General features: G+C 35.6%; 1 pseudogene; it reads left to right on the forward strand.

Annotated features, from left to right (window-relative positions):
• Positions 1-18464: 18464 nt before the first annotated feature.
• On the forward strand, positions 18465-99539 carry LOC128204721 (uncharacterized; annotated as a pseudogene).
• Positions 99540-144179: the final 44640 nt, after the last annotated feature.

Below are 144179 nucleotides of genomic sequence, written 5' to 3' on the forward strand. Positions count from 1 at the left end.
AGATCATATGGCTTTCATTACTCCACTGTTATATTGCTGTTATTCATAGACCATATGGCTTTCAGAACACCATTGTTATATTGCTGTTATTCATAGATCATATGGCTTTCATTACTCCACTGTTATATTGCTGTTATTCATAGACCATATGGCTTTCAGAACACCATTGTAAAATTGCTGTTATTCATAGATCATATGGCTTTCATTACTCTACTGTTATATTGCTGTTATTCATAGACCATATGGCTGTCATAACACCATTGTAAAATTGCTGTTATTCATAGATCATATGGCTTTCATTACTCCACTGCTATATTGCTGTTATTCATAGACCAAATGGCTTTCAGAACACCATTGTAAAATTGCTGTTATTCATAGATCATATGACTTTCATTACTCCACTGTTATATTGCTGTTATTCATAGACCATATGGCTTCCATTACACCATTGTTATATTGCTGTTATTCATAGATAATATGGCTTCCATTACACCATTGTTATATTGCTGTTATTCATAGATCATATGGCTTCCATTACTCCACTGTTATATTGCTGTTATTCATAGACCATATGGCTTTCATTACTCCATTGTTATATTGCTGTTATTCATAGATCATATGGCTTCCATTACACCATTGTTATATTGCTGTTATTCATAGATCATATGGCTTCCATTACACCATTGTTATATTGCTGTTATTCATAGATCATATGGCTTCCATTACACCATTGTTATATTGCTGTTATTCATACATCATATGGCTTCCATTACACCATTGTTATATTGCTGTTATTCATAGACCATATGGCTTCCATTACACCATTGTTATATTGCTGTTATTCATAGATCATATGGCTTTCATTACACCGTTGTTATATTGCTGTTATTCATAGACCATATGGCTTTCATTACTCCATTGTTATATTGCTGTTATTCATAGATCATATAGCTTCCATTACTCCATTGTTATATTGCTGTTATTCATAGATCATATGGCTTCCATTACTCCATTGTTATATTGCTGTTATTCATAGATCATATGGCTTCCATTACTCCATTGTTATATTGCTGTTATTCATAGATCATATGGCTTTCATTACTCCACTGTTATATTGCTGTTATTCATAGATCATATGGCTTTCATTACTCCATTGTTATATTGCTGTTATTCATAGATCATATGGCTTCCATTACACCATTGTTATATTGCTGTTATTCATAGATCATATGGCTTTCATTACTCCATTGTTATATTGCTGTTATTCATAGACCATATGGCTTTCATTACACCATTGTTATATTGCTGTTATTCATAGACCATATGGCTTCCATTACACCATTGTTATATTGCTGTTATTCATAGACCATATGGCTTTCAGAACACCATTGTTATATTGCTGTTATTCATAGACCATATGGCTTCCATTACTCCACTGTTATATTGCTGTTATTCATAAATCATATGGCTTTCATTACACCATTGTTATATTGCTGTTATTCATAGACCATATGGCTTCCATTACTCCACTGTTATATTGCTGTTATTCATAGATCATATGGCTTCCATTACTCCACTGTTATATTGCTGTTATTCATAGACCATATGGCTTTCATTACACCATTGTTATATTGCTGTTATTCATAGACCATATGGCTTCCATTACTCCACTGTTATATTGCTGTTATTCATAGATCATATGGCTTTCATTACACCATTGTTATATTGCTGTTATTCATAGACCATATGCCTTCCATTACTCCACTGTTATATTGCTGTTATTCATAGATCATATGGCTTCCATTACTCCACTGTTATATTGCTGTTATTCATAGACCATATGGCTTTCAGAACACCATTGTTATATTGCTGTTATTCATAGACCATATGGCTTTCATTACTCCACTGTTATATTGCTGTTATTCATTGACCATATGGCTTTCAGAACACCATTGTTATATTGCTGTTATTCATAGACCATATGGCTTCCATAACACCATTGTTATATTGCTGTTATTCATAGATCATATGGCTTTCATTACTCCACTGTTATATTGCTGTTATTCATTGACTATATGGCTTTCAGAACACCATTGTTATATTGCTGTTATTCATAGATCATATGGCTTCCATTACACCATTGTTATATTGCTGTTATTCATAGATCATATGGCTTCCATTACACCATTGTTATATTGCTGTTATTCATTGACCATATGGCTTTCAGAACACCATTGTTATATTGCTGTTATTCATAGATCATATGGCTTCCATTACACCATTGTTATATTGCTGTTATTCATTGACCATATGGCTTTCAGAACACCATTGTTATATTGCTGTTATTCATAGATCATATGGCTTCCATTACACCATTGTTATATTGCTGTTATTCATAGATCATATGGCTTTCATTACACCATTGTTATATTGCTGTTATTCATAGATCATATGGCTTCCATTACACCATTGTTATATTGCTGTTATTCATAGATCATATGGCTTCCATTACACCATTGTTATATTGCTGTTATTCATAGATCATATGGCTTTCATTACTCCATTGTTATATTGCTGTTATTCATTGACCATATGGCTTTCATTACTCTACTGTTATATTGCTGTTATTTATAGATCATATGGCTTTCAGAACACCATTGTTATATTGCTGTTATTCATAGATCATATGGCTTTCATTACTCCACTGTTATATTGCTGTTATTCATAGATCATATGGCTTTCAGAACACCATTGTTATATTGCTGTTATTCATAGATCATATGGCTTCCATTACTCCACTGTTATATTGCTGTTATTCATAGATCATATGGCTTCCATTACACCATTGTAAAATTGCTGTTATTCATAGATCATATGGCTTTCATTACTCCATTGTAAAATTGCTGTTATTCATAGATCATATGGCTTCCATTACACCATTGTAAAATTGCTGTTATTCATAGACCATATGGCTTTCATTACTCCATTGTAAAATTGCTGTTATTCATAGATCATATGGCTTTCATTACTCTACTGTTATATTGCTGTTATTCATAGATCATATGGCTTTCGTTACTCCACTGTTATATTGCTGTTATTCATAGATCATATGGCTTTCGTTACTCTACTGTTATATTGCTGTTATTCATAGACCATATGGCTTTCATTACTCCATTGTAAAATTGCTGTTATTCATAGATCATATGGCTTCCATTACACCATTGTTATATTGCTGTTATTCATAGACCATATGGCTTTCATTACTCTACTGTTATATTGCTGTTATTCATAGATCATATGGCTTTCGTTACTCCACTGTTATATTGCTGTTATTCATAGACCATATGGCTTTCATTACTCCATTGTAAAATTGCTGTTATTCATAGATCATATGGCTTCCATTACACCATTGTTATATTGCTGTTATTCATAGATCATATGGCTTTCATTACTCTACTGTTATATTGCTGTTATTCATTGACCATATGGCTTTCATTACACCATTGTTATATTGCTGTTATTCATTGACCATATGGCTTCCATTACTCCACTGTTATATTGCTGTTATTCATAGATCATATGGCTTTCGTTACTCCACTGTTATATTGCTGTTATTCATAGACCATATGGCTTTCATTACTCCATTGTAAAATTGCTGTTATTCATAGATCATATGGCTTCCATTACACCATTGTTATATTGCTGTTATTTATAGATCATATGGCTTTCATTACTCCACTGTTATATTGCTGTTATTCATAGACCATATGGCTTTCAGAACACCATTGTTATATTGCTGTTATTCATAGATCATATGGCTTTCATTACTCCACTGTTATATTGCTGTTATTCATAGACCATATGGCTTTCAGAACACCATTGTAAAATTGCTGTTATTCATAGATCATATGGCTTTCATTACTCTACTGTTATATTGCTGTTATTCATAGACCATATGGCTGTCATAACACCATTGTAAAATTGCTGTTATTCATAGATCATATGGCTTTCATTACTCCACTGCTATATTGCTGTTATTCATAGACCAAATGGCTTTCAGAACACCATTGTAAAATTGCTGTTATTCATAGATCATATGACTTTCATTACTCCACTGTTATATTGCTGTTATTCATAGACCATATGGCTTCCATTACACCATTGTTATATTGCTGTTATTCATAGATAATATGGCTTCCATTACACCATTGTTATATTGCTGTTATTCATAGATCATATGGCTTCCATTACTCCACTGTTATATTGCTGTTATTCATAGACCATATGGCTTTCATTACACCATTGTTATATTGCTGTTATTCATAGATCATATGGCTTCCATTACACCATTGTTATATTGCTGTTATTCATAGATCATATGGCTTCCATTACACCATTGTTATATTGCTGTTATTCATAGATCATATGGCTTCCATTACACCATTGTTATATTGCTGTTATTCATACATCATATGGCTTCCATTACACCATTGTTATATTGCTGTTATTCATAGATCATATGGCTTCCATTACACCATTGTTATATTGCTGTTATTCATAGATCATATGGCTTTCATTACACCATTGTTATATTGCTGTTATTCATAGACCATATGGCTTTCATTACTCCATTGTTATATTGCTGTTATTCATAGATCATATAGCTTCCATTACTCCATTGTTATATTGCTGTTATTCATAGATCATATGGCTTCCATTACTCCATTGTTATATTGCTGTTATTCATAGATCATATGGCTTCCATTACACCATTGTTATATTGCTGTTATTCATAGATCATATGGCTTTCATTACTCCACTGTTATATTGCTGTTATTCATAGATCATATGGCTTTCATTACTCCATTGTTATATTGCTGTTATTCATAGATCATATGGCTTCCATTACACCATTGTTATATTGCTGTTATTCATAGATCATATGGCTTTCATTACACCATTGTTATATTGCTGTTATTCATAGACCATATGGCTTTCATTACACCATTGTTATATTGCTGTTATTCATAGACCATATGGCTTCCATTACACCATTGTTATATTGCTGTTATTCATAGACCATATGGCTTTCAGAACACCATTGTTATATTGCTGTTATTCATAGACCATATGGCTTCCATTACTCCACTGTTATATTGCTGTTATTCATAAATCATATGGCTTTCATTACACCATTGTTATATTGCTGTTATTCATAGACCATATGGCTTCCATTACTCCACTGTTATATTGCTGTTATTCATAGATCATATGGCTTCCATTACTCCACTGTTATATTGCTGTTATTCATAGACCATATGGCTTTCATTACACCATTGTTATATTGCTGTTATTCATAGACCATATGGCTTCCATTACACCATTGTTATATTGCTGTTATTCATAAATCATATGGCTTTCATTACACCATTGTTATATTGCTGTTATTCATAGACCATATGGCTTCCATTACTCCACTGTTATATTGCTGTTATTCATAGATCATATGGCTTCCATTACTCCACTGTTATATTGCTGTTATTCATAGACCATATGGCTTTCAGAACACCATTGTTATATTGCTGTTATTCATAGACCATATGGCTTTCATTACTCCACTGTTATATTGCTGTTATTCATTGACCATATGGCTTTCAGAACACCATTGTTATATTGCTGTTATTCATAGACCATATGGCTTCCATAACACCATTGTTATATTGCTGTTATTCATAGATCATATGGCTTTCATTACTCCACTGTTATATTGCTGTTATTCATTGACTATATGGCTTTCAGAACACCATTGTTATATTGCTGTTATTCATAGATCATATGGCTTCCATTACACCATTGTTATATTGCTGTTATTCATAGATCATATGGCTTCCATTACACCATTGTTATATTGCTGTTATTCATTGACCATATGGCTTTCAGAACACCATTGTTATATTGCTGTTATTCATAGATCATATGGCTTCCATTACACCATTGTTATATTGCTGTTATTCATTGACCATATGGCTTTCAGAACACCATTGTTATATTGCTGTTATTCATAGATCATATGGCTTCCATTACACCATTGTTATATTGCTGTTATTCATTGACCATATGGCTTCCATTACACCATTGTTATATTGCTGTTATTCATAGACCATATGGCTTCCATTACACCATTGTTATATTGCTGTTATTCATAGATCATATGGCTTCCATTACACCATTGTTATATTGCTGTTATTCATAGACCATATGGCTTTCATTACTCCACTGTTATATTGCTGTTATTCATAGACCATATGGCTTTCATTACACCATTGTTATATTGCTGTTATTCATAGATCATATGGCTTTCAGAACACCATTGTAAAATTGCTGTTATTCATAGATCATATGGCTTTCATTACTCCACTGTTATATTGCTGTTATTCATAGACCATATGGCTGTCATAACACCATTGTTATATTGCTGTTATTCATAGATCATATGGCTTCCATTACACCATTGTTATATTGCTGTTATTCATAGACCATATGGCTTTCAGAACACCATTGTTATATTGCTGTTATTCATAGATCATATGGCTTCCATTACACCATTGTTATATTGCTGTTATTCATTGACCATATGGCTTCCATTACACCATTGTTATATTGCTGTTATTCATAGACCATATGGCTTCCATTACACCATTGTTATATTGCTGTTATTCATAGATCATATGGCTTCCATTACACCATTGTTATATTGCTGTTATTCATAGATCATATGGCTTTCATTACACCATTGTTATATTGCTGTTATTCATAGACCATATGGCTTTCATTACTCCACTGTTATATTGCTGTTATTCATAGATCATATGGCTTCCATTACACCATTGTAAAATTGCTGTTATTCATAGACCATATGGCTTCCATTACACCATTGTTATATTGCTGTTATTCATAGACCATATGGCTTTCAGAACACCATTGTTATATTGCTGTTATTCATAGATCATATGGCTTCCATTACTCCACTGTTATATTGCTGTTATTCATAGACCATATGGCTTTCATTACACCATTGTAAAATTGCTGTTATTCATAGACCATATGGCTTTCATTACTCCACTGTTATATTGCTGTTATTCATAGACCATATGGCTTTCATTACACCATTGTAAAATTGCTGTTATTCATAGACCATATGGCTTCCATTACACCATTGTTATATTGCTGTTATTCATAGACCATATGGCTTCCATTACACCATTGTTATATTGCTGTTATTCATAGATCATATGGCTTTCATTACACCATTGTTATATTGCTGTTATTCATAGATCATATGGCTTCCATTACTCCACTGTTATATTGCTGTTATTCATAGACCATATGGCTTTCATTACACCATTGTAAAATTGCTGTTATTCATAGATCATATGGCTTTCATTACTCCATTGTTATATTGCTGTTATTCATAGATCATATGGCTTTCATTACACCATTGTAAAATTGCTGTTATTCATAGATCATATGGCTTTCATTACACCATTGTAAAATTGCTGTTATTCATAGATCATATGGCTTTCATTACTCCATTGTTATATTGCTGTTATTCATAGATCATATGGCTTCCATTACACCATTGTTATATTGCTGTTATTCATAGATCATATGGCTTCCATTACTCCATTGTTATATTGCTGTTATTCATAGATCATATGGCTTCCATTACACCATTGTTATATTGCTGTTATTCATAGATCATATGGCTTCCATTACACCATTGTTATATTGCTGTTATTCATAGACCATATGGCTTTCATTACACCATTGTTATATTGCTGTTATTCATAGACCATATGGCTTTCATTACACCATTGTTATATTGCTGTTATTCATAGATCATATGGCTTCCATTACACCATTGTTATATTGCTGTTATTCATAGATCATATGGCTTCCATTACTCCACTGTTATATTGCTGTTATTCATAGACCATATGGCTTCCATTACTCCACTGTTATATTGCTGTTATTCATAGATCATATGGCTTCCATTACACCACTGTTATATTGCTGTTATTCATAGATCATATGGCTTCCATTACACCATTGTTATATTGCTGTTATTCATAGATCATATGGCTTCCATTACTCCACTGTTATATTGCTGTTATTCATAGATCATATGGCTTCCATTACACCACTATTATATTGCTGTTATTCATAGATCATATGGCTTTCCTTACTCCACTGTTATATTGCTGTTATTCATAGACCATATGGCTTCCATTACACCATTGTTATATTGCTGTTATTCATAGATCATATGGCTTTCAGAACACCATTGTTATATTGCTGTTATTCATAGACCATATGGCTTTCCTTACTCCACTGTTATATTGCTGTTATTCATAGATCATATGGCTTTCAGAACACCATTGTTATATTGCTGTTATTCATAGATCATATGGCTTCCATTACTCCACTGTTATATTGCTGTTATTCATAGATCATATGGCTTTCAGAACACCATTGTTATATTGCTGTTATTCATAGATCATATGGCTTTCAGAACACCATTGTTATATTGCTGTTATTCATTGACCATATGGCTTCCATTACTCCACTGTTATATTGCTGTTATTCATAGATCATATGGCTTTCATTACTCCACTGTTATATTGCTGTTATTCATAGACCATATGGCTTTCAGAACACCATTGTTATATTGCTGTTATTCATTGACCATATGGCTTCCATTACACCATTGTTATATTGCTGTTATTCATAGATCATATGGCTTTCAGAACACCATTGTTATATTGCTGTTATTCATAGATCATATGGCTTCCATTACACCATTGTTATATTGCTGTTATTCATTGACCATATGGCTTCCATTACACCATTGTTATATTGCTGTTATTCATAGACCATATGGCTTTCATTACTCCACTGTTATATTGCTGTTATTCATAGATCATATGGCTTTCAGAACACCATTGTTATATTGCTGTTATTCATTGACCATATGGCTTCCATTACACCATTGTTATATTGCTGTTATTCATAGATCATATGGCTTTCATTACTCCACTGTTATATTGCTGTTATTCATAGACCATATGGCTTTCATTACTCCACTGTTATATTGCTGTTATTCATTGACCATATGGCTTTCATTTTATCATGAGTATGTTGCTGTGAACCAATGCTAAAAATAAATTTTGATAAAAATGATTTCGTTATAAAACTGATTATGAGTTCCATTCTGTAAGGATTCATCGGCTTAAATGATGAAGAGTTTGAAAAAATAAGAAGACAAATAAAAGAAGGCACTAGACTGGAGGTGTGTATTATGTGAAGATTGTGAACTAAAATTTAAAGAAGCATAGTGGAAAATCTCCTTGGCGTGTTTATATTTGTTAGGTTCCCAGTTATCAAACTATTTGATATAAATAAATGATTGTAAATGTTTCCACTGATAATGATAGGAAAAACCCACCAGTGGCTAAATTTGGGTAGTACTATTTACAGGGAGCGTACAGTAAGAGCATCATGGGATTCCATATAGACCACGAGACATATAAATGTGAAGGTCTTAAAGTGACCCGCTCATATTTTTGGACCAAAAATAAGTTTTCTCGGTAATGCATATGAAAACACTTACTTTATCATTATTTTACTCTATGATATCGAAATTGCTCTCTTGTTTGTATCTCTGTTACTCCTATTTTCTCATCTGCGTATTTCTCCTATTAGTATCATTAACGTGACACTCTTGCTCCTTTTTCTTAATTACGGAATTGTCTTAAAACTCTTTATTCTCATCTACAGAATCCTGTTTCATCTGCACTAAAATCTAAATCTAAAACTAAATTTAAATCATCGAAATGTTTACTATCATGACTATGCTGCACGTATCTATAGATAAAACTTATAACCAAAGATGTCAAATGAAAGTAAAATCAAAACCTCGCTGTCGTATACAGGTAAAGAGTTATTTGCTCGTGGGCTTTTCCAGTATACTGAAATATTTATCAACAATTACAATTGGTAAACTAATCGTATTTGAATGCAACACAGTTGGCATTTCCTTTAATACTGATTAGCACTAACACAACTACCTGCTTCCAAAATTTGAATATTTTTAGTGTCAAAATAGTCAGTACGACCCAATCAACAATGTCTTGGGTCTTTTTGGTGATTGCAGATATTTCAAGAAAGTTATTTGCATTTCAGCAACCAGGAAATGAATTAAATCCACTTTTATTCATTATTTCATTATTATTTTTATCACTTGAAAATATATCATTAAGAGCTCTCAAGACATTGTTCATTAGGTTGTCTCAGGCATTTTGACACAACCACATAGTTATATTAGTAATGCACCAGTCAATTGTAACTACGCCCCTCCCCCCAGGTCCGGGGAATAGCGGGGACTCTGACTTTTAGTCCAGCCAACCTGGGTAAATTCCCCGCCCTGCGGGGACGAACAGATGGTAAAATCTCCGCCCAATGCCCCCGCACCCAAGGGACCTTAGGTTAGCCCCATTCCCCGCTATATTTTTGCGAACGCAAAACCACCGCATTCACCCGGCACTGCGGGGCCACCTGGAAGGTAAAAACACGGCCCATTTTCCCGTCTATCCCCGGTATACCCCCGGACCTGGGGGGGGGGGGGGTGGTGGCATGGTTACAATTGACTGGTGCATAACTGACTTTCCCGAAAACAAATGCAAATTCTTTTTGGTCTTCTTCTTCTTTTTCTTTCGTCTTACGTAGATTTTGAGCATCTCCTTATTACCCCGAAACATCTCACAACTAGTTTTTGTATTACTCCCTAAAAAGATTGTTCTTCAAAACTAAATAAAACATGAAATTTTGAAACGTTTTAATTTGTGGCCTTCCCCACTCATTTTTGCCCTTAAAGCAACCAAACCAACATAATCCATTGTTAAAGCATTTCCCGAAACTATATGCCCTCAAAATATTAAGCACCACACAATACTTGCTATAAAATTTTGAAAATAAGACAACATCCCAAAACTACCGGCTCTCAAAATGGACGAGCACTATTTATACTTCTGGCTTCTCATAATTGGTAAGCACACTTACCGGCTAAAAGAACCGGTAAGCACTGTGAAACTACTTGCTCTTAGAATTGGTTAAACACAACACCTAGAATGACATAATCTAAATATAAGTTCGCACTACAACAACAATCTGCTTTGGTAGGCCCTATCAAAACTACCGGCTCTCAAAATTGGTTAGCTGTTCCCAAAACTACTTGCTCGAATAATTGATAGTACTTTCAAACACTACCGACTGTCATAATTTGTAAAGACTAACACCTCTAACGGCTCTCAAAATTGGTAAGCATTACCAACACCGTCGGCTCTCAAAATTGGTCAAGACTTACAACTTCGCAAGCTCTCAAAATTGGTAATCACTTCTAATACTGTCGGCTCTCAATATTTGTAAGCAAACAAAAAAATACGGCTCTCATAATTGGTAATCACTTCTAATACTGTCGGCTCTCAGTATTTGTAAGCAAACAAAAAAATACGGCTCTCATAATTGGTAATCACTTCTAATACTGTCGGCTCTCAAAATTGGTAAGCACAACTAACACTGCCGCCTCTCAAAATTTTTAAGCACTTCCAATACTGTCGGCTCTAAATATTTGTAAGCAAACCTAACAATACCGGTTCTCATAATTTGTAAGCACTTCCAATACGGTCGGCTCTCAAAATTGGTCAGCACTTCCAACAAGGCCGGCTCTCAAAATTGGTCAGCACTTCCAACACGGCCGGCTCTCATAATTGGTCAGCACTTCCAACACTGTCGGCTCTCAAAATTGGTCAGCACTTCCAACACGGCCGGCTCTCATAATTGGTCAGCACTTCCAACACTGTCGGCTCTCAAAATTGGTCAGCACTTCCAACACGGCCGGCTCTCAAAATTGGTAAGCACAACTAACACTGTCGGCTCTCAAAAGCAAACCTAACAATCCCGGCTCTCATAATTGGTAAGCACTACAAAAACTACCGGCTCTGAAAATTAGAAAGCATTTCAAATCTACCGACTCTCAAAATTGGTGAGCACTTCAAATCTAACGACTGTCAAAATTGGTGAGCACTATCAACACTGTCATCTCTTCTAACTGGTTAGCACTCTAAATCTATCGGCTCTCAAAATTGGTAAGCACTCCAAATCTATCGGCTCTCAAAATTGGTAAGCACTTCCAACACTGTCATCTCTTCTAACTGGTTAGCACTCTAAATCTATCGGCTCTCAAAATTGGTAAGCACTCCAAATCTACCGGCTCTTAAAATTGATAAGCACTCCAAATCTACCGGCTCTCATAATTGGTACGCAGTACCAACACTGTCAGCTCTCATAATTGGTAAGCACTACCAAAGCTATTGGCCTTCAAAACTGGTCAACACTACCAGCACTATCGGATTCCAAATTAGTAAAGCACTAACGAAACTACCGACTTTAAAAACTCGTCTGCAATACCAATACTACCTTTTCTCATAATTGGTAAGCACTAACCAAAATTTCTTGCTTTCGTTATCGATAAGCATTACCATCACTATCCCCTTCCAAATTTGGTAAGCACTTCCCTAACTAACTGCTCTCAAAATTGGTAAGCACTACCCATACTAACTTCTCTCGAAATTGGTTAGCACTACCCAAACTTACTGCTCTCAAAATTGGTTGGCATTGCCTAGAATTACTTGTAAGTCTGTGTTCTATTCAAAGGCCCTTTCAAAACAAGTTGCCCTGTAGTGAGTTCTACAATTTTTCTCCATTATTTAATCAGTATTTATAAAATAAATGTACTATGGAAAGCGCCCGAAAGCATGATGTTTTAATTTATATTTGTATTTTGACTACTTCCGTGTATTGCAATAAAATACGTTATAATACAGCGAAAACTAAACTGAAAAGGGACGCATGATTTTCTAAAACATTGTGAAGGATTTGACATGGAGACAACGAGGCTATTAGTGATGGTAAGAATAAGAAAATGCATGCTTTAATTGTTAGACAACAAAAGCTCACTCATTCGTAGGAGCCGTTATTAAACTATAAAATATGCTTTTTTTACAAATTTCACAATTGTAAAAATTTGCAATATTTTCGAAAAAGATATGGAGACATGTGTAATCATATTTTTCAAAGTACATAGTACCACGAACTATACTAAAACTGCTGCTACTGTTATCATTGTTGTTGCTGCTGCTGTTGGTAGACTTACTGCTAATGATATTTTACTGCTTCTGATGCTGCTGCTACTATTCTTAAACTACTCAATCATCCGAAATGATCTTAATGAGTAAATGGTCTGCATGATAGGTACTTGATTGGCATTTAGGAATAAAGTACATGTACTATTAGTATTTACTTGTTTGGCACTGACCATATTAAATTGTGTATTTATGTTGGCCATGGAATTGTATGGCTATCTGAATTCATTGGACGCTTGTTGAACACGAGAAGAGCGCAGCCGGTCATTGTTTTTCATTGAAAGAGCACAAGGTAAGGGCATAAGGTAAGGGCATAAGGTAAGGGCATAAGGTAAGGGCATAAGGTAAGGGCATAAGGTAAGGGCATAAGGTAAGGGCATAAGGTAAGGGCATAAGGTAAGGGCATAAGGTAAGGGCATAAGGTAAGGGCATAAGGTAAGGGCATAAGGTAAGGGCATAAGTCAGGGCATAAGGTAAGGGCATAAGGTAAGAGCATAAGGTAAGGGCATAAGGTAAGGGCATAAGGTAAGGGCATAAGGTAAGGGCATAAGGTAAGGGCATAAGGTAAGGGCATAAGGTAAGGGCATAAATTTGACATTTGACCCGTTTAATATGTACTTAAAAATCTGGTGATTATTTGCCAATTTTATTACAGCAAGTACAAGTACTGGATGGTATGGCTAGAGTCTTACTCCGGTTTATATGTACTGTATAGGCATAGTGGCAGCCATGATTTGATAAACGGTACTCTGGACAGGGCGGATTGACGTTAGACTAAAGGGCGCGTTACTTGTGGCAGTAAGCTTTTGACTTGCGCATCTCCCCCGATATTAATTCGTTTATTAAGTGTTGGCAGGGGGTGCCTAGGGGCACTAGGACGGCTTGGGTAGAGCCCAAACAGTGTTGAAAGTGCGTTGAATCGGCTAACATGTAGTCACAATATGCTTTGCTAAGTACATGGCAGGTTTGGGTACAGTTATTCTAGGGTAAGTGCTTGGAAGGCGTAAGCCGACTCGGCAAGCTGCTTGAACATGTTTATGAGCTTTCATTTTTGTTGGGGACTTGATGTAAAAAAATAAAACGATTTTGCTGAAAAATATTATAGCTCCATATAGTATATGTATATGCGTCCAATCTGTACTGTGACTAGTATGGCTCTTATAAACATAACACCTCTCGAATCATAAAAGAGAACAGGGACAGGAAGACGGGGCTTATCATGCATTCCTCTTCAACTCGCTACCCATTGTTATACCGTATGCATGTGTTTTGTTGTAAAAAACAACAACAAACGTTTGGTATGAGACATATCGTTCATAATTGATGCGCTTACAAAAGGTTGCTAATTCAAAAAAGAGCGATATAATAAGTTATTATGTACTAGTTAGATGATATGAAGATACATGTAATTCTTAATGATTAAGAATGGGCGGAGTGAGCGTAGCGAACGAGATGGCAGTAGGCGGATCTTTAAACATGCGCGGAAGTTGAAATTCTTAATGAGTAAGTCTACTACTTAATGGGTGCCTGTCTGCAATCTCGACGTAAAATCTGACGCAGGGAATGTGTATCGGATGATTGGCAGTAGGCGGACATTTTAACCACGCACGAACGTTGAAATTCTTAATGATTAAGTCTACTACTTTATGGTTGCCTATCTGCAATACCATTGGCTGGAAATATAGGTTGTATTCTAAACCAATGTAACATATGAACGTCCGAACGGTATTCAATCGACATTATGTTTAATGTTTAGTATTTAGTAAATAATGCGTGATATGGAGAAAATATTTTTCGTGTTTATTATTTGTATTGATCGTTATTTTGAACAAAGCAGTTGCAATGTTTTCCATATAATTTAGTTTTATTATTTAGTTAAGAATTCGGAGCATACAAAAAATGAAGACTCATGATTTTGATTGGTTGGTCAGGCACTAACTAGATTAAACGACTCAATCTTGGACCACTTGCTTATTCCTGGTTTTGAACGTTTCAGATTTTACATAATTATGTTTAATTTGTTAAAGTTCGTGAACAACAATGTTAGTCTATTAATGTGCTCATTAAAGCTCATTAAAGTAAACAGATTATTTGAGGTCAAATATAGGTAGAAACGATCATTTGGCTATACAATATGAAACCTTATTTACCCATTCTTACAGAATTCATTTCTTTGTAGATGAATTTAGAACTCGGTGGAATTATTCTGCCAGTTCTTTATACAGTTTGTATCAAACAATGGCGGCAGCGCTGGAATAGAAGTGACATTCTAAATTTATAATAGATGGCGCGTTTTGAGTTCTCTTGAATATCTACAAATTGAAATAAAGTCCGATTATGGAAACTTGTATTCTTATCGTTAATGCATTAGCGGATTCGTCCAAGTTTACTGTTTATTTCAATATAGGAGGAGAAAAGTAATAAAATACGCCCAAATTGCGCCATTTCGGACTAGAAATTGTTAAAATTTTCCTGGGGGAGGACCCCCAAACCCCATGCCAACATTTTAAACCAAATAAATTTCATTTCTGAGGGAGGTGCGCAAGTCAAAAGGGTACGCCCTTAAGTAAAGCCCCCTCTAACGTCGAATCCTGGATCCGCCCCTGTAATGTTATATACGCTTTAGATGTATGAAATTTAACCTGTATTCATATCGATAATGTTGTGTACGCTTTGGCTGGGGGAAACTGTTGGTAATACTATATCACTTTATTGACATGTTTCGAGGAAAGATCACATAAACTTAATTAAGGTATACATATATGTTTAGACGTTTAAGTTAGAGTAAAACTGAACTTTTATAGTGAAATAAAACACGTTTCTTACATAAGAGTCATATGTGTTAACATACGTTAACGTGTTTTATTTCACTTATTAAAAGAAGGAACCTGAACGTACCTGCAGCTTTTAAAACAGTTACAGCTGTCTTTGTTTTTATATTGTACGAACAACAACACAAATAACTGTCATATCCTTTCGAACCTAGGCCGTATGAAATGAACGTTTGTTGTTTTATATCATATATAAACTTTTTATGCAATCTGGTGTTTTAAATTATTTGAAGATTTATTAAAACCTCAAGAAAGTTGGCTAGCCTTTCTTTGAAGCAGATTTTTTAAAAGCGTATATACAGGTGTCTTTGTTTCAGTCTAAATATGAAAGGCATTACAGGTTACATGTGTTTACAGGTTATATGTTTTACGGTTTTCATGTATTTACAGGTCACACGTTTTTTCAGGTCACACGTTTTTACAGGCCACACCTGTTTACAGAAAATGTCACACGTGTTTACAGGTCACACGTGTTTACAGGTACCATGTGTACATGTGTTAACAGGTTCCATGCGTACATGTACTTACAGTCACATGGCTTAGAGGTACCATGCGTTCTTCACTTGTATTAACTGGTCGAATGTATCTTCAGGTACCATGCGTTCATGCATTTACAGTCATATGTGTTTACATGTCAGATATTTTTACAGGGAACATATGATTACAGGTCACATACGTTAACAGACACATACATTTACAGGTCACATGTGTTTACAGGTACCATGCGTACATGCGTTTACAGTCACGGGTTTTTACAGGGCATACATTTTTACAGATAACATATGATAACAGGTCAGATGCGCTAACAGACACATTCGTTTACAGTCACATGCATTAATTACAGGTCACATGTGTTTCGGCCTTCCTGGCCCCAATATCACGAAAATACTCAAGTCAAATCTCAAACTCAGTCTCAACACATTTTATCACATAGCAATACAATTTATTAAAAATCATATATGTTTTTTTACAGTTTTTTTATTCGCATTCTATCATAGAATATTCTGATAAAAGCCTTTGGTTGAATTCCAAGGTAAATATATTCTACAGCCAAAAATGTATTTGAGTACAATTCAGTATTCTTTATAAAATACTCAAGTATATTTTTAGCTCTAGAATTAGTTTTCTTTGAAATATTAACAAAATATTTTATCAACACATTCTATCAGAAAATACGTTTTTAAAAAGAATAAAACCAAGCAAAAGTTTGATGAATATTATGCTTTTATATTGTGAAATGAGTTGAGACTGAGTTTGAGATTTGACTTAAGTATTTTCGTGATATTGGGGCCTGGTCCTCAGAGTGAACACATTTCCCAGCCAGAAGTACATGCGGATACCATACGGACATTTGCAACAATTACATTGTAAGTAGTATTCTTAATATACTTGCTCTTCATTACTTCAACATGTTTATGAATGTAGACAAGTTAATCGCTGCAAATATAAGGCCACCCCCTATAATCCACTTTTACCTTTTAAAATGACACTGGTAATAACTGGATTTAGTGTATGCGATGTTAAGGTCAGTTGGTCGGCTTTCATACTTATCATATAAAGTGTCCGATAGTAAACCATAATTGTTGGAATGTCAAGGACAATGTGGATACCATGCATTACCGTATATATCCATTATAATACCCATAAGGATGTCACATTTACTGCAATGTCAATGTCAGGGTGTTCTGTTTTCACCCTACAAATCCCTTATAGTTCTTTGAGGAAGCCATAATTGTTGCAATGTAAAGGTGAGGTCATGCTGTTTTCACCATACACATTCCTTCGAGTTCCTCGAGTAAGCCATATTTGATGGAAGTTAAAGGCAGTACGTCCTGTTTACATCGTACGCATCCCTTATAGTTCCCACGAGGTAGCAATATAGTTACTGCAAGGTCAGGATGACCTGAATTCAACATAAAAATCCCTTATAGTTCCCACGAGGTAGCAATATAGTTACTGCAAGGTCAGGATGACCTGAATTCAACATAAAAATCCCTTATAGTTCCCACGAGGAAGCAGTATCTTCTGAAAGGTCAGGATGTCCTGTTTTCAACATACAAAAAATCCCTTATGTTCACGGGGGAAGCCTTATCTACTTCAATATCACGAACAGGGTGTCCCGTTTTCACAACAGAAGTCACTTGTAGTTTCTCGAGGAAACCCTATTTGCTGTAATGTCAATGTGAGTTTGGTCACCGTGATTTCACCATACAAATTTCTTACAATTCCCTAAGCCATATATACTGCAATGTCAAGGTGACTTTTTGCACTATACCAATCACTAATAGTTGCCGCGCGGAAGACATATATTATGTTCTGTGCATATCAGGATGTACTGTTTTTACTATTCAAATTCTACCTTGTTCTTGTGACGATGCCTTTTTTCGCTGCAATATCAAGGACAGGTATCCTGTTTTCATCATACACATTCCTTAAAGTTCCCGAGGTGAAGCCATATTTGCTGGAATGTCAAGGCCAGAGCGGACACCGTGTGTATGTTTCTACTGATCAAGTCTGTGACGGGCAGACGGACTGTGCTGATGGCTCGGATGAAACAGACTGTCCAGGTATGTTTTAACTTCTTTCTCAGATCCGCAATAACCGTTAAGCTATGAGTATGTCGTTTATGGAAATGTATAGTTAGGGTTTAATGCACTTTAAAACAAACGGGAACGGATTTGGTCATTGATACCTAAAACCAATAGTATATATTTTAATGTTGGTGCATGCCAGATAGTTAAAACATGTTTTAGAAAACGGTACACATTTTTTGTTGTTGTAACAATATCAATCTCGTCAGTATGGAATACAATACAATTAAGCGCTATACAATTACTAAATTAAATTGTATCAAACGATGCGAATATTTAAGAAACAAAAGCGAGTTTGCGATGCTCCTAACATGATAACATAATGACTGCTAGTATAGACTATGTTGATGTTTTACAGCGTGTCGGACGAGAGAAGTGACATGTACTGACGGACGGACGTGTGCGGATGTATGTAACAAGATTCATGAGTGTTCGGGGGGCGAGGATGAAAACAACTGAGGTATGACAGACATATCCATTCACATTCATTGTATATTATATATATAAGCGTTGAACATATATAAAAGTTTGTACGTTTGAATGTCAAGCGGAACGTTGTTAAACAAAATTGTAATTTGTTTACGCATATAAATATAACTAAATAAAAATATTGTTACCAAGGAATTCGACTTTTTGAATGTTGGTCAATTCATCTAGTCTTAAATATCTGTATATATATGAGTTCAACTGGGTACAAATATATAGTTTGCACATATCATAAACATAACTTTACTACAACCTTTAGAAGCGCCTGAGCCCTGTGTGGGATACAAGTGCAGCGATGGGCAGTGTCTGAAAGCTCGTGCCATCTGTAACGGCCACGAGGACTGTCAAGACGGAAGCGATGAAAGAACCTGTAGTATGTGCATCTATCATAAGTCTGCCGTATGGCCCTCTAGCTTTCGTCGCTTTACCACCGCATGCCTTAAAATATGTTGTCCCAAATATTCCTCAAATATGTGCATATGTCGCAATGATACAAGTGAGAGACAACAACCCCAGTAGCCAAACAATCATAAGAGCCTGTTTAATGGCATACGACTAAAGCCTTTCATATAATACACGAGTTAGAAACAACGTAAAAACCACATATGCATAAATGTTCGGTCTAATCTGCCATATATGTATGTATCCTTTTGTCCCGAAATTTGGGTACGTGCTTAGATGTCTCGAAACTACCGTTAATGTCTCTTTATTTGTCCCACAACTGTCGTACGTCCCTTTATATTTGTCTCACAACTGTGGAATGTCCCTCTATATTTGTCTCACAACTGTTGTTTTTCCCTCTATATTTGTCTCACACACAACTGTCGTACGTCCCTCTATATTTGTCTCACAACTGTCGTACGTCCCTCTATATTTGTCTCACAACTGTCGTATGTCCCTCTATATTTGTCTCACAACTGTTGTATGTCCCTCTATATTTGTCTCACAACTGTCGTATATCCCTCTATATTTGTCTCACAACTGTCGTATATCCCTCTATATTTGTCTCACAACTGTTGTTTGTCCCTCTATATTTGTCTCACACACAACTGTCGTACGTCCCTCTATATTTGTCTCACAACTGTCGTATGTCCCTCTATATTTGTCTCACACACAACTGTCGTACGTCCCTCTATATTTGTCTCACAACTGTTGTATGTCCCTCTATATTTGTCTCACAACTGTCGTATATCCCTCTATCTTTGTCTCACAACTGTCGTATATCCCTCTATATTTGTCTCACAACTGTTGTTTGTCCCTCTATATTTGTCTCACACACAACTGTCGTACGTCCCTCTATATTTGTCTCACAACTGTGGAATGTCCCTCTATATTTGTCTCACAACTGTTGTTTTTCCCTCTATATTTGTCTCACACACAACTGTCGTACGTCCCTCTATATTTGTCTCACAACTGTCGTACGTCCCTCTATATTTGTCTCACAACTGTTGTATGTCCCTCTATATTTGTCTCACAACTGTCGTATATCCCTCTATATTTGTCTCACAACTGTCGTATGTCCCTCTATATTTGTCTCACAACTGTTGTTTGCCCCTCTATATTTGTCTCACACACAACTGTCGTACGTCCCTCTATATTTGTCTCACAACTGTCGTATGTCCCTCTATATTTGTCTCACAACTGTTGTATGTCCCTCTATATTTGTCTCACACACAACTGTCGTATGTCCCTCTATATTTGTCTCACACACAACTGTCGTACGTCCCTCTATATTTGTCTCACACACAACTGTCGTACGTCCCTCTATATTTGTCTCACAACTGTTGTATGTCCCTCTATATTTGTCTCACACACAACTGTCGTATGTCCCTCTATATTTGTCTCACACACAACTGTCGTACGTCCCTCTATATTTGTCTCACAACTGTTGTATGTCCCTCTATATTTGTCTCACACACAACTGTCGTATGTCCCTCTATATTTGTCTCACACACAACTGTCGTACGTCCCTCTATATTTGTCTCACAACTGTCGTATATCCCTCTATATTTGTCTCACAACTGTTGTATGTCCCTCTATATTTGTCTCACAACTGTTGTATGTCCCTCTATATTTGTCTCACACACAACTCTCGTACGTCACTCTATATTTGTCTCACAACTGTCGTATTTCCCTCTATATTTGTCTCACAACTGTCGTATGTTCCTCTTTATTTGTCTCCCAACTGTTGTATGTCCCTCTATATTTGTCTCATAACTGTCGTATATCCCTCTATCTTTGTCTCACAACTGTCGTATATCCCTCTATATTTGTCTCACAACTGTTGTTTGTCCCTCTATATTTGTCCCACACACAACTGTCGTACGTCCCTCTATATTTGTCTCACAACTGTCGTATGTCCCTCTATATTTGTCTCACAACTGTTGTATGTCCCTCTATATTTGTCTCACAACTGTCGTATGTCCCTCTATATTTGTCTCACAACTGTCGTATGTCCCTCTATATTTGTCTCACAACTGTTGTTTGCCCCTCTATATTTGTCTCACACACAACTGTCGTACGTCCCTCTATATTTGTCTCACAACTGTCGTATGTCCCTCTATATTTGTCTCACAACTGTTGTATGTCCCTCTATATTTGTCTCACACACAACTGTCGTATGTCCCTCTATATTTGTCTCACACACAACTGTCGTACGTCCCTCTATATTTGTCTCACACACAACTGTCGTACGTCCCTCTATATTTGTCTCACAACTGTTGTATGTCCCTCTATATTTGTCTCACACACAACTATCGTATGTCCCTCTATGTTTGTCTCACACACAACTGTCGTACGTCCCTCTATATTTGTCTCACAACTGTTGTATGTCCCTCTATATTTGTCTCACAACTGTTGTATGTCCCTCTATATTTGTCTCACAACTGTTGTTTGTCCCTCTATATTTGTCTCACACACAACTGTCGTACGTCCCTCTATATTTGTCTCACACACAACTGTCGTACGTCCCTCTATATTTGTCTCACAACTGTCGTTTGTCCCTCTATATTTGTCTCACAGCTGTGGTATGTCCCTCTAAATTTGTATTACAACTGTCGTACGTCCCTCTATATTTGTCTCACAACTGTTGTATGTCCCTCTATATTTGTCTCACACACAACTGTCGTATGTCCCTCTATATTTGTCTCACACACAACTGTCGTACGTCCCTCTATATTTGTCTCACACACAACTGTCGTACGTCCCTCTATATTTGTCTCACAACTGTTGTATGTCCCTCTATATTTGTCTCACACACAACTGTCGTATGTCCCTCTATGTTTGTCTCACACACAACTGTCGTACGTCCCTCTATATTTGTCTCACAACTGTTGTATGTCCCTCTATATTTGTCTCACAACTGTTGTATGTCCCTCTATATTTGTCTCACAACTGTTGTATGTCCCTCTATATTTGTCTCACACACAACTGTCGTACGTCCCTCTATATTTGTCTCACAACTGTCGTATTTCCCTCTATATTTGTCTCACAACTGTCGTATGTTCCTCTATATTTGTCTCACAACTGTCGCATGTCCCTCTATATTTGTCTCACAACTGTCGTATGTTCCTCTATATTTGTCTCACAACTGTCGTATGTCCCTCTATATTTGTCTCACAACTGTCGTATGTCCCTCTATCTTTGTCTCACAACTGTCGTATATCCCTCTATATTTGTCTCACAACTGTTGTTTGTCCCTCTATATTTGTCTCACACACAACTGTCGTACGTCCCTCTATATTTGTCTCACAACTGTCGTATGTCCCTCTATGTTTGTCTCACACACAACTGTCGTACGTCCCTCTATATTTGTCTCACAACTGTTGTACGTCCCTCTATATTTGTCTCACAACTGTCGTATATCCCTCTATCTTTGTCTCACAACTGTCGTATATCCCTCTATATTTGTCTCACAACTGTTGTTTGTCCCTCTATATTTGTCCCACACACAACTGTCGTATATCCCTCTATATTTGTCTCACAACTGTTGTTTGTCCCTCTATATTTGTCCCACACACAACTGTCGTATGTCCCTCTATATTTGTCTCACAACTGTCGTATGTCCCTCTATATTTGTCTCACAACTGTCGTATGTCCCTCTATATTTGTCTCACAACTGTCGTATGTCCCTCTATATTTGTCTCACAACTGTCGTTTGTCCCTCTATATTTGTCTCACACACAACTGTCGTACGTCCCTCTATATTTGTCTCACAACTGTCGTATGTCCCTCTATATTTGTCTCACAACTGTTGTATGTCCCTCTATATTTGTCTCACACACAACTGTCGTATGTCCCTCTATATTTGTCTCACACACAACTGTCGTACGTCCCTCTATATTTGTCTCACACACAACTGTCGTACGTCCCTCTATATTTGTCTCACAACTGTTGTATGTCCCTCTATATTTGTCTCAGACACAACTATCGTATGTCCCTCTATATTTGTCTCACAACTCTCGTATGTCCCTCTATATTTGTCTCACAACTGTTGTATGTCCCTCTATATTTGTCTCACACACAACTATCGTACGTCCCTCTATATTTGTCTCACAACTCTCGTATGTCCCTCTATATTTGTCTCACAACTGTTGTATGTCCCTCTATATTTGTCTCACAACTGTCGTATGTCCCTCTATGTTTGTCTCACACACAACTGTTGTATGTCCCTCTATATTTGTCTCACAACTGTTGTATGTCCCTCTATATTTGTCTCACACACAACTATCGTATGTCCCTCTATATTTGTCTCACAACTCTCGTATGTCCCTCTATATTTGTCTCACAACTGTCGTATGTCCCTCTATATTTGTCTCACACACAACTGTCGTATGTCCCTCTATATTTGTCTCACAACTGTTGTATGTCCCTCTATATTTGTCTCACAACTGTCGTATGTCCCTCTATATTTGTCTCACACACAACTGTCGTACGTCCCTCTATATTTGTCTCACAACTGTCGTATGTCCCTCTATATTTGTCTCACAACTGTTGTATGTCCCTCTATATTTGTCTCACAACTGTCGTATGTCCCTCTATGTTTGTCTCACACACAACTGTTGTATGTCCCTCTATATTTGTCTCACAACTGTTGTATGTCCCTCTATATTTGTCTCACAACTGTTGTATGTCCCTCTATATTTGTCTCACAACTGTTGTATGTCCCTCTATATTTGTCTCACACACAACTCTCGTACGTCCCTCTATATTTGCCTCACACACAACTGTCGTACGTCCCTCTATATTTGTCTCACAACTGTCGTTTGTCCCTCTATATTTGTCTCACAACTGTCGTATGTCCCTCTATATTTGTCTCACAACTGTCGTATGTCCCTCTATATTTGTCTCACAACTGTTGTATGTCCCTCTATATTTGTCTGACAACTGTCGTATGTCCCTCTATATTTGTCTCACAACTGTCGTATGTCCCTCTATATTTGTCTCACAACTGTCGTATGTCCCTCTATATTTGTCTGACAACTGTCGTATGTCCCTCTATATTTGTCTCACAACTGTCGTTTGTCCCTCTATATTTGTCTCACAGCTGTGGTATGTCCCTCTAAATTTGTCTCACAACTGTCGTATGTCCCTCTATATTTGTCTCACAACTGTTGTATGTCCCTCTATATTTGTCTCACAACTGTTGTATGTCCCTCTATATTTGTCTCACACACAACTCTCGTACGTCCCTCTATATTTGTCTCACAACTGTTGTATGTCCCTCTATATTTGTCTCACAACTGTCGTTTGTCCCTCTATATTTGTCTCACAACTGTCGTATGTCCCTCTATATTTGTCTCACAACTGTCGTATGTCCCTCTATATTTGTCTCACAACTGTTGTATGTCCCTTTATATTTGTCTCACAACTGTTGTATGTCCCTTTATATTTGTCTCACAACTGTCGTATGTCCCTCTATCTTTGTCTCACAACTGTTGTATGTCCCTCTAGCTTTGTCTCAAAACTGTTGTAAGTCCCTTTATATTTGTCTCACAACTCTGGTATGTCCCTCTATATTTGTCTCAAAACTGTTGTAAGTCCCTCTATATTTGTCTCACAACTGTTGTTAGTCCCTCTATATTTGTCTCACAACTGTTGTATGTCCCTCTATCTTTGTCTCACAACTGTTGTATGTCCCTCTATCTTTGTCTCACAACTGTTGTATGTCCCTCTATATTTGTCTCACAACTGTTGTATGTCCCTCTATATTTGTCTCACAACTGTTGTATGTCCCTCTATATTTGTCTCACAACTGTTGTATGTCCCTCTATATTTGTCTCACACACAACTGTCGTACGTCCCTCTATATTTGTCTCACAACTGTTGTATGTCCCTCTATCTTTGTCTCACAACTGTTGTATGTCCCTCTATCTTTGTCTCAAAACTGTTGTATGTCCCTTTATATTTGTCTCACAACTCTTGTTTGTCCCTCTTTATTTGTCTCACACACAACTCTCGTATGTCCCTCTATATTTGTCTCACAACTGTCGTATGTCCCTCTATATTTGTCTCACAACTGTTGTATGTCCCTCTATATTTGTCTCACAACTGTTGTATGTCCCTCTATCTTTGTCTCACAACTGTTGTATGTCCCTCTATCTTTGTCTCAAAACTGTTGTATGTCCCTCGATAGTTCAAATGTCATATTGCATTTTATATATGTCTCTAAACTGTCTTATGCCCCTCTTTATTTGTCTTACGACTGTTATATTTACATCTACATTTTGTCATAACATTGTTAAAACAAACAGTTTTACGTACTTCTATGATTTGTTTTGAAACTGACGTATGCACCAAAATGTTATTTTTTGTGAAATACATGAAGACATTCGGCCATCTATAAATCAATTGTAGTAAGATAATTGTGCTTTTATCACGCTTTCATAACAGTTCAGTTTGAAACATTGATTACTTGTTTATGATGTACTTTATGATGCACTTTGAAAATGAGTCACTATCGAACCAGACTCAAACTTAGTTACATAATGACTAAATACTACTTCTCAATTTCCCTACAACCTAATCTTCTTTCATAAAAGCTGTCAAACTATGTACCATACATGTAGAGTTCGAGTGTGCGAGTGGCGAGTTCCAGTGCCAGTCTGAGAAGCGGTGTATTCCAAGGAGAGCCCTGTGTGACGGCAAGAACAATTGTATAGGCAAAGAGGACGAGACCATGTGTAAGTATACATTGTATGGGCAAAGAGGACGAGACCATGTGTAAGTATACATTGTATAGGCAAAGAGGAGGAGACCATGTGTAAGTATACATTGTATAGGCAAAGAGGACGAGACCATGTGTAAGTATACATTGTATAGGCAAAGAGGACGAGACCATGTGTAAGTATACATTGTATAGGCAAAGAGGACGAGACCATGTGTAAGTATACATTGTATAGGCAAAGAGGAGGAGACCATGTGTAAGTATACATTGTATAGGCAAAGAGGACGAGACCATGTGTATGTATACATTGTATAGGCAAAGAGGAGGAGACCATGTGTATGTATACATTGTATAGGCAAAGAGGACGAGACCATGTGTAAGTATACATTGTATAGGCAAAGAGGACGAGACCATGTGTAAGTATACATTGTATAGGCAAAGAGGAGGAGACCATGTGTAAGTATACATTGTATAGGCAAAGAGGAGGAGACCATGTGTAAGTATACATTGTATAGGCAAAGAGGAGGAGACCATGTGTATGTATACATTGTATAGGCAAAGAGGACGAGACCATGTGTAAGTATACATTGTATAGGCAAAGAGGACGAGACCATGTGTAAGTATACATTGTATAGGCAAAGAGGACGAGACCATGTGTAAGTATACATTGTATAGGCAAAGAGGACGAGTATATTGAATGGGCAAGAAAAAAATGAGATAATGTGTTAAAAGTGTGTATTATATGGGAAGGACATAAAAGGTAATGTATATGTGTGTCATGTATCGGCAAGGAGGAACGAGATCATCTATACTTATGCAATGTATGGGCAAAACAACTTGCAAATTATGTAAATGTTAATTGAATGGGCAAGAAAAACGAGATAAAATGTGCGTGTAAGAGTGCACTGTATAGGCAAGAAGGACGACACCATGTGTAAGTGTGCACTGTATAGGCAACATGGACGATGCCATGTGAAAGAGTGTACTGTATAGGCAACAGGGACGATGCTATGTGTAAGAGTGTACTGTATAGGCAAGAAGGACGATACCATGTGTAAGTGAGTACTGTATAGGCAAGAAGGACGATACCATGTGTAAGAGTGCACTGTATAGTCAAGAAGGACGATGCCATATGTAAGAGTTCAATGTATATGCATGAAGGACGATACTATGTGTTAGAGTGCACTGTATAGGCAAGAAGGACGATACCATGTGTAAGAGTGCACTGTATAGTCAAGAAGGACGATGCCATGTGTAAGAGTGCACTGTATAGGCAAGAAGGACGATACCATGTGTAAGAGTGCACTGTATAGGCAACATGGATGACACCATGTGTAAGAGTGCACTGTATAGGCAACATGGACGACACCATGTGTAAGAGTGCACTGTATAGGCAAGAAGGACGATGCCATGTGTAAGAGTGCACTGTATAGGCAACATGGACGACACCAAGTGTAAGAGTGCACTGTATAGGCAACATGGACGACACCATGTGTAAGAGTGCACTGTATAGGCAACATGGACGACACCATGTGTAAGAGTGCACTATATAGGCAAGAAGGACGATACCATGTGTAAGGGTGTACTGTATAGGCAAGAAGGACGATACCATGTTCAAGAGTGCACTGTACAGGCAACATGGACGATACCATGTGTAAGAGTGCACTGTATATGCAACATGGACGATACCATGTGTAAGAGTGCACTGTATAGGCAAGAAGGACGACACCATGGGTAAGTGTGCACTGTATAGGCAACATGGACGATGCCATGTGTAAGTGTGCACTGTATAGGCAACATGGACGATGCCATGTGTAAGAGTGTACTGTATAGGCAAGAAGGACGACACCATGTGTAAGTGTGCACTGTATAGGCAACATGGACGATGCCATGTGTAAGAGTGCACTGTATAGGCAAGAAGGACGATACCATGTGTAAGTGTGTACTGTATAGGCAAGAAGGACGATACCATGTGTAAGTGTGTACTGTATAGGCAAGAAGGACGATACCATGTGTAAGAGTGTACTGTATAGGCAAGAAGGACGATACCATGTGTAAGAGTGCACTGTATATGCAACATGGACGATGCCATGTGTAAGGGTGTACTGTATAGGCAAGAAGGACGATTATGTGTAAGAGTGCACTGTATATGCAACATGGACGATGCCATGTGTAAGAGTGCACTGTATAGGCAAGAAGGACGATACCATGTGTAAGTGTGCACTGTATAGGCAAGAAGGACGATACCATGTGTAAGAGTGTACTGTATAGGCAAGAAGGACGACACCATGTGTAAGTGTGTACTGTATAGGCAAGAAGGACGATACCATGTGTAAGTGTGTACTGTATAGGCAACAAGGACGACACCATGTGCAAGAGTTCAATGTATATGCATGAAGGACGATACAATGTGTTAGAGTGCACTGTATAGGCAAGAAGGACGATACCATGTGTAAGTGTGTACTGTATAGGCAAGAAGGACGATACCATGTGCAAGAGTGCACTGTATAGGCAAGAAGGACGATACCATGTTCAAGAGTGCACTGTATAGGCAAGAAGGACGATACCATGTTCAAGAGTGCAATGTATAGGCAAGAAGGACGATACCATGTATAAGTGTGTACTGTATAGGCAACAGGGACGATACGATGTGTTAGAGTGCACTATATAGGCAAGAAGGACGATACCATGTGTAAGAGTGCACTGTATAGGCAATAAGGACGATACCATGTGTAAGAGTGCACTGTATAGGCAAGAAGGACGATACCATGTTCAAGAGTGCATTGTATAGGCAAGAAGGACAATACCATGTGTAAGCGTGTACTTTATAGGCAAAAAGGACGATACCTTGTGTAAGTGTGTACTGTATAGGCAACAAGACGATGGCATGTGTAAGTGTGTACTGTATAGGCAACAAGACGATACCATGTACAAGAGTGCATTGTATAGGCAACAAGGACGATGCCATGTGATTGAGTGTACTGTATAGGCGAGAAGGACGATACCATGTGTAAGAGTGCACTGTATAGGCAAGAAGGACGATACCATGTGTAAGAGTGCACTGTATAGGCAAGAAGGACGATACCATGTTCAAGAGTGCATTGTATAGGCAAGAAGGACAATACCATGTGTAAGCGTGTACTATATAGGCAAGAAGGACGATACCTTGTGTAAGTGTGTACTGTATAGGCAACAAGACGATGGCATGTGTAAGTGTGTACTATATAGGCAAGAAGGACGATACCTTGTGTAAGTGTGTACTGTATAGGCAACAAGACGATGGCATGTGTAAGCGTGTACTATATAGGCAAGAAGGACGATACCTTGTGTAAGTGTGTACTGTATAGGCAACAAGATGATGGCATGTGTAAGTGTGTACTGTATAGGCAAGAAGGACGATACCATGTGTAAGAGTGCATTGTATAGGCAACAAGGATGATGCCATGTGAATGAGTGTACTGTATAGGCAAGAAGGACGATACCATGTGTAAGAGTGCACTGTATAGGCAAGAAGGACGATACCATGTGTAAGAGTGCACTGTATAGGCAAGAAGGACGATACCATGTGTAAGAGTGTACTGTATAGGCAACATGGACGACACCAAGTGTAAGAGTGCACTGTATAGGCAACATGGACGACACCATGTGTAAGAGTGCACTGCATAGGCAACATGGACGACACCATGTGTAAGAGTGCACTATATAGGCAAGAAGTACGATACCATGTGTAAGGGTGTACTGTATAGGCAAGAAGGACGATACCATGTTCAAGAGTGCACTGTATAGGCAACATGGACGATACCATGTGTAAGAGTGCACTGTATATGCAACATGGACGATAGCATGTGTAAGAGTGCACTGTATAGGCAAGAAGGACGACACCATGTGTAAGTGTGCACTGTATAGGCAAGAAGGACGACACCATGTGTAAGTGTGCACTGTATAGGCAAGAAGGACGATACCATGTGTAAGTGTGTACTGTATAGGCAACAAGGACGACACCATGTGTAAGAGTTCACTGTATATGCATGAAGGACGATACTATGTGCTAGAGTGCACTGTATAGGCAAGAAGGACGATTCCATGTGTAAGTGTGTACTGTATAGGCAAGAAGGACGATACCATGTGCAAGGGTGTACTGTATAGGCAAGAAGGACGATACCATGTTCAAGAGTGCACTGTATAGGCAACATGGACGATGCCATGTGTAAGAGTGCACTGTATATGCAACATGGACGATAGCGTGTGTAAGAGTACACTGTATAGGCAAGAAGGACGACACCATGGGTAAGTGTGCACTGTATAGGCAACATGGACGATGCCATGTGTAAGTGTGCACTGTATAGGCAACATGGACGATACCATGTGTAAGAGTGCACTGTATAGGCAAGAAGGACGACACCATGTGTAAGTGTGCACTGTATAGGCAACATGGACGATGCCATGTGTAAGAGTGCACTGTATAGGCAAGAAGGACGATACCATGTGTAAGAGTGCACTGTATAGGCAAGAAGGACGATACCATGTGTAAGAGTGTACTGTATAGGCAAGAAGGACGATACCATGTGTAAGTGTGTACTGTATAGGCAAGAAGGACGATACCATGTGTAAGAGTGTACTGTATAGGCAAGAAGGACGATACCATGTGTAAGTGTGTACTGTATAGGCAAGAAGGACGATACCATGTGCAAGGGTGTACTGTATAGGCAAGAAGGACGATACCATGTTCAAGAATGCACTGTATAGGCAAGAAGGACGATACCATGTTCAAGAGTGCAAAGTATAGGCAAGAAGGACGATACCATGTATAAGTGTGTACTGTATAGGCAAGATGGACGATACGATGTGTTAGAGTGCACTATATAGGCAAGAAGGACGATACCATGTGTAAGAGTGCAATGTATAAGCTATAAGGACGATACCATGTGTAAGAGTGCACTGTATAGGTAAGAAGGACGATGCCAGGTGTAAGAGTGCACTGTATAGGCAACATGGACGACACCAAGTGTAAGAGTGCACTGTATAGGCAACATGGACGACACCATGTGTAAGAGTGCACTGCATAGGCAACATGGACAGCACCATGTGTAAGAGTGCACTATATAGGCAAGAAGGACGATACCATGTGTAAGGGTGTACTGTATAGGCAAGAAGGACGATACCATGTTCAAGAGTGCACTGTATAGGCAACATGGATGATACCATGTGTAAGAGTGCACTGTATATGCAACATGGACGATACCATGTGTAAGAGTGCACTGTATAGGCAAGAAGGACGACACCATGGGTAAGTGTGCACTGTATAGGCAACATGGACGATGCCATGTGTAAGTGTGCACTGTATAGGCAACATGGACGATGCCATTTGTAAGAGTGTACTGTATAGGCAAGAAGGACGACACCATGTGTAAGTGTGCACTGTATAGACAACATGGACGATGCCATGTGTAAGAGTGCACTGTATAGGCAAGAAGGACGATACCATGTGTAAGTGTGTACTGTGTTGGCAAGAAGGACGATACCATGTGTAAGAATGTACTGTATAGGCAAGAAGGACGATACCATGTGTAAGTGTGTACTGTATAGGCAAGAAGGACGATACCATGTGTAAGTGTGTACTGTATAGGCAAGAAGGACGATACCATGTGTAAGAGTGCACTGTATATGCAACATGGACGATGCCATGTGTAAGGGTGTACTGTATAGGCAACATGGACGACACCATGTGTAAAAGTGCACTGTATAGGCAACATGGACGACACCATGTGTAAGAGTGCACTATATAGGCAAGAAGGACGATTATGTGTAAGAGTGCACTGTATAGGCAACATGGACGATACCATGTGTAAGAGTGTACTGTATAGGCAAGAAGGACGATACCATGTGTAAGTGTGTACTGTATAGGCAAGAAGGACGATACCATGTGTAAGAGTGTACTGTATAGGCAAGAAGGACGACACCATGTGTAAGTGTGTACTGTATAGGCAAGAAGGACGATACCATGTGTAAGTGTGTACTGTATAGGCAACAAGGACGACACCATGTGCATGAGTTCACTGTATAGGCAAAAAGGACGATACTATGTGCTAGAGTTCACTGTATAGGCAAGAAGGACGATTCCATGTGAATGAGTGCACTGTATAGGCAAGAAGAACAATACCATGTGTAAGCGTGTACTATATAGGCAAGAAGGACGATACCATGTGTAAGTGTGTACTATATAGGCAAGAATGACGATACCATGTGAAAGAGTGCACTGTATATGCAACATGGACGATACCATGTGTATGAGTGCACTGTATAGGCAAGAAGGACTATACCATGTGAAAGAGTGCACTGTATATGCAACATGGACGATACCATGTGTATGAGTGCGCTGTATAGGCAAGAAGGACAATATTCTGACTACATATTGTATCTTTGTTTCTGAAGTATTACGAGTAAACTCCAGTTCTGGCAGTATTGTTATCCCTCAGCATTTTCAGCAAGAATAACTGTAATATCTGCATACAAATAGCAAAATTTACTTTTAAAGTATGGGAGCATTATCGTCACTAAGGTTTCTGCCAAGATCATCACCAGCTGTCTGTAAACCGATATACCGAGTTGCCATACACCCATTTAAATTATTCACAAATAATTAGAACATGTTAACAAAAGATTATTTTTCACCTTGACGGACACCGGACTGACTAGCAAATAATTCTGGCATTTTGTTAATTGCGTTGACACGAGACTTAGTTTTATCATACATATTGTTAATAACTTTCAAGCTTTTGCCATTAACATTATAAATCAACGACTTTTAATCATCATAAATGGATGACTTTATTTTAGCTCTTGAGTGTCCGGACCTATGTTTCGGGAAGGCCCGCTGCCCCAACAGCCAGTGTTTGACTATGGCAGAACTCTGCGCGGGCCACCCATCCAATGTGCCGGGGTGCACTAGTCTCATGATACAACTGCTCGACGACGATTGTGCGCTACTTCCACCTATCTAAATGATCTGGACCCGTTTTCATAAAACAACTTAATGGAAAACTTGTACAACAAAAATATGAAAAAAACAACAACAAGGAAATGGGCCAAATAACAAATGCATATGAAGAAAAAAATATGAAAAGATAAGGGCATTATAAATAGCCGTTGTCAAATAAAAGGAAATATTCACTAAGTTGAAAATGTTCACTACAATGTTTTATGAATACGGCTCCTGATCTGGAAAATGTAAACTCCAGTCGCCTCAAATATAAAAGTATTGACACCTTTCAATAAACGATAATTGGCGAGTACTTTTGTTATTTTTTTACATGATTGGATCCCTGTGCAGAAATGATATTATTTGCATTACTGAAAGAACTTATGGTAACTGTGGTTGCGATAGCTATTTACCTCTTATACATGAATATAGCAAATTATTCAAGAAGAACATTGGAACTTTGTTTATAACTTATCCTGAGCCAGCCCTCGTTCATTAAAAAATCTCTACTTAGACGTCATGGGTCCAGACTTTAAGTATTGTTTGTTTCAACTCCCTCGACCCAGGTAGTTTAACTGTCGGTCGAAAAATCGTTTTGATTAATTAAAATTTGAAACCACACCGACTTTGAGTTGAATTGGATAAGAGGACACTAAAGTACTAATCATCGAATGCTATTACTTTAAATTAAAATATTCTTTCTTGATAAAAAAGACCATGTCTTGCTGCAAAATAGCTGAAAATGGGTGTGGAGATATCATATTTTTTACACGCGTTTTATGAATTTCCTGAAATGTTGAGGAAACTTTAGGAGGGTCGTATTTCGACTGTTTTACACATCGATATCTGTACTTTGACCGGGTAACACCAGCCAGTTTGCCTGCGCATGGCTACAATCATTTTATTTTCATATTCTAGGGAGCAGGCTTTTAGATGAAATTTTCTTTAACATCACATTTATTTTACCAGATACCGTTTTTGGAAGTATAACAGTCTAGATTTAAGACTATGTAAGGTGATGATGGTCAATTACAGATGTATCAGCTAGCCTATAGCTTGTCGAAATTCTATTTTTGACATTTGAGGCTTTGAACAGATTAGTAGTCTAATCTAAGACGCAGTAGGGACAAATTCTTTAAATGACTTTAGTTGTAATAATAGACATAACATTGAAAGAAAGACTTAGTAGCGCATAGATTATAGACGTATTTGACAGATCTGACTACATTATACATTATCACACCATTTTCCTACATTATCACACCATTTCCCTACATTATCACACCACTTTCCTATATAATTACAACACTTTCGTAGATTATTCTACCAGGTTCCAACATTATCCCACCACGTTTCTACAATATTTCACACCATTTTGCCTACCTTATACTACCATGTTTCTACATTACTCCACCACGTTTCTACACTATTCCACATCATTTACCATTTTCCTACATTATTCCATACCACTTCCCTACCTTATCCCACCACGTTTCTACAATAATCCACACCGTTTTCCAACAATATTCTACCACGTTTCTACATTATTCCACCACGCCTCTACATTATTCCACACCATTTTTCTACCTTATCCCAACACGTTAAATTATTTCACAACGCTCTTTCATTATTCCAAACCACTTTCTACCTTATCCCACCACGTTCCTACATTATTCCACCACGTTCAAACATTATTCCACACCACTTTCCTACATTATCCCAACAAGTTCCTAAATTATCCCACCACGTTCCTACATTATTCCACCCCGCTCCTACATTATTCCACATCAATTTCCTACATTATCCCACCACGTTCCTACATTATTCCACCACGTTCCTACATTATTCCACCCCGCTCCTACATTATTCCACATCAATTTCCTACATTATCCCACCACGTTCCTAAATTATCCCACCACGTTCCTACATTATTCCACCCCGCTCCTACATTATTCCACATCAATTTCCTACATTATCACACCACGTTCCTACATTATCACACCACGTTTCTTAATTATTCCACACCACTTTACTACATTTTCCCACGACGTTTCTACATTATTCCGCACCATTTCCCAACATTATCACACCACGTAACATTATTCCACAGCGCTCCTACATTATTCTACACCATTGTCCTTCTTAATCCCACCACGGTTCATTATTCCATACCATTTTCCTACATTATTCCACACAATTTTTCAACATTTTTACACCACGTTACATTTTTTCACGGGCTCCTACATTATTCCACACCATTTTCCTACATTATCCCACCACGTTCCTACATTATTCCACCACGTTCATACATTATTCCACACCATTTCCCAACATTATCCCATCACTTTATATTATTCCACACCACTTTCTTATATTATCCCACCACGTTTCTAAATTATTCCACACCATTTTCCTACCTTATCACACCACGTAACATTATTTCACACTATTTTTCAACATTTTTCCTCCACGTTTCTACATTATTTATCCACGTTCCTACATTATTCCACACCATTTCCTTACATTATTCCACACCACCTTCCTACTTAAATCCACCACGTTTCTACATTATTCCAAACCATTTTCCTACATTATTCCACCACGTTCCTACATTATTCCACAACATTTCCCTACATTATTCCACACCACCTTCCTACCTAAACCCACCACGATCATACATTATTATACACCATTTTCCTACATTATTCCACACCGCATTCCCACCTAAACCCACCTACATTAACCCACCACGTTCCTACATTATTCCACCCCGCTCCTACATTATTCCACATCAATTTCCTACATTATCACACCACGTTCCTACATTATCACACCACGTTTCTTAATTATTCCACACCACTTTACTACATTTTCCCACGACGTTTCTAAATTATTCCGCACCATTTCCCAACATTATCACACCACGTAACATTATTCCACAGCGCTCCTACATTATTCTACGCCATTGTCCTTCTTAATCCCACCACGGTTCATTATTCCATACCATTTTCCTACATTATTCCACACAATTTTTCAACATTTTTACACCACGTTACATTTTTTCACGGGCTCCTACATTATTCCACACCATTTTCCTACATTATCCCACCACGTTCCTACATTATTCCACCACGTTCATACATTATTCCACACCATTTCCCAACATTATCCCATCACTTTATATTATTCCACACCACTTTCTTATATTATCCCACCACGTTTCTAAATTATTCCACACCATTTTCCTACATTATTACACCACGTAACATTATTTCACACTATTTTTCAACATTTTTCCTCCACGTTTCTACATTATTTATCCACGTTTCTACATTATTCTTCACCATTTCTTTACATTATTCCACACCACCTTCCTACTTAAATCCACCACGTTTCTACATTATTCCACACCATTTTCCTACATTATTCCACCACGTTCCTACATTATTCCACAACATTTCCCTACATTATTCCACACCACCTTCCTACCTAAACCCACCACGATCATACATTATTATACACCATTTTCCTACATTATTCCACACCGCATTCCCACCTAAACCCACCTACATTAACCCACCACGTTCCTACATTATTCCACCCCGCTCCTACATTATTCCACATCAATTTCCTACATTATCACACCACGTTCCTACATTATCACACCACGTTTCTTAATTATTCCACACCACTTTACTACATTTTCCCACGACGTTTCTAAATTATTCCGCACCATTTCCCAACATTATCACACCACGTAACATTATTCCACAGCGCTCCTACATTATTCTACACCATTGTCCTTCTTAATCCCACCACGGTTCATTATTCCATACCATTTTCCTACATTATTCCACACAATTTTTCAACATTTTTACACCACGTTACATTTTTTCACGGGCTCCTACATTATTCCACACCATTTTCCTACATTATCCCACCACGTTCCTACATTATTCCACCACGTTCATACATTATTCCACACCATTTCCCAACATTATCCCATCACTTTATATTATTCCACACCACTTTCTTATATTATCCCACCACGTTTCTAAATTATTCCACACCATTTTCCTACATTATTACACCACGTAACATTATTTCACACTATTTTTCAACATTTTTCCTCCACGTTTCTACATTATTTATCCACGTTTCTACATTATTCTTCACCATTTCTTTACATTATTCCACACCACCTTCCTACTTAAATCCACCACGTTTCTACATTATTCCAAACCATTTTCCTACATTATTCCACCACGTTCCTACATTATTCCACACCATTTCCCTACATTATTCCACACCACCTTCCTACCTAAATCCACCACGATCATACATTATTATACACCATTTTCCTACATTATTCCACACCGCATTCCCACCTAAACCCACCTACATTAACCCACCACGTTCCTACATTATTCCACACCATTTTCCTACCTTATCCCACCTCGTTCCTACATTATTTTACACCACTTTCCTACCTTAACCCACTTCGTTCCTACATTATTTCACACCATGTTCCTACATTTTTACACCACGTTCCTACATTATTCCACACCATTTTTCTACTTTATCCCACAACGTTACATTATTCCATCACGCTCCTACATTATTCCTCACTATTTTCCTACCTTATCCCACCTCGTTCCTACTTTATTTTACACCACTTTCCTGCCTTACCCCACTTCGTTCCTACATTATTTCACACCATGTTCCTACATTTTACACCATGTTCCTACATTATTCCACACCATTTTTCTACTTTATCCCACCACGTTACATTATTCCATCACGCTCCTACATTATTCCTCACCATTTTCCTACCTTATCCCACCTCGTTCCTACATTATTCCACCCTATTTTTCTACTTTATTCCACCACGTTACATTATTCCACCACGCCCCTACATTATTCCTCACCATTTTCCTACCTTATCACACCTCGTTCCTACATTATTTCACAACACTTTCCTACCTTATCCCACCTCGTAGTCCTACCTTATTTCACACCATGCTCCTACATTTTTACACCACGCCCCTACATTATTCCACACTATTTTTCTACTTTATCCCACCACGTTACATTATTCCACCACGCCCCTACATTATTCCTCACCATTTTCCTACCTTATCACACCTCGTTCCTACATTATTTCCCACCACTTTCCTACATTATTCCACCTCGTAGTCCTACCTTATTTCACACCATGCTCCTACATTTTTACACCACGTTCCTACATTATCCCACCGCGTAACATTATTTCACCACGCTCCTACATTATTCTGCACCATTTTCCTACATTATCCCACCGCGTAACATTATTCCACCACTTTCCTACATTATTCCTCACCATGTTCCTACATTATCCCACCGCGTAACATTATTTCACCACGCTCCTACATTATTCCACACCATGTTCCTACATTATCCCACCGCGTAACATTATTTCACCACGCTCCTACATTATTCCTCACCATGTTCCTACATTATCCCACCGCGTAACATTATTTCACCACGTTCCTACATTATTCCACACCATGTTCCTACATTATCACACCGCGTAACATTATTTCACCACGCTCCTACATTATTCCTCACCATTTTCCTACCTTATCACACCTCGTTCCTACATTATTTCACACCACTTTCCTACCTTATCCCACCTCGTAGTCCTACCTTATTTCACACCATGCTCCTACATTATTCCACACCATGTTCCTACATTATCCCACAGCGTAACATTATTTCACCACGCTCCTACATTATTCCTCACCATGTTCCTACATTATCCCACCGCGTAACATTATTTCACCACGTTCCTACATTATTCCACACCATGTTCCTACATTATCCCACCGCGTAACATTATTTCACCACGCTCCTACATTATTCCTCACCATGTTCCTACATTATTTCACCACGTTCCTACATTATTTCACCACGTTCCTACATTATCCCACCGCGTAACATTATTTCACCACGTTCCTACATTATTCCACACCATGTTCCTACATTATCCCACCGCGTAACATTATTTCACCACGCTCCTACATTATTCCACACCATTTTCTCTACATTATCTTAACACGTTACATTATTCCATCACACTCCTGCATTATTCCATCACCACTTTCCTATCTTAGCCCACCACGTTCCTTCATTATTCCACACCATTTCCTACAGTATTCCACCACGTAACATTATTCCACACCACTTTCCTATCTTATCCCACCACGTTCCTACATTATTCTTCACCTTTTCCCTACATTATCCCACCACATTCTACTTTATGTTGATGATATAGATAGCTCTGATCACTTTCCTATTGTAACTCAACTCTCTATTCCTAGGCAGAGCAATAACGGTACTAATGATATACAAGGGGACCGTGAACCTAATATACAAACGTTTGATAGTTTTAAATGGAGTGAACGCATAGCAGATAAGTTTCTATCTAATTTTTGTTCTATGATTGATTTACACAGTCGTTCAATTTCAGATTTAGTCGAAATTAATATAGATAGTGCTATTTCTATGCTACTGGATATTTATAAACGAGCGGCGGGTGTAATGCAGTGTAAGAAAAGGATATCGCTTAATAAGTCTGATCAACCAAAATGGTGGGACCGAACTTGCATCCAGTTGAAACATACTAAAACAGTTTTATTGCGCCATTTTAGGCAAACTAATGATGATTTTGATTTTAATATGTATAAAGAAGCACGGTCATCCTTTAAGAACGTATGTAGAAAGAAACAATTAGAATATCAAAAGCATGCACGTCAGATGTTAATAGATAACAGTAGAAACCCAAAGTTATTTTGGTCAACATTAAAGCGATGTACATATAAACAGCCTGAGGCAGTGAGCTCAATTAAGCCTAATGAGTGGGTTGAATATTTTAAATCTTTACTTTTTAAAGACAATCAAGTGTCTGTTGCTGGCTTGGATATTTCTAATACGGCTGAACATATCGGAATTGAAAATTTATTAAACGCACCTATCACAAATGAGGAAATCGAGAAAAGTATAAGGAAATTAAAAGCTGGAAAGGCACATGGTATTGATGGCATAGGCGCTGAATTCTATAAAAATACCATTACATTGATAACGCCTATATTGAATATAATATTTAATAAAATCCTTTCATCGGGTGAATTTCCGGACAGTTGGAGTACTAGTCTAATTACACCTATCTATAAGTCTGGTGCTAAAAATGACCCAGCCAACTATCGTGGTATTTCTTTAATTAATGTTATATATAAGATATTTTCAAGTATTGTTACAGAAAGAATCACAGAATGGTCAGAGCAATACAATGTTTTAGATGAATCGCAAGCTGGTTTTAGGGCAGGTTATTCTGTTGTTGATAATTTGTTTACATTACAATGCCTAATACAAAAATATTTGTCAAAACCAGGCGGCAGATTTTACGTGTTGTATGTTGATTTTCAAAAGGCCTTTGATTCCTTGGGTCATTACAAACTTTTAACTAATATGATTGATAAACAAAGGAATAAAAGGTAAACTCATAAACGTAATACTGTCGATGTATTCTAAACTCAAAGCTCATATAAAATTAGATAATTCTGGTGGTCTTTTTGATGACGTCATAACAAATGAAAACGTAAATACAAAAAAAGTTTATGCTACTGAGGGTTTTAAGTGTAATATTGGGACAAGGCAGGGAGATTTATATTTTCCAATTTTATTTAATCTTTTTATCAATGATCTATGTCAATATCTTAAAGATAGTTGTAACCAGGGTGTTTTTATCACGGACAATATTCCTGATATACACTGTTTACTGTACGCAGATGATGTGGCAAATTGTGCTGATACTGCCATAAACCTTCAACGACAATTAAACGCTATCTCCAACTTTTGTAATGAATATGGGATGCAGATTAATCTGAAAAAAACTGAAATTATTGTATTTAGAAACGGAGGCCCATTACGCCAGTATGAAAATTGGACACTTAATGGTAACATCGTCAGAATTACATCGATGTACAAATATATGGGTTTATTGTTTACTCCAACATTATCTTGGTCTGCAGCGAAATCCAAATTAGCAGCTCAGGCAAGGAAAGCCATTTTTTCAATTAAAAACTATCAGTTGTCATTTGGTACGTTTAATCATAATGAATTTTTTAAACTTTTTGATACAATGGTCTCCCCGATACTGACATTTGGCTCAGAAATTTGGGGATTCAAGGAATGTAATGAGATTGAAAAAGTACAGCTTTTCTTTTGTAAATATTTTCTCGGAGTTAAGAGTTCTGTAAATAATTGTGTGGCTTTAGGTGAATGTGGTAGATTACCAATGTTCACTATTTATGTCTCGAAATGTGTAAAATATTGGTGCAAAGTATTACAAATGCCTGAAAATAGATTCCCTAGAAATTCATATATTATGATAAAAAATCTGGATAGTTTAGGTAGGCGTACTTGGGCAACTTATATAAAAGAAATATTGTTTACATATGGCTTTGGGTATGCTTGGATTGCCCAAGATGTGGGAGATATAAATATATTTATGTGTCATTTTAAAATAAGAATTGCTGATTGTTGTAGACAAACATGGCTTGGTGATGTAAATAATTCCTCACGTTGTGATACTTATAAATGCTTTAAGTCTTTATTGAATGTTGAAAGATACCTTAATATCAGTTTACTGTTTCCTGTACGAAAATCATTGGCAAGATTTAGAACATCTAGTCATAAACTTCATATTGAAATTGGTCGATTTTTTTGTATTGATAGAAATGATCGCTTTTGTACTTATTGTTTATTGGATAAAGACCTACTTGTTATTGAAGATGAATATCATGTGTTTTTTAAGTGTTCAAGATTTAATGACATCCGGGAAAATTATTTGTTCTCTTGGTATCGTGGAAATACTGACATTTTTCATTTCTATAATATGATGACATCGGAAAATGTTACCCATATTAAATCCATTGCTCTTTACATTCATAAACTCATGTTAGCTATAGATAACACTTAACTTGTTAACCAAGAGACACAACTCTTATTTAGTACATATATGCATTTTGTTATATTTGATTTGCATTGTAACATGTATTATGGGCTGGAGGCCTTTCATTGAAATAAACTTTCGTTCACTCGTTCGTTCACATTACATTATTCCACCACGCTCCTACATTATTCCATCACCACTTTCCTTTCTTGTTCCACCACGTTCCTACATTATTCCACACCACTTTCCTATGTTATCCCACCACGTTCCTACATTATTCCACCACGTTCCTACATTATTCCACACCACTTTCCTATGTTATCCCACCACGTTCCTACATTATTCCACACCATTTCCTACATTATCTCAACACGTTACATTATTCCACCACGTTCCTACATTATTCCACACCATTTTCCTACAGTATCCCACCACCTTACATTAATTCCACCACGCTCCTACATTATTCCATCACCACTTTCCTATCTAATTCGACCACGTTCGTACATTATTTTTCTAATTCGACCACGTTCCTACATTATTCCTCACCATTTTCCTACATTTTCCCACCACGTTACATTATTCCACCACGCTCCTGCATTATTCAACACCACTTTCCCTATCTTATTTCACCACGTTCCTACATTATTACACAACACTTTCCTATCTTATTCCACCACGCTCCTACATTATTCCATCACCATTTTCCTATCTTATTCGACAACGTTCCTACATTATTCCTCACCATTTTCCCACCACGTTACATTATTCCACCACGCTCCTACATTATTCAACACCACTTCCCTATCTTATTCCACCACGTTCCTACATTATCCAACCACTTCCTCACATTATTCTACCACGTTCCTACATCATCCCATCACTTCCTCACATTATTCTACCACGTTCCTACATCATCCCATCACTTCCTCACATTATTCTACCACGTTCCTACATTATCCCACCACTTCCTCATATTATTCTACCACGTTCCTACATTATCCCACCACTTCCTCACATTATTCTACCACGTTCCTACATCATCCCACCACTTCCTCACATTATTCTACCACGTTCCTACATTATCCCACCACTTCCTCACATTATTCTACCACGTTCCTACATCATCCCACCACTTCCTCACATTATTCTACCACGTTCCTACATCATCCCACCACTTCCTCACATTATTCTACCACGTTCCTACATTATCCCACCACTTCCTCACATTATTCTACCACGTTCCTACATTATCCCAACACTTCCTCACATTATTCTACCACGTTCCTACATTATCCCACCACTTCCTCACATTATTCTACCACGTTCCTACATCATCCCACCACTTCCTCACATTATTCTACCACGTTCCTACATCATCCCACCACTTCCTCACATTATTCTACCACGTTTCTACATTATCCCACCACTTCCTCACATTATTCTTCCACGTTCCTACATCATCCCATCACGTTCTCTACATAATACCACTAAGCTCCTACATTATCAACGCTATTCACCATTTTTCAAACCTGCTCCATTTTTTTCCACCACTGCTTACCACACCATATTCAAACGTTGCTCCGCCAGTCTCCTTCGCTGCCCACCGAATTTCTTTCGTAGCCAACTATTCTCCAACGCTGCCCATCATTTTCCAGCGCTGCTTCACCAATGTGTAGCCCTATCTCCCACCTTGTGTACTTTTAATATGTGTTACCCATCTCCCACCTTGAGTACTATCAATGTGAAGCCCCATCTCCCACCTAGCGTACTACAGTAAAACTTCGGTCGTCCGAACAAGCGGTCGTTCGAGAACCGGCGTTCCTTCGAGGTCGGAGCTTGGTCCCGAACTTTTTTCCTTCTATTTTCATATAAAATATACCTACGCTGCATCGAAACCTAATTATGTCGCGAAGTCCAGCAATATTCTTGGTCCCAAGTACACACATCATGCACAGAACCTTATGGCTCCCTCGAGATCATAATTTCACACTTTTTCCCGAACGCGTGTTCCAAAATAAACAAACAATTGCTAGGTATTAACATTTTCGCAAGTTGTATAAATTGCAATGACAGTTGAAAGGCAATTGATAAGGTGTGAAAAACCGTTTAACACTGTTAACGCATGACCAATATTGGTTTATATGGTCATTTTAGAAGATAATTATGAGAAATGTGAATGAGTAATCAAAATATGAATAAACACTACCATATCGATACAACATCGGAATCTCTGAAAAGAATTACTTGTATCAATGTGTAAGTCCATCTCCCACCTATCGTACTATCAATGTGTAGCCCCATCTCCCACCTATCGTACTATCAATGTGTAGCCCCATCTCCCACCTATCGTACTATCAATGTGTAGCCCCATCTCCCACCTATCGTACTATCAATGTGTAACCCCATCTCCCACCTATCGTACTATCAATGTGTAGCCCCATCTCCCACCTTGCGTACTATCAATGTGTAGCCCCATCTCCCACCTTGTGTACTATCAATGTGTAGCCCCATCTCCCACCTATCGTACTATCAATGTGTAGCCCCATCTCCCACCTATCGTACTATCAATGTGTAACCCCATCTCCCACCTATCGTACTATCAATGTGTAGCCCCATCTCCCACCTATCGTACTATCAATGTGTAGCCCCATCTCCCACCTATCGTACTATCAATGTATAGACCCGTCTCCCACCTTGTGTACTATCAATGTGTAGCCCCGTCTCCCACCTTACGTACTATCAATGTGTAACCACATCTCCCACCTTGCGTACTATCAATGTGTAACCCCATCTCCCACCTATCGTACTATCAATGTGTAACCCCATCTCCCACCTATAGTACTATCAATGTGTAAACCCATCTCCCACCTATAGTATTATCAATGTGTAACCCCATCTCCCACCTATCGTACTATCAATGTGTAGCCCCATCTCCAACCTATCGTACTATCAATGTGTAGCCCCATCTCCCACCTATCGTACTATCAATGTATAGACCCGTCTCCCACCTTGTGTACTATCAATGTGTAGCCCCGTCTCCCACCTTACGTACTATCAAGGTGTAACCACATCTCCCACCTTGCGTACTATCAATGTGTAACCCCGTCTCCCACCTTACGTACTATCAATGTGTAACCACATCTCCCACCTTGCGTACTATCAATGTGTAACCACATCTCCCACCTTGCGTACTATCAATGTGCAAGTCCATCTCTCACATACCGTACTATCAATGTGTAACCCCGTCTTCCACCTTGCGTACTTTCAATGTGTAGCCCCGTCTTCCACCTTCCGTTTTTTCAATGCGTAACCAATCTCCCACCTTGCGTACTTTCAATGTGTAACCCATCTCCCACCTTGCGTACTATCAATGTGTTACTCATCTCCCACCTTGCGTACTACCAATGTGTATCCCTGTCTCCCACATTGCGTACTATCAATGTGTAACCCCGTCACCCACCTAGCGTACTATCAATGTGTTACCCCATCTCCCACCTTGCGTACTATCAATGTGAACCCCATCTCCCTCCTTGCGTACTATCAATGTGTTACCCCATCTCCCACCTTGCGTTCTATCAATGTGTAACCTTATCATCCACCTTGCATATATCAATGTGTAACCCTGTCTCCCACCTTGCATACTATCTATGTGTAACCCTGTCTCTCACCTTGCGTACTATCAATATGTAAACCCGTCTACCGCCTTGCGTACTATCAATGTGTAACCCCATCTCCCACCTTGTGTACTATCATTGTGGAACCCATCTCCAATCTTGCGTTCTATCAATGTGTAGCCCCGTCTCCCACCTTGCGTTCTATCAATGTGTAACCCCTTCTCCCACTTTGCGTACTATCAATGTGTAACCCCATCTCCCACCTTGTGTACTATCATTGTGGAACCCATCTCCCACCTTGCGTACTATCAATGTGTAGCCCCGTCTCCCACCTTGCTTACTATCAATGTGTAACCCTATCTCCCGCCTTGTGTTCACTCAATGTGTAACCCCTTCTCCAACCTTGCGTTCTTTCAATGTGAAACCCCGTCTCCCACCTAGCGTACTATCAATGTGTAGCCCCATCTCCCACCTTGTGTACTATCATTGTGGAACCCATCTCACACCTTGCTTACTATCAATGTGTAGCCCCATCTACCACCTTGCGTACTATCAATGTGTAGCCCCGTCTCCCACCTAGCGTACTATCAATGTGTAGCCCCATCTTCCACCTTGCGTTCTATCAATGTGTAACCCCGCCTCCCACCTAGCGTACTATCAATGTGTAACCCCATCCTCCCCCTAGCGTACTATCAATGTGGAACCCATCTCCCACCTTGCGTATTATCAATGTGTAGCCCCATCTCCCTCCTAGCGTACTATTAATGTGTAACTCTATCTCCCCTCCTAGCGTACTATTAATGTGTAAACCCATCTCCCAGCTAGCGTACTATCAATGTGTAGCCCCGTCTCCCACCTAACGTATTATCAATGTCTAATTCCATCTCCCACCTAGCGTACTATCAATGTGTAACCCCATCTCCCACCTAGCGTACTATCAATGTGGAACCCATCTCCCACCTAGCGTACTATCAATGTGGAACCCATCTCCCACCTAGCGTACTATCAATGTGTAACCCCGTCTCCCACCTAGCGTACTATCAATGTGGAACCCATCTCCCACCTAGCGTACTATCAATGTGGAACCCATCTCCCACCTAGCGTATTATCAATGTGGAACCCATCTCCCACCTAGCGTACTATCAATGTGGAACCCATCTCCCACCTAGCGTACTATCAACGTGTAAACCCATCTCCCACCTTGCGAACTATTAATGTGTAACCACATCTCCCACCTTGCGTTCTATCAATGTGTAACCCCATCTCCCACCTAGCGTACTATCAATGTGGAACCCATCTCCCACCTAGCGTACTATCAATGTGGAACCCATCTCCCACCTAGCGTATTATCAATGTGTAGCCCCATCTCCCTCCTAGCGTACTATTAATGTGTTAATCTGTCTCCCCTCCTAGCGTACTATTAATGTGAAACCCATCTCCAACCTTGCGTACTATCAATGTGTACCCAATCTCTAACCTTGCGTACTATCAATGTGTACCCAATCTCCAACCTTGCGTACTATCAATGTGTACCCAATCTCCAACCTTGCGTACTATCAATGTGTACCCAATCTCCAACCTTGCGTACTATCAATGTGTACCCAATCTCCAACCTTGCGTACTATCAATGTGTACCCAATCTCTAACCTTGCGTACTATTAATGTGTACCCAATCTCCAACCTTGCGTACTATCAATGTGTACCCAATCTCTAACCTTGCGTACTATCAATGTGTACCCAATCTCCAACCTTGCGTACTATTAATGTGTAACCCCGTCTTCCATCTTGCCTACTATTGATGTGTATCCCCATTTCCCACAAGAGTAAAAATATATTCCCAAACATTGTTTTATTGTTAGCCAAGCAAATCTTCAAAAATCACGCATTCTGGAAAAGGGTAGATGACACTACTACATTTACACGAATACCGTGTGAATGAAAGTGCAAAAAGGTTTCAACCCATATTATATTAACCATCTTACTCTCAACCCTAAGGCTCAACTGAAAGATTTACCGTAAACATGTATGGCTTCAAATTAATTTGATTCATGATTAAGACTGAAGGTTTCAATGTGAACTTAATTGTTTCTGAGCATGTTGTTGCCGTTCTTTTACTGTCTGAATGATATTGTTTTCTAGTTGCAGATTGATTTTTACCTTGAATGCTGTAAGGCTACTTAAGTGTGATAAATTTGAAAAAAAATCAATTCAAGCTAATTTCTATTTTATTTTGGCATTAAAATATATATTTAAATAAAGAGTAATAATCATATTGGCATTTGAACCAACAACACAAATAAACAATATTGTTGATGGAATTAATGTGCCATAGTTTATGAGAAATATTACCACTGCTTTAAGAATCTGCGTCCTGATTTTTACTGAAATATTTTATATTAAATAAATGTATATTTCCTTTTTGTTGTTGTTAATATGTGTACGTACATATATATAATGGTTAATGATTGTTAAGGGGTATTTCCACTCATGTTTTTTCTTCTCATAGATGGAGATTTTTTAAGCAAATCAACAGTTGCATGTGAAATGCATTTAAGTTTCATATTTTTTGTTTTAATTATTTTGTTATATATTTTTTAGTTGTTTATGTTTTTTGAATGTACATGTACAACAGAATGATGAAAATTGGTGTATTCACTCCTTGTATATGTGCTTTGATATGTACAAGCTATATGAGCAAATGCACGGTACTAGAATTTTATTACTAATATATGTATTTGATTAGGTTTAATGAACTATTTGCACTTGGCTGCTCAACATCAATGTTGGTGTACACTACATACAAAAAAACAAGTCTTTTTATTTATGTAACATCAATTTGAGCTGTTGAAACGCCAACAGGCTATTTCCCGCCGCATATTGTTAGGTACTATCATACACTGTCCAATAAAGTATGGGGTTTTCAATGTAAGGGGCATAACTTTCATGTTCACATGTTAGGATACTGGGTTCCTCTCCAAGACTTGTGTTGACTTTATCGCATCTGTCATGACCCAATATGTGTCACGGTGGAACACTTGAGCGTTGAACCCATCATTTGAAACTGGTATGCCAGAGATGTGTTAACCTAGTCTGTTGTATAGGCTATAAGGGCTTCAATGATTATATGTTTTGGTCAGTGTTGTGCATTTATTAATATCCTTTCTAATTATTTTTAACAGGCCTGGTGGAAATTATGAAGAACCAACCAGCCAGCTGGTCCAATGTACACCCTAGCTGAACCTGGTGTACGCCGACATGCCAACATGTGGTAATTTGTTAGTATTTCAAGATTATATTATGGAAAATAGAATCCAAACTGAAGCATAATATGAGTAAGTTTGGTCATATAAAATTCATTGATACTGTTTGTTCCATTTTTAAATAAACTTTATGCCGTTTGTGAATCGTTTCCGGCTGCAGCTTTGAGATAATATCTTGTTTTTAATAAAACTGCTGACTTGTATTGGTCTTTAGTGACAGTTTGGTCCGTTTTTAAAATATATTGGCACATTTTATCCTTTAAGCGAACATTACCTTAATTGCAAATTGTATAAGCAATAAAAAGAGAGAGTTATACTACACATATGATTATATGACGTAGAATGTTTTATTAAGTGTGCATATGATTATTAGCTTATGGACAAGAAAACCATCTACTTGAACAATCTCAGCAACACAAAGATATTACTATTTCAACGACATATTGCTACCTTTCATTATTCCATACTATCAGTCATTCATATATAATTTTTTATGCATTAATTTATTCAGTTATATACATTGAAAAACTTAACATTTCTCAAGGCAAAAGAAATAAAAAAATATGTTCTGGTTACAATAATATTAGAGCCTTTTATCACGTGGTATACACACACTTCAATACCGTCTCCAAGTAAGAATAATTCTTAGCATGTCTGATTTTGACTCTTTCAGAATGCATCTTGGATTCTGGGTACTCAATTAGTTGAGCTTAACCTTTGAATTGTTAAAAACTTATTGCAACATGTCCAAAAGATTATATATTTCATGAATTTGTTCCATGAGCTTTTTGGCATGTTTATCACATTTATGACTACTTAAAAGGAGGTTGTGTATGTCTCGAATGAGTGTTTACAGGCATTTTTCATACTTTACGCTGATTCTTAAGGTTATTTTTTTCTAAAATCGAAAAAAAACGAGCAGAGATGTGCGGCCCATTCCCTTTACACGGAGAGACTGCCCCGAGTTTAATTTATCGACTATGACGTTGCGAAGGTCGCCGCATTAAATATAATATCTTTTTGTAATTTGTGTATTTATTTCTTTAATGCAACATCGCAGTTTTAAATAGCTATAACCACCAGTGACTGGAAAAGTGTTTCAATAAATTTCAAATGACTTCGATCAACGGTTTGATAATATATTCATTCTGAGTTTTAAATTGAAATGTATTGCTCTTGTTATATCAGTCCTACTGATTATCATTATTTTTTAAGTGTTTGTTTCTTTTAGACTTCACATTCAAAAGGTGGATTATTGCTATCCAGGATGTTTTACTTTTCTTGTATGTGTTGTGGGCATGTCGGCACAGCGGAGGCATGGGCCACCCTGCTTCTAGTCCCAGCTTTCATCTGACCCTTGAATGGCAGCACCAAGCCTATGAGGCAGAGTCCTGTGGCATGTTCATGGGTGTGTTGCTTAATTTGCAAATATGCTTACGGTATATATATATAAAATTGTGAACATAAAAACATTAGTTTGTGAAAATAGTTTGGATATACGAGAGTAATGTGAAGCAAGAGAAATATGTAGTAAACACTTAATATACAAAATATTAACTAACAAAGCTGTAGTTGTTAACAAAGGGAGGAAATATATATCATATTTGTCATTAAATGTACTGGTTGCCTCCCCTGCATCCATTGAGGGGAGTTCTGTGGTCATATCTTCTATTTCTATTTATATCAAACTCTAGTAGGGAGTTTCGGGAGTTTGTTGAGTCGCCTGGTAAACCTGGCAGATTCAAATTAATTACCTCGTCTAACGGCGTCCGGGGGGACCTATGCCCCCCCCCCCCTACCTTAAGTCGTCCAAGTTTTCTTTTATTTCAATATAAGAAAATGTACCATTTTGGACTGCAAATTATTAAATCATTCTTGGGAGAGTAACCCCAAACTTACCTGCCCACGGTTTGAACCAAATAATTTTCGGTTTTTAGGGAGGGGTGCAACGGCTCACGCCCCTAAGGTACGCCCCTAAGATGCGTCCCCTCTGAAGTCAAATCCTGGATCCGACCCTGAAATTTCCTTTGGGTTGTAGTGATTTCAGATATAATATCCAGGCGGACAATGTAATTTTCTTAGTTCATTTTTCAAGTGGATACATATTTTCCTAGGAATAACGTGTTTCCTTTTAAACTTTGCTTAAAATGTAGGTAATATGTCGAATTAAAAATGATAAACAATATGTCATATCTGGAGGTGCATTGGCTCGAAAATATTCTATAGTTTTGTTTTACAGTACAAGTATATTTTTAGATGGACATTTTAAAATGAAATAGCGTGGTAACGTAATATAAATTCACTCAAGGGAGACAAACAGTACATTTTATGAATATGTCTATTTCCCCCCTTTAATACCATTCAGCGTTTTCTTTTAAATTGTTTTATATTCTAACTGTTTATAACATATTTCACTTGTTTATATAACTCTCATAAATACAAACTACTTTTACGAAATACTGTTTTGTTTAAACATTTTCATGTATACTCTGGTCGGTAATTGTCCGAAGTTTAAAATCCCTAATACGTCATAGCACTTTGCAATGTAACCATCTTTCCACTCATCCTTCATTTGTACTTATTATATAATATTTAATATTTCAGTTAATTTTGTTATTGTGTTTGTTTAATGCAGGTTTGGTGGGGCGCTATACACCCCACCCTCATGTTTGTGTTATATGAATACATTTTATGAAAAAGAAAAAAATGTAGGCTTTTGGTGCCACCATTCACAGGTCAGAGGAAGGCTGGCACTAAAAGCACGGCGGCCCATGCCTCCCCTTTGTCGACATGCCCACAACATGAACAAATTAACATCGAGCACAAAGAGAAACTTTGATAACATCTTGCAAACAAAGACATGTACTCACGAAGAGTGTTATAACCGACTGCTTGGAGCGCCCATAGGAATAAGAATGGGAAATCATTAAGCAATTATTGATAACGGTGATGTAACTAGAGCATAATGTTTAACTATTGAACAATGCTATCGAACTTTTCATTGAACATATTCGAGATAGTATGCCCTTAAAGAATTCTACCGAGGGTAGTAAAGAACTGATTGCTAATGGTCAAGGTAAAGAGCTGTCGTCAGCTTTTATCTTCTAATACAGGGGAGACAACGTGTGACATTTAAATCCCATAAACAGAGAGTTTTCTTGCCACGGGGACCGTGTTACGAACACAGTTTTTGAGCGCCAAGCTTTTGCAAATAAATAAGGGTTATATATTAATAAGGATGCCATTAGCCATTACTTTTGATAACATAGTTACGACAATTCGTTCAAACCGTATTCAAACTGATTTTTTTTATTTGAGACCAAACAGATTTATATTTTACAGACGATGCAATCAACTTAAACATTTAACATTACGCCTTCACGTTTTTCTTAGATGGAAGTGTGTCTTAGAAGGACTCGCTAACATTTCACATAGCATTTTGTTCGAAAGTATCGAATCAGACATCAAATCGAATAGCAATGTTGAGCTTTAAATAACTGGAATAATAATAAGCCTATTCTGCATTTTTAAAAAAAACAACCCCATATATCTTGAGTAAAACCGTAATTTGTACAAGGGAAAATGCAGGGTCATTCCCAGTGAACATGCAATTAACACAATTTGAAGGCACATGGGCTAAGGCCTAACAGATACTAAACGAGAAACTTAAAACATACCCACAAAACAGACAGATCACACACGCATCTAGTTTTAAGTACTTATTTGAAAAAAACTACAGAAACGAGCTCAGCAGCAAAAAGATTAAACATAAACCCGGTTTAATGGCACTGGGTAAATGCTAACGACATAGAACACAAAAACAAAATATCACAAACAAGAAACATGGAAGAACAGCACAAAACTCCACAAACAGCACAGTGAATACATACTTTACATAAATATGTATATAAAAAAACTAGGTATGTTTATCAAGGATTGTTAGGTACCGCCTTGGAACGTTCAGTAAAATGTAAATTTACTGGGGGTTTAAACCAGTTTACGTGCACAGACCTCACTCTTATCCAAACAATCCTAAATGAAGAAAAAACGTTAAAGGTAAATCTTTTCAAAGTATACATAAAATCCCAGACGACGAACAATTATAAAAAAGTTTCTAGGTATGTCTTGATGACCTTGGAAGTTCATCATGCAATATTTTAAATAAAGTTGTTGTTTTTTTCGACTCAGTAGAGTGTATTATCAGTGTCTGGAATGTTTGGGTGACAACTCAATGTCGTATAAATACAAGGAAATCGCTCTGAATCAGAACACCTCTGTTTGTAAAAGATGTCCTGTACCATATTTGAGAGTGTTCTTTTTGTTTTCGTCCAAACATTAACTCCCATATCAGAACGGTGAGCAATGAGGCTGAGCTTAACCGTACAATAAGTGTGAGAACAAATAACAACAATATTCACTTATACGATTTAAGCTGCTTATTGAACGCTATCCTTCACAATATGATTCAAAACAATAACCACAGCCACAACATAGTCCTTTAAATTATACAACTCGCAACTCGCGCTTATGTATGATTTCAATAACTCGGGAAGTGGATCTGGAACTATTACTATGGCAAGCATTACCATAATTGCCCTTAACGTAATTGCGGACAAAAAGCAGTCTAAATCCAACCAAACTGCTGTTTTATCGCTTGCCCAAGCGAAACATAGCGCCCCTCACCCCGCTCAATTCACCCCTCCAAAAAAAATCAAACGCACTTGTCATTTCAATCAGGTACAGCAATATATATATATATATATAATGCGCTAGAATTATACATTATTAGCGCCCCCCGATACCACATTTACATAAAAAATCCTGATTCTTTGGGGAAGAGGGCGCGCGTTCAATCTTGCGTCCCCCAACTGGTGCCCCCTCTAAAACAAAATTATTAGTGACGCCACTGCTTTCTATGTATTTTATTCTCTTACCAAATCACCTTTTCATAACGTTTAAACTCTGTGTTACGAGATATTTGCGGTATTTTCCTGTTGTTGATTTTAAATGACAGCAAAGCTCGCCTGTTGAAAAAAACTACATATTTTTGGACAGCATTTCTGCCAACTAGACATTCACGGTTCTTTTGTAACAAAGTTAGACTCAACAATGTCCTGATTATTTGATAATCAAATCAGGCTCTAGTTCTGTTGACGCATTCCTTCTGAAAAAATGGCAATTCCACGCTTTGTTTGCTGTGTTGATTGATGCCACTTAAACAAATTTACTTACCATGTCACCGCGATATTGGATATTCTTCTCCCGAAATGACGCCATTGACTTTATCTGATTGTAACTGAAGTGAATGTGGATGTAAATATTTCATGCTCTTGGTTTATGCACGACACACGATGAATGTAATGTAAGACACAAGATTTAAGTAATCAATCGTCAGTCGCCTATCTAAAATAATTGCACACACGTTTACGGCCTTAGGGTATATTGTTAATATTGACGCTAAAAGAATGTACTGTCATAACATTAGTTCTACGTTCTATTCAACTTTCAGATCAGTTAACATGTTTTCGTTTCAGTTCTTCTATAACAAGGAGTCATTTTAGAAATTATTGTAATTTGGATAGGCAGGAATTGAAAAAAAATACCATGGATACCAAAAAGAACTACTTGACCGTTACCGGAAATAGTTTATCAAATGACGTCACAATAACTCAGGAAAAGATCAACCACCTGAACTCACTTTTAAAAGTAAACTTGAAACACTAATGGCAACAATTCATTTAACATATTATACATTAACACTTTCTAAAGTGTTGATTTTTTATTCACGGGAACTGCTGGCACAATACAAGCAATAGCAAGATAAACGATTTTCTTGTATATTGTTATGCGATGATTCGCGATTTGAACATATCCGAAGATGTTGCGTTAATCAGATGATAGCCACAATTGCCGAAAAGCTGTTCATTTAAGGTTTGGACGTTGAGGTGTGAATATTTTGGTATAATCTGAAAAGGTTTTATGAATAAGGGAAATAAGTAAAAATAATACATAACTGTGTGTACATACAAAACTTTTTTTTGTCATTTAAAATTGGATAATAGGTCATCTCAGTTCCGATTTCAGTCGAAATAAAAAGCAAAAATACAAACTGTCATAATTGTATACGATTTTCCGCAAAACACCCTGCGCGAGGGTTGGAATGAACCTATTTTACACGAGTGCCTGTGGTAGATGCTTTTTTCCCACCTCAGTTAAACAAAATTAAGTAAAAAATGTATTGTCTTGCTGGATTTTTTGTGCGTAGTGAATATAAATGCATATGGATATGTGATAATTCGTGGTTGTCATGGATATGCGCGCAGTGATTCAGATTATGTTAATATTGAAATCGGTCTTTAAATAGTTCTGAGGACAGTGAAACATTATTTCTTCCAAGGTGCGTGAAAACCTTTTTATGGTGACATTTGAAGCGAGAAATAATTAATAAGCTTTCTAAATATTGCACCAAGACAAGGTTTCTATGATGCTTCAGACGACAGTCTTCAACAAGGGAGGTAATTACAATGTGGTGACCATTAAAAAGGAGTTCCATACGGGCGATTTATCTTTGCCCGTGGGCAAGATAAGAATTTCTAGCATGGTTAATTTTTTGGATCCACTTATCTGAGGTGGGAGAAATATATTTCTTCTTCGGTAATTTATTATTAGCAATCATTGAACAATCAGTAAACAAATCCTTATAAAATGGTACAACATTTCCCTTGCATCCATATTTATGTCAATATTCTATGAATTGATGAAGTTACAAGCTGATCAGACACTTGTAAGGGTTATTTTACACGTATTTCAAAGTACAGCAGATAATACGTAGATTATACATAGATAACAGTTGCAGAAGAAGTCGAGCATGTTCAAAAACACATGACTCTGAACATACGAGGGTTGTCCGGAATGTTTTGAGACTGCGTTCATAAAAAGCATACCACTCATAGGATGCATTTAAAATTTTATCAGCTGACAAATCCTGAAAGTACAATATACTACAAAGTGAACGTATACAACAAACATTACAAAAAGTTCAGTTTACAAGTCACGGAGCACTTCGTTGTCTCATTGCGTCGTGTCATTTACAGTTTTCTTTTCAAAATACGCTCCTTTTGCACGTACACATTTACGGATTACGCATTCAACCCATTTGCTTGAATATCTGTCCGTAAACACTCTTCCATGATAATATGAACATCTGTCCTTTTTAGCTGAACGGAGTCACCAATTTCTCTCACTGTCTTCCGCCGGTCTTCTTGTAACATGTCCTGCAGTGTTTACGTCACTTTCACTCACTAGTGACGGTCAGCAGCTCCGCTTTAATCGCACACATTTCCATGCCCGTCACTAAAACGTCCATGCCAGCGAAAAACCATAGCCCTATAACAAACACTTACAGTTAAGGCGTCATTTTCAGTACTGTATTGTGGAAAAGGCTTTACAAGGGGAGAGAAAAACAACAACAATGTGCGTCAACGAAATATCATTTCAACTCAATATTTAATGCGTTGTTCTTTAAAATTGTTACACAAACATTAACCGCTTACTTCAAGGAAACTGTCCTGGTAAAATGTGTTTGTTTGGATACAGATCAATGACAAGCATGACGTTCTAACGTAAAAGACTTCCAGAGACCATGGTTTTGTATGTGCTTTTAAGATATGTATAACTATCTTTAAAACAAATTTCATAGATAATGAGTTTGAATATATGTCTTCGTTAAAAGCATTGTATGCTAAGATATCGAAACGTTTTCGGACCATCTGATTTGCTGGTCAAACTAATTTGTCTACAAGACATAATTTTTGAATTGAACAAAATACGTTGACATAATCATGATACAACCATACCGTCGTGTGATTTGATAATTTTTCAACATACATGTAAGACAACATGACATTGACATTTGGATGTCCGCCTTCCGCTTCCTTAGTTGCTATGTTTGAAGCGCAGGAGGATGTTCTCATTGTTCTCATTGTCTCTGCTTTACCAATGTTTGAACCAGACCATAAAAATACAACTTTGGTTATATAACAATAAATCTATATGGAAAACTGCACATGGTGTTATTTTCGAACCAAAGAGCGTCAGTGTATTACCTAGGTGCGATACCAGCTAAGCTACATTGTCAACGTCTGAATGCTATTTTTACCTATAATGCTAAATAATGGAGCCGACAGGGATACTTCCAGTAGCAACATTATTTGTTTACAAGACCATGATTAAAGGCATACGGCTAAGGACTGTAATTACTAATCTTAAGATATTTTTTATAAAACACGACAATTCTATATCATATGAAAAGATCGCGAAGGACTAGATAATGAATTCATACACTTTGAACAAACTACGAATAAACAATATATTAAAGTATTTCTCATTAAAATGGATCTAAACCAGTTATTTATACCACGTATTTCATTTTTGCATACTTGCTCCCTCCATATTTAGCAACGATTTTTATATCATCCTTTTTAAGAAGTCTGCCAAAAGAATGGTTACTACATCATCGTCTCCAAAGCCTGAAAAAGACAAATTCTATATATAAAGAGACAGTTGCAAGCAAAAGCCAACTCTTCGACACGCTTGTGTTATGTACAAACCGTCCAACCATAAAACTTTTACTTTGTCGAATGTTAACATCAGCCTCTGGAATACTTATGGCAATAATCCGGGAGCTCGGTTTGAATACGTCATTCTGCAATAGTTAAAAGCTGGCGAAGGATTCTACTTTCCTGGTAAAGTTGCCTAAAATATCATAATAATTGCCAAAACACAAGTATTTACTGAAACCCTCACTGTTTGTCGCTTTTCTACTTTTAGAGAATTGTATCAGAAATGTTTAAATACAATTGTACACGTAAGTTATTTATACACGTCTTCATTCAAACCAACAGAAGTTGCTTGTCCTCGTTACGTGACTTTCTGGGAGTCTTCTTCTGACCTCTTGCGATACTCTATGCTATTGACGTACTTTTAGTATCACTGACACGAGCTTTGTACCGACTTCAAAAGAGTGAATTATCTTTAACAATAGACAAGACACTTTTTCAGGAATAACCTTTATATCAGTTAGTTGCCAATAATGAAGGCTATTTTGTTCTTTTGACATTCAGTCAACACCAATTTATGCCACATGAAGACGTAAATCATATAGATAATAACTCAAATTCAACAGTGCATTCATGTAATCACAGAAGTATGCCTATGATACAAAATTGTACAATAGTATGTGTAAGCGTATCCACGCGTTTTTTTACACATATGCGGTCATATTGTATGTGTATCCACGCGGTTATTTACACACATATGTGGTGATATTGTATATGTATCCACGCGGTTATTTACACACATATGTGGTGATATGTATCCACGCGGTTATTTACACATATGAGGTCATATTGTATGTGTATCCACGCGGTTATTTATACACATATGTGGTGATATTGTATATGTATCCACGCGGTTATTTACACACATATGTGGTGATATTGTATATGTATCCACGCGGTTATTTACACACATATGTGGTGATATTGTATATGTATCCACGCGGTTATTTACACACATATGTGGTGATATTGTATATGTATCCACGCGGTTATTTACACATATATGCGGTGATATTGTATATATGTATCCAAGCGGTTATTTACACACATATGTGGTGATATTGTATATGTATCCACGCGGTTATTTACACACATATGTGGTGATATTGTATATGTTTCCACGCGGTTATTTACACACATATGTGGTGACATTGTATATGTATCCACGCGGTTATTTACACACATATGTGGTGATATTGTATATGTATCCACGCGGTTATTTACACATATATGCGGTGATATTGTATATGTATCCACGCGGTTATTTACACACATATGTGGTGATATTGTATACACACATATGTGGTGATATTGTATATGTATCCACGCGGTTATTTACACACATATGTGGTGATATTGTATATGTATCCACGCGGTTATTTACACACATATGTGGTGATATTGTATATGTATCCACGCGGTTATTTACACACATATGTGGTGATATTGTATATGTATCCAAGCGGTTATTTACACACATATGTGGAAATATTGTATGTGTATCAAAGCGGTTATTTACACATATGCGGTGATATTGTATGTGTATCAAAGCGGTTATTTACACATATGCGGTGATATTGTATGTGTATCAAAGCGATTCTTTACACATATGCGGTGATATTGTATGTGTATCCAAGCGGTTATTTACACACATATGCTTTGATTACATTGAAACATATAAGACATAGGAGTTGTTGAAAGAAACATGAGTGGTATTTCCATACCAATATTTGCTATAAATACATTTCCGATCATTTCCGACTCGTTTATTGATAAATGGTTTTCTATTCAGATTCGAAACTCGACAATAAAATGTGTCCGACCATCCAGCACTTATTAAAAAGTACTTATATACTAGAACATAAGAACAAGTTCATAGAGTTTTAATGATGGTTACACAATTGTGTAGCTAAAGAAGACATTTTAACGAACTGAGAACTTTTTCACTTACACTTTTAATGCCATAGCAATACAAACAATACATATATAAAATACGAACATCATGGGGTCAAAACATACGACATTCAACATTCAAAAGATGATTGTCATACTGGTACGACATTTTACTAGTACATTTAAAAATAGATGTCGTTTTCGAACCAATTCCAATGTCATGCCAACTTATGTATGTCGGATATCAAATGCCAGATGTCTGGCTTTCTCCACACAGCTGAATGTTTACTCTTTTGTGTGTCAACATGACTTCATGATTACATCATCTGTATAAACGATATTCGCTTCTATAATTTCTATATGATAACATCATCGCTATATAAGTTATACGCTTCCATAAAGACTGCATGATTACATCACTAGTATATACGATATAGGCTTCAATAAAGACTACATAATTACATCATCAGTATATACGATATACGCTTCCATGAAGACTGCATGGTAACACCATCTGTATATACGATTTCATCATCCGTATAAACGATATACGCTTCTATAAAGACTTCATGATTACATTATCAATATAAACGATTTAAGCTTCTTTAAAGACTATATGATAACATCACCAGTATATACGATATACGCTTCCATAAAGACAACTTGATAACATCATCCGTATATACGATATACGCTTCCATAAAGACAACTTGATAAAATCATCTGTGTATACGATAAACGCTTCCATAAAGACAACTTGATAACATCATCAGTATTTACGATATACGCTTCCATAAAGACAACTTGATAACATCACCAGTATATACGATAAACGCTTCCATAAAGACAACTTGATAACATCATCAGTATATACGATATACGCTTCCATAAAGACAACTTGATTATCATCATCTGTGTATACGATAAACGCTTCCATAAAGACAACTTGATAACATCATCAGTATATACGATATACGCTTCCATACCAGACTACATGATAACATCATCAGTATATACGATATACGCTTCAATAAAGACTACATGATAGCATCATCAGTATATACGATATGCGCTTTCGTAAAGATTTCTTGATAACATCATCAGTATATACGATATACGCTTCAATAAAGACTGCATGATTGCATCATCAGTATATACGATATACGCTTCAATAAATACTATATGATTACATCATCAGTTTATACGATATACGCTTCAATAAAGACTGCATGATTACATCATCAGTATATACGATATACGCTTCAATAAAGACTTCATGATTACATCATCAGTATATACGATATACGCTTCAATAAAGACTGCATGATTACATCATCAGTATATACGATTTACCCTTCTATATAGACAACATGATTACATCATCAGTATATACGATATACGCTTCCATTAAGACTTCATGATTACATCATCAGTATATACGATTTACCCTTCTATATAGACAGCATGACCTAAACATCAGTGTATACGATATACGCTTCCATAAAGACTTGATGATTACATCATCAGTATAAACGATATTCGCTTTCAAAACGTCTTGATGATACCATCATCTGTATATACGATATAAGCTTCCATAAAACCTTTATTATTACATCATCAGTATATACGATATACGCTTCCATAAAGACTTCATGATTACATCATCAGTATATAAGATATACGCTTCTATAAAGACTACATGGTTACATCATCAGTATATACGATATGCGCTTCTATAAAGACTACATGATTACATCATCAGTATATACGATATGCGCCTCCATTAAGACTTCATGATTACATCATCAGTATATACGATATACGCTTCCATAAAGACTACATGATTACATCATCAGTATATACGATATGCGCCTCCATAAAGACTACATGATTACATCATCAGTATATACGATATACGCTTCCATAAAGACTACATGATTACATCATCAGTATATACGATATACGCTTCCATAAAGACTACATGATTACATCATCAGTATATACGATATACGCTTCCATAAAGACTACATGATTACATCATCAGTATATACGATATGCGCCTCCATAAAGACTACATGATTACATCATCAGTATATACGATATACGCCTCCATAAAGACTTCATGATTACATCATCAGTATATACGATATGCGCCTCCATAAAGACTACATGATTACATCATCAGTATATACGATATGCGCCTCCATAAAGACTACATGATTACATCATCAGTATATACGATATGCGCCTCCATAAAGACTACATGATTACATCATCAGTATATACGATATACGCTTCCATAAAGACTACATGATTACATCATCAGTATATACGATATGCGCCTCCATTAAGACTTCATGATTACATCATCAGTATATACGATATGCGCCTCCATAAAGACTACATGATTACATCATCAGTATATACGATATGCGCTTCTATAAAGACTACATGATTACATCATCAGAATATACGCTTCTATAAAGACTTCATTATACCATCATCAGTATATACGATATACGCTTCAATAAAGACAACATTATTACGTCATCAGTATATACGATATACGCTTCAATAAAGACTTCATGATTACATCATCAGTATATATGATATACGCTTCAAAAAAGACTGCATGATTACATCATCAGAATATACGCTTCCATAAAGACTTCATTATACCATCATCAGTATTAACGATATACGCTTCAATAAAGACTGCATGATTACATCATCAGAATATACGATATACGCTTCAATAAAGACTGCATGATTACATCATCAGTATATACGATATGCGCCTCCATAAAGACTACATGATTACATCATCAGTATATACGATATACGCCTCCATAAAGACTACATGATTACATCATCAGTATATACGATATACGCCTCCATTAAGACTACATGGTTACATCATCATCATCAGTATATACGATATACGCCTCTATGAAGACTACATGATTACATCATCATCATCAGTATATACGATATACGCCTCTATGAAGACTACATGATTACATCATCATCATCAGTATATACGATATACGCCTCTATGAAGACTACATGATTACATCATCATCATCAGTATATACGATATACGCCTCTATGAAGACTACATGATTACATCATCATCATCAGTATATACGATATACGCCTCTATGAAGACTACATGATTACATCATCATCATCAGTATATACGATATACGCCTCTATGAAGACTACATGATTACATCATCATCATCAGTATATACGATATACGCCTCTATGAAGACTACATGATTACATCATCATCATCAGTATATACGATATACGCCTCTATGAAGACTACATGATTACATCATCATCATCAGTATATACGATATACGCCTCTATGAAGACTACATGATTACATCATCATCATCAGTATATACGATATACGCCTCTATGAAGACTACATGATTACATCATCATCATCAGTATATACGATATACGCCTCTATGAAGACTACATGATTACATCATCATCATCAGTATATACGATATACGCCTCTATGAAGACTACATGATTACATCATCATCATCAGTATATACGATATACGCCTCTATGAAGACTACATGATTACATCATCATCATCAGTATATACGATATACGCCTCTATGAAGACTACATGATTACATCATCATCATCAGTATATACGATATACGCCTCTATGAAGACTACATGATTACATCATCATCATCAGTATATACGATATACAACGTTATATAAAACGTTGGTGGTAAGTAACAATAGCATCAACATCGCGAAGGAAAATAAATTCGATTATCGCGTGGATTGAATTGTCTAATAATTGACTGCTTTCTTAATAGTAGTTGTTCTTTCTTGCATGAGCGTGATGATCTGTTAGTGTTTTGTTCATATTGTATATTGCAAATACCAAGCAGTTTTGAGAGAAAATCTATTTGAAGATTGCACAATTTTTAAATTTGTATGTAATATGACATCCATTTCCCACTTCATATTGCATGGAAGTCCAAACATGATTGCCTAGATTGATATGTTAATAGTTTTTATCAATGACGATAGCTTACACACCTAGAAAGAAAACTCTGTGTCAAATAGGAGTAAACAAACACACTTGTCATTAAGAATGTTTGAATCAGATGATGTAAATCGATGAAAAAATAAGTTTATTGGCAGCAAAGTTATTTTGAACACACACCATAAACAATCAGAACTTGGAACTTGGAAAATCTGAAAATGATAACCGGCCGGAAATTAAATCCCTCCGACCAGAAATAAAATCGGTCTGATAATGTTTGCTCCGGCCGGAAAACTATTCCAGCTGTTAGGCTTTCGGGCTAACTTCACGCACTTACTATTGACTTCATGTTTTGTCCTGTTTACTTGGTAATTGAAAGTAATTCAGAAAAACTAGAACGCTTTCGATATTTTGTTTCCTGTTTCATTCTTAATTGTCTATTGAATCCCAATTGATTGCAGCATCTCAAGTGTTTGTTTCGGTGTATGACTGTTACAGTTTCATTTATTTAATTCAACTAAAAAACATTGCATATAATACAAATTTTATCATTTTATCATTTATCAGATTGGTGTCAGTTACATCAAGTAAGGAAATAATACATACTTTATCACGTTTTCGACTCATGCTGTTAATATTTTATGTTTTCAGTCTGGGGGATTGAAACTTTACCACTAGAGTGAAACGAAGTGCGATCGAGATTTATGCCGGTATAGAAATTCTATAGTTTTATTGCAAATGTTTTTTTATCATGTAATGATTACAATAGTAATGGTCATTAGTATGTATTTACCAAACATTATTGGTTTAAAATCAATAACAACTGACTGCTGATTAACCTAAATAAATGTACTAAAAATGAAAAATACTGGCATCCCATTAGACATATAGTAATTTTGAACATTAAGAATGAAAGAAGATTTTCAATAATGATGAATATTGCCAAAAAATTGACGGGAAAACATTGGTGTTAACGATTTTTTTCTTCAAACGTTACTAAATAAAATAATTTATGCGATTTAGCGACAGATATGACAATCATTTATGTTCAATTTAATATGAGAAGAATGTGTGCAAGATGGATCCAAAAAGGCTTTCGGATATGCAAAAGGAACAGAAAATCACGTGTTGTGAGCGTGTCTTTATGCGATTTGAGCGAGAATGAGATGTTTTTCTCAGGCGCATTGATACCGTTGATGAGACCTGGATTAGTCTATACGAGCCAGAAACAAACGAACAATCAACTTTTTGAAATATACCAGGTTCCTCGTCACCCAAGAAGTTCAAAGTCAGTTCGTCTATGAAAAGACAGATGTTCATCGTGTTCTTTTTCGTAAGCGGAGTAAAACATGTATTGAGTGAGTCGGGAAGCCTAGTAAGGACATGCATTGTTTTCACGAGATATTTTAATAAAACAATCTAAAACAAGCGTCATCGTAAACGAGCAATTGCTCAACATTCGGTGAACAAGGTCGTTTCTAAAAGTTATCGTTGAAACATATAGAAAACAGTGGTAATACTCACGAATCGAGGACGTTTTTCATTCAAAACAATGAACCGGGAAGCATGGACGCACCTGACATTACTGCCCTTGTATAAAAATAATGATTTTAAATGCTAAGATTGTATTAAACGTCTTTTTCACGTGATCCACAATTTGTGTGTGCATTGTTTTGGTTATCTTTATTTTTTTCGATGTAAATTCTTTAAAACCACAACCTTGTGTTTTATTTATTTTATTTAATAGGACAAACTATGACTAATGGTTGGAGTTTTAGAAGGAAGATTGTGATAAAGACAAAAATATTTTTAGGTCTGCTTTCAAACGAAACTTGGTACGGATGTTGTCTTTCACAATTTGCATACATAAAGCCAGGCAAATAACACCAGACGAGCGTTGGAATTCTTTGAGGTGCTCTTGTGAACATGTCAATGTAAGAAACTATGCAAGAAGATTACATCCTTTAACTATGACATTATCCGGAACATTTATTTCAGTTGGTGACCATTGATAAAACAATGTTTCAACAACAACCGTTATGAATAATATATAAATGTGCGAATTTTGAAACAGCAAAACCTTTGATTTTTTTTATCATTTAATATATTGAAAACAATGTTACAAGTTTTATTTTCAGATTCTAATATAGCATTGCTATGCCATCAACCATGATCTTCACGGCCTGTTTACTATGTCTGGCTGCTCTTACCAGAGTCCAAGGACGTAAGAGACTTCGATCAGGTTGTGAATTCAAATCCTAGGCGAAAAATATGCCATTGCAAGATAAATGCTGTGCAAGTTTTTGCTTGTTCCAAAAACACAAAACTAAAGAGGACTAAACAATGTTGTTATTGCACAAAACCCTGTCTGCTGTAAAAACAAAGACATGATTCTTTTAGATAAGTTCATATTTTCTTCAAATAGATTATATATTTATTTTGTGAAGACAGCTGAACGTTACTATAAGTCTTAAATGTTAGTGTTTGTGTTCTTTTTGAGAGGCCAAGATAATCGATGTAACCCGGAATTCACATAATTGAGTTTTCCCACGCCAAAACAAATACTAATGTGAAACTTAAGCTATTGGAATGCATATAACATATTAATGATTCTATTAATATATTGATTTTATTGTTCCTAAGTAAGGTGTGCATATTGAAATGGTACAACTGAGTTTCTACCGGGGGATAAGCTTTGGAAAACCAGAACATTCGTAAGATATGCTTAATTTATTTTCCAAAGGTGGGGATCAAACCAACAGCTTATATGGTGAGAGGTTGACTCCTTTACCGGGTTAAGGACTGAACCAACCTTGTTGTCATTCTTAATTGCTACGTTGGATGCAAACTGTACTTCAATTAAACTACGGTCGGGTCAGCGGTTTGACTAGACTATACATGTTTATTTCAGGAGGGTCCCCTCCAAAGATCGCCATACCCCAGGGTAACAACTGGCCGAAGTCTTTTGAGTATATACGTAAAGGAAACAAAGAGACCTTTGACTGCGTGGCGGTTGGTCGATATCCACTGAAGTAAGTTGGAAATGGGAATAGTTACATAGTTTGTAACATAGTGGTTCATTTTTGGCGTGTATTTTATTTGCTGAAAAGGGAGTCAAGATTTGGAATAGCATTAGTGACAGCAGCCTGTGCCAAATCATCATGTAAGAATGTATGAAATAACAAAAAAACCATATGGATCTGACATTACTTACCATTGAATGCAAAATTTAATTTCGTAAAATATTGTATAAAGTGGGAACGTATTCAGATTTTCCTGACCTGCCACATTTATCGTAAAAAAAACTGGTGTTTTGATAAATGAAAATTGATTGGTTCGGCCTGAAATCAGCGCCAATTGATTGTATTTTGGTCATAATCAATCATCGATTTAACCAGAGACTTGTTTTTCATCTTTCCTCTCTTTATTTGAGTTCGGTTAATTTCTGTAAATTTTCTCCTCTGGGTTCATTTATACATTCAGAAATGTTCAGTTGTTATTGTGAACAATATGACCAAAAGCAATAAACAATACTAAATTACTTCAAATATACGCATAACATAAGCATTGTTACGGATAATGAGTTATTGTACAAGAAAAAAAACTACAATTAACGTATTGTCAAAAACATATTGTTCTATCGATAATTGGTAACTAGAGTGAAACCGATTATCGATGGAACCAATTCCCAACACTACCGAATGACTATTTTGTTAACTTTTCCATAAAATGTGTGGTGCTAAAATAGTATGGAAAAATAACATCAATGTTACATTACACTGGTGTAATCTAAGCGCATGTGTAATGGTTGTATTGTACTGGAAACCAGAAACATCATGTGACTGAAGGGTCATGTACATCATGTATTTTATTTACAGGTATGAATGGCGATATAATGGACAACGTATAAGTGCGAGGCCAGAAGAGGTTCGCTTTGATGAGAACACTGGTAGTCTGTTTATTGGCGAGTACTTTAATGAGCAGCTGACAGGAGACTACCAATGTGTTGTGAGCAACGCCTATGGGACTGCAATGACGCCATATTTGACCATCTCCGCCACAGGTATGTGTATTTAAAAGTTAACACTGTCAAAATGGCACCTGGGCCATGCATATTTACTATCATATCAAGAGTATTGATCATTCAAAGTTCATGTTAATCAACGTATTGTGGAGAAATACAATGTAATATAGTGAAACATATCTTAAGGGAATTATTCCTTGGATTCTTTTCTGATGAAATCTTTGTATATAAAAAGTTCTCTTAGTTAATATTTTTTTTTAATCAAACTATTACATTTGTCCTTTGAAAATTGGACAATATAACTCACAGGGGCTTAAATATGAGTCAGTGAATGGAAAAATGCAAGTGTTCTATGAGGAAGCCCTAACTTGTAACAATATGATATATCCCTTTAAATGATACTTTCGTATGGAGTGGTCGTATCTGTATGGATCAGTTTTCCAAAGTTTACCTAAGTTACGGGCTGCTTTGGAAAGTTTACCTAAGCTGTTCCCTTGTGTTACCATCATGTTCACCTTAGCTGTTCCCTTGTGTTACCATCATGTTCACCTTAGCTGTTCCCTTGTGTTACCATCATGTTCACCTTAGCTGTTCCCTTGTGTTACCATCATGTTCACCTTAGCTGTTCCCCATGTGTTACCATCATGTTCACCTTAGCTGTTCCCTTGTGTTACCATCATGTTCACCTTAGCTGTTCCCTTGTGTTACCATCATGTTCACCTAAGCTGTTCCCTTGTGTTACCTTCATGTTCACCTAAGCTGTTCCCTTGTGTTACCATCATGTTCACCTAAGCTGTTCCCTTGTGTTACCATCATGTTCACCTACCTAAGCTGTTCCCTTGTGTTACCATCATGTTCACCTTAGCTGTTCCCTTGTGTTACCATCATGTTCACCTTAGCTGTTCCCTTGTGTTACCATCATGTTCACCTAAGCTGTTCCCTTGTGTTACCATCATGTTCACCTAAGCTGTTCCCTTGTGTTACCATCATGTTCACCTAAGCTGTTCCCTTGTGTTACCATCATGTTCACCTTAGCTGTTCCCTTGTGTTACCATCATGTTCACCTAAGCTGTTCCCTTGTGTTACCATCATGTTCACCTTAGCTGTTCCCTTGTGTTACCATCATGTTCACCTAAGCTGTTCCCTTGTGTTACCATCATGTTCACCTTATGTGGTTCCCTTGTGTTACCATTATGTTCTTTGCGTCAGATATCTATTGGCCTCCATGTGACTAGCTTTCAACTAAGTTCACCACTGCCAGCCAGTGTTTCATTATTTGCCAACTGAAACCAACTAAGGCAAACTCTGTACAACTTAATCGAGTGTTCAGGAACGTCTATAAACGAAGCACAAAGTACACCAACATTTATTTCCAAACAAATACATATTTTTAGCATGTTAAGATTTTTCAAAGAACACATGGTTTGCCAGCTTACCCCAGCAAACATCAACTCTTATAAATTGTAACAACTTTTACTAACAGAGCTAGACATTTTCCCTAACCATGGTTAAACATCAGTCCAAACGTCGTAGTGTAAACCTAGATTTACAAAAAGGACATTTTTGGTTGGTCAAATGTCTTAATGTGGGTAAAATGAATGTGTCGTCGATGAAACATGATGTCATTGACACTGTTACATTCTTAGAAGTGGTATTTCATTCACTATGCACGACAGATCAAATTTTTTCTTACACTAACAGCAATACCAAATCATAGAATCCTAAGATAACATATAGCATTATTAGTAAGATAACAACACTTGCTGCCATTAAGCCTCAACAGAAAGGAAAAGGCTAAGCAACGCCTGAAGAAGTGGAAAAGCGATTCGTAAAGAACACATTAACTCAGATTAACCCTATTTCACTACTAAATTGTTATCTTTCTTTACCATTTTTTTTTAGTGGCGTATGCATTCCCTGGGGGTGAAAACACATTTGCAAATAACGTTGAAGCGTATGCGACAAACTACTTCACGATGGACTGTGAAAACATTCCCCGCAGTGTCCCGCAATGGACGTTTGATTGGCAGAGAGGAATAATGGTATGTAAGAGGTACAGAAAAAAGTAATAAAGAAATCATCTGACATCGGAAGCGATGGCAAAGTGGTTTGTATTTAAGATTCTGAATGAGAAACAGCTTCCATCCTTTCTCAGGGAATTATCAGTGATAAGAACTTGGTGAATTATAAATAATCACATTAACTGTTAGGAAAGTAAGGGGCCCTAAAGGAAGGAGCTTACAAGACGCAGTAGCCGGCAATAATCATAAGTCAATAAGAAGCAGTGGGAGGCTACTAACAGTAGTAGCAAACAAGAAGCAGTAGCCAGCAAGAAGCAGAAGTCAGCAAGAAGCAGTAGCCAGCAAGAAGCAGAAGTCAGCAAGAAGCAGAAGCCAAAAAGAAGCAGTGAGCTGGGAAGACCAAAAGTCTGCAAGAAGCAGTAGTAGGCAAGAAGCTGAATCTGATAAAAAATTGAAGTCGACTAGAAGCAGTATCTGGCAAGAAGTAGTAGCCAGCAAAATGCAGAAGTTTAAAGAAGCCGTTGCCAACAAGAAGCAGAATTTTTCAAGAAGCAGTAGCTGACAAGAATTTCAGATATCATTGCTAGAATTTAAATTATCTTTTGATAGTAGATGTTATAAAGTAACAGGCAGTCTTTAACTCTTCAACAGTAGGGTATCTCAAAAAGGACATTTTTAAACCACATAAAGAATAACTTAATCTGATTTAATCACATTTTTATTCTATTCGCAGGTTGGTAACACACTATCGGATACAAGCCGTGTGCCAGTAGGTGAAAGAATGGTCATCGACCCTAGAGGTGAGTACTATATATATATATATATTTGAGGGATGATCACAAATATGTGGATTTCTCTTATAGGTTTTGCATGTGTTGTATTAGGTACTTCATGATTTCCAAACGTATAACTTAGCTACTTGTCTACACAGCCCTCAGAAAGCATTCTAATAAACACAACTTCAACCTATTTATGGCTGATCCAAAATCGATATAAAAGCTCCGCCATGTTTTGCTAAACTTGGTTTGTAATTTCTATTCTGTATCTGACTCAAGTCAAGGAAATTTACAAGCACTAGTAAATGAATAAGGGGCTACAAAGTTATTGTTATCAAGATCTAAACCAAGAAACAGCATTTCTTTAGCAGTGAATATTTATACTTGCAACCTTTTTACTCTTAGACTATAAATATTGTGCAGGCAAGATATCAGCACAACCCAAAAAAACGCAGTCTTTAGTAATATTTTTTTGTAATTGATAGTTAAAAAGTTTACATATCGTAATATTATGTTGCGGGTCAGGATTGGTGTTTGTAATTATTAGCGTACAGTGGATGAGAATGAAAGTAAAATTATAAATGATAATAATGAACAGGTTGAATTTATATGTATATTCTCTATTAACTTGCAGGGACCTTACATTTTCTGTGGGTCGAATCGTCCGACAATGGCTACATATACGCATGTGAAACCAAAAACGAGATCATTCTTATGGACATGAGGAACACTCACACGTTTAAACTGAACGTGATGACTGGTAAGGATTTTAAACCAGTTTGTTTTCTACAATCGGCAGGCCTCATTCAAGACAGTTGTAAATCATATAAAAAATATGTGTTACAACACTTACAGTCTTGTGCAAGGCCTGTTTTAACTGTTTTAGGTTGTTTCGCTAGGTCCTGTTTCATTGTTTTGGTTTTGACAATGAAGTTTAAGATTCACGAGCCATATCTTCTCTTGTCAAATGCAATGGTTATTTGCCAAAGGCCAGAAGAGCTTATGCGATGGTAATGTGTACGTAGTATGTGCGTCCGTGCGTTCGTGCGTCCGTGCGTCTGTAAACAATTGCTTGTGAACACGATACAGTCTTCAGTTTTGATTGTATCTCGATTAAACTTGTACAGTATCTAGATATCCATTAGAGCTCGGTTTCTTTCAAAAACCAGTCAGAGCCGCCCATGCATGCCTAGATTATGGCCCTTGATAGTATAAAAAATGCTATTGTGTAAACAATTGGTTGTGAACACGATACAGTCTTCAGTTTTGATTGTATCTCGATTAAACTTGTAAAGTATCTAGATATCCATTAGAGTTCAGTTCCTTTCAAATACCAGCCAGATCCGCCCATGCATGCCTAGATTATGGCCCTTGATAGTATAAAAAATGCTATTGTGTAAACACTGGCTTGTGAACACGATACCGTCTTCAGTTTTGATTGTATCTCGATGAAACTTGTACAGTATTTAGATATCCATTAGAGCTCGGTTCCTTTTGAAAACCAGCCAGATCCACCAAAGCATGCCTAGATTATGGCCCTTGATAGTATAAAAAATGCTATTGTGTAAACACTGGCTTGTGAGCACGATACAGTCTTCAGTTTTGATTGTATCTCGATGAAACTTGTACAGTATTTAGATATCCATTAGCGCTCGGTTCCTTTCGAAAACCAGCCAGATCCGACCATGCATGCCTAGATTATGGGCCTTGAAAGTATTAAAAAATCAGTTCGTCTGTAAACAATTGCTTGTGAACATGATACACTCTTCAGTTTTGATTGTATCTCGATGAAACTTGTACAGTATTTAGATATCCATTAGAACTTGCTTCCTTTTGAAAACCAGCCAGATCTGCCCATGCATGCCTGGATTGTGGGTCTTGAAAGTATAAAAAATGCTATTTTTAAGCTAAGTCTATTTTTAGCTAAGTCTACATGAGCGAAGTCTATTTTTAGCCAAGTTTACATGTAAAGTCACAATTGCTTGTGAAGGTTTGTTCAAATTATGCCCTTGGCGGAGGCCCAGGGAAGAGTTCTCTTTTCTTTGTAAGGGACGGACTCCACCCCCCCCACCCTCTTTAAATTGGGAAATGTTAAAAACCTTTTTGTCTGAAACCACTATGCAAATCCTTGCTATTTTGAACAAGGCTTTATTTAGTGGTCCACTACCATGGTTGTTCAAATAATGCCCCTTGGGTCAAAACTTGCACTGCCCTGGGTGTCACAATTTTCCTAGAGACTTATTTAAGAAATATTTTCGAAATCTTCTTGTTTCAAACCACAAGGCCCATACCTTTGATATTTGTTGTGGAGCATCATATGATGCATTTGAAAACATTTGAAATAATGCCCCTTGGGCAAAGGCTGGCCCCACCCCTTTTGACTTACTTATTTATTTTTAAAGCTACAGTAATGCAATTTTGACCATGTGAACAGTTTTGCAAACAAGCATTAAGGTTGTCCTCGGATGTCCTTAACTTTGACCTTTGACCGACTTTTTATTTTTAAAGAAACAGAAATGAAATTTTGACGACGAGTACAGTTTTGAAAGCAAATATTTTTTAACATCAGATTACCTTTTCTTGGCACATATGAAAACAGTTCATGCAACTAGTGTGCTTACAACACTTCCTGCCTCAGATGTTGAATGCGCAGTGTTTTCAGCTAACCCAAACACTAAAAGTGAACTATATATCTGTTGCCTATTACTCAAACGTATATGCTCTGGATTGAAAACGACCACAAGAGCCTTGCCAGTAGAGCATAGGCCCTTTTGGGCCTCTTGTTTTTTTTTAAATCTGTGAACTATTTTTGAGATATATCAACTCCAAATAACAGTCACCTACAGTATTGATGAGTAAGCAAACATTTCTATTGTCATTTGTAGATAATTTCAAGCTAATGAAGTTTAATTTTGAAATTCTGTGAAATCTTCTAATCTTAAACTGTGGTATTTTATACCAACGTACATGTAGATAATTTCAAGCTGATGAAATTTAATTTTGAAATCTTCTAATCTTAAATTCTGGTATTTTATACCAATGTACATATGGTCATTTGTAGATAATTCAAATCTAATGAAGTTTAATTTTGAAATTCTGTGAAATCTTCCTATCTTAAACTCTGGTATTTTATACCAATGTGCATTTAATGCGCATGACCTGTTTCAATTAAGCAATTTCCCGTGCACTAAATGCCTTGGGTATGACAAACTAATTGTTGAAACAAAACAAGCACACTTGGAATACGGTTGGCTAATTGTTACTTTCATGTGATTTCATTCATACAGGTTCAGGTAAAGACCGATCTCCGGAGTTGAAGTACAACGGGGATGTGACGGTTAAAGCAGGGCAGAGGGTTAAACTCACATGTATATTTACCTACTACTCTGCAAGAGGGTGTGTACATGTACCTATTTGTAGCATTTAGTTTTGTGGTGAAAATTGTAGAAAGCATTTGTTATATAAAATTATCAAAATTTAACAGCACTATAAATGAACATGCTTGCACAGTTTAAATGGATACAAAGTAAATGGAGTGTCAAATATGGAATATTTTGTTAATAAAAGAAGGTAAAAAAAGATTTCTGCCTGTTACATGTGCTTCCATTTTACATCTAATTGGAACTATTTTGATGTTGAAACTTGACTTCTCAAATGGCCTGATTGTTTAAATTTTCATGAATTTTCTTTGTTTTCAGTGAAAAACTCCAGATTGACTGGATCTTTCAGAACAAGAAGGTGGGAGAGGGTACAACCCTGGTGATAGAGAACGTTAAGATTCCTGATGCCTTACAGAATCAGGAGGGACAGTACATGTGCGAGGCCCGGCTTGGCACTATGCAGCCTGTGAGAGGCACCGTGACACTAAAGATTATTGGTAACAATGCCACACTGTTTTCAAGTCACGTTTCGTTTTTACTAGGAATGCAAACGAATGGCAAAATAGATATTCGAATATTCGGAAATTCTTTCGATCGAATATTCGATTACCGAAATACTTATTTTATAAGATGTAGTAAACTACTATTATTATTCGCTAAAGTAATAGCCGGGACATGTTTACCCTACGTTGTCGTAGCCAGTACGCGAAGAGAATCCCGAATACACTAAATGAGTCTTTAAAATTCTGCATATTCAGAAATGAAAAACAAAACAATACCTTATAAACAAACAAACAACAAAGTAGAATAATTTCAATTCCGCTGCATTATTTGTAAACAATGTGAAATTAGATGGAGTCTTAGTCAAATAGCGTTTTGCGCCAATGGAGGGTCTTTCCGTAGGATGATGAGCCTCGTTCTGAGATTGGCCTCTAAATTGTGTGTATTACTATGAAAACCCCAAACCAACTAGGGAACTAGTAAAATAATAAAACAAAAATATATGTGGATTAGACTCATGTTTTGTACAACAATACAGGACTTATATCCTAAATGCTATACTATACATTTAAATTTCAAAGCACGAACATTGTGTCGAAACATGGAAGACTGTTTAAAGCACATACATGTAACAACATTATTGTAGCACATAGCATTCATATCATCACGGCGATGTTGCACAGCTTAATTTGCAGCCACGACAACACATTGGTGTTAAACCCGAATTCTAGCTAGTTATTGTAAAAGTAGGTAACTTTTTATAGTACCAGACGGTATGTCCCAAAATGACATATGACGCGTGTTTTGTGTATTGTTATCACATTTACACCTCTGGCATAAGGGGCCAATCGTTGTAAAAACAAGACAAACAAACTTTATAAACAACAACAGTGTTGTAGGTAGAAGGTTTTTTTATTCTCTTTATTTGACTTTTTGAATATTCGAAAACCGATTTTGACATTCGACTACCAAACGTTTAATCGAATATTTGTTTGCATTCCTAGTTTTTACACATGCATGCATTTATGCTATGATGGTACTGGCCGTTATGTTCATATCAATTTGGAGCCACAATGACTCAAGCCTACCAAGAATAATTTTCCATACTTTCAAATTGAAAAAAACAACAACAACAACAGCAAAAACAGCAGATGTCGAAATTAGCATAAGCCCGCAAGCCCTGCACTGGTAAAATGCTTTCTGGGCTTGCTCAAATTCTGTTTTTTTTTACAGCAGGGATCGTTGAAAAATGAAATGCGAAGCACTAGTATATGAATTTGAGCTTGTTCATTCGAAACTCAAATTTTGTTGTGTGAAACAGGAAGGAATATTTAACAAATGTCCATGTATTTAGTATTCATGTTTCATCTCTTCTCAATCCTGGCACCATTTAACTTCCTACCATTCAAGGTTGAATACCTTTGGTTTTGTTGAAGCTGACCTAATTTATTTAAATAACAGAATACTTCGTTTTTGTTTATTTTTAAACATAGATAAATATGCACATTTTTGCCTCATGATTTTTCAAGCTCCCCCAGAGTTTCTACCCGGCAAGGCCCCCCCAATTCACGTCAGTACCCGTGGAAAAGAACGCGGATTTCCACTGCAGCGCATCGTCACACAACTCCCACATGCAGCCACCGGTCTGGATGGTGAATGGAGTGCCACTGATAGGTAATGCGACATGCAGCAATTAATTTTGTATTAGGCACTATTATGCTGTTTTAAGTGATACAAGACCGGATAATTGATTGGTCGGTTAGTATTTGAAATGAACAACAATAATTTTCAGGTTGCCCACCCTATTACTTCGACTGTGTTGCCACAAAAGCCGACGGGTTTTCTGAGTGCATCCCTAAGAAACAAGTGTACGATAACAACCCTGACTGTACAAATGAAGCGGACGAAAAAAAATGCCAAGAGAGTATGTTGTACATGTATCTAGTGTAGTTCGGCATTGTAGTTATGTCATAAATCATTTTTCAAAAAGGGTTTTATTTGGGAATATTTGAAAATTCATCCTGTCATTTATTCGAAAGTTTTTTAAATGATAGCTATAAGAAATATATGTATCTATAATTATTAATGTAACCATGGGTCGCTAATTCTTAATTTGGTGAAATCAAATCAAATCTAACAGTTTTAAGCTGGAAAACATGGTTTACACCCTTTAAACACTGTAAATATATTACAGATTTCACCCTTTAAACACTGTTAATATATTACAGGTTTCATCCTTTAAATTTATTATGTGTTTCACTCTTTAAACACTGTAAATATATTACAGGTTTCACCCTTTAAAAACTGTAAATATATTACAGGTTTCACCCTTTAAACACTGTTAATATATTACAGGTTTCACCCTTTAAACACTGTAAATATATTACAGATTTCACCCTTTAAACACTATAAATATATTACAGGTTTCACCCTTTAAACACTGTAAATATATTACAGATTTCACCCTTTAAAAACTGTAAATATATTACAGATTTCACCCTTTAAACACTGTAAATATATTACAGGTTTCACCCTTTAAAAACTGTAAATATATTACAGGTTTCACCCTTTAAACACTGTAAATATATTACAGATTTCACCCTTTAAACACTATAAATATATTACAGATTTCACCCTTTAAACACTGTAAATATATTACAGATTTCACCCTTTAAACACTATAAATATATTACAGATTTCACCCTTTAAACACTGTAAATATATTACAGGTTTCACCCTTTAAAAACTGTAAATATATTACAGGTTTCACCCTTTAAAAACTGTAAATATATTACAGGTTTCACCCTTTAAAAACTGTAAATATATTACAGGTTTCACCCTTTAAACACTGTTAATATATTACAGATTTCACCCTTTAAACACTATAAATATATTACAGATTTCACCCTTTAAACACTGTAAATATATTACAGATTTCACCCTTTAAACACTATAAATATATTACAGATTTCACCCTTTAAACACTGTTAATATATTACGGTTTCACCCTTTAAACACTGTAAATATATTACAGATTTCACCCTTTAAACACTATAAATATATTACAGATTTCACCCTTTAAACACTATAAATATATTACAGATTTCACCCTTTAAAAACTGTAAATATATTACAGATTTCACCCTTTAAACACTATAAATATATTACAGGTTTCACCCTTTAAACACTATAAATATATTACAGGTTTCACCCTTTAAACACTGTAAATATATTACAGATTTCACCCTTTAAACACTATAAATATATTACAGATTTCACCCTTTAAACACTGTAAATATATTACAGATTTCACCCTTTAAACACTATAAATATATTACAGATTTCACCCTTTAAACACTGTAAATATATTACAGATTTCACCCTTTAAACACTATAAATATATTACAGGTTTCACCCTTTAAAAACTGTAAATATATTACAGGTTTCACCCTTTAAAAACTGTAAATATATTACAGGTTTCACCCTTTAAACACTGTTAATATATTACATATTTCACCCTTTAAACACTATAAATATATTACAGATTTCACCCTTTAAACACTGTAAATATATTACAGATTTCACCCTTTAAACACTATAAATATATTACAGATTTCACCCTTTAAACACTGTTAATATATTACAGGTTTCATCCTTTAAATTTATTATGTGTTTCACTCTTTAAAAACTGTAAATATATTACAGGTTTCACCCTTTAAAAACTGTAAATATATTACGGGTTTCACCCTTTAAAAACTGTAAATATATTACAGGTTTCACCCTTTAAACACTGTTAATATATTACATATTTCACCCTTTAAACACTATAAATATATTACAGATTTCACCCTTTAAACACTGTAAATATATTACAGATTTCACCCTTTAAACACTATAAATATATTACAGATTTCACCCTTTAAACACTGTTAATATATTACAGGTTTCATCCTTTAAATTTATTATGTGTTTCACTCTTTAAAAACTGTAAATATATTACAGGTTTCACCCTTTAAAAACTGTAAATATATTACGGGTTTCACCCCGTAAACACTGTTAATATATTACAGATTTCACCCTTTAAACACTATAAATATATTACAGATTTCACCCTTTAAACACTGTTAATATATTACAGATTTCACCCTTTAAACACTGTAAATATATTACAGATTTCACCCTTTAAACACTGTTAATATATTACAGGTTTCACCCTTTAAACACTGTAAATATATTACAGATTTCATCCTTTAAAAACTGTTAATATATTACGGGTTTCATCATTTAAACACTGTAAATATATTTCTGGTTTCACCCCGTAAACACTGTAAATATATTACGGGTTTCACCCCGTAAACACTGTAAATATATTACGGGTTTCACCCCGTAAACACTGTAAATATATTACGGGTTTCACCCCGTAAACACTGTAAATTTCAAGTATTAGATGTTTTAACCCTGTAAATGTTGAAGTATTATTGAAATTAATATATGTAAAAAAATCTTACATATCATTTTTAGACCGTTTTGGTTTAAACATATTTATTTCATATTAAAATACAAGTGACAACATTTATTTCATTTAAAATATTTAAGAATCCGATAGAAAGCTAAAACCTTATATGAAGATCATCTTCTCAAACCATTTTAAAACGGTAAAAAAAATTGAAGTATAAAGGGCTTAAATGCTTCAACCAACTGTCTTAAAAAACCCAACCAAATGTTTAGTTATTGTAATTAACATCTTTAAACAGATTTAAAGCTATGATTGTGTTTTTTCTAGTTACATGTGCGGACGGACTTCAGGTGTGCAATGATAAGTGTGTCAGCAAGGACGCCGAGTGTTTGAGCGACAGTAGCGTGTGTTCCTTCCCAGGGTGGAGTTGTGATCGTGGCAAAAAATGTCTCGTAGAAGGCAAGAGATGTGATGGCACTAAGGATTGTACAGATGGGTCCGATGAAAAGGGATGTCGTAAGTGTTATATGGTTAAACACATGACCACTCTAACCCTGGCATGAGGATTTATGTGCCTGATAGTATATCCTAGCTGCCTGAGGTTATAAATGGACTTGTTTTGTGATTGTGATGAATTTCTGTCTGATATAATATGGTACTGAATGTAAATTTACATGACGGTTTGTTTATTTTATTGTTAAAAGAGCTTTAATGAATTCCTTATGATAATTGACTAGCTAATATTGAGAGTTGTAGTTGGAAAAAGAAGTCCGATCCACCAGCCAAGTCTGGTAAAATTTTACTGTGATGGGTAGAAATTATCTCAATTTTTCTATTCAACAATGACACAAGTATGAAGATTACTGTCTGGTAAAAGCTGAATGTCTGAGAGATCTATTTATAAATCAATGTAAGCATTTATTCATCATTTTTTCAGCCAATCTGGACACAATTCAGCGTGGCAGGTTTCAGATTAACAGCCAGCAAACAGAACTGGTTCTACCCCAGGTGACGCTCAATGATGCCATGTGCTTCCAGTGTGTTGTGAAGAATGAGCATGGTTACCTATTCGGAGACGGATGTCTTACTGTTATTGGTAAGAGTGTTATATTATCATTTATTTTATACCAATCATAAATCCACACTCAATACATATAGTTTTGTATATAAGAGTTAGTTTTCCACTCCAGTGCATCACAGCCGTTTCCATTCCAAGAGACAGAACTACTTTCATTAATGTAGGAATAAGCTATGTTAACAGCGTTCGCACAGACTTGAAATTGAATTTAAGGCTGCTGTAAGAAAATTGCAAAAAACTCCTTAAAACTACTTAAATTTTTATTTTGAATGAAAACCTATACTACTCATACAATGTAATATATCTGAAGCCATGATTGGTCTGTACTTACCCTTTCTTAATTGTCAAATCCCCGATTTCCAGATAAAATTGATCTGTTTTTGCCACCCAACGACACATACCACGTAAAACCAGACATGGTGATCAATATTGGAGTTGATGCTGTAACGGACAAGGATTGGATGAATCAGATGGACATCACCTGGTATTGGTTTGAACCAGTCAAAGACAAGGAAAACACTAATTATGGTATGTTAAATTTTGCGCTTGTTTTCCTCCATTGCTTGCAAAGGGATAATATATGTGTCTGTTGTTGTTTTTTAAAAAGTGAGGTTGCCAGAGTTGGCTTGCAATGTAGATGACACAAAAGTCAAGGTCATTGTGGTCTACACTAGATATATTATGTGTGTTCAATAATGTGTAATCACTTACTTTTGAACAACTTGTTGGGAGTCTTAAGAATTGCTATGCACATTGGTCATGGTCAGTAAATGACCCCTTGATTCATTTTAGGGTCAAAGGCAAAGGTGATGATGAACTTTATAATTAAAATTATGCGTGACTTTGCGTGGAGTCTTCAAACTTAGCATGTACCTTGGTCAAAGTATTAAGATAATCCCTGGTGATTAAGTGGTCAATAGGTAAAGATTATGGTAACCTTAAGTAAAATTATCATAGGTGCTTCAAACAGGCAGGACACCAGATGCTCGGAATTTTAATTATTTAATATTAAAATGATTATAAAAATAATACAAATGATTTCTGTACACTGTACAAGTAGCGAAATTAGAACATTTTGATGTTGAGATGGTCCAAATTCCACACAGCTTATCTATTAAAAATAAAATAAAGGATATTTTTCACAATGTAAATAATTAAGATGCTAGATTCTTTGCTTTTCTACTATTACTGTGTTTTGTTTGTTTATTTATTACTTTATATATAGTTTATATTCCTACTCTCTTCCAGTGAAGAAGACGTTACCCCCAACAGGCCCATTCAGGAGCTATTTCGCGCTGTCACTTTCTAACAAGAATCTGACGATTGCAATTCCGAACATCGACACCAAGAATGAGAATCAGGATGCCAGAATGTACGAGATCTATAACATGTTGACGGACTATCGACTATTTCAGCTGGAAGTTAGCCACAAATACTACTCGGTTATCAAAAACTTTACAATCATAGGAGAAAAAGTAGAAAAACCAAGTATGTTATAAATATGTTTTATGGATAACATAGGACCACATAATCATTTAATTCCATGGTTCTGAATTTCAAAGGGTAAATATAAGTGGTTATTTTGCACCGGAGCCAGGCCGTTGCATGACAATTGGCTGTGATGACTCATACTGAACATAGCAGCGAAACGCATAATCGCCAAATCATGCACATATCGCGAAAAAACCTGTACGTTCTAGTTAAACTGAGAAATGTTTTCTGGCATTTCAAACTTTTGAAAATGGTGCATTTTAGCCGTTATTTTTTTAATGAATATAATTATCAAACTATATGTTTAAGGCTGTATTAAATCGAGCATGAATGGACAAGATATAAAGAAAGTAAAGTAATACCTGCCTTGCTCGATTGAACTTCATGTAGCATCATTTGCTAGATTACAGAATTTTTTTTAACGTAAACACTTACAAGGTTGGCAACATGATTATATAAATAGTTTTGTTCTGTGTTTCAGTTATCAAACCGGATGTGACGACGACAAGTTTCAACTTGTGGTTCATTGCCCTGATTCTCGCCATTCTCATACTGTTTACTTTTATTGTGCTTATCGTTTGCTACCGAAAAAGGGGAGAAACAAACCTCTGTAAGTGGACTATTTTGGTTTACATATTAGAGTTATGTACTAGTGATGGCGCGATGATCGTTGATGGGTAAACAACGTCAACGATAATCGATTCTAATCAACAGTTATCAATTTCATTGAACTTCATAAATAAGATGGAATATATCACGGTATACAATGATAAAACCAACTTGTTTTCCCAGCTGTGCGGCCAGTCCACAGGCACGGGTTCCGCTAGTTAACATACTACTGTAAAATCGTTAGTTCTTTCAAGAATATATATTAGACATAATAATGGTAAACATTTATAACAGAAAAGTTGTAAGGAACATAATGTACACGGGAATAACAGTAATGTTAAGTTGTTAAAGGTCTTATGTTTTTTTTTTGCTTTAGCTTTATCTTTGAGAATATTTGCTTAGAGGAGGTATTTAAAATTAATCGTGAAACTCAATGTACTTAAAGATTTCGCGGATGTTATGATAAACAGTTATGTAAAATACATGGTTGCACGTATGATTGGATCAAGACCTACCTATAGGCAACCATCTGAGTATCTGCCAGGCCACTGTTTTGATAATATCAGCACCTACCACTGTGTAAACATGTTAAATGAACATTGTTTACTGATTGTAACATGCATTATTTCTTAATTACGGGCCGGTCACAATGCAAAAGTGGTTGGGGAAGGTAAAAAACTAAAAGGTTAAAAAGTTCATGCTTTATTTTGTTTTGAGTAACAATTTTGGGGGGAGTAAAACGTATATTCTTGGTGACATGTTTTTGGGTAGTAAGGAGTTAAACAAATTTCATAAAAGAACATTTAATCAGATTTTAGATAAAAAAGCATTCACATTATTTCGGAAAAGTCTGTCGACATTTTTACCTTGTTTTCATGTAAAAATGACCCAGACTACATATTCAACAATGTCTTGAGAAATCTTGGTGATATCTTATCAAATTAGAAAGTTAATTAGAAAAATAATAAAAAATCGTGGATGAAATTCATTTCCCGGTTGCAAAAATGCATAAATATTATTTTAAGAATAGCTGCAATGAACACAAAGCCCCAAGACATTGTTGATTGGGCAGTTCCGATAGATTTGTAGAACTCATACTCGGACCGCAATACAACTAATCTATTTTTATTGTTTCGACGTCATTCTGCTAAACATAGAGTGCATTGACACAAAAAAATGGTTAAAACGACATGAAAAGAAGTAGTTCTTCGGATTTTGCGGTCTTAAGACTACCTGTGCGCATGCGGATGAGTCTTTTAAATTTTAGGAAGATTTGAGAGCACCTTATTTTATTTGGTTTTTCCATACCTGAGTGGCCTCATAGAGAAAGGAGTTCTTCCCATATTTTGTTATTCTTACTGATCACACATCTAAACTGTCTGAGATTAAAATTAAATGTCCTAAAATCTTCAAGGTTTTGAACATATTCTGATAAGATACAGTACAGACACTTGTAAGTTTCAATAGCGATGTTACAGACTCGGAGCCATTTTAAATTGCTTGAAAATGCCAGTTTTAACCTGCATTTGTTTGAAAGTTATTTGAAGTCAACCAGTTCATCAAAATGTTACTTTCTTCTCCAAAGTGATCAGGGCTTTTATCACACACAAAAAGGGTATTGTCAGCTGCATAATGATACAAGACCGCCTTGTTGATAAAATAGTAGATGTCATTGAGAAAGTGGTTGAAGACTACAGACCCCAATATTGACTATTGTGGCATGCCTTTCAGGATGAAGTTACACTCACTAGTAACTTGACCAAGTTTGACCCGTTGTTTTCTGTTTGTGATTTGCTTAGAAGAATTAGTTTACATGCTGGAGCTGAGTGGCCATATGCTTTAGTCATCTCTAAAATATATCATGGGGCAGGCAGTCAAAAGCTCAAGGTCAATTTGAAATGCATCTACTTAACAGAGTATTTTGGCATCCATATAATGTTCTGAAAGCTGCCAGGAAAGAATGAAAATGTTTTTAAAAATGACCTATCAGTTGGTTTCTTAATTGATCCGTTTATATCATTTGGACATTGATGATAAAATACTGTCTGATCTAGTATTAAATGTTATTTTATTTGTTTACATCAAATGATTTACCCCCTGCATGAACATCATTTAATTGTGTTTTTATAAATTGTCTATACAGATATGAAATATGTGCATTTATTTTTTACCATTCTTTCAAGAAGTAAAAGGTAAATTATTTCAATATCATATAAATGTTTTATTTTTATATGAGCTTGGTCAATCGATATAATATGTTATTTGAAAGAAAAACAATGGAATTGAATAAAAAAAGTAAATTTAAAACTTTTAAGTTATAGTTTAATTTATCTGCTTACATCATTTATATTCTAGACGTACTAACTCATCAGAATATCGCGAATAGCGCGGCTACTGTTATATTTTTATTTCTTTTTTATAAATATTCATCCGGTCCCTAACCACTCTCAGACGATGTAGACATCTACTTGCACGTCGACGTATTCTTCAGTATTGCGACCAAAAAATCAGCATTATTTAACGATTTTAGATGCACATCATTTAAATAAACCAGCTATATCTCAGGCCTCTTTGAACAAGAGAAAAGTACCCACGAATAATTCTTGAGTTAGTAAGAAAAAAAACGGCCAAACACTTCCACACTCAAATACTTCGCTAACGGGTAAGTTTCCTCGGGCAGTTTTTTTGCCTTAAGAAAAGTGCTCAGGCGAATTTACTCGGAGTTAATTCACGACTAATTCGCGGTTCAAGTTAACAAACTGGCCATCAGAGTATAATAATTATATTGATGTGTTGTTGTTCAAGTAGCAATAACAACGTAAAAACATGTAAAGTATAGTCAAGTGATACATCATTTTAAACGTATTATCATTACAAACTCAAATATTGTTTAAATTAAATAAATTATTTATTTATACTAATTTTGTTTATGGTCTAAAAAGTTAAAATCACCAAATTAAACATTAGAGCTAAAAATGTTTTGGCCAATTGTTTCATGATGAAATTTTTATGAAAAGAGGATTATTTTTAGGAATGTTAAAATTGCTGTATGTTCAGAACTATGAGCAGATAATAAAGTAAAAAGTCACAAAGCATTTTTTCAAATATTCATTGATTCATGGTTGCATTTTCACGAAGCATATTATAATAAAAAGGAAATATTTAAGGCAAGGGAAAATTATCATTCAGCAAAAGTGAAAACAATAAAATCAAACAACGCTTTCTGTTTTATGTTTATTCGGTAAGTAAAACTTGCATTGGTTTTCCATGACTGACACTTTCTCAAAATGTTCAGTATTCCCAATCAAGAAATTTATAACATTTTAAATAGAAATATGACATTGTCATAACAATATAAGGTTAAATTATAAATATAAGTATAAACACAGTATGACAAAATGAAAAGTAATGAACATTTTTTTTTGTCTAAAGCCGACATGCTCCAAAAGTATCGCATTAAGATGTTATGACAAAAATAACAGTTTCCTAAGTACACTGAACTCTGGTTACCATGGTATCTGTTATTACTTATATTTCAATTATACATGGTACCTACAAACATTACTACACAAGTAGTATACTGTTGAACTTTAGAACAGAACACTGAACGACAATAAAATATTCCGATGTATGTTTTAGTTTTAAACCAATACAGTTCAATAACACAATTTTGTTTGAAAAATTGAATCGAATTGTGCCTGTTAATAATGCATCATAGCATGTGCTATTTTACACTTAAACATAAAGAGCCGTTATATCCAGAAACATATTTACGATACATTATCTCAAAGGTCTTTGCAGCAACTGTTTTTACTGTATTTGAGAGTATAGATACTTTGCTAATAACATACTATTTACTCTTTGCACTTAACTGTTTTTGGATATTGCAGGAATTTAAAGAGAATCTGTGAGAATCTTGATAGTATAAATGTTGCATGATAGAGACATTGTTGAAAATAAATTATGAAATTATACCGCTAAACTTGTTATGTTTGAACTGTATGGCCTGTTTTATTTTCGGGAACCATCATGAACATGAAAATATAACAGATGAACATGTTGATTTCAAAACACTTGTACACTCTATCAACTACATGCATTGAGTAGATTTGACAACAAACTGTTATATATATTCAACTGTATACATTCAGTGTAAAAGGTTTTAACATAATTATTCATTATGCTTAATTTTACCTAATCTAGAATGTTACAAAACAGTGTTTCAACATTAATATCACGTCTTAGATCATCTTTACCGGATCAGATTAATATAAAGTTCACATGTAAACAGAAAAAGCGGGGATTTTCCGATTTGAAACTTCATTCTTTCAATCAGATACGAATGCATTTTGTTGAGCTATTTGTTAACAGCGAATCAGTTAATGATATTTTTTTAGAATTCCTTTTTGACTTATTCCTTAAAATATTCACATTATAATAATATAATTAAATCACTATAATATGATATGAATGTAGTTATAATTATGTAACTGGATCAGTCAGATGACAGTGAAACTGACAGTAAAAAGAAACATATGAAAGATGAATCATTATTCAGATAGGAGATTAATATATGAAATGAGGTGTGATGTCTTTTCACAGTTTTGTACTTATCAGAATCATTTTAATTGTCGACATGCTTCAAAGCTCAGAATAAAATGTAAAATTAAAACAGCTTAATTTACAAGTTGTTAAATGTTGCATCATAAACAATTTATGTCAAACTTTATGAAATTATTTTTCTATAATTTCCAAAAATGAAAGTCTAAAGAAATTAATCAGATTGAAATAATGAAGGCAAATGACATGTTTATGTAAAAATATGCGTCATAATTACCCCAGTTTCGCACTTCTTCCTCTATTTCTGAGTGTTTGATTTTAAGGGACATGATTGTATAATATGGCCTTATATCTAACTGAAAGTTTGATGAGACCAAATAAATAATAATGAATGAATAACAAACCCGACCATTTATGTATTAACAGACTACTAAGGTGCTCAAATAATCTATTGATATAGTTTAAGGTGGTCACCGTGTATTCACCATACAGATTCATTATAACTTCTGGTTCTATATTTGCTGCAATGTCAAGTTCAGGGTGTCTTATTTTCACTAAATCAATCCCTTAATATTCCTGCGAGGAAGACATATTTGCTGGAATAACAAGGTCAGGGTGTCCTCTTTTCACCATACAAATCATTTATTGTTATTGCGTCGATGCCATTTTTGCCGCAATATTACAAACCGGGTATCCTGTTTTCATTTTACGCATTCCTCAACAAGGAAGTCATTTGCTGCAATATGAAGGACAGGGTTTCCTTTTTCAGCATACAAAACCCTTAAAGTTCCCGTGGTAAAGACATATTTACTGGATAGTCAAGGACAGGCTGTCCAGTTTTCACTATATATTTCCCTTACAGTTCCCGCGGTAAAGCCATATTTGCTGGATAGTCAAGGACAGGGTTTCCTGTTATCATCATTTATTTCCTTTTTAGTTCCCGTGGGGATGACAAATATGCTGTCATATCAGGGCGGACACTGTGTGTCTACTGATCAGGTCTGTGATGGCCGGAGAGACTGTGTGGATGGCTCGGATGAAATAAACTTTCCGGGTAAATAACCGATAGGCTGATGTAGGGTATGATGGCATGTTTATGTAATAATATGCCTATTTATTACCGCAGTTCTGCACTTCTTCCCCTATTTCTGAATGTCTGACTTTGAATGACATGACTGTATACTATAGCATTACATCTCACTGAAGGATAGACGAGATCAAATAAATAATGATGCACGGAAAACGATGAATTAATAGCAAAACCGACCATTTGGGTATTAAGAGACTACTTAGGTGTCAAAATAATCCCAATACTTAGTTGAAAAGTAAATACAGCCATTACCATTTGTTGAGGTCAATTTCAATAATCACAAGATTAAGTTGAAAATTAATTAAAGAAATTGACATAATTTGACGAGTTCCAATTTATTTGAAAAAAAAACAACAACAGTCGACTCTGTCTTATAGAGATTGCATTACGAATCGAAATAAACAGAACATAAAAATATTTCCTTAAAAATCATGTTCAATCATTGATGTTGTATAAATAGAAACCTTCACATTTTTATTCAAATCAATTAAACATTTATTGGCAAACTGGCATAAAATAGCCTTTGGCCATTTAAAATATATAAACATGGCATGCGAGTTTATGAAGAGAACATAGCTTTTGTATCGGGAATAAATTTCTTTAATCCACGGATTCTTTAATTGAGTTTGCCATCTTAATTGTTCTTTTGCTTAATATAATTCGTTTAAACATATCTTAACCTGGCCATGATATATTAACCAGATATTTTAAGCGTAAGTGTCTGCATTTATTACAGCCTTATTAAAATGGTTTTTGTTTTCAACTACATTTGCTTTACAACATTTTGCAGGATCTATTGTTTTCTCTCACAATACCAGTATATCTTCCGACTACAATTTCTAACTTGTAAGCAGATATCAAAATGGAAGAAAAACCTTTGCGGAAATGATCATTTTTAATTATATCAAGATATCCTATATATTCAAAATTTGTTTTCAATGCACACTATCCATCTTATTCAGTCATACTATTTATCGATCCGCGCCAGTCTTAGATACACTGTTCACGGAGTCTAGATTTTAATATCGAATCTTGTTCGGCATTTCCATCAAAAGTATCAATAAAAAGATTTAAACCTCAATCGATTATACTATATTTCATCTAAGTCACCCACCAAGGTCAGTCAGTATTATTTTATTGATCGTGAAACATATACTTCATTGGTGAATCATCACTTCCAGACATGATGTCATGTTTACACCATACACATCCCTTATAGTTCACAATGAAAAAATATTTACTGCGCTTTCAGGATGTCATGCTTTCACCATACAACCCCCATATATGTCGGTCAAGGAAACCATAACTACTGCAATATCAAGGTCAAGGAGTCCTGTTTTCAAGAAACAAATCCCATATCAGTTGCCCAAGGAAGCCATATATACTGCAATATCATACTTAGAGCTTCTCTAGAAGCCAGTATTGCTATAACTCCAAGGTTAAGGTTGTCACCGTGTATTCACCATACAAATTCATTTAAACTAATGAATCTATATATGCTGTAATGCGAATGTTATGTGGTCTTATTTTCACTTAACAAATGCATTATATTTCCCGCGTTGAAGACATATTTTGGTCAGGGTGTCTTATTTTCACTAAACCAATCCCTTCACTTTCCTGCGCGAAAGACATATTTGCTGGACCAAAAAGGTCAGGGTGTCCTCTTTTTTCCATACAAATCACTTATAAATATAGTACTTGCGTCGATGCCATTTTTGTCGCAATTTCAAGTACAGGGATATCCTGTTTTCTTTATGAACATTCCTCATAGTTGCCGCGGTAAGCCATATTTGCTGAAAAGTGACATGTTGTCCTTTTTTTCACAATAAAAATGACTTTATTCCCAACGTCATTTGCTGCAATATCAGGTAAGGGTTTCCAAATCCAAATCCCTTCAAGTTCCCATGGTAAAAATATTTTTGCTGTAATGTCAACGACAAGGCGTCCTGTTTCACCATATATTTTCGTTTAAGTGCCCGGGACAAATATGCTGTCATGCCAGGGCGGACATGGTGTGTCGACTAATCAGGTCTGTGACGGCCGGTACTGTGTGGATGGCTCGGATGAAATAGACTCTCCGGGTAACTATCCGTTAGGCTTGGTTTGTGTTTTTATAGATATATTTGTTTAGGGCATGATGCACAGGAACGTAGGAACGCACTTGCTCATTGAAACTAAATACTTATATTATATATTTGAATATTGATCCATGCCATTAAACATGTGAGAGAATATGGTACGGAACCGCGACAATAAAATACCATTCTTAATAAAATTATATGAACATTAAAGAAATAAAGTCAGGTTTACGATATTCCTAACAAATTATTATAGTTTACTTCTACTACGGGGTTTGTTCAATAGTTTCAGGGTGTCGGACGGGAGAAGTGACAAGTACTGACGGACGGACGAGTGCCATCGTGTGTAAAGAGATCGGAGAGTGTTCGTGTAGCAAGGATGAATACGTCCGTGGTATGACAGACACAATCATTCATATTCATGTTTTTTATTAGTGTTAAAATATTCAAAGGTTTGAACAGTTAAAGGCCAAGCGCAATTTTATCGAACAAACTTGCCATTTGCCTATTTATATGTCTGTACCTAATTAAAAAGATTGAAACCAAGAAATTCGACTTTTGAAATACTGGTCAATGCATCAAGTCTTCTTCTGGCCAACACGTCTACTCTTGTACTGGTCAAAACACCTAGGTTTTTACTGTTCAGCACGTCTGGTCTTATACTGGTCAACGCAACAAATCTTGTACTGGTCAGCACATCTAGTTTTATACTGGTCAACGCATCAAATCTCGTACTGGTCGACACATCTATTCTTGTACTTGTCAACGCATCTAATCTTGTACTGGTCAAAACTTCTGATCTGATATTGGTCAACGCATCTAATATTGTACTGGTCAATCGTCTAGTCTTGTACTGGTCAACACGTCTGGTCTTGTACTGGTCAACGCATCTAATCTTGTACTGGTCAACACGTCTGGTCTTGTACTGGTCAACGCATCTAATCTTGTACTGGTCAACACGTCTGGTCTTGTACTGGTCAACGCATCTAATCTTGTAATGGTCTACGCATCTACTTTTGTACTGGTTAACACGTCTAGTCTGATACTGGTCAACACTTCTAGTCTTATACTGGGCAACACATCTGGTCTTATACTGGTCAACACATCTAATCATCGAATCTTGTACTGATCAACACGTCTGGTCTTATACTGGTCAACATATCTAATCATCGAATCGTGTACTGATCAACACGTCTGGTCTTATACTGGTCAACATATCTTATCATATAATCTTTTACCGATCAACGCATCTTATCCTGTACTGGTCAACACATCTACTATTGCTCTGGTCAACGCATCTAATCTTGTACTAGAGAACAAGTCTGGTCTTATACTGATCAACGCATCTAATCTTGTACTAGTCAAAACGTTTGGTCGTATACTTGTCAACGCATCTAATCTTGTACTGGTCAACACGCCTGGTTTTATACCGGTCAACGCATCTTACCTTGTACTTGTCAACCAATCAAGTCTTCTAGTGGTCAACACATATAGCCTTGTACTGGTCAACGCATCTAATATTGTACTGGTCAACACGTCTGGTCTTGTACTGGTCAACGCATCTAATCTTGTACTGGTCAACACGTCTGGTCTTGTACTGGTCAACGCATCTAATATTGTACTGGTCAACACGTCTGGTCTTGTACTGGTCAACACATTTAATCATCTATTCATGTGCTGGTCAATACGTCTGGTCTGATATTGTTCAACGCATCTAATCTTGTACTGGTCAACACGTCTGGTCTTATAACAGTCAGCGCATCTTATCTTGTACTTGTCAACCAATCAAGTCTTCAAGTGGTCAACACATCTAAACATGTACTGATCAACGCATCTAATCTTGCACTGGTCAAAACATCTGGTCCTAAACTGGTCAACGCATCTAATATTGCATTGGTCAACACGTCTGGTCTTATACTGGTCAACGTATCTACTCTTGAACTGGTCAACACATCTACTCTTGAAGTGGTAAACACGTCAGGCCTAATATTGGTCAACGCATCTACTCTTGTACTGGTCAACACGTCTGGTCTTATATTAGCCAACGCATCTACCCTTGTCCTGGTCAACACGTCTATTCGTATATTGGTTAACGCATCTTCTCTTGTACTTGTCAACACGTTTAGTCTTATACTGGTCAACACGTCTGGATTTATACTAGTCAACACGTCTGGTCTTATACTGATCAACGCATCTAATCTCGTACTGGTCAGCACGTCTGGTCTTATACTGGTCAACACATCTAGTCATTTACTGGTCAACACGATTGGTCTCCTACTGTTCAACACGTCTGGTCTTATATTGGTCAACGCATCTAATCTTGAACTGGTCAACACGTCTAGTCTTATACTGGTCAACACGTCTGGTCTTCTACTGTTCAACACGTCAGGCTTTTTCTGTTCAACACTTCTGGTCTTCTACTGTTCAACACGTCTAGTCTTAAACTGGTCAACACGTCTGGTCTAATACTGGTCAACACGTCTAGTCTTATACTGGTCAACACAATTGGTCTTCTACTGTTCAACACATCTGGTCTTATATTGGTTAACGCATCTAATCTTGTACTGGCTAACACGTCTAGTTTTATACTGGTCAACACGTCAAGTCTTATACTGGTCAACACGTCTGGTCTTCTACTGTTCAACACGTCTGGCTTTTTTCTGTTCAACACGTCTTGTCTTCTTCTGTTCAACACGTCTAGTCTTATAGTGGTCAACACGTCTCGTCTTCTTCTGTTCAACACGTCTCGTCTTATACTGGTCAACACGTCTCGTCTTATAATGGTCAACGCATCCAATCTTGAACTTGTCAACACGTCTCGTTTTATACTGGTCAACACGTCTAGTCTTATACTGGTCAACACGTCTAGTCTTCTTCTGTTCAACACGTCTCGTCTTATACTGGTCAACGCTTCCAATCTTGTACTTGTCAACACGTCTCGTCTTATACTGGTCAACACGTCTATTCTTATACTGGTCAACACGTCTCGTCTTATACTGGTTAACACGTCTAGTCTTATACTGGTCAACACGTCTGGTCTTCTTCTGTTCAACACGTCTCGTCTTATACTGGTCAACACGTCTCGTCTTATACTGGTTAACGCTTCCAATCTTGTACTTGTCAACACGTCTAGTCTTATACTGGTCAACACGTCTATTCTTATACTGGTCAACACGTCTCGTCTTATACTGGTTAACACGTCTAGTCTTATACTGGTCAACACGTCTGGTCTTCTTCTGTTCAACACGTCTCGTCTTATTCTGGTCAACACGTCTAGTCTTATACTGGTCAACACGTCTCGTCTTCTTCTGTTCACAACGTCTCGTCTGATACTGATCAACGCATCTAATCTGGTACTTTTCAATATGTCTCGTCTTATACTGGTCAACACGTCTAGTCTTATACTGGTCAACACGTCTAGTCTTCTTCTGTTCAACGCGTCTCGTCTTATACTGGTCACCACGTATCGTCTTATACTGGTCAACACGACTCGTCTTATACTGGTCAACACGTCTAGTCTTATACTGGTCAACGCATCTAATCTTGTACTGATCAAAACGTCTAGTCTTATACTGTTCAACACGTCAAGTCTTGTACTGGTCAACGCATCTAATCTTGTACTGGTCAAAACGTCTGGTCTTGTACTGGTCAACGCATCTAATATTGTACTGGTCAACACGTCTGGTCTTGTACTGGTCAACGCATCTAATATTATACTGGTCAACACATCAAGTCTTATACTTCGCAACAAATTTTATCTTATACTGGTCAACACATCCAGTTTTAAATACTTGTATACTATACACGTACAAAGAAAGGCGATGGGTTCAACTCGGTTGAAATAAATAGTTTGCACATATCTTAAACATAACTGTACTACCACCTTCAGAATCGCCTGATCCCTGTGCGGGATATAATTGCAGCGATGGGCAGTGTCTAAAAGCTTGTGTTATCTGTAACGGCCACGAGGACAGTCAGGACGGGAGCAATGAAAGAACCTGTAGTATGTGCCTCAATCGTTAGCCTACCATGTGGCCCTTTTATTTTTGTCGCTAAACCGCCGTTCCTATAAATATGTTGTCCCAAATATTCCTCAAATATGTGCCTATATCATAAATATACAAGAGAAACTACAATGCCATTAGCAGAACAATGATCAAAGAATGTTTAATGGCACAAGGCTTAATCCTATTAGATAATTAACGAGTTAAAATAATGGACATACAACATATGCATCAAGAAATGTTCTGTCTAATATGCCGTTTATGCCTGTAACAATTGCCTCCAAAATAGCGACAGTACCTCTAATTGATATTTCCAAAGTACTGAATATGCCTCAATCTTTGACTAACAACAGTTGCATATGCCTCCATCTTTAACGTTCAATTGTCGTATGTCCCTCTATATTTATCTAACAACTGTCGTATGTCCCTCTTGATTTGTCTCACAAATGTCGTTTGTCCCTCTATATTTGTCATACGACTGTCGTATGTCCCTCATTATTTGTCTCACACATGTCGTATGTCCCTCTATATTTGTCTCACAACTGTCGTATGTCCCTCTATATTTGTCTCACAACTGTTGTATGTCCCCCTATATTTGTCTCACAACTGTTGTATGTCCCCCTATATTTGTCTCACAACTGTTGTATGTCCCCCTATATTTGTCTCACAACTGTCGTTTGTCCCCCTATATTTGTCTCACAACTCTCGTATGTCCCTCTATATTTGTCTCACAACTGTCGTATGTCCCCCTATATTTGTCTCACAACTGTTGTATGTCCCCCTATATTTGTCTCACAACTGTCGTATGTCCCTCTATATTTGTCTCACAACTGTCGTATGTCCCTCTATATTTGTCTCACAACTGTCGTATGTCCCTCTATATTTGTCTCACAACTGTCGTATGTCCATCTATATTTGTCTCACAACTGTTGTATGTCCCCCTCTATTTGTCTCACAACTGTTGTATGTCCCCCTATATTTGTCTCACAACTGTTGTATGTCCCTCTATATTTGTCTCACAACTGTTGTATGTCCCTCTATATTTGTCTCACAACTGTCGTATGTCCCTCTATATTTGTCTCACAACTGTTGTATGTCCCCCTATATTTGTCTCACAACTGTTGTATGTCCCTCTATATTTGTCTCACAACTCTCGTATGTCCCTCTATATTTGTCTCACAACTGTCGTATGTCCCTCTATATTTGTCTCACAACTGTTGTATGTCCCCCTATATTTGTCTCACAACTGTCGTATGTCCCTCTATATTTGTCTCACAACTGTCGTATGTCCCTCTATATTTGTCTCACAACTGTTGTATGTCCCTCTATATTTGTCTCACAACTGTCGTATGTCCCCCTATATTTGTCTCACAACTGTTGTATGTCCCCCTATATTTGTCTCACAAACGTTGTATGTTCCCCTATATTTGTCTCACAACTGTTGTATGTCCCCCTATATTTGTCTCACAACTGTTGTATGTCCCCCTATATTTGTCTCACAACTGTCGTATGTCCCCCTATATTTGTCTCACAACTGTCGTATGTCCCTCTATATTTGTCTGAAAACTGTCGTTTGTCCCTCTATATTTGTCTCACAACTGTTGTATGTCCCTCTATATTTGAATCACGACTCTCGTTTGTCCCTCTATCGTTGTTTCACGACTGTCGTATGTCCCTCTTTATTTGTCTCACTACAGTCGTATTTTCCTCTATATTTGCCTCATAACTGTCGTATGTCCCTCTATATTTGTCCCACAACTGTCGTATGTCCCTCTATATTTGTCTCACAACTGTCGTATGTCCCTCTATATTTGTCTCACAACTGTCGTTTGTCCCTCTATATTTGTCTCACAACTGTCGTATGTCCCTCTATATTTGTCTCACAACTGTCGTATGTCCCTCTATATTTGTCTCACAACTGTCGTATGTCCCTCTATATTTGTCTCACAACTGTCGTTTGTCCCTCTATATTTGTCTCACAACTGTCGTATGTCCCTCAATATTTGTCTCACAACTGTCGTATGTCCCCCTATATTTGTCTCACAACTGTTGTTTGTCCCCGTATATTTGTCTCACAACTGTTGTTTGTCCCCCTATATTTGTCTCACAACTGTCGTATGTCCCTCTATATTTGTCTCACAACTGTTGTATGTCCCCCTATATTTGTCTCACAACTGTCGTATGTTCCCCTATATTTGTCTCACAACTGTTGTATGTCCCCCTATATTTGTCTCACAACTGTTGTATGTCCCCCTATATTTGTCTCACAACTGTCGTACGTTCCTCTAAATTTGTCCCACAACTGTCTGAGGTCCCCCTATATTTGTCTCACAACTGTCGTATGTCCCTTTATATTTTTTCTCACAACTGTCCCTCACAACTGTGGTATGTCCCTCAATATTTGTCTCACTACTGTCGTTTGTCCCTCTATATTTGTCTCACAACAGTCGTTTGTCCCCGTTTATTTGTCCCACAACTGTCGTATGCCCCCTATATATGTCCCACAGCTGTCGTATGTCCCTCTATATTTGTCTCACAACTGTCGTATGTCCCTCTATATTTGTCTCACAACTGTCGTATGTCTCTCTATATTTGTCTCACAACTGTCGTATGTCCCTCTATATTTGTCTCACAACTGTCGTATGTCCCTCTATATTTGTCTCACAACTGTCGTATGTCCCTCTATATTTGTCCCACAACTGTCGTATGTCCCTCTATATTTGTCCCACAACTGTCGTATGTCCCTCTATATTTGTCTCACAACTGTCGTATGTCCCTCTTTATTTGTCCCACAACTGTCGTTTGTTCCCCTATATTTGTCTCACAACTGTCGTATGTCCCTCCATATTTGTCTCACAACTGTCGTATGTCCCTCTATGTTTGTCCCACAACTGTCGTATGTCCCTCTATGTTTGTCCCACAACTGTCATATGTCCCTCTATATTTGTCTCACAACTGTCGTATGTCCCTCTATATTTGTCTCACAACTGTCGTATGTCCCTCTTTATTTGTCCCACAACTGTCGTTTGTTCCCCTATATTTGTCTCACAACTGTCGTATGTCCCTCTATGTTTGTCCCACAACTGTCGTATGTCCCTCTATATTTGTCCCACAACTGTCGTATGCGCCTTATATTTGTCCCACAACTGTCGTTTGCTCCCCTATATTTGTCTCACAACTGTCGTATGTCCCTCTATATTTGTCTCACAACTGTCGTATGTACCTCTTTATTTGTCTCACAACTGACTTATGTACCTCTGTATTTGTCCCACAACTGTCGTTTGTTCCCCTATATTTGTCTCACAACTGTCGTATGTCCCTCCATATTTGTCTCACGACTGTCGTATGTCCCTCCATATTTGTCTCACAACTGTCGTTTGTCCCCCTATATTTGTCCCACAACTGTCGTTTGTCCCCCTATATTTGTCTCACAACTGTCGTATGTCCCTCTATATTTGTCCCACAACTGTCGTATGCGCCTTATATTTGTCCCACAACTGTCGTTTGTCCCCCTATATTTGTCCCACAACTGTCGTTTGTCCCCCTATATTTGTCTCACAACTGTCGTTTGTCCCCCTATATTTGTCCCACAACTGTCGTTTGTTTCACTATATTTGTCTCACAACTGTCGTATGTCCCTCTATATTTGTCCCACAACTGTCGTATGTCCCTCTATATTTGTCCCACAACTGTCGTATGTCCCTCTATATTTGTCCCACAACTGTCGTATGTCCCTCTATATTTGTCCCACAACTGTCGTATGTCCCTCTATATTTGTCACACAACTGTCGTATGTCCCTCTATATTTGTCCCACAACTGTCGTATGTCCCTCTATATTTGTCTCACAACTGTCGTTTGTCTCTCTATGTTTGTCCCACAACTGTCGTTTGTCCCCCTATATTTGTCCCACAACTGTCGTTTGTTCCTCTATAGTTGTCTCACAACTGTCGTATGTCCCTCTATATTTGTCCCACAACTGTCGTATGTCCCTCTATATTTGTCCCACAACTGTCGTATGTCCCTCTATATTTGTCCCACAACTGTCGTATGTCCCTCTATATTTGTCCCACAACTGTCGTATGTCCCCCTATATTTGTCTCACAACTGTCGTTTGTCCCCCTATATTTGTCCCACAACTGTCGTATGTCCCTCTATATTTGTCCCACAACTGTCGTTTGTTCCCCTATATTTGTCCCACAACTGTCGTATGTCCCTCTATATTGGCTCACAACTGTCGATTGTCCCCCTATTTTTGTCTTACGACTGTCGTATGTCCCCCTATATTAGTCCCACAACTGTCGTATGTCCCTCTATATTTGTCTCAAAGCTGTCGTATGTCCTTCCATATTTATATTACAACTGTTGTATATCCCTCTATCATAGCCACACGACTGTCTGATGTACCTCTGTCTCACAACTGGCGTATGTCCCACAGACTGTGTCCCACAACTCTCGTATGCTCGCGGTCGTTGTCTCACAACTGACGTATGCCCTCCTTTCTATGTCTTACAACTGACGTATGCCCTCCTTTCTATGTCTTACAACTATCGTATGTCCCCCTTTCTGTGTCATACAAGTGTCGTTTCTGTCCCGGTCCTTGTCTTACAACTGTTATATGTACCCCATGTCCTTATCTTACAACTGTCGTATGTCCCATGGTCCTTATCTTACAACTGTCGTATGTCCCCTTGTTCTTGTCTTACAATTGTCGTATGTCCCCCTGTCCTTGTCTTACGTGTGTCGTATGTCCCCCTGTCCTTTTCATACAACTGTCGTATGCCCCCATGTTCTTGTCTATCAAGTGTCGTATGTCCCCCTGTCTTTTTCTTACAACTGTCATATGTCCCCGTGTTCTTGTTGTACAACTGTCGTATCTGTCCCTGTCGTTGTCTCAAACCGTCATATGTCCCCCTGTCGTTGTCTTACAAGTGTTGTATGTCCCCCTGTCGTTGTATTCCAACTGTCGTATTTCATGTCGTGTGTCCTTTTATATTAGTTAATGGCGTCTGTACCTCAAAGCGCAGAATAAACATAAAATAAAACAACTGTTGATGTTACAAGTTGTAAAATGTTGCAGCATTCAAAATTAATGTCAAACTTTATGAAATTATTTCTCTATATTTTACAAGATTGACTATCTAAAGATATCAATCAAATTAAAATTATGAATACAAAAGGCATGTTTGTGTAAAAAATATGCGTCTTACTTTCCGCAGTTCTGCACTTCTTGATAAGTCCCTTTATATTTGTTTCACGACCTTCGTATTTCCCTCTAGCCTTTGTTACAAATTGTCATCTATACCTCAATTTTAATATACATTGGCCTCAAATCAGAAAAAAACGGATTTACCTCTATCATTTGTTTTGAAACCATTGTATGTGCCTTAACATTCAATTTCGTGAAATACATTAAGTCATTCGGCCATAAATAAATCAAATGTAATCAGGTATTTGTCCTATTAAAAAGCTATTATAACAGTTCATTTTGAAACCTTGATTACTCTTTTACTATGTATGCACTTTGATAACGAACCGGACTCACTTAGTTATGTAATGACGTCACAATAATTCTCAATTTCTCAACGATCAACCTAATCTTATTTCTGAAAACCTGTCAAAACTTTTTTCCATACATGCAGAGTTCGAATGTGCGAGTGGCGAGTTCCGGTGCCAGTCTGAAAAAGCGGTGTATTCCAAGGCCCTTTGTGACGTCAAGAACAAGTGTATAGGCAAAGAGGACGAGACTATGATTTAGTATGCACTGTAGGGCAAGAACGTCACCATGTGTAATGTTGTACGATATGTATATTATCATGACAAGACCGTGTGCACGTGTGTGCTGTAAAGGCAGGGAGGACGTCACCATGTGTAATGTTGTACTATATGTATATTATCATGACAAGACCGTGTGCACGTGTGTGCTGTAAAGGCAGGGAGGACGTCACCATGTGTAATGTTGTACTATATGTATATTATCATGAAAAGACCGTGTGCACGTGTGTGCTGTAAAGGCAGGGTGGACGACACCACAAGTCAGTGTGTTTGTTTGTTTTTAATTTTCGATTACTTGGCTTGTTCCTGTGGTTTTTGATTTTATTATTTTATATGCATGCAGGACGATACCACTTGTAAGTGCACTGTTCAGGTAAAAAGGACAGTTCCATGTGTACATGTTAGCTGTATGTATTGTATTGTACCTGTAAAAATTGATAAATGGTTTAAATAGTAATAACGTAGTTAGTGAATGTGTTTGGTTCGTGGAATATGACTATTTTACAACTTTTACTTAGACAAAAGAAGTTGTTTTTTTTCATTCTTAAACTGGCATGTAAAAGAGATGTTCATTAAATTTTCCCGTGATTTAATTCCTTACGAAATACAAACAAACGCATCTTCCTTTTCAAAGGACAGTACTTCCTATATTGTCCACATAACATAAAAACCTTCGCCCTACCGTAGTATTTAGAAATGTTTATTTATAATTGTATATATATGTGTATATAATTTTGTTATGACGATGTTTTGGAATTTTATTAGTTCAATAATTTTGTATATACTTGAGTATCTAATATGAAATGGTTTGATTTACTTCTTTCCGATTTTTAGCTCACCTTAGCCATTGGCTGAGGGCGAGCTTTTAGGATCGATGATTGTCCGTCCGCACTTAGTTTGTTAACACTGTAGGGGTAACATTTTTGCATCAATTGCCACGAAACTTGGTCAGGATGTTTGTCCCAGTAATTACTCGGACGACTTCGAATATGGGTCATCTGGGTCAAAAGCGCCCAAATATGGAAAAACCTTGTTAACACTCTAGAGGTAACATTTTCAGCCAAAATATCCTGGAAATTTGTCAGAAAGGTTCTTTTGATGATTTCTAGCTCAAGTTCGATTATGGGACATCTGGGGTTAAAAAATAGGTCATAGAGCCCAATTATGGAAATACCTTGTTAGCACTCTAAAGGTAAAATTTCCAGCTGAAATATCTTGTAAATTTGTCAGAAAGGTTGTTTTGATGTTTCCTAGCTCAAGTTTGAATATGGGTCATCTGGGGTCAAGAACTAGGTCACAGAGCCAAAATATGGAAATACCTTGTTAACACTCTCGAGACAACATTTTCAGCCGAAATATCCGGGAAATTTGTCAGAAAGGTTGTTTTGATGATTTCTAGCTCAAGTTCGAATATGGGTCATGTACTCATTTATAATGTACTCATTGTCGTATAATCAGTTTTCGTTGTTTTGTACTTTGGCCCTTTTACGAAAAAACACGACCATTGTTTTATCTATGTTTTCTTCTATACCCCATTTAACACAGATTTCTTGTAACGTATAATTCGTTATTCATCAACATTATTTCCCAAACTTTATCATCGACAAATAACGTCAGTATAATAGTAATATCGTCAATCGTAAACCCGCAAAGAGGAGCATCTACTAGAAACAACTCAAGGTCATCAACGAAAAGGGCAAATAGGATCGGGAACATAATTTCCCCTTGAACATAAATTGTGTTGAAATACCATATGTGCAAACGAGACAGCAGTGATTATATTACTCAGTCAAATCCAGATAAAAAGACATGAAGAAACAGAGTGAGATACTAAATATACGGGCAATAAACCCTAGCTCTTTGTGAAGAGAACCCTTGATTCTTTAATGTGCTCGGTGTAAACCACCACTACATGGGATACAGCTTTCCTTGTTTTAACCGGCATTGAGTTCAACTTTTCCAGAATTATATCCTTAAAATGCCGCGCGTAAGGCAAAGGGAGCTGATGGTACAATAGTTAAACGTCTTTCGTTTTGATGCGGCCAGTGTTCGACCCATCGACCACCCGCACCCGATGCAAACCCTCTACCACTGAGCTTTCGGGGCGGTCATTTTTGGCAATATGCGTTTTTAAATATTTTAGTAGCTTCAATTAAACGCCACGTGACTGCTATCCCCAGTCATTGTGTTAATTAAGTTTATAACGATATGTCCGAAAGCATATCGCAATATACATGAATATTATACATGTATATCGATACATCGAGATATGTAAATCTCTTATAAACATGTGTATATCCTATAATGAATACTTTTCATTAACATGCTAATTAATTAAATTATATATTTGTTATCCTATTTTAGAAATTTTTTATTCAATTGCAGGTTTATTTAATAGTAATATATTATTTATTAGATGGCATCGGTAAAACAATACTCGTAACCGAGTATATAGAATAATACAGTGGTGTCCCAGTGGAAAGATAACTACCAAAGCGTATCCAATTTTGTCATTTATCAATCTTTGTTCTTTTGACACGGTTTTTGAAATAGCAATTTCAATGGGGTACACGTATACCGAATCTGCAAGGGTTCAAGTGAGGTTTTGGATCTTGATATACAAGATGGCGGCGAAACCATGACGAAATAGGATTTTTTGAACCTGTTTTCGCCTGGTAAGTAGTAAAAAGTATATATTTCCAAAATATCATGAAGCGCTTTCGGCTCTTCAATTACCATGCCTCACTCGGCTTTTTATTTCGTGCTTCTAGGTTACGGAATAAAACAGTTATTGAAAGAAAACCTTCGGCCAGTCTGTTGTTTATAAATGTAGGAAGCGAGAATTTGATACTTTTTAGGACGTTTAAGCTCCAAAAAACACAAATTTTGCAATGGTTTCTGCTTTAACATTATTTAAATGAGGTATTTTATAAATGAAAACAAACTGTGTGACAAATTAAACTTGTGACACGCGTTCCATAATATTATGACAAACTTTCCATTATATTATACTATCACGTGTTGAATATTTTCTATAAAATTATTTCTAAAGCGAGTTATTTGTCTTTTGTTTACTGTCTGATTTTCTTTTTCCAACATTATAAGTACTTATATTAAATAATCACAGACCTAAGAATCGAGTAATATGAGTAAGTAATCGATCAAAAGTATGACTATCTATCACCGCTTACTGTAAATATCTTTCAGGTACAGACAAACCATAACACATATATCATCCATGTTCTAAACATATCTTAGGAGCTGAGATTTTCACACATATTAAAATCATCTTGGCATTTGATAGCAAGAGTATCTTTACAAACGTATGTCTTTAATTGTTATAATCACATATAGAAATATGCATTTTTAAGTATTTAAATATTTAATTTGTTATTATTAATTACATATACATAGATAGATTTATTTCAGCATAAAATGTACATAGCATGGAATTAAACACATGATAAATAATATCAGGAATAAAATATATCCATGTTAACTACATTATATATCTAAGGATAACACAAAAAAGGGATTGATAATCCCTTATTTCCATTGTGGTCCTTATATAACAAACTAGTTGACATAGGAAGACATGCTATTAAGAAATTATAATTAAAAAAAAAAAAAAAATAAATAAAAAATATCACAGTAGAAGACTGATTATGTATTAATTGTATTGCATATTTAAATATAAATAATAATATGTTAGGTAAAATAAGAAGTATCACAGTTTATCACAATTGAAGTGCTGTTCAAATACTAGATTAACAGAATGTATTCAACAATGGACAATAAAACAAGACATAAATATCCATGAATAATAGGTATGCTAAATTAAAAATGTAAGATTACCTTGGACATGAACCTATCTATTACAATATAAAATACATGATATATGAACAGCCCTAGTCCAACAAATATGTTTTAAGGGAAGATTTAAAAGACTTCAAAGACTTGCTGAACCTTATTTCCTTAGGGAGATCATTCCATAGTGAGCATCCTCGGTAAGCAAAGGATTTCTTACCAAAACTATTGACCTTTGGATATGAAAAACGCCTACTATCCATAAAATCAGTGCCCTGAGATGTAGCGGACATTCTGAATCTAGTTTTATAATTGTGTGCCACACTAACGGGGTTAAAATGTTCACTTAGATATGAAGGGGCCAATTTGGAATGAATCTTAAAAACATGACAAAGAGTTATAAAATCAACCCTTTTGTCCACAGGTAACCAGTTAAGACAATTAAACTGAGATTTTCAAATGTGGGACCTAGATTCTAAATTTAAAACAAATCTCATTAGTTTGTTTTGTGTGACCTGAAGCTTATTACGCAAGTCTTGGTTAACAGAATAAAACCAGATGGTAGAGGCAAAGTCTAGATGGCACTGAATAAGGGACATGACCAGTAACCTTTTTGTGTGCTGGGTAAGGTACTCACACTTCCTAAATAAGAATTTTAACCTTGTATTTGCCTTTTTCATGACCGACCTAGCCATGTCCTCAAAAGACAAGCAATTATCAATGGTTGCGCCTAAATATTTTACTGAAGTTTTACATTCAATTGGCAAACCTTTGCAAGTCACGTTTAGATTGCCTTTAGATTTAAGCCTCTGTTTTGACCCGAATAAAATAGTTTCTGTTTTACCCAAATGCAGAGATAGCTTAATACAGATAAGCCACTCACTAACAAGTTCTAATTCTTCAGAAAGGCTAGACTCTAAATATTCTGTACTTTTGCCTGACACTAAAATTGCGGAATCATCGGCGTATAGGAGCAGCTTATTTCTGACAACAGCTGGCATATCATTCACGTAAATTAAAAATAAAAGTGGACCTAATATTGATCCTTGTGGGACACCACATGTGACCTTTGATTGAGAGGATAAAGTACCAGAGACTGAAACAAGTTGGTGACGGTCGGACAGCTATGAGGAAAACCATCGTGTTGTTGACTCGTTCAGACCAATGGCTTTAAGTTTCATTAGAAGAATATCATGGTTGACCGTATCAAACGCTTTCTGTAAGTCTATGAGCACCATGCCAACACGATTTCCTTTATCCATATTAAAACGTAGGTAATCGGTCAAATGAATGAGGCATGTCTCAGTAGAATACTTGCGTCTAAAACCGGACTGTAAACTATACAGAAGTTCATTGTTTGTCATATATTCCTCAACTTGGTCATAGATAACCTTTTCTAAGACCTAAGATATGATGTTTAAAATGGAGACTGGATGATAATTCCCAACTTCAGTTTTGTCGTTTTTCTTAAACAAAGGAACAGCACGTGCAGACTTAAGGTCATCTGGTACGACTCCTTGAATGATGGATAGGTTAATTATATGTGCAAGGGGGTTTGCTATAATGTTTGATGAGTCCTTAACAAACTTCGAGGGAATACCATCAAGACCAGTTGCCTTGTTGGAGCTAAGGCTGTCAGAAACATAACAGAAACTCGGAAACTATTTCAGACAACGATTCAAGTCCTTTTCTAGCCGGAGGGGGGAATATTAAGTCAATTTCTCAATTTTATTAGCACATAATAATAAAACACTAACGACAACCACGTTTCAAACACAAGTATAGTCCGGAACAATTATACCATATAGATACTAAACACAAGTAAAACAGCGTTTCCACATAATGGAATTCGACCACTGGGACTGAAAAACGAGGTCGACATAGCGAAAAAGACGAGACAAAAAATCGACATAAACAGATTTATTTTATATAGAATAAGAAGGAATAAATTCGGGACCGGAAAAAAAGTCGACATAACCGGAAAGTCGACTTATCCGACGTGGACACAGCGAGGTTCGACTGTAAAGAATCGGGAACAAGTCACATCTAATTACATTAAAACCTAATTAATAATAAATTAAGGTTAACAAAAGCAAATGGCAGTTAGTTTTCTAGAAAAGCCAATATGAAATTCTGATTAAATCACCTGCTTTATTCATCTAACTTGCAAAGTAAATTTGAAGCATGAATTAAAAAGAAAGGAATAATCCATATTTGTCATACAATTACAACAAATTAATAAATCCTTTAATTTCAAAACTGGCCTATTGAATAATGCGCATAACACAGAAAGCATATAAAATCCCGATTTATTACACCAAGATTTGTATATTGATCAATGCATTATATGTTAAAACAACAACACTACTTTGTAATTCTCATTCAATTTGCTTAACATCAAATAGTGCTAAACATCACAAATATATAAACGTGTTCAATATTAAAAAATAAAATAACTGTTATTAGATATACATGTATCAGTTTACCTTAACTTCCCCTTCTATACCTATCCGGATGTCGAGGCTGTGTCCAGATGTCCAGATCGATAATAATAGTTCCATTGTTTTCGATACACTTGAAAAGTCCCGGCATATATGCCCGCCCCCAAATGGCGATGTGTTGTTGACAAAACCCGATCTGAATAAGTTTGTCATGGTACACTAGTTTAATAAGTGAAATGTATTGGCTAAAAGATAGTTTGGGTGTATTTTTTGTGTGTTTATTGAACAATAGTGTTATTGCGGAGTAACAGTCGAAGAACACATTTTACATTAGTATGAATCGGTTGACTTGTGGCGTTAAGGGGAACAAAATAGATAATGTTAAAAAGTTTTCTTAATGCGCATTATTGTAGCTACACTTGGAGTTGCGCTTTCCGTGACTAGATCACGCTGGGTTACCGCGGGGATGCAATTTACAGGGTAAGTATTTGTAACATGCATAAATTATTTACACTTGAATATGGTATTTATAAATAACTTTATTGCAATCTAGTTGTTTTACTATTGATAAACATTATAAAATGAAAAACTCGAAGTATAATTATCGAAAAATATTGGTATACGTTGAACATCAAGAAATCTGTTTTTGTATGTGTATATTCCATATAAAATCAATATAAATTTCATTTCAGTGTCTCTGCTTTTGACCAATGTTTGAACCATGCTATAATACATACGACTTGGGTTTTATTATATAACAATACACCTATATGGGAAATTGCACATGGTGTTATTTTCGAACCAAAGAGCGTCAGTTTATTAACTGGGCGCGAAACCACCTAAGCTAACTTGTCAACGTGTGAATGCTATTTTTAACTATAATGTTAAATTATGGAACCGACAGGGACACTTCCAGTAGCAACAGTATTTGTTTACAAGACCATGATTGAGGGCATACGGCTAAGGACTGTAACTTCTAACCTTAATAACACAAATTATAAAAAACACACAACAATGTGTGTATCATATCTAAAGATCGCGAAGGACTAGATAATGCATTACTTCACTTTGAACGAATATGAATAAACAATTTATCAATATATTTCTTATTAGAATCAAAACAAGTTAATTAAACCAAGTATTTCATTTTTGCATACGCGTTCTCTTGATATTCCCATTCAGCAACAATGTTTACATCATCCTTTTTAAGAAGTGTGACAGAAGAGCAGCTACAACATCGTCGTCTCCAAAGCCTGAAGACAAACTCTATATATAAAGAGACAGTTGCGAGTAAAAGCCAACACTTCGACACGCTTGTGTTACAAGCCGTCCAACCGTAAACTTTATTTTGTTGAATGAATACGTCAGCCTCTGGAAGACGTATGGCAACAATACGCGAGCTCGGTTTGAATACGTCATTCTGCAATAGTTAAAAGCTGGCGAGGGAATCTACTTTCCTTTGGGCAAAAATACCTAAAATATCACGACAATTGCCAAAACACAAGTACTTACTGAAACTCTCACTGTTTCTCGCTCTTCTACTTTGACAGAATTGTATTATAAATGTTTAAATACAATTTTACGCGTAAGTTATTTATACACGTCTTCATTCAAACCAACGGAAGTTGCCTGTCCTCGTTACGTGACTTTCTGGGAGTCCGCTTCTGACCTCTTGTGGTACTCTATGATATTGACGTACTTTAAGTGTCACTGAGCTTTGTACCGACTTCAAAAGAGTGAATTACCTTTAACAATAGACAAGACACTTTTCCAGGAATAACATTTTATACCAGTTAGTTGCCAATGATGAAGTCTATTCTTTTCTTTTGATATTCAGTCAACACCAATTAATGCCACAGGAAGATCTTAATCATATAGTGTGATGCACCGACCGACCCTTGAGATAATGGGTAACTCAAACTGTTAATTCATGTAATAGACTGTAGCTCACAGAAGAAAGCCTATGATTCAAAGTTGGCCAGTGGTATGTTTATGTGTATCCACGCGTTTATTTACACATATGCTGGGATATTGTATGTGTATCCACGCGGTTATTTACACATATGCTGGGATATTGTATGTGTATCCAAGCGGTTATTTACACATATGATGTGATATTGTATGTGTATCCGCGCGTTTATTTACACATATGCTGGAATATTGTATGTGTGTCCGCGCGGTTATTTACACATATGCTGGGATATTGTATGTGTGTCCACGCGATATTCACACATATGCTGGGATATTGTATGTGTATCCACGCGGTTATTTACACTTATGCTGGGATATTGTATGTGTGTCCGCGCGGTTATTTACACATATGCGATACTATTGTATGTGTATCCAGGCGGTTATTTACACATATGCGGTGATATTGTATGTGTATCTAAGCGATTATTTACACATATGCGGTGATATTGTATGTGTATCCACGCGGTTATTTACACATATGCGGTGATATTGTATGTGTGTCCGCGCGGTTATTTACACATATAAAGTGATATTGTATGTGTATCCACGCGGTTATTTACACATATATGCGGTGATATTTTATGAATAAAAATATTGAATAAATTAGACCCCGCCCGGCGACCTAAAATGCTTTGAAGTAAAACAAAACTTATGGCTTTTATGCCGCTAGTCCGCTAGGCCGCTACTTTCAAGCTGCTGGGCCACCAGCCCGCTTTGCTGCTAGATCGACGTTGGAAAAAATTCTTCAAGCCGCTAGGCCATTAACTTCATGTCGCTAGGCCACTAACTGCACATACATCATTTAAACTTTTTTTAACATGAGCACGAGTGCAGATAGTGAGCAACTGCAAATTGTGCTCGGCCATTGTCCCGTTGTGATGACCTTGTTGCTCACTGGAAGGCTACTCATGTAAGGTAACCTGATTATCGTATAACAGACCGAATCCAAGGGAAAGGCATTTATCTGCACTGAGGTTGTTTGATCTTAGGAAACACAGGAACCTATATTTCATTCAAGAAAATGCAATCTGTAAAACTCCTATATTTATTTCTTCCAGAATGAATGACAAATTTGGGAAAAGGGGCAAATCATATTTACTATCCATACAAATACATCCACTTTATCCTAGATTCCCAGTTATGTGTTTCAAGCTGTCGTCGATAGTCTGCCCTCGCCCACATTCGCATCAATTGCAGATCAATATAGTTACGGTTTGGGTTTACAATCACTCAAAGCGATTAAAATAATTGAGATAAAAAATTCCTCCTCATCATAAAACAAAACAGAATACAGTGGTACTAGTATACGATAACAACTAAAGGGAAACATAAATGTTTGAGAGATTTTGATATTCCAACAAGACTGGTTAAACTATTTGATGATCTAAACAAATCACAATGGAACTCGGGACTCATTCTGTATGAATGTGCGAATTTTTAATGTGATATTTTGGAAGCAACAAAGAGCATATGTGCATTCTTTGTTACAAGTTGCCTTAATTAATGTCTGTTTACTGCATTTGTCTGTTGTTGTTTTTTGTAATCTTCTGCAACCATGAATAACCTTTAATTATGATTAACTAACACACACTGTCAGATATGTTTATACATCATCAAAATTACAAGCTATTAAAGACGTAATCTCTATATCTTTAACGGTTCTTAGATATACATATACTTACTAATTGAAACACAAATGTACAATATTGATCCAATTTATATGTCATTTAAGTGCCCCCCCCCCCCCAAAAAAAAAGTTAATCATTTTGCGACTTCAAAAAAGCCGTTTGATAGTCTATACACTTTTATTCATGCCGTTTGATAGTCTATACACTTTTATTCATGCCGTTTGATAGTCTTTACACTTGTATTCATGCCGTTTGATAGTCTATACACTTGTATTCATGCCGTTTGATAGTCTATACACTTGTATTCATGTATTTTAAAAACGTCGTTGACATCCTATCAGTAATACCGTGTATGCACACCTGGCTACGTGCTAAGCAATTCCATGAACCTTTAACAGTCGGTTAAGTGTTGTATCTTTGATATTAAAATTTGTTGAGCGTTCAAAACGAACGTACCAAACAACGAAACGAGCGATTATAAGTGAAATAAACTAAAAGCCTTAAAATATTCTTGTTTTGGTCAACATGGCTGTCCTGTCATTTCCAAACATTACAAATTTGTAGACGTAAGATTTAAGTATGCCAGACATTTACACTTTTAATTATTGGTGTACGCGTCCCCAGTCAACCAGTGGAACTGAAGTTGATTTTAACGTCAGACATTTCTCAGATCTCAATGCAGTTATCCACGATATCGGTTCACGTCACTCGCTTAACGGTGCTGGCATTGTACCTCTTATGCTCTCACATATGATCCTACGATTCAAGCGAGGAATTTGGTACATATAAGAGCACAGATAACGTTTTGGTTTGATCATTCGTGAATATAAATTAGTGTGGCAGATGTAGTGACACCTATGTTTAACTAATTATATCATAGCTGTGTGTGTTAGGGCGCCAAAGAGAATACAGACAGTTTCTTAACGTGTTTGAAAGGTAAATCGTAGTTTATGGATGTTGTTTACGTAACATTTAATACATTAAGGAAGTTTCTTTTCTTTTTATTTACCTATCATGCATACACTCTATAACATTTACGTGATTGTAATTTTAATTGTAGAAATATGACTTTCTTGTCCGTTGAATAATGCTATGGAATACTAATTTATACGTATTTTTTTAAAAACTTTGTAATAATGAGCATGTACCGTGTGGATATTATTGTATGAATACAACCTTTGCATGCGCAATCAAACAAATACGTAGACATATTTATTTCTTACATAACACGGTGGGAACATGAATGGGACATTTTAAGGAATAATCATCCATTAACTGATATTTATAAAACATATGAAGAGTCGTACATAGTAAAATTTACTGCACGTACTGCCCGAGTTGTATTAGTTCAATCACGTGGGTATTGTGTTTACCTGCTGTTTTGTACAATGTTGTCAATAAGTAATCTTGCACTGTTAGAGTTCTGTCCATTAATTATCGATATGACCGTAACACAAAACACGCTTTATAATATATAGAAGAAATGGATACAACCCACACACAATAAGCATGGCATGTAATACAATCACAAAAGCACACTATTATACACGTTTTACAAGAGACATGTCACATCATGGTGTAATCAAAGATATGATATTTATTAAAAATTTATGTCATTAAAGTCGTATTCCATCAAACAGTTTGAAAATGCTGTTTATGATTGTATTCTTATAAATTCATAATAATATAGACTGAAATTTACATTCTTAAATCTATAGCATTTAATGTACATGTGTGTAACTTTGAATATGTTAATTATTATAACTATGTTAACTTCTTTATTGCTCAATCTAAAAGCACTGCATAATATGTAAACATATTGAATATCTTCTATAAGGAGGAAACATAGATTTGATTGATTGCTTGAGACATTTGTTATTTTATCGGACTGGAAATTACTTTCTGAAAAATGGAAGTGATTGTAGTGATAACAAAAATCATACAAAGGCCGAAAGAAGTTCAGAATAAAAAGAAATCGGAAAAAATACAATTGGACCTTCTTTCTTGTTCAGAAATAAAGGGCCAAATAATGATTGGTACATAATAAATTACAAATATGTGCAATATGGTACTTTAGATAAAAAACAGACAAATTAACAGCCCAGTTCATGTTGAGTACGAAGTAAATGACCGAACTCTAATACGAAAGTATCGCTTCTAGATCACCCTCTCTTCCTTCCTTTGTAACTTAATTGAATTCCACAAATATAAGTTAGTCTTTTTTATCAGTTTATGATTCATTGACTTAAAGAAACTATCTTAGATATTTTTGCCTTTTTATGGAGTATACTTGTGACTCAATTGTAGTCCGCCTTTTTGTCGTCTTAAAGTGACACTATTATTCAAAATCAGTACATTCAGATGTATTACAAACATGCATTTTGAGTGATAAACCTTTAACTACTAACTAAATAATGCATTTATGGAATATATTAATAACTGATTACAAGATTGTAACCGTGCATTTAAAAGCTGAATATGCAAAAATATTAAATTATTGGTGAATGCTTAAAGATTTATTGTGAACTTCTATCGTGTCATAGGTAGAAATTTTCAGCACCTTTCTTTTAAATTCAACTCGATATCCTCCATAAGAACCATAGTTTTCGACATTTATTCATCCTTTTTGGTAAATTAAAACAATTGTATTAACTGTGGTAAATCTCATTTGGGAGTAAGAGTGATTCTTTAACAATAATTGGCAATTTCACAGATGTTCCCAGATGTGTTCCCTTTTACTAGAAGAAATTAATCATCAGTGAAACTCAATCTATTTAATTAGTATGAAAAAGCTTTGTGATAAATGTCACAATATATATAATCTATTCTCAGTTTTGTTAGCAAGCAGTGTAAGCATTATTAATGAATTAAATCCAAGATAATTTATAAGAACTCGATCCATTAATCGTTATTTTATTCCCTTTAAATGCTGAGATATATTCCTTGTTAATTTGTTGCCAGAGACTTTCACATTTCTGTTGATATTCTTTAACAATTGCAAGAGACGTACTAATCCGGGTATAATGAAAGGATAAGTGAATTTGAAATAACATTTAAAACATCTATACGAGAAGTGGCACTTGCTGTTTCAAAAAGCTCCGAGTTGAGCTTAGGTCCGAGAGGAGAAATATTTTAAATTAAAATATGCGTATTCATAGAAATAAAAAATCTGGTAATTTGAATTTGCTGTCTAATTTTTGAAAGATAGATTCTGACAATATTTGCATTAATCTTAAACGCTCTAGGATTTTGAACCCAAAACAGATATCAGATATACATTCTAAATTACCATTTTTGTTAATAAAGGTTAAAGCAAACTTTAAATTAAAACTATTGAATTATAAAAGCACACGTTTGACGTATTTTCTATTTTATTTGTTTATTTTACACAGTATTAACATTGGGCACATAAAGTTAATAAAGGGCTTTGAGTGCTATTTCCCGTGCAAATGTATGTTTTGATATTACTTCAAAAGCTTTAAATGAACATGTTTGCAAATACTGTCCGATACAGTCAATAAGTCAAATATCTAGGGGAAGTATTACAATTTACGAGATTTACATGCTAAAATAAAACAACGAACATGAAAATCCATTGGGCACAGCGATTGCAGGGAATATATTTAGCATATATCGTTTACCGTTCGTTTTGTAAATTCACTTGCACCAGGCCACGTGACAGTCAGTCTTTACATATAATAGTTCTAACGCTTGTTAACTTAGTTCGCTTAGTCTTCGTTCGTATATTGTATTCTTGTTTATCTGAGCCTTTTTGTCTGCGGAATTTATCTGAACTATGATGTTCTTTACTCCCTGTTTTGATTCTGTGTGATTTATACATTTTCTACATTAAATTACAAAAAACAACATTTGATAAGCGATTACTGATTTTATGCATAAGCATTATTTAACTTGAATGTGTATTTCCTTTCTCCATTTTAACAAATGACCAATATCAATTTGTTGTTAAAGGATATATCAGGATATACTTTGTACTAAAATGTTTTCATTTGCTGCAAATGTTCCCCTCATATTCTATATTATATTATTTGGAAGTTATCATACGTTGTTTCCATGGACGACGAAGCATATCATTAGTTTAAAACTGATCACCGTAAGACGCTATTTGTTAGATATAGCCGGAGGAAGAGTGATATTGTAGCATCATTTGTCTCACAGGAGAGTCATCATTAAGCAAATTTGTAACCCAAACCATAGTTTGTGTGACATAAAAAGCATAAAAATGCCTTAAGTGCCTTTCAACGTCTCCGTAATATGTCAATTAAATTGTATTTCGTACCCATAAGCCGCTAAATGAAATTTCAAAAATATATTTCAACATTTTGCATGGTTTATGTGCATGAAATAAAAGATATTTATTAATTTCAGTGTTAGATCGTATTTTTTTTCACTCGTGATCATAGAAAAAACTTTATTTACACTCTTACACTAAAATTAACAAAATTTCTCTGTCTTTTATACTTATTTTCAGAGTTTCTAGTATTTATTTTTTCAATTAGCCCCTTTTTTTAGAAAGGGTGTTATTTACGCCGCTACTCGTGGGACGCCCCTCACACAACATTATACTCTTTATAGCTGGTGACGTGGCTGTTAATTTTCAATTTCCGGTTTGTTGATAAAAAATTCTCTAATATTCTATTTTATAGTTAATTATTCGCTCGATTTTTAGTGCAAATTTTTTAATATCAGTTATCAATTAAGTTTTATAAGTCTATATATGTTCCAAAAAAGAACGAAAACACTTTTATTTTAAGCGGGGCATGAATACATAGCCAGCTTAGTACCCCGCCATTTATTGAATGAACAAGGTCGAATGTGTTAGCACAACGACTGCGGATATTCGTTTGATAAAACAATTTTCTTAGTTTTAAAGTGTGTTTCATGATACATGGATATTCAGCCATCTTACTGCCAGAGACCAGTCTCTTGCTTGAAGACAGGTCTCATCCCAAGGTAATGATGAGGACCACGCTAGGTTGTTGACAAAATTTGAGGCGTGGGCGGGGAAAACTCAGCTAATCTGTAAATTGTTGTGTGAATTACACGGAAAGTTCGTATTACGTATTGCAACGCCAAACAGTTCAAAATACATTTGAACGATGATTTAACATTCTACTTAAGTTCGAATAGTTGTTGTTTTCTGTACATGTAATTTGTTTGGTATGAAAACAAATGTTTAAACAATCAGCTGCAAGATCAAGGAAATGTTTAAAAAACGGGATAGCCATTTTTCTAATAAACGGTATGTTGTTAATTCCCAAATATATCTTGATTTTACTTGCGTAACATTTCCTTGAATTTAAATATTTTTCTTGCCAACATTTTTGGTTCACAGTAAAGTGTTCTGTTTTGGTCAAGGGGAACTAACTACAATGGATTTAAAAAGTAGTTCTGAAATATATTTTTACTCCTTATTTTCCAGTGAAAATATCAAATTGTTGTTATTTCACTGATAAAACTCGTTTTATCGAAAAGCACGAAAGAAAAGTGCTTTCTTTTCAAAATTTCGCCAGTCCGTGGTCATCTCGGTATCTATCCACTAGAGTTTATAGTCCTTGGTCGATATTCATAAAACAGCTTAAGTCATTACCTAACTCAAGTCAATTTCCTAAAAATTGCATCGCCCTTTTTATAAGAGGTGTTTGTAATATATTGAGTACACATTCAGAACATTAGTAAGTTAACGTACGTTCATTAGTTTACTTAATTTAGAAACGTCACTAATTGAGTTTTATGAATTCCGGCTACGAATAACATGACTTACAAATGGAACCAACAAAAATTTTAAAAGAAAAAAATATTTCTTTGAGAACTGCTTTACAGGGATCACATTGTGTCCGCATTCAAAACCTGATGGAATGGACTTAGTCATACATCCGGCTTATCATTCAACCATACGGTGACTACTAACAAACAACACTAAATATTAAGTATAAATGGGTAAATAGAAGTAATACTAATATAACTGTATTTTGTATTAGGAATAATTAATCAACCTATCTAATAGATGAAAACTGCTACAGAGGAAGTGAACTTTATTCGTAAACAGCTTTGGAAGTATGCTTCATTGGAACCATATATGGAACATACACAGATATTTATATTAAAATTACAATATATAACTGGTTGAAGGTGCACTAATGAAATTGTTTTATTTTGAATTGATATTAGAAGACATGGGAAGTACGTCAAAAAGAACAAGGTCAATACAATACAATAACGAACATTGATGACAATCGAAATCCCATTCATCATGAATGTATGTGCTTATTTGATTTTCTCCTCTATTACTTGGAAAATTGTGATGGACTATTGATAATGTCGGGTGCTGAATTCTCCTATTTGACACATAAGAGAGTTTTTAATTCACTCTGTCTGAGACCAATTCTCAGTTACCTCAGTCAATGAATAGTACTATATATACACCACACTGTGTATCGTTCTACAACTAAATAACATTTTTAACTTTAATTCGGAGAACCATTTAATATAAATACTCAATAACTATTCACAGCGTTGCTTGAGTTTCATATACTTCAATTAAACCTTGGCTTCTCTGGTAAGTTCTCACAATGATCACACGGACATACGACATGTGTATGCCGGTACATTCTATTTAAGGATGAGTGAAGATCATTCTCCAGAATAATTTAGACAAATAGAAGCACATTTGCTAGCATCATATGCCTTTTTAATCTGTAAATCAGACCAAGCAATAATTAATACTTTTATTGTAACAACCATTTATACAAGTATGAATATGTAGTATATAAATGATGATTAAGCAAATAGAGCGTTAAACGACCGAGAGAATGTCTATATCTCATCGGAACATATATTTTCTTGTATTTGGATGTGTTATGCACTTTCGGCGTTTCTAACGGCCATATTGACAATGTACTTGTAAATGTGTATTACTGACATATATTTGAGTTCGTATGGAATACGATTCCGGCTTATTAGGACTTGGCATTTGGAATACCGTCTAAAATGGCTCGGAATCAGCAAAATAAATTGGAGAAGGGTCGAGGGTTGACAACCATTGACAACAACTCAAGCAACTAGTTCAGGAAAACATACTTTTATATTATGTTTTGGTTTTATTTTATTTACTTTTGCTGTAGGCCGACATGGAAACGTCCATTTCTGGATCAAAGGTTTCTCAAATATAAGATTTTAATTAGAAATAAACATGTGCATTCTCCTTAGATTTACTCATTTGTTACCGGAGAGTCTAATAGAACCTACACTTCTTCAAACACAACAGTTTCGTGAACGAGTATTTGTTACTATTGTATTACAAGTATACAGCTTTGGCATACAACATGACATGTCTTAGATGGTAACTTGAATAATACTGCAAATTCATTTCTATCATAAACAGTGTAAAACTAACCACCAGAAATAAGTTTAATATTATACAATAAGTTATAAACCTTTAAGCTGCCTGCTCTTCACATGAAAACACGTTAATGCATCTATATGGGAAACCTAAGCATTATCGACATATAACAGATTCAATTAAGCCTTGGAGACTTAACGCCATAAAGAAGACATTAGAGATTTAAGTGAAAATTGCACAGCTTGTCATAACAGTTTAGGAATCATTTAAGCAAACAAAAGCCAAATTGGTAAAGTCTTGATGCAATCATGAGAAGAAATTTAGTGATCTTCTGCTCCGAACTAGGCGATCCATGAGAGATTAACATTATGTTTTTTTATGCATATGTTTGCGTTATCTCACACATATTAGAATTTGTATCAACATGCAAAACATATGAAGTAGGTAATAGTTGCAAACTGCTATTTGCCCACACGCCCGTTCGATCAATCGGACATCAACGAAACACAATAAATTGTGAAAGATTCTCTTTTTTACGTATTCACAAATACTTCGTTGGACCTGGTTTATACCGTCACTTGGGGATTCTCAATTTACCTAATTTAATTAAATTCTTTTAATCGATTCGTTAAATTGAATCAAGTCTCACTCTGCAAAGGATACGTGTCTTTAGACATTGTATAATGTGGTTTATAACAACTGCAAAAACGTACACAGTTCCTGAAATATTCCCGCATACTTCCATGGCGCGTGCAAAAAGTTGGATGATCTCTCGGATTAAGTTTATAGCTATTTCAGAGTAAAATGAATTATTTATACCTGGTGCCAGTGCTCTAGCCGGGATTTGAATAGGGCAGGTAGGTTATTGAAAGGGCAAGCACTTTTAGCCACACAGCTGCGATTGGGGGAGAATTATATGTATTATATAACTGATGATTAAGCAAAAAATGCGTTAACGATTTGAAAAACGACCGAAAGATTGTGTATATCTCATCGGAACATATATTGTCTTGTATTTGGATGTTTTATGCACTTTCGGCGTTTCTAAAATTGAGGTGGGTTTACATATACAGCAATGCTACATTATTGAATAACTTTATATGCTAAAAGAGCCATAAAATAGAAGCAATATCAGTAAGTCGCGTAGAATTCTTATGGTTCGTTTTCTCTTTAAAATACACTGAAGATCGGACAAGAGGCGGTTCCTAGAAGGGTCAGGGAACTTGCCCCTTCAAGCGTGGCAAACTGTAAAGGTTTAAATGTGCTGTAGATGGTTCTGGGTTCTCCTTGGCAAATTTTTTGTATATATATATATTTTTCGTAATCATTGCTATATTGACAATATACTTGTAAATGTGTATTTCTGACATATATATGTTTTTGTTTTCGTATGGAATACGATTCCGGCTTATTAAGACTTGGAATTCGGAATACCGTCTTAAATGGCTCGGAAACTGCAATAAAACATTAGGGAAGGGTCGGGGGTTGACAACCACTGACAACAATTCAAGCAACTAGTTCAGAAAAACATACTTTTAGAATATGTTTTGGTTTTATTTTATTTACTTTTGCTGTAGGCCGACATGGAAACGTCCATTTCTGGATCAAAGGTTTCTCAAATATAAGTTTTTCATTAAAAATAAACATGTGCAAGCTCCTTAGATTTACTCATTTGTTACCGGAGAGTATAATAGGATATCCACTTTTTCAAACACAACAGTTTCGTGAACGAGTATTGGTCACTCTTGTTTTCCAAGTATACAGCATTTGCATAAAACTGAAAAATTTGTTTCGATCATAAAGAGTGTATAACTATTCACAAAAAATTTATTTTAATTTAAATTATAAACATTTAAGCTGCTTGCTCTCTACATGATCACACGTTAATGCATATATACGAGAAACCTAACCTTTATCGACGTATAACAGATGCAATTAAGAGAAGGAGACTTAACGCCGTAAAAAAGACTTAAGATATTTTAGTGAAAAGCGCACAGCTTGTCATATTTTCGAAACAGTTTGGAGACCATTTTACACCGTACAAGCAACGAAAGCAAATTGATAAAGACTTCATGCAATCCTGAGAAGTAATTTAGTGTTCTTCTACTCCGAATCAGGCGATCCGTGCGAGAAGAGCATTGGCCTTTTAAATACCATTGTTTCGCATTTGTCTCACAGATGCTAGATATTATATAAAAACAAATATAGAAATGCCAATAAAAGAAGAAGTATGTAAAAGCTGCAAATTACCATTAGCTCACTAGCCCGATCGATCGATCGGACTACGACGAAACGCAATTATTAAATAACCTTTTTTACGCATTCACCAATATTTGATGCTCTTGGTTTATACCGTCAGTTTGGGAGTCTCAATTTACTTAATTAAATTGAATTACTTTAATCGATTTTGTTATATTAAATCAAGTTCCATTCTACAAAGGATACGTGTCCTTAGCATTATGCGTGGTTTTATAACAACTGCAAGCACGTACACAGCATGTTGAGCCGCACAGCGGAGGTTTGGGAGGGTTCCCCACCCCCTGACATACACTCAAGGCAGGGTTGGGCGGTCCTCCAATATATCGCGCAGTTTAAGAGCACTAAGATATGTAAACATATTTGCATATATTTTATTAAGGAGGAAATAATGATTTGATTGATTAAGGCATTTGTAATTTTATCGGAGTGACAACTATTTACTTAAATATAGATGTGATTGGCAAGACAACCAAATTAATACTAAGGCCGAAAGAAGTTCAGAATAAAAACAAATCGAAAACAAAACGCTATTGGACGTTCTTTCTTGTAGAAATGCACACAATAAATCACAAATATGCGTACTTTTAGTTAAAAACAGACAAATGAACAGACAAGTTGAGGACGAATAAATGATCAAACTCTAATACTTCAAGAATCATTACAAGACCACCCTCAGCAAACGTGTTCTCTTTCTTAGGATTGGTATTTTGTTTTGTGACTCAATTGTACTTCACTTTTATGGATGAAAATTGTGATTCAATTGTACGCCGCTTTTTTGTAGTTTCAACAATTATAGACAAACTCACAGATGTTCGCAGATTTGATCCGTTTTACTAAAAGAGATTAATGAGCAGTGTAACTCAATCGTACTTAACAAATAAGAAAAAAGCTTTTTGATTAATGTAACAACATATAAGTACTATACTCAGTTTTGTAAGCGATCACTGTTATGGTTTTTAATGAATTGAATCCAAGATAATTGATCGGTACTATATCCATTAATCGTTATTTTATTGCCTTTAAATGCCTAGATGTATTCGTTGGTAATTGCCAGAGACTTTCTAATTTGCCTTGATACTCTTTTGCAATGGTCAGAGACTTGCTTGTCAAAGTTAATCGAAAGGTTAAGTTAGCTAAAATGGAAATAACATTTAGAATATCTATAAGTAAAGTAGTTTTTGCAATCTCAAAAACCTCAGAGATGGACTACGGTCCAAGTTGAGAAAATATTAAAATTTTCGTAAAAATAAAATTCTTGATAGGGATTTTGAACCCAAAACAGCCATACAGTTTTTATTATCTTTTATTTAAGTATATGTTAGAGCAAATTTAAATTTAAAACAGTGATGTATAAGAGACTCGTTTGACGTATTTCTCTTATATTTATAGTCAAATGTGTAGTTTATTTTTCACATAGCATATACATTGGACACATAAAGATAATAAAGGGCTTTGAGAACCATTTTCCGTACTGATATATGTTTTGATACAACTTCAAAAGCTTTAAATGAACATGTTGCAAACCTTGTCAGATCAAGTCAATTTGTCCAAATAATACATATCTAGGGAAACTATTACACTATACGAGATTTACATGCTAAAACAATGAACATGGAAATCCATTGGACACAGCGATTGTTAAGAATACATCACAATAAATAGCATATGTCGTTCATCGCTAGTTTTGTATTTCAGTTACATCAGGCCACGTGACAATAAATCTTTAAAGAAAGACAAGGAGCTCAACAATGCTTATGCGATAAATGAAGTATGTAGAACAAGAGGGCAAAGTTCATTCAAAGCAATTTATAATTCCAATGCTTGTTAACTTCGTTCGTTTATTGTATTCTTGTCTATCTGAGTTTTCTTGCCTGCGGAATTCATCTGAAAAATGACATTCTTTACTCCCGTTTCCTTCCATGTTCTCATACTGTGTTATTTATTCATGTTTATGGTTCTAATTACATAAAAGAAAACATTTTGATCAGCGTTTATTGATGTAATCCATTATGCTATGCATTATTTGACTTAAATTGTATTTCGTGTTTTCCATCTTTACAAAGGACCAATACTAAATTATTTATAAAGGATGAAAAATCTCACAATATATTTCTTACTAAAGTTATTACATTGCTGCAAATGCCGCCTCATATTCTAAGTGTCCCCTCATATTCTATGTGAAATAATTTGGAAGTTGTCATACGTTGTTTTCATGGAAGACGAAGCATATCATTAGTTTAAAACTGATCACCGTAAGACGCTATTTGTTAGATATAGCCGGAGGAAGAGTGATACTGTAGCATCATTTGTCTCACAGGAGAGTCATCATTAAGCAAATTTGTAACCCAAACCATAGTTTGTGTGACATAAAAAGCATAAAAATGCATTAAGTGCCGTTAAACGTCTCCGTAATATGTCAATTAAATTGTTTTTCTTACCCATGAACGCGCCTTGCTTCCAAAATTAAACCGTTTTTTAGGATAATTACTTTGACGAACACATTTTCGGAGATATTCGATATTTTGATTTTGTTTTTTCCCTGTACAAATAACACCATATTTGCTGTTTGCGCTAAATTTCAAATATTATTTCAACATTTTGCATGGTTTATTAGCATGAAAAATATTGTCATTAAAGGTGCTTTCTGTTTAAAATTCCGGCAAGTCCGTGGTCATCTCTGTATCTATCCATTTAAGTTTATAGTCCTTCGTCTGTACATTAAACAGCTTAAGTCATTACCAACCTCAAGTCGATTTCCTTAAAATTGCATCGACATTATTATAAAAGGTAAAACGTTTGTTATACAGTATGGTCGAATTCAGAACATTATGAAGTTACCGTACGGCCGGTGGTATACTTAATTTAGAAACGTCACTTAAGTAAAGGAGTTTTATGCACTAACTATAGCGTTTTAATCTTAAATGATATAAAAAGATGTGGGTCGTTAAGAGTATACAATTTCCTCAATTGGAAGAATGTTCAAAGCTTCATATTGCTTTATCAGAACTGATAAGGAGATGGCCATTTGTGAAGTCACTGATTCCTCGGTGCGTGTTTAATGTTATACAGTTTTTGTCACCTGGTCCATGTGATTCACCTGTTTTTTTCAGAGCACTTAAATCATTGCTGTATCATCCCCGTACGCATAAGAATCACTCCATAATAGATTAATATCATTAAAAAGAGGAGCAAAAAACATTACAAATAAGCCAAGAATAAAAGTGCAACATTGCAAAATGTGTCTGACTGTCATTTCACGCATATATCAAGCTCAATTAGATTTAAGACAACAAACAACTGCATTTGCTTTACAATATATTTTAATCTAGTATCAGCAATTAATTTTGCTTACTTAATTAGTAAGCTCAGGTTTTTCAATCATAAGAATGGAAATTGTTAGGGTTTTTTTTTCAATTAGAATAAAGACAACTAACGACGGCAAATGCTTTTTAATGGATTTTAATGTAGTATTTATAATCTAGTATCGGCAATTAATGGTGCGTACTTGTAATCAGAAGTTTCCAGTTTTGCAATCATAAAAAAGGAACGTGTTAGTTTCCTGGATGCCCTATGGTTTGTTGATTTTCCGACCCTATACCACTGAAAGGTGCTTGCGGCGTCCCCTTTAACAAATGGTATTTGCAATATAAAGAGAACAGAATAGCAACTGCTTTCGTACGACTTGCACATATGCAAGTCATTGTTATACTCAAAGACATGCACAAATAAACACAAAACATGTTGGATTTATGTTGGAAATTTATTTTGGTTCATATGACATTCGTGCAAATGTATTTTTCCAACCGTAACTTTGTTGTACATCAAAACGTAAAATATAGCAAACTATAATGTCTGTTGTTGGTTGGTCAGTACAATACAATAACGAACATTGATGACAATCGAAATTCCATCCATCATGAAAGTATGTGCTTATTTGATTTTCTCATCTATATTTATGCGAAAAGCTACATAAACAAGCTCAGTAGCAAAAGGTTTAAACATAAACCCGGTTTAATGGCACTAGGTAAACGCCAAAGACATACGCAACCTCACTCTTATCCCAACAATCCCGAATCAAGTAAACACGTAAATGGTAAAACTTATCAAAGTATACACTAATTTAGGGAAACATAAACCCCGTTTAATGGCACTTGGTAAACGCCAAAGACAAAGAATACGAGAACAAACCAGAAACATGGAACAACAGCAAAAAAACTCCACAAACAACTCAGTACACGTATACCATTTAATAAAATAGGTGTGTTTATCAAGGATGGTTAGGTACCGCCTTGGAACGGTCAATAAAATGTTATATTACTGGGGGCGTAAACCAATTTAAGTGCACAAACCTCACTCTTATACCAACATTTCTAAATAAAGAAAAAAACGCAAAAGGTAAATCTTATCAAAGTATGCATTATCTCGAGGAAACTTAACAATAAAACAAATAATAATAAATTTATAGGTAAACCCCAAGTACTGTGATTAGAGATCCCAGCTCTATCTGCAGACGGAGGAAGACAATTCAGAGCACCTAATGCAAAAAAATATACAAAGATACGAGCGTTCTACGGAATAACTCAGACAAATAGAATCATACTTCCTAGCATTATATGCCAACTTTGATCTTGAATATATTCTAAAGTAACAGTTACAAATATAAGTATGATTTATATGTTATATAAATGATGGTCAAGCAAAGCGAGCGTGGACAATTGATGATTAAAATAGTGTGTATATCAAATCATTACATATATTGTCTTCGATTTTGATGTTTTATGCACTTTCGGCGTTTCTAAAAATAAGTCAGGTTTACATACACAACAAGGCTACATTATTGAATAGTTATACTCTAAAAGGGTCAACAAATATAAGCAATATCAGTAAGTCGCATACAATTCTTACAGTTCGTTTTTTTTCTTCAGCGAAGTCAATCGTCAAATCCTAGATTTTACTTTGGTACCGAAGATTCGTAGAACTTACCCCTTCCAGCAAGACAACTGTTTAGGTATACACTGTGCTACAGATGGTTCAGGAATATTTGCAATTTATATTATACATATACTTCGAAATTGTAAATATTTATTCCTAACATACATATGTTCTTGTTTTTATAATTCCGTCTTACCAAGACTTGGCATTCGGAACACCGCCTTAAATGGCTCGGAATTTGCAATAACAAAGGAGTTGGGGAAGAATCGGGGAATTGACAACCACGGGCAACAACTGTAGCATCTAGTTTAGGAAATTCTTTAGGTATACAGCAAGTATACAGCTTTGGCATACAGCATGACATATCTGAGGTAGTTACTGGAATAAAAACGAAAATTCATTTCTATCATGAAGAGTGTAAAACTGTACACCAGAAATGATTTCAATATTAAGTTATAAACATTTAAGCCGCCTGCTACTTACATGAAAACACGTTAATGCTTCTATATGAGAAATCTAACCATCATCGACAGATAACAGACGCCGTAAAAAAGACTTATGAGACTTTAGTGAAAATTGCTCAGCTTTTCATATTGTCCTAACAGTTTAGGGATCATTTTAGCAAACACCGAACAATTAACGAAGGCAATTGGAGACTTTGTGCAATCCTGAGAAGTTAGTACGTGTTGTTCTTCTCAGAAAGGCAAAGTGAATTCAACGCACCTAAAAGTTCCAACGCTATTTAACATTATTTTTCACTTATTCTTTGTTCGTATATTGTATTCTTGTTTATCTCAGTCTTCTTGTCTGTGAAATGAATCCTTATGTAACATGTTCTATTACTGTGTGACTTATTCATTTTTCTGATTCTAATTGCAAAAATAAGCGTTTACTGATGTGATATATTCTGCTATGCATTATTTAACTATAAAAGTGTGTTTCGTTTTACCAAGGACCAATATCAAATCATTGATAAATGATCAAATATCACACGAAAGACTTATTATAAAAACGTTTAATTACTGTAAACGTTTCCTCTTATATTCTATGTTATATTATTTTGAAGTTATCATACGTTGTTTCTCTGGACGACAAAGCATATCATTAGTTTTAAACGGATCACCGTATGTTTGCATGTATTTGTTACATAAAGCTAGATACACAGAGATACTGTAGCATCATTTGTCTCACAGGAGAGTCATCATTAAGGAACACAGTTTGTGTGACATAAAAAACATGAACATGCATCAAGTGCCATTAAACGTCTCCGTAATATGTCAATTAAATTGTTTTTCTTACCCATGAACGCGCCTTGCTACGAATATTAAACGGTATTCTTGGATAATTGCTTTAAAGAACACATTTTCGGAGATATTTGATGTGTTGATTTTGTTTTTTCCCTGAATAAAATAAACATATTTGCTGTTTGCGCTAAATTTCAAAAATTGATTTCACATTTTGAGTGGTTTATTTGCATGAAAAATATTGTCATTAAAAGTGCTTTATTTTGAAACTTTCCGCCAGTCCGTGGTCACCTCTGTATCTATCCACTTTATAGTCATTGGTCAGTTATCATAAACAGCTTAGGTCATTACCAAACTCAAGTCAAATTCCTGAAAGTTGCATCGACATTATTATAAAAGGTAAAGTGCTTGTTATATACATGTATTTAATACAAATTCAGAACATTATTAAGTTGACCTAAAAGTGCTAAAACCAGTGGGATACTTTATTGAGAAACGTCACTAAAGGAGATTTAGAATTTCGGCTACGAAGAATATGGCGTACAAATGGTACCAACAATAATATTAAACCTGCACTCTCCTAGGTTGAACGTTTTAACATGTTTTTTTTTATTATTTGTTTTGGAACGAGCCATATACAAAACTCCATGGGAACCACTTATATAAGACTGGTGACGAAATATCAGATTGCAGATTTTTATATAAAAGTAAAAAATGGATGTTTATGCATTTTTCTTTAACCGTTAGTAACAGTTTAAGCCATAAAACATTAATTTTTGAACGGAAACATGAAAATATACGGTCTGTTCTTTTTGGTCAGCAATCTTATATCATTTGCATATATTTACGCAAACATTTGCTCTTTCCAAGTCAAAAAATAAAAAAAGTTGTTAAAATGGTTCATCTGTGAGAGTGCAGCTTTAAAAGAAAATAATAATAAAAAAATAGTTTTAAGAATCGCTTTACAGGGAACGGATTGTGTCCGCATATTCAAAACCTGATGAAGCCGACTTAGTCCTACACCCGGCTTAAAATTAAACCATACGGTGACTACTACTTCGTAGTAGTAATGAGCACTTAAGGTAAATAGAAGTGATACTAATATAACTGTATTTTATATTTGGAATAATAAATCAACCTATTAGGATAAAAATTGCTAGAGATGAAGTGTACTTTATTTGCAAAACTGCAGTGAAAGTGTACTTCATTGGAACCAAAGTTATATATCCGTATGAAACGTATACATATATTTAAATACAGGTTATAATGTATGCGTTCGCGTGTTTTAATAACGTTTTTTTAATGAAGGACAGAAACATTATATATTGCTAGGACACATCTCTTTACATGATTCGATTCATTAAATTAATTATTTGAATATGAAACGTATTGGATAGTAAGATATATAGATATCTGTTTATTTCCCAAAGTTTAAGCGCAATTATATTAAAAGACGTGGGTAAAACGTCAAACAAAACAAGGTCTTATGTCTGTGTATTGGTAGGTCAGTAAATACAATAACGAACATTGATGACAATCAGAATCCCATCAGTCATGAATGTATGTGGTTATTTGATTTTCTCCTCTATTACTTGGAAAATGCTGATGGGCTATTGATAATGTCGAGTGCTGAATTCTCCTATTTGACAAATAAGAGAGTTATTTGCCTGGTTTAGTTCATTCAGTCTGAGACCAATTGTCTGTTTAGTAAATGAATAGTACTATATTATAATCGCATGTAAAGTGTTGTGGGTTTTTTTTCAGACGACTTGTGAATTAATCAGGCAGGATGTCTAACATATATAGTGTACACCTCACTTTGTATCTTTCTTCAACTAAATATTTTTGGTGCGATACTGAAACATACTAAAAACACATTGTCGTTGCCTTTAGCAAAACAACATTTGTTAAGGCCACATTGAAAACTGACTTAATATACAGGAGTTTAAGTGTGTGTGTGTGTGTGTGTGTGTGCGTGTGTGCGTGTGTGTGTTTGTGTGTTTTATAAATAAATTCAACCCCTATGACACACATTAACTTTTGGAAGAAATTAAATCGATTTGATTTGAACTTGAAAATGGAGGATGCCTTCCCATCCCGCCACCTTTAGCATCTGGAATACGGTTTATGATAGGAATTCGGAACATCGCTTAATTTTTAACTTGAATTCGGAAAACTATTTAATATCAATACTCAATAACAAACCACAGCGTTCCTTGTGTTTCATATACATCATTTATACCTTGGCTTTTATGTAATTTCTTACAATGATCAGTCATACGAACATACATGTTTAAGGATGACTGAAGATCGTTCTCCAGAATAATTTAGACAAATAGAAACAATTTTCCTAGCATCAAATGCCTATTTTGATCTAAAATTAAGTCCAAGCAATAATTCATATATTTATTGTAACAATAATTTATGCAAGTATGAATTATATATTGAATAAATGATAATTAAGCAAAAAGAGCGTTAACACTTTGGAAAATGACCGAAAGATTGTGTATATTTTATCAAAACATATATTGTCTTGTATTAGGATGTTTTTTGCACTTTCGGCGTTTCTAAAATAGAAGTGGGTTTACATATACAACAATGCAACATTATTGAATAGTATTACGCTAAAAGGGTCAACAAAAATTAACAATATCAGTAAGTCACGTGGACTTCTTGTGTTTTGTTTTCTCTTTAAAGATACACTGTCGATCGTACACTAGGCGATTCCTAGATTTTGGTACCGAAGTGTAGGAGAACTTGCCCCTTCCAGCGAGGAAAACTGTATATGTTTAAATGTGCTGTAGATGGTTCTTGGTTCTCCCTTGCACACTATTTGTATATATATATATGTTCTTCGAAACTGTTGCCATTTTGACTATTGACTTGTTAATGATTCCGACATACCTAGATATGACATCCGGAATACTGTCCTCAATGGTTAGGAATCAGCAATAAAAAAGGAATCGGGGAAGGGTCGGGGTGGACAACCACTGACAACCACTAATTCAGAAAAACATACATTAAGAATATGTTTTGGCTTTGTTTTCGTTGATTAACTTTTGCTGTAGGCCGACAAGGAGATGTCTATTTCCAGCTCAAATGTTTCTCAAATGTAAGTTTTTCATTAAATATAATAATGTGCAAGCTCCTTAAATTTACTCATTTGTTCCCGCAGAGTCTAATAGGACAAACACTTTTTCAAAAAGAAAAGATTCGTGAACGAGGATTGGTTACTCTTGTATTCTATTTATACAGCTTTAGAATACAGCATGACTGTCTAAGAGAGTAACTGGAATAATACTGCAAATTCATTTCTATCATGAAGAGTGTAAAACTATACACCAGAACGGATTCCAATATTAAATTATAAACATTTAAGCCGCCCGCTCTTTACATGAAAACACGTTAATGTTTCTATATGAGAAATCTTACCATTATCGACAGATAACAGATTCAATTAAGCCTAGGAGTCTTAAAGCCGTAAAAAAGACTTAAGAGACTTAAGTGAAAATTGCAGAACCTGTCATATTGTCAAAACAGTTTAGGGATCATTTTAGCAAACACCGAACAAGCAACGAAAGCCAAATTGGTAAAGGCTTCGTACAATCCTGGGAAGTAATTTAGTGATCATCTGCTGCGAGCTAGGCGATCCGTGTGAGAAGAGATTTGGGCTTTTAAATACACATGTTTGGGTTATTCACACACATGTTAGATTTTGTATCAGAATGCCAAAACATATGAATTGTGTAATAGTTGCGATATCCTATTTTTCCTCACGCACGATCAATCGATCGGACATCGACGAAACACAATTATTTAAAATACCATTTTTATGCTTTCACCAATTCTTCGTTAAACGTGTTTATAACGACAGTCGGGGATAGTCAATTTATAGTCACTTAAATTAACTTTTCTATATTGGAACAAATCCCATTCTTCAATTGATACGTCTCTGTAGTTATTGCACATTGCGCGATTTTTACCAATTACAATAACGTACACAGTTCCAGAAATATTCCCGCATACTTTCTGGATCGAATCCCATGTGGCGCGTGCAAAAAATGAGATGATCTATCAAAGCATTCATTATAGATCGGGTTTAGAACCATTCCAGAGTAAAAATAATTATTTAAACCTGGTACCATTGCTCCAGCCAGGATTTGAAAAGGGCAGGTATCATATTTAAAAGGGCAAACAAAAAGAGCCGCAAGGCGGCGATTCGGGAGGGTGTGGGTCTGGTCCGTACACACACACGGTGGGTTTAGGCGGTCCCCTAAGGAAGTAACCATACATATTCGTCGTTTTAGTTTTGTATTGATTTAAAATTCAATTAATGTATGAACAAGTGTTTAGGAATCAACACAAAATATAAGCATTTGACTTAATATGAAATTTCACAAACGTGAGTTTAAAATATGTCACCAGTTCGTCAATGAGGTTGGTTATACTCGTCAACTCGCATCTCTTAGTAAACCTTAAAATCTAAAACATGTTATATTTCGTATGCGTTATATTAAAGGTCAAATAAGGAAGATGTCTTTTCGTCGTAAATCGTACTCTTGAGACTTATTTAACACGTTCCTGATGTATAGTGAAGTGACACATCAACGACAAGAAATCGATGCTATACTTTGATAATTATCTCCGTTATTTGACATACTGGCACCAAAAGCAATTAAATAGCATAGAAAATATTGATATGAAATGGTGATTTTGATGACATTTTCTATGTTCGCTTTCAATATCATCTCAGCTCAGTCCAATTATTGGAAAGAGTTAATGCGAAAATACCTGTTTAACAACTACTTAGTAAATTCATCGCTCAAAATTTCAATTTTATTAAGAAATAAACAAGCAAATTTATCCATTACGAAAATAAGCACTTTCATAAACATAAACTATTTATTTGAAAACTTCAACTTAAATAGATGCTTTAACTCCACCATTTTTTAGTTTGTAAACAAAAACGAACATGACCTGTATTATATATAGTGTGTAACAGATGTACTGAAACATTTTAATGGTTGATTGCACAGACAGCTTTACGAAGCAGTTTGCAAACAGCAGCCGGTTTTGGCACAAACATCTAAATGACTGCACATCATGTATGCAGTTGATTCTAAATTTAACAAATTCAATGTGTCTGAATTGGGAAACCTCTCCTTTAAAATGCAGTGGGTTAAAACAAATGGTGGCGCTAGAAAGTAGTTATAGTACGTCTTTATTATACAAGCGGATCCCAGAGGGGGGGGGGCGGTTGTGTCCAAATTTACTTTTTTTTATTTCATTTTACCCCAAACCCCCCTGTCAACACTTTAAACCAAATAAGTTTCCGTTTTTAGAGAGGGGCGCAAGTGAAAAGTTTACGCCACCAAGTTGCGCACCTTCTAACGTCGAATCCTGGATTCTCCCCTGTATTCCAATTGTAAGTGGAACTTTAATTGCACATCTTTTTATACAAAATATCGCATAATAGTTTGATTAATGGCACAACATTACATCGAAAGTTTAATTAGTTTCATATATTCTGCTGTATAGGATTGCATATTCAGTATTTAACGATAAGTCATGACCACATCATTTATCATATGTACGAGGAATAAAGCAGTCTTTAATATAATGATCGCATTGAAAGCGTTGAAACCGTAGGCCTGACAAGCCTGCTTTTACCTTTTTACAATTCTGTTCACAGGCAATAAGAATCAATTCCAAAAAAACATTTGGAGTAGCCCCAAACGGACACCGATAAGTGCCTGTCATTACATAAGAATAGTTCATGTAGATTGATGAATTTTTATACAATTATCTAGTTTCATAACAGTGACTGACAAACCTATATGTACCATGATATATATGAACATTGCTTTCATCTGGCAAGTTTATTGCTTGTGAAAAGTAGAATACTTACACCCTCTATTACCTTTCTGTTCAAATGAAGTGAGGTTCGTTTTCGCATGAACGACACAGACGGATTGACGGCGTATTCATTTCAGCGGCTTAGTTATTGTGGAAATGATAGTCAGTACACGCTTCATATCAAAACACAAACATTCGCTATGAAAAAACTTATTTGTACAAAGATTTCTAATGCATATGTTACTATATAAAGTAATTCATTTGTACAGGGTTTCCGCGATTTCTTGCATGTCTCGGCAATAATCAGTTTTGCGGTCAGACAGAGCCGATTATCGCGGTTTTTGGAACGTTAACATGTGAATTGAATGTTCGCTGAAAATGAATGGAGTGCAGTATTAACTACGTTAATTATTGATCCGTTCAAACGGTATAAATTAAAAAATTAAAAGGGAAGCAATGCGAACACAGTTTAGGAAGGTATGCTAGTATGGTATGACCAGTGTATACTTATAAGGCGGCATGTGTTTTGAGCGTTAACATTGAACAATACAAACGAAACTGCACATTTGTATTTCATTACATTTTGTACACTTTTCATATATTTCGACATGAAGAAAACAAGGTATTTGTTTATTTAAGAATAGTAAGATGTTCTTCTTGATACGAGTTCATTGTTGTTAAACTGAATTGTGAAATTCAAAACATGGAAAGAAAAAGTGACAGTGATTTCTAAAGAGCGAACGCGGATATACTTGTTGTTGATTTTTCAAGCAACGAATGGAAATAATGGAAAAAAGAATTGGCAGCTCAATATCGTCTTCCTTCTTTCAACTAGGCTTAATGTCAAAAACTATATTTAATTTAAGATTAACTTAACTCATTGTCGCCAAGCATCAAGAAGTCAGGAATACAACTGGAGTGGACGTAAACTTCTCCTGTCTTAAGTATCAAAAGACAATAAATATTTTACTTACTTCAAAGAAATTGACTCGTTTAATCTCATTTTTTGCTACCCCTGTGAAAGCACTGAGTGACATGTCGAGTTTGAGAAAAAGTATTTCAAAAATCTGTAAAACAAACAGATAGCATACATATAATGAGTTTTAAACGATCAAATAAAGATTAAAATTTGAGACAATATAACATAACTATTTTCTACCTTATGATAAAATTGCATTGGGGTGATGTGGTTAAAAGCGAGCGGTACTTCGCTGATCCATTCATTATGACAGTAACGCGTAGTTCACTTTCATACGTAAACAATAATCGTTTTTATGTTTGTAAAAAGAGTGGATTACAGAAAATGTGAAGAAAACTTGTAAAAAACCTTGTAAGAATTAAAAATGGTTCAAAACGGCAATTCATCGCGATTCACGGGAATCGCCATTTTGAGCAAGGCATTCAAGGTCGTAAGGATGCCTTCGAAATGAAACTTAATCCTTGATTAAATAATACCCGATACTGGCTGAGGACGTGTTGTCTAAGTCTCGTAAGTAATTTAAGTCAAGGTACTTAAGTCAACACATTTCCATTTTCTGCATAATTATCTACACTTATATATTTCCCTCGGTTCCTCTTCGAGATGAATTTAAGATTCGTTGGCTTGCTTTCAAATGCATATTATCGTTGCAGTCTTGCGAACGTATTTAAATAAAGTTTTTTAACAGTTCGAAGCATAGGCATAAATGAGGGTAACTTTTATATGAGATGTATGCTCCTAATTACTTTAAAATGAACTTTGAACAATAATCTAATTAAACAGTTAATGAGCAATACATATAAATTTGTTGTTTGTATCATTTTTGAAAGATTGGTCCTGAAAATGTTTCATCAATTTTAAAAAGTGTTGTGTTAAACCGAAAACAGCCACACAGTTTGATTTCCATTTGCAAACTGTTCTCCGATAGCGCTACGCATGCTTTATTTGCTTGATTAGAAATAGCGATATGTGGTTTAAAACAAAATGTCCATGTGGTTTTTAACACGCAAACTTTCAATTCAACGACCTGAATCGAATAACGCGCAATCTGCGAGGCTACAACTTTAAAAAATGAGAGACACATGTATATTTCAAAGCTAACTTACCGTTTCATACAAATTTGGTTGTTTCGCGCTCCATAATATGGGATCTGTTTGTTGAGCGCTCCGTAAAACGTGATGTATCTGTGAAGAGCTCATTAACATAGGATTTGGTTTTTATGCGCTCTGTTAAATAGGATTTGGTTGTTGAACGCTCCATAACATATAAATTCAGTGTTGAGCACTCCTTAGAAAGACGCGTAGGCAACAATATATTCAAAACTAGACTAGTGACACATTGCATAAGCTTAACATTTTCTTCGAAATTCCGTTTTTTTTAATATTTACGTACCTGAATGCGTGTTTATTATGCTTAATTGTTTGTATGTTCTATGACACTCGAGAATTACTTAATCGTGATGTTTGTTTGAATGTTTTTACTTGTAGAGTTTATTTAAATAAATACTGTTTAAACCAAATATATCTCGACTGAATTATTAATTTTACTAAGCATAACTTGAATTACCTCATTTTTGGCATAAAGACGCAGTTCTTTTTCAAATTTATTTGTACGTTATCAAACGTCGTATCCCTAGACAACAAAGCATACCATTAGTTTTTCAAAATGGATCACCAGATCACGGTGGTGTTAGATAAGGCCGGAGAAAGCGTGTTATTCTGTAGAATAATCTGTCAAACAGGATATCTATTATTAAGGACATTGGTAATCCAATCCACAGTTTGTGTGAGCATTATCGGCGTCGGGTGCCATTAAATGTCTACGCAAAACGTCAATGAAGTAGTTTTCCTTACCCATGAATACTCCCGCTTTCAATCTTTGTCATTTTAATTCGAAAAATGGCTTTTGCGCTTAAATTGTTTAAAACAGACTTCATTAGACTTTTTGAATTGTTAGGAATACATTCGGGATATAAATAAAATTTGAGTAAGTAAACAAATTATTATAATTTATGTGTTATTTATAACCATAATCTAAAGTATTGTTTATGCCTATTTCATCCGATAGGGTCAATAAAAATAAACACAATGTTTAGATACTCAAGTTACTGCTAGTGCCAAAGACTGTGTGTTATACTATTTTCTCAAATCGTTAAAAAATGAGACAGACTTTGACAACATCTTTTATCAGATAATTAAAGTTGTCAGATTGTTTTGAAACTAACTAGCAATGAAGTAAAATTAATACAAATTGAGTATCTGATTATATAAACACACCTACCATAGTATTCATAACACACCCAACCCACGGTGACATGCCTGAGTGCTGCGGAAGCATACTTGCATGAAATGCAGATGATGTGTTTTGCAGATACTGGCAACCCATGCCCTCGGGTCGGAATTACCAATTCTCTCCGGATACTCATGAACTAAATTAACCTTATATTTTATTATATATTTATTGAGTGGCAAAACATAGGGATTGTAATGCATCTTCAAATGGATTTATTGTACTTCATATTTCATGTCACCCCAACCTCATAGCCATATTAGGTAGCGCATACCTTTAATCGTTTGATCTTTTCATTTCCTCATTGGGAGAGTTACATTCGTTAAACAACAGGGACAAGTTCATAGCAATTATAAGCTTAACATTCGATTTATTATCTACATACAGTTAACATATGATTTTGTTTTTTGTTCTTCTAGAAACATTTTTATTGAAGAATGTTATGGCTAACTTCAAGAAATCACTGTCACTTTTTCTTTCCATGTTTTGAATTTCACAATTCAGTTTAACAACAATGAACTCGTATCAAGAAGAACATCTTACTATTCTTAAATAAACAAATACCTTGTTTTCTTCATGTCGAAATATATGAAAAGTGTACAAAATGTAATGAAATACAAATGTGCAGTTTCGTTTGTATTGTTCAATGTTAACGCTCAAAAAACATGCCGCCTTATAAGTCTACACTGGTCATACCATACTAGCATACTTTCCTAAACTGTGTTCGCATTGCTTCCCTTTTAATTTTTGAATTTATACCGTTTGAACGGATCAATAATTAACGTAGTTAATACTGCACTCCATTCATTTTCAGCGAACATTCAATTCACATGTTAACGATCAAAAACCGCGATAATCGGCTCTGTCTGACCGCAAAACTGATTATTGCCGAGACATGCAAGAAATCGCGGAAACCCTGTACAAATGAATTACTTTATATAGTAACATATGCATTAGAAATCTTTGTACAAATAAGTTTTTTTCATAGCGAATGTTTGTGTTTTGATATGAAGCGTGTACTGACCCGGCGTGTAACTATCATTTCCACAATAACTAAGCCGCTGAAATGAATACGCCGTCAATCCGTCTGTGTCGTTCATGCGAAAACGAACCTCACTTCATTTGAACAGAAGGTACTAGAGGGTGTAAATATTCTACTTTTCACAAGCAATAAACTTGCCAGATGAAAGCAATGTTCATATATATCATGGTACATATAGGTTTGTCAGTCACTGTTATGAAACTAGATAATTGTATTAAAATTCATCAATCTACATGAACTATTCTTATGTAATGACAGGCACTTATCGGTGTCCGTTTGGGGCTACTCCAAATGTTTTTGGAATTGATTCTTATTGCCTGTGAACAAAATTGTAAAAAGGTAAAAGCAGGCTTGTCAGGCCTACGGTTTCAACGCTTTCAATGCGATCATTATATTAAAGACTGCTTTATTCCTCGTACATATGATAAATGATGTGGTCATGACTTATCGTTAAATACTGAATATGCAATCCTATACAGCAGAATATATGAAACTAATTAAACGTTCGATGTAATGTTGTGCCATTAATCAAACTATTATGCGATATTTTGTATAAAAAGATGTGCAATTAAAGTTCCACTTTCAATTGGAATACAGGGGAGAATCCAGGATTCGACGTTAGAAGGGGTGAAACTTAGTGGCGTAACTTTTTGACTTGCGCTCCTCTCTTAAACGGAAACTTATTCTGTTTAAAGTGTTGACAGGGGGGTTGGGTGTAAAATGAAATAAAAAGGAAACTTGGACACACCCGGCGCCCCCCTTCGGGATCCGCTTGTAGAATAAAGACGTACTATAACTACTTTCTAGCGCCACCATTTGTTTTAACCCACTGCATTTTAAAGGAAAGGTTTCCTAATTCAGACACATTGAATTTGTTAAATTTAGAATCAACTGCATACATGATGTGCAGTCATTTAGATGTTTGTGCCTAAACCGGCTGCTGTTTGCAAACTGCTTCGTAAAGCTGTCTGTGCAATCAACCATTTAAAATGTTTCAGTACATCTGTTACACACTATATATAATACAGGTCATGTTCGTTTTTGTTTACAAACTAAAAAATGGTGGAGTTAAAGCTTCTTTTTAAGTTGAAGTTTTCAAATAAATAGTTTATGTTTATGAAAGTGCTTATTTTCGTAATGGATACATTTGCTCGTTTATTTCTTAATAAAATTGAAATTTTGAGCGGTGAATTTACTAAGTAGTTGTTAAACAGGTATTTTCGCATTAACTCTTGCCAATAATTGGACTGAGCTGAGATGATATTGAAAGCGAACATAGAAAATGTCATCAAAATCACCATTTCATATCAATATTTTCCATGCTATTTAATTGCTTTTGGTGCCAGTATGTCAAATAACGGAGATAATTATCTAAGTATAGCATCGATTTCCTGTCGTTGATGTGTCACTTCACTATACATCAGGAACGTGTTAAATAAGTCTCAAGAGTACGATTTACGACGAAAAGACATCTTTCTGATTTGACCTTCAATATAACGCATACGAAATATAACATGTTTTAGATTTTAAGGTTTACTAAGAGATGCGAGATGACGAGTATAACCAACCTCATTGACGAGCTGGTGACATATTTTAAACTCACGTTTGTGAAATTTCATATTAAGTCAAATGCTTATATTTTGTGTTTTGAATTTTAAATCAATACAAAACTAAAACGACGAATATGGTAACTTCCTTAAGGGACCGCCTAAACCCACCGTGTGTGTGTACGGACCAGACCCACACCCTCCCCGAATCGCCCCCTTGCGGCTCTATTTGTTTGCCCTTTCAAATATGATACCTGCCCTTTTCAAATCCTGGCTGGAGCAATGGCACCAGGTTTAAATAATTATTTTTACTCTGGAATGGTTCTAAACCCGATCTATAATGAATGCTTTGATAGAGCATCTCATTTTTTGCACGCGCCACATGGGATTCGATCCAGAAAGTATGCGGGAATATTTCTGGAACTGTGTACGTTATTGTAATTGGTAAAAATTGCGCAATGTGCAATAACTACAGAGACATATCATTTGAAGAATGGGATTTGTTCCAATATAGAAAAAATAATTTAAGTGACTTATAATTGACTATCCCCGACTTTCGTTATAAACACGTTTAACGAAGAATTGGTGAAAGCATAAAAATGGTATTATAAATAACTGTGTTTCGTCGATGTCCGATCGATTGATCGTGCGTGAGGAAAAATAGGATATCGCAACTATTACACAATTCATATGTTTTGGCATTCTGATACAAAATCTAACATGTGTGAGAATAACGCAAACATGTGTATTTAAAAGCCCAAATCTCTTCTCACACGGATCGCCTAGCTCGCAGCAGATGATCACTAAATTACTTCCCAGGATTGTACGAAGCCTTTACCAATTTGGCTTTCGTTGCTTGTTCGGTGTTTGCTAAAATGATCCCTAAACTGTTTTGACAATATGACAGGTTCTGCAATTTTCACTTAAGTCTCTTAAGTCTTTTTTACGGCGTTAAGACTCCTAGGCTTAATTGAATCTGTTATCTGTCGATAATGGTAAGATTTCTCATATAGAAACATTAACGTGTTTTCATGTAAAGAACAGGCGGCTTAAATGTTTATAATTTAATATTCGAATCAGTTCTGGTTTATAGTTTTACACTCTTCATTATAGAAATGAATTTGCAGTATTATTCCAGTTACTATCTCAGACAGTTATGCTGTATTCTAAAGCTGTATACTTAGAACACAAGAGTAACCAACACTCGTTCACGAAACTTTTCTTTTTGATAAAGTGTATGTCCTATTAGACTCTGCGGAAACAAATGAGTAAATTTAAGGAGCTTGCACTTTATCATATTTAATGAAAAACTTACATTTGAGAAACATTTGAGCTGGAAATAGACATCTCCTTGTCGGGCTACAGCATAAGTTAATCAACAAAAACAAAGCCAAAACATATTCTTAATGTATGTTTTCCTGAATTAGTTGTTGTCAGTGGTTGTCCACCCCGACCCTTCCCCGATTCCTTTTTTATTGCCGATTCCTAACCATTTTAGACGGTATTCCGGATGACATATCTAGGTATGTCGGAATCATTAACAAGTCCATTGTCAATATGGCAATAGTTTCGATATATATATATATATATATATATGTATATATATATATATATATATATATATATATATACAAATAGTGTGCAAGGGAGAACCAAGAACCATCTACATCACATTTAAACATATACAGTTTTCCTCGCTGGAAGGGGTAAGTTCTCCTACACTTCGATACCAAAATCTAGGAATCGCCTATTGTACGATCGACAGTGTATCTTTAAAGAGAAAACAAAACACAAGAAGTCCACGTGACTTACTGATATTGTTAATTTTTGTTGACCCTTTTAGCGTAATACTATTCAATAATGTTGCATTGTTGTATATGTAAACCCGCTTCTATTTTAGAAACGCCGAAAGTGCAAAAAACATCTAAATACAAGACAATATATGTTCCGATGAGATATATATTTTCCAAAGTGTTAACGCTCTTTTTGCTGAATCATCATTTATTCAATATATAATTCATACTTTCATAAATTATTGTTACAATAAATACATGAATTATTGTTTGGACTTAATTTTAGATCAAAATAGGCATTTGATGCTAGGAAATTTGCTTCTATTTGTCTAAATTATTCTGGAGAACGATCTTCAGTCATCATTAAATAGAATGTACCGGCATACACATATATGTTCGTATAACTGATCATTATAAGAAATTACCAGAAAAAGCCGAGGTATAAATGATGTATACGAAACACAAGGAACCCTGTGGTTTGTTATTGAGTTTTCATATTAAATAGTTTTCCGAATTCAAGTTAAAAATTAAGCGATGTTCCGAATTCCTATCCTAACATAAACCGTATTCCAGATGCTAAAAGTGGCGGGATGGGAAGGCAACCTCCATTTTCAAGTTCAAATCAAATCGATTTAATTTCTTCCAAAAGTTAATGTCATAGGGGTTGAATTTATTTATAAAACACACACACGCACACACGCACACACACACACACACACACACACTTAAACTCCTGTATATTAAGTCAGTTTTCAATGTGGCCTTAACAAATGTTGTTTTGCTAAAGGCAACGACAATGTGTTTTTAGTATGTTTCAGTATCGCACTAAAAATATTTAGTTGAAGAAAGATACAAAGTGAGGTGTACACTATATATGTTAGACATCCTGCCTGATTAATTCACAAGTCGTCTGAAAAAAAAACCCACAACATTTTACATGCGATTATATTATAGTACTATTCATTTACTGAGCAGACAATTGGTCTCAGACAGAATGAACTAAACCAGGCAAATAACTCTCTTATTTGTCAAATAAGAGAATTCAGCACTCGACATTATCAATAGCCCATCAGCATTTTCCAAGTAATAGAGGAGAAAATCAAATAACCACATACATCATGACTGATGGGATTCCGATTGTCATCAATGTTCGTTATTGTATTTACTGACCTACCAATACACAGACATAAGACCTTGTTTTATTTGACGTTTTACCCACGTCTTTTAATATAATTGCGCTCAAACTTTGGGAAATAAACAGATATCTATATATCTTAGTATCCAATACGTTTTATATTCAAATAATTAATTTACTGAATCGATATAGCCATGTAAAGAGATGTGTCCTAGCAATATATAATGTTTCTGTCCTTTATTAAAAAAAACCTTTTTAAAAACACGCGAACGCATACATTGTAACCTGTATTTGAATATATGTATATGTTTCATACGGATAAATACCTTTGGTTCCAATAAAGCATACTTCCACTGCAGTTTTGTAAATAAAGTACACTTCCTCTGTAGCAATATTTATCTTAATAGGTTGATTTATTATTCCAAATATAAAATACAATTATATCAGTATCACTTCTATTTACCCTAAGTACTTACAACTTCTACGAAATAGTAGTCACCGTATGGTTTAATTTTAAGCCGGGTGTAGGACTAAGTCGGCTTCATCAGGTTTTGAATATGCGGACACAATCCGTTCCCTGTAAAGCGATTCTTAAAAATATTGTTTTTTTTATTATTTTCTTTTAAAGCTCACTTTCACAGATGAGCCATTTTAACAACTCTTTTTATTTTTTGACTTGGAAAGAGCAAATGTTTGCGTAAATATATGCAAATGATATAAGATTGCTGACCAAAAAAACCCAGACCGTATATGTTCATGTTTCCGTTCAAAAATTAATGTTTTATGGCTTTAACAGTTACTAACGGTTAAAGAAAAATTCATAAAACATCATTTTTTAAACTTTAATATAAAATCTGCGATCTGATATTTCGTCACCAGTCTTATATAAGTGGTTTCCATGGATTTTTGCAAAATTGGCTCGTTCCAAAACAAATTAAAAAAAATGTCAACACGTTCAATCTATGAGAGTGCAGGTTTTATATTATTATTGGTACCATTTGTACGCCATATTCATCGTAGCCGAAATTCTAAATCTCCTTAAGTGACGTTTCTCAATAAAGTATCCCACTGGTTTAAGCACTTATAGGTTAACTTAATAATGTTCTGAATATGTATTAAATACATCTATATAACAAGCACTTTACCTTCCATAATAATGTCGATGCAACTTTCAGGAAATTGACTTGAGTTTGGTAATGACCTAAGCTGTTTATGATAACTGACCAATGACTATAAACTAAGTGGATAGATACAGAGGTGACCACGGACTGGCGGAAAGTTTCAAAAGAAAGCACTTTTAATGACAATATTTTTCATGCAAATAACCCATGCAAAAATGTAAAATCAATTTTTGAAATTTAGCGCAAACAGCAAATATGTTTATTTAATTCAGGGAAAAAACAAAATCAAAATATCAAATATCTCCGAAAATGTGTTCTTTAAAGCAATTATCCAAGAATACGGTTTAATATTGGTAGCAGGGCACGTTCATGGGTAAGAAAAACAACTTAATTGACATATTACGGAGACGTTTAATGGCACTTAATGCATTTTCATGCTTTTTATGTCACACAAACTATGGTTTGGGTTATAAATTTCCTTAATGATGACTCTCCTGTGAGACAAATGATGCTACAGTATCACTGTTTATCTAGCTTTATGTAACAAATACATGCAAACATACGGTGATCCGTTTAAAACTAATGATATGTTTTGTCGTCTAGGGAAACAACGTATGATAACTTCAAAATAATATAAAATAGAATATGAGGGGAAACGTTTACAGTAATTAAACATTTTTATAAGAAGTATATCATGAGATATTTGATCATTTATCAATAATTTGATATTGGCCCTTGGTAAGGATGGAAAAACGAAACACACTTTTATAGTTAAATAATGCATAGCAGAATATATCACATCAGTAAACGCTTATTTTTGCAATTAGAACCAGAAAATTGAATAAATCACACAGTAATAGAACAGGGTACATAAGGATTCATTTCACAGACAAGAAGACTCAGATAGACAAGAATACAATATACGAACAAAGAATAAGTGAACTAAGTTAACAAGCGTTGGAACTATTAGGTGCGTTGAATTCACTTTGCCTCCTTGTTCAACATACTTCATGTATCTAATGAATATTGTTGAGCTCCGTGATTGTCTGTAAAGACTGATTGTCACGTGACCTGGTGTAACTGAATTACAAAACGAACGGTAAACGAGATACGCTCTATATTGGGATATATTCTTTGCAATCGCTGTGTGCAAGAGATATCAATGTTCGTTGTTTTAATTAAGCAAGTACATCTCCTGTGATGTAATACGTTTCCTAGGTATTTGATATTTGACTTATTGACTTATATCTGACAACGTTTCCAACATGTTCATGTAATGCTTTTGAAGTAATATCAAATTTAAACATACATTAGCACGGGAAATGGTGCTCAAAGCCCATTATTAACTTGATGTGTCCAATGTTTAAGTTACACATGTAAATCATAAACTGCACATTTGACTACAAATCAAACAGAAAATACGTCAAACAAGTTCTCTTAGAATTCAATGTTTTTAATTTAATGTCTGCGCAAGACCTTTTAACGAATAACATAATAATGAACACCGTATGTCTGTTTTGGGTTCAAATTTCCTATCGTTTAAGATTAATAAAAATATTAGCAGACGCTTTCTTTCACAAAGCAGAAGGCAATTTCATATAACAAGATTTTTTTTACGAATATTCATAGTCTATTTTTTTCCACTCGGACATAAGCCCATCTTTGAGCTTTTTGAAATCGCAAATACCTCTTCACGTATAGATAATTTAAATGTTATAATCATTCTAGCTCATTCAACCTTAGATTTAACCCGGACTTAGCAAGTCTCTGGCCATTGCAATACAATTCAAGAAAGACCATTGATGCAAAGCATCAAAGGGCGCCGTTTAATAGTTTATGCATTTGTTATATGTTGAAAAACAAGGAATGTCAAGGCCAACAAGTATTTTTCAATGCATCGAAACGCATCCATGAAATTCTCAAAATATTTGTAGTATTCTGCTTAACAACATAGGCTAAAGCATTGAAATTGAAAAGTTTCCAGTTGAACATTTCATTAGGGGTGTGGTACATTAATGAACACTCGTGACAAAATTAGGGTGCTTGTGCACTGTACTTTTTGTCATTGCCACCTATCCATATACCAAGTTTTATTTCAATACCATGAATTTTTGAAAGTAATGCTCTGGTCAAGAAAAAGAGGCAAAGGGCAATAATTCTGTAATTAGCTGAAATAAAGCTATAGTCATTGTGCACTTCCTCTTGTTGTGCTTTACCATTGAATGATGTTTAATGAAATTCCAAAAAGTAGCTTTCTTGTTATGCTACGGACAGGAAAAGGAACAAAGGGAATAACTCTTGCAATTCGCTGAAATAGAGTTATTGTTCTTGTACACTGCAGTTCTAATCATTTAGGGGGAGGGGGGAAAGTCACCATGCTGGAATGACAACTTGAAGGGAAGAATAAGTTTCCTGATTATATGGGGAATTCATCATGAAGAAGTGACATGAAATAACAATTTTTGTAGTACTTTAATAAACATTATCATTTCGTATGAAAGTTACAGACATAAATAGAACATAATTATTGAACTGTTATATAAAAAGAGAACATTATTTACTAGATGAAATGCATTAATAACATAACATGCCTTGTTTAAGCTGTTTAATAATACTAAAATGTATTAAATTGGACACATTGCATAAAAACCGGTCAATGGAGTTATAATGTTAACTTCTCCATTTACATGGTAAAGAAGAGTTGAAAATGGATGTTTTTAGTTGATAGTGATATTAACACAAAATAGTATGTGTCTTATAGGACAATGGCAATTTTTTTAAATATGATAAAAAATAATGCATACAAACTGAATATGTATCAGACTATGCATGAAAGAAATAATACTGTTTCTATTTTTCACAAAGGTTTTGAAATACAACAATGCACATATAAGCATAAATAGGCCAAATATGCACAAAATAATAGTAAACAATGTGTGAAAGTGATACTGAACACTTAAAATAATTTCTTTGTGCATTAAATGAATATATACCAGAAAAGCAATACTAAATCAAGTCAAAAATGTATAATAACATGAAGAACACCCCTTTATGAATATCTTTATAACAAATCAGAGTACATGTAAACAATAATCATTTATATAATTAGTATCAAATGTGTCTACTTTAAAGTGTGTTTTCATTTGCATTAAATTAATATATACCAGAAAAGCAATTATAAAAATCCTTAAATGTATAAAAAACTGAAGACAACCA

Source organism: Mya arenaria, chromosome 10, assembly GCF_026914265.1.
Source record: "Mya arenaria isolate MELC-2E11 chromosome 10, ASM2691426v1".
NCBI classification, from domain to species: domain Eukaryota; kingdom Metazoa; phylum Mollusca; class Bivalvia; order Myida; family Myidae; genus Mya; species Mya arenaria.